Here is a 144,179-nt window from a genome sequence, read left to right as displayed (position 1 = left end):
CATTATGCCTGGAAGAACTAGGAGGATAGGGGCAGGGCAATAACAATAAGCCTTGAGACAAATGGAAGAAGCAGAAAGAGAGAAACTGAAGGGCGTGGAGAGGAAAGCAAATTATTATTATTATTACTACTACTACTCCTCAGTATTTTCCATGCACCAAGATATTTTACATTTATCTCTTGAGAATGTGCTGCTTTCTTTTGAGAGGAGAACATGACAATTTCTAATAGGGATACTCTTAAGGGAAATATGAAAAGTTATCTGAGGATAATTTCCCTGCATCTAGAAGTTATTCAAAGGAGATTTTAGTTGCATCTCAGGGAGAAGAACATAAGGTGAAAGTGCATGTATTTGTGTATATGTGCTTACAGTTTGGATTGTAATATGAAAAAAGAAAACAGAAAGAAAAGCAAGAAGCAAGTCAATAACAAATACCAATACATTTGGATAATATTGTGATGGCTACACTATATTTTCAGAAATGTGATCTCAACTGAACTTCAAAACTGCCTTGTAGGGCTTCCCTGGTGGCGCAGTGGTTGAGAGTCCACCTGCCGATGCAGGGGACACGGGTTCGTGCCCCGGTCCGGGAAGATCCCACATGCCGCCGAGCGGCTGGGCCCGTGAGCCATGGCCGCTAAGCCTGCGCGTCCGGAGCCTGTGCTCCGCAATGGGAGAGGCCATAACAGTGAGAGGCCCGCGTACCACAAAAAAAACCAAAACCAAAAACCAAAACAAAACTGCCTTGTGATGGAAGATGGCACCTTTCCTGATAATGTCAAAATTCATTTCTCAAAACCTGAATAACTGGCAGGAGCACATAAAAGATGAACAAATTCTATTAGAAATGGGAATGCATTTAAAATATAGGACATAACTTTAAAATATTTAAAAATTTTATTGTTGCACAACTAATACTTATTCATTGTAGTAAAAAATTAGAAAATACTGAAAAGAAGAGATTAATCACCTATAAACTCACCATCCATACTATGGGAATTTTCAAAAATATATAAAAGTAGAGAGCGAGTATGATGAATCCCCTGTACCCATCACCCATGTTTAATAATGATCAACACCCTGTCACTCTTGTTATCTATCGCCCCATCCCATCCCAAAGCATACAGTTTGACAAGCGGGGCTGGAATATTTTAAATCAAATTTCACCTATCGTAACACTTCACCAGAAAATACTTCAGTGTGCATCTCTAACAGACAGGCTTTAAAAAATATATAGCTACAATGCCATTATCACGCATAACAAAGTTAATTACTCCTTAATATAATTTCCATGATTTTCTCAAAAATGTATTTTAACAGTTGTCTTTGTGTGTTTGTTTGCAAATGAGGATACAAGAATTTTGTAACAAACCAAATTTTTAAGTCTTTAATTGTTTCTCCTTCCACTTATTTTTATGACATGTATGGTTGAAGAAATTAGGTCCATTGTTTTGAAGAATTTCCCACATTTTGGATTTGGTTGATTGCTTCCTTTGTGTTGGCATTTGACTTACTCTGTTCCTCTTTCCTTAAAATTTTTTTGCAATTTGGTAGTTAGATTTAGACATTGGTGTATAAATTTATTATATACACATTATTTCTATAACAATAAGATGTTCTCACTCTAGTTTTTGTAACTTGCTTTCACACTTCATATATCGTATATATAAAAGAAAGGTAACACTGGTGAGGAAACCATTGATCCTTTTTAACTTTTAAAATTTTGGAGAATAATGAAACAATTTAAAATATGATAAAAGTTTTAAGAGAAAAATTGATCAAAAGATATTAAAATAATAAATTTTCAAAATTACAGAATGCAACTGAATGATCTAAGAAATAGAAAAAAACAAAAGGCAGAGAAAGTAAAAATCAGAATAATGGAGGTTAGGTGGGAAAAGAGGAAATACAAAGAAGAAAAGAAGCACTACAATGAAACTAAAAAATGTTACAGCTGTGAGGGTCCTGAGGTAGGATGTGTCTTTTCTGTCTGCCAAACATATTACTGTAGATTGTTGTTCTAAAGTCTTTTCACAACCATTTCTCACATAAGGAGATTACAACTCCCCAACTGTATAGATTAAGTTAAATTCCTGGTAGAATTACAGAAGGAAGGTACACGCACTCCTACTTCTCAGTTTCTCTGAGGCAATTCTTGTGGTTAGGTATTCCAACTTTTCTTTAGATTCTCAGAGATGCTTGAGTAACTTTTCAAAAAATTCTTTTATTCTCCCTTCAGGGTAAATGAAGTTTTATATACATTGGTGACTGGGCCCTGAAATTTTTCTCCTAAAGATTAATTCCAGTAAAGGGGATAGGGGCAACTCAGATTTATAAATGTGCATTTGGGGGGTGGGGCAAGGTAGTGGGTGTTCTAATGGTTTAGAGAAAGGTTCTTCTGGCCAAAAGAACTCACTATTAAATCTTACTTCATAGTGTCTATCACTTAGCATATCTGATGCCAGTATGTCATTCTGGCTTTTCCCTCAAGGACTGCCCTCATTGCCACTCATTTCCTTGTCATTGGATGTCTTGCCCTGTTTGCCATGTAGACCATTAAGTCACATTATTACATGGACATTTTCCTCATTTATATGTCACCGTTTGGCAGCTGAGGGCTGGAGTGGGTTGACATAGACCCATGGCTGCTAGAAGATTTTACTTAATTTGAGATTACATAGGACTGACTTGGGAAAGAGGTTTGCTGACATCCTTACTGCAAAACAGGAAGCAAAAGGTACACCACTCTATTAATCTCACTCCAACATCCATTGTGTGCAGCCTCACAGGTTGGAGAAAACAGGAGTTAACTGGAAGGCACACTTGGTGACAACGGAGTCACTGGGGAGATCCCCTAAGAATGTGTTCTTATTCTTATTTTTCATACTTATTGGTATATTTTCTTTCTTCTTGTTATCTCCAGTCTTACAGGGGAACTAAAAGATTCTTAACTAAGATAGCATACAAAGAAACACTGGCACTAATCCACGGAAATAGGTGAGAATATTATATATCATCTTAATCACCATCTTCTGTTTATCAGTCTGAGGCTAATTAGAAACTGGCTCTGGTTAAATTAAGTAAATAAACGTATTTAAAAGGAAGATGTTGCATAGCTCACACAGTAGAAGGGAAAACAGGATAACCATGCCTCAGGAAAAAAGTTGAACTATGACAGCTTTCGGCATCTCAGTCAGAAATTCAGAGACAGTTTCTTCTGAGTGCCCACAACTCAACTTTAAGACCACCATGGCATTCTATTCAAGACTCAGATTCCCAGGAGAGACAGAATCTTGGTTTATGTACTACCTGTTAGTTAGGAAGGGGCGGGTCACTGTGGTTTAGTCTAAGAGCACTGTGCCATTAAAAAAGGAGGAGAAAGGGCTACTGGAAAGACAACAACTGATATTCACCCTACCCACGACCACTGGATTTCTACAGAGAGAAATTGAGGAGAATGGGGCAAGGTCATTAGCTATATATACTATATATACTATATGTAGTATATATATATACTATATATATATATACTACATATAGTATATAATATCTATCTTTAGACATAGAGCTTAAATGTGAGAAAAATCAAAAGATGAAAATAAGGGCTTCCCTGGTGGCACAGAGGTTGAGAATCTGCCTGCCAATGCAGGGGACAAGGGTTCGAGCCCTGGTCTGGGAAGATCCCACATGCCACGGAGCAACTGGGCCCGTGAGCCACAACTACTGAGCCTGTGCATCTGGAGCCTGTGCTCCACAAAAAGAGAGGCCGCGACAGTGAGAGGCCCACGCACCGCGATGAAGAGTGGCCCCCACTTGCCACAACTAGAGAAAGCCCTCGCACAGAGACGAAGACCCAACACAGTCATAAATAAATTAATAAATAAATAAATAAATTTATTTAAAAAAAAGATGAAAATAAGAATATGAACGTAAGACCTGAGTCTTGTCGTAACAGGTATAAAGAGATATGATGGTAAACGTACCAGAAGGGGCCAATACTTTAAGGGGATTATGACTTTCAAATAAGAACCCATTAGAGAAGATGCCACCTCAAAGTTCCTTAAAAAATGGATGTAGAGGGCTTCCCTGGTGGCGCAGTGGTTGGGGGTCCGCCTGCCAATGCAGGGGACACGGGTTTGTGCCCCGGTCTGGGAGGATCTCACGTGCCGCGGAGCGGCTGGGCCCGTGAGCCATGGCCGCTAAGCCTGCGCGTCCAGAGCCTGTGCTCCGCAACGGGAGAGGCCGCGTTAGTGAGAGGCCCGCATACAGCAAAAAAAAAAAAAAAAAAAAAAAGGATGTGGAGAAATCTTGTATAACCCTTTGAAAATGGTATGTCAAGAAAGTAACAAATAAAAATAAATGAAGGAAACCAGAAAAAGGAAATATGAGGCGTTAAAATATATCATTAGAAATCAGATCAATAAAACTAGATTAGAAATTTAATGAAGTGGGGGAGAATTCTTGTATCGTTTGTTGCTGAGGGAAGGCAGCCTCATTTGTTTTTTTGGACCTAAATGTCTCTTTCTCCACCCCAGATTTGACATTATTATTCAGTACTGTTCAGATCAATGTAAAGACCTGTGTTAGTCTCAATTGTTCTGTAAAAAATTATCACAAACTTAGTGGCATAAAACACATAAATTTATTATCTCACAGTTATGTAGATCACAAGTCTGACACGGATCTGAGAAAACATCCAGGGGTCGGCAGGGCTGCAGTCCTTTCTGGAGGCTGTGGCGGAGACTTTCCTTGCTTTCAGAAGCCACTCATATTCCCTGGCTCAAAGCAGGCAGTGCCCGGCCCTTCTAATGTCTCATTTCTCTGACCTTCTTCTGTCTTCACATCCTTCTCAGACTGAAGCCGAGAAAGATTCTCTACTTTTAAGGACTCCTGTGATTAGACTGGGGCCATCCAGACAATTTCCCTATTTTAAGGCCCGCTGAATAGCAACCTTAATTCCATTTGAAACCTGAGTTTCCTTTTGCATATTCACAGGTTCCAGAGACTAGGACATGAACATCTTTGAGAGGCCATTATCCTGCCTACCACAACATGGGACAAGAATAGAAGGGAGAACTTTTTTAACAAGCTGGGATATAATTGCTAATATGTTTAGATAATAAGATGATACCATGGCCTATTAGGAGTATGATGGTCTATGTATTTTTTTGCATTTTATAACTTTTCCTGTCATGAGTATTATCTTTATTAAAGAAAAATAATGAGTTAGATAATTTGATTGACATTTTTATCATCTGTGAGGTACCACAGTTAATAGCATGTTAGAGTTCTAAAGGCAGTTTCTGTTAATGAAAAAAATTTTAAAAAGAAAGAAAAACAATAAACCTTGTATTTAAAATAGTAAAACTATTAGGTACACATCTATAAAAGGAACTTTACTGAGAAACAAAATAATATTTGAAAAACACAAGCATGCTAAGTCCTGAGACTATAAATTCAACTGTTTCAGAATTAATTTAGAAGTTTAATGTTATTTTAATAAAGTTACCATGGGGAGCATTTAATATAATTTTCTTTTAGAATTGAACCACATTTTAACAAAATGTATTTGGCAGAATAGACAGTCTAAACAATTTAGACTATTTTGAAAAAAGATGAGGATGGTCGGAAAGGATTTTCCCATCAGATATAAAATGAATTTTGAAGCTGCAATGCATAGAACTGAAGTAGATATGTCAGAAATAGGCCATACGTGTAGTACTCTTCTGAATCAAATACTACTGGTGTATACACAATACAGTACCTGTTTGAAGAGTGAAGGCAAATAAATGTTTGTATTGGGTACTTGCCAAGGAGATTCAAGCTTTGATACAGAAGAGAAACCCCAGAGATCATTCAACTTGTTAAAACTTAAACACTTGATGGAAATTTATTTCTTCTTAGCAAAACTGTCATGTCTTTTAGAAAAGTAATGTCTCTTATCATTGAAAGAATTTTTATTATTGAAAATTTTCAGCTTTAGATGAAGTCAAGAAACCTCACTCAGATACTTATTTCATTATGTCTCAAAGGATTTCGATTTTTTTAAAAGACATTTTTTCTTATAATTTATATATCACCAAAACAACAGCTGGCATTTGGGAAATCTTATTTTAAAACTCCAAATATCCAAGAAAATCATTCAAACTCTCCAACTTCTACTTGACATCTGTTGAGGCTCAACCATCCAGTCTACCACACTCAAACCTGTAGTTTGACAAACTCTTATTTATTGACTTGCAAGCATGGGAGCGCACTGCAGAGGAAACATGAATGGTGCTCTCCAGAGGGGGAAGAGGGCGCCATCTTTGCAAGGTTTGGGTTCCTGCTGAAGGGATTCTGAGGCAGCTCTCAGGGAAGGGAGACCAGTTCTGGGTTGGATGCTGTTTCTGCAGCAGGATTAGGAGAAGCAGGGATAAAATAGGAACTGGGTGCTATCCTGAGGCAGGGATGGTTTAGTAACTGAGTATCTCCAGTAATAGATGGGTGAGGATAGAAAAGCAGGGCTGGAGGCATCATTAGTAACAAAGCAGTGGTCACACAAAGAGGGGGGTTCATGATGGCATTTTATAGCTGCATGACCTTGGAAGAAACAGTGTTTCCTGTTAAGTTTGCAGCTGGTTTTATCTGTGTCTGTCCTCCCAGCATGATTAACGGCAGGACTACTTTTTTCTTTTTCAGTCCAAGCTGATTTTCAGTCCTTCAGTCCCAGACAGATTTTACCTTTCACATCTACAGAACCAACTCTGCTTGAATTTTCCTGTTAATAGCTTCTGAAAATAGCTATATCCATTGATAACCAGCTTTATTTTAACAATTCAAGAGAAAAACAGTGTGAATTTATGTCGTTGTTATTCAAAATTATGCTATGAAGACATGGATTAATGACTAGGAAAAATCAGTTTAAGATTGTTTTAGAGTTTGGTTTTGAATTTCAATATAAAGGAGAGAGAAAATAAACACATTGGAGACAAGTTCTAACAACTGATCAGATATGACCCAGGGTATTCGCGTGAGCCGGAGCTGGGCCACGGGTGGGAGAGGGAGAGGAGGAACCGTCTAAAAGTGTGAAGAAATGAGCACATAACATCTGGTCCTTCTTTGATTACCCTCTTTACATAGTTCTTTGTCAGACTAACACTGATACTGCAGTCACCACTTTCTTGTGCTTCTTCTCATGTCTTTCCTTCCCTTAGTCTTAAGAACCTTTGGAAAGCGGGTCCTTCTAGCAAGGAATAGACTCAGAGGAAGCAATGAACTCCCCAGCTTTGTTCTGCTCTCCTCTTCCACATCCTTCCTTCCCGTCCTCCCCTTCCCAACCCTCCATTCCTCCCTCTTCCTTATTCAAACTACATTCACATTTACTCTCCCCCACCTCCTCCCATGGAAAATAAATACATGCAAAGAGACATCAAGGGTGATTCTTCTATGCAAGAAAGAAATGGTTAGATCTGTAGACAAACATCTTCAAAGGACTGCTGAAATTGGAGCTAGAACAATGCTGAATTGGCACGTGAAAGTGTTTACACAGCTACTAGAAAAAGTCAACATAAAACTCCTAGGGAAGGGAAAAAGCATTTGCCCTAGAGAAGGGTATAGAGAATAAGCAAAACAACCTCTAAATGTACATAAACTAAAATTAAGGGGTAGAAAATTGGGATGGGGAAGAGTGGACTCATTATATTGACAAAGAATCTTATTAAACATAAAGGGAAACAACTACAATTATTCTCTGGGAAATATGGGTTCTCTGGGATATCAGTATTTTGGAAGCATTGCTATGTACAAGGTTTGGTCAACAAATGATCCTAAAATGTGAACTACATGCTAGAAATTAGAATGGAAAAGGCAGTGACAATTTGAGTATGCAGTCTTTATAATGTTTTGCTATTCAATATTTGTGGAGGTTCTGTTGGTGTGGTGGTGGGAAGAAAGTCATGAAAGTTGAATTAAACCAGCGTTGAACGATGTGCAATCACCTTAAGTATGTCTTTGTTAGATATTATTAACGTTTGTGATTTCTAGTAGTAACTTAGAAGGGAAATCCATATTTCTTACTGTGAAATAAAATTTTAAACATTGTTTTTCTATTGGGAGGAAGGGCAAGTGAAGAGTAGGACTGAGTAACTGAAATGGTAAGAAAAAACTTGCCTGAGTATCTGTTGCAGTGGAAATTTAGGGATGTGCCTTTTCAAGTTTGGATAAACACAATTTGAAAACGGTGTTAAAGAAATAAGAATGCTGTTAGCTAACATGTGAATTATGTATAGAGATAACATATTGAGCCCAAGAAAAAATGAAGCTGAAACATTCTGGTTCAACATACCTGTCTACAAGATATCAAGGGAATGTACTTAAAATAAAAAATTAGGGATAAGAACGCTAAGCCTTCCCCCCAATGTTCATTGCAGCACTATTTACAGTAGCCAAGACATGGAAGCAGCCTAAATGCCCATAGAGAGGAATGAATAAAGAAGATGAGGTACATATATACAATGGACTATTACTCAGCTATAAAAAAGAATGAAATAATGCCATTTGCAGCAACATCGATGGACCTAGAGATTATCAGACTAAGTGAAGTAAGTCAGACAAATATCATACGATATCACTTATATGTGAAATCAAAAACAAATGATACCAATGAACTTATTTAGAAAATAGAAACAGACTCACAGACTTCAAAAACAAACTTATGGTTACCAAAGGGGAAAGGTGGCAGGGAGGGATAAGTTAGGAGTTTGGGATTAACATATGCACACTGCTATATAAAAAATAGATAGTCAACAAGGACCTACTGTATAGCACAGGGAACTCTACTCAGTATTCTGTAATAACCTATATGGGAAAAGAATCTGAAAAAGAATGGACATAAGTATATGTATAACTGAATCACTTTGCTATACACCTGAAACTAACACAACATTGTAAATCAACTATACTTTAATATAAAATAAAAATTAAATTAAAAAACTTACTGGGCTCAGGAGCATAGGAAAATTGTAGTAGTTTTCTGTCTGACCTATCTGCATACCATCCCTTCCCTACCAATTTACCATTGCTAGATTATTCTTCCTAAAATATGGTTTTTGTTATATCACTCTTGGGCTCAAAAGTCTTCAGCAGCTGGATATTGTCTCCAAAATGAAACCCCAAAGCCTCCAAAAACAAAAAAAGAATGTTAAGACTTATAAAGAAAAATATTTGGGACTTCCCTGGTGGCACAGTGGTTAAGAATCCACCTGCCAATACAGGGGACACAGGTTTGAGCCCTGGTCCGGGAAGATCTCACATGCCACGAAGCAACTAAGCCTGTGAGCCACAACTACTGAGCCTGCACTCTAGAGCCCGCCAGCCACAACTACTGAGCCTGCGTGCCACAGCTACTGAAGCCCACACACCTACAGCCTGTGTTCCGCAGCAAGAGAAGCCACTGTGATGAGAAGCCCGCGCACCACAATGAAGAGTAGCCCCCGCTCGCCACAACTAGAGAAAACCTGTGCGCAGCAGCAAAGACCCAACGTAGCCAGAAAGAAAGAAAGATATTTTTAGAGACTTGAAACCATCATAGAATGAAGAAATATTATTCAATTGCCGTAAAGTGTAAATATCTACATTAAATAGGAAAAAAAAAACTTATCTAACCTTTTCTGACATGGATGGGAAAATCTTAGATATTTACAAATGAAATACAAACAACCTAATATTTGAAAAAGTGATTGACAAGAGTTAGTCTGTATGAAATCAGGCATATGAGATTGCTGATATAAAATTACATTTGACTCGGGGCTTCCCTGGTGGTGCAGTGGTTGAGAGTTCGCCTGCCGATGCAGGGGACACGGCTTCGTGCCCCGGTCCGGGAAGATCCCACATGCCGCGGAGCGGCTGGGCCCGTGAGCCATGGCCGCTGAGCCTGCGCGTCCGGAGCCTGTGCTCCGCAACGAGAGAGGCCACAACAGTGAGAGGCCCGCGTACCGCAAAAAAAAAAAACAAACAAACAAAATAAATTACACTTGACTCATGAAAATGGTGATATCATGTGATTCAAAGTAGTACATAATTTTAAAGTATTTATCAAGTGTTAACTGCATACTGAATAATGTGCAATTTTGCCTTTGAGGAAAAGTTTTCATGGATTTTTTAATAAACACTCTTCCAAAGGTAATCATAAAAGTAAAATAATATAGCATTGACTAATTTCATAAATGTTAAGGGAAAACAGAATAGAGGAGTAACCATGGGAGGAATTAAATGGAACACAATTCTTCCTGATGGAATACATTTTCTCTTGTGTATTACCATTTTCTTGTTTGTGGCAGAAGCCTTAGGTATTCATAAAACGTTTTACAACCTTCCTGGTTTGTTATGAGGTTAACCTCCTTATTAGTAAGTAATTTCTGATATAGAATTTTAATATTAACAATCTCTTTGGAAAACATGTCTCTGAAAAATTATTTTGGGAATGAAACATTCTGTGTATAAGTATCTGAAATGAGCAGTTCTGGTGGCATCTCGAGGGAAGTGTGAGATCTTTTTCTCTAGAGCAGCCAAACGGCCTTGCAGCAGTGTCCCAGGGGCTGTACTGAGGAGCTGACATTTCCCTGAAGAATGTAATAAGGATAAAGGCTGAATTTTTACTTTGGCTTAGGGAGAAACAAAAGTTCCTTCTGGAGTTTCGAGAAGTCAACTTAAATGAAAAGTCAGCCATTTCTGCCCTAAACAATGCTTGGGTTGCTAAAGGGAGAGCAAGTATGTTTCAGCAGAAGGTATACATTATAAAACAGCAAAATTAAAAAGAGTGAGGAGTTTGGGATTAACATATGCACACTGCTTCCCCTCCTTCCCCTCACATTTTCATTGTCATCACAAATACCCAGGATGTTTTCCTCTTCTTCTCTTTTAAGAATTCTTTAGTTTTCATTGTGTTCATATCATTAAATGTACTGCAGTGAGGCTGTTTTTCCTCTTGTTTGTACTTCTTAAACTTCATTCTATCACAAAAGTTGGCCAGAAGATAGAAGAACATGGACTAAATTCATCATTCATAAATAATCACAGTAATAAAAATCATGTTTTGTTTGAATTGTGCGTTGTACTTTTTCAAGCACTTACAGCTATGATTGTCTCACTTTACAAAACCCTCTGAGGTACGTACGGCACTTGATCTCATACCCTTTCTTTCAAATTTATTTATTTATTTATTTTTGGCAACTTTGGGTCTTGGTTGCTGCACGCGGGCTTTCTCTAGTTGGTTCAAGCGGGGGCTACTCTTCCTTCCGGTGCGCGGGCTTCTCATTGCAGTGGCTTCTCTTTTTGCGGGGCACGGGCTCTAGGCACATGGGCTTCAGTAGTTGTGGTCTGTGGGCTCAGTAGTTGTGGCTCGTGGGCTCTAGAGCACAGGCTCAGTAGTTGTGGCGCACGGGCTTAGTTGCTCTGTGGCATGTGGGATCTTCCCGGACCAGGGCTCGAACCCATGTTCCCTGCAGTGGCAGGCGGATTCTTAACCACTGTGCCACCAGGGAAGTCCCGATCTTATACCCTTTTGACAGTAAGGAAACTGAGGTCCAGATTGCTTACTGATGTGTTCAAAATAAAGAGCAATATTATGATGAGTAAGGCGCCTGGTGCCTAGTCTCAAGTTCAGAACCACAGACTAGCCTACAATGCTCCTTCTGTACCAGGGGTCCCTGTGGCAGGGGTTTAGCTAGACATTCTGGGCCCTTTATTGATAAATCTGTAAAGAATATGTTTATCCTGCAAAATTTAGGGTTCATATGGGTGACAGAGTGAGAAGACAATTAAGGCATGCCTGACTCTGCTCTTCTCCCCATAGCCTTCCATGCAGACCAGAGAAACACAAGTCATTGATTTTCCATCATCTAAAACATTGATTTTGAGCAAGAGGTACTTCCTACAGGCATAGGAGATTTAGCTGAAGCAAGGACTATAAATACAGTACCTAGTAACTGATTCAATATCCTTGGTTGAGTTATGTCTTCCTATTTTGTGACTTCCAAATTTGTCTCTTGGGAGCCCTCCAGTTACTAGGCCTCCAAGCCTTGCTAGGTTTCCTCCCGCTGAACCCATGCACTAGGGTTGTTGTGTTGTTGTGGTCATTTTCAAGGAAAAGAGAAGGGACATCTTCAAAGCAATGCATGACCTAAAGTAGCCATTCTCAATTCTGACATTTAAAAAATGAACTCACGGGCTTCCCTGATGGCGCAGTGGTTGAGAGTCCACCTGCCGATGCAGGGGGCATGGGTTCGTGCCCCGGTCTGGGAGGATCCCACATGCGGTGGAGCGGCTGGGCCCGTGAGCCATGGCTGCTGAGCCTGTGCGTCCAGAGTCTGTGCTCTGCAATGGGAGAGGCCACAACAGTGAGAGGCCCATGTACCGCAAAAACAAAAACAAACAAAAAAAAAACCCCAAAAATGAACTCACACCTTGATACCACCCCAAAGATTCTGACTTAATTGGGCTCAAGCAACAATATTTTTTAAAGCCTTCAAGAGATTCTAATGTGTAAGTGGGGCTTGAGAATCACTGTTTCCAGGAAATCATAACATGTATTTTAGAGAAGTTCCAGAGAAAAGAACAGAGGGCGATGCAATACTATATGCATTTAAAACTTTAAAAGAACATACATACATTAAGAAAATGCACATATTGAGGAAATGCCAGTTTTGAAAAGGGATTCAGAATTGTGATGGGATTATTAATACATACAAGTTTTTAAATGGGTCAACTCAATTCTTCTTTTCAGGGAAGCTAAAACTTTACAAATGGTGCTCTGACAGAAGAGAGATTTAATCCAGTCAAGACAGGTAAGAAGTATTAGAGAACCTTTGAAAAGGCAGAAGTGGGAGAGAAAGATCGATAAGAAAGGATGATGTTCGATTTTTAAAATCTGAGTTGGGCCAAAAATATGAAGTGAGGAGTTAGAGATGTGTGATGAAAATGGGATCTGTGGTGAGAGCCTCGTAGCTCAAGATAAAGATGTTGCTACAATTACTGCACTATATATCTAAATATTTCAGGGTACTGTTCTGGTGAGATGAAATAATGACTTTTACTTCTTTCCTGACTTAGAAAAGGAAGAGCAAAAGTCATTATTAATTTAATTGCTTTTTCCTGGAGAGCTTGCAATGCTTGGCAGCAAGGCAGAGAAGGAATGATATGTGCTTGGGACTTAGACCTGGAATCATACCCCGGCTCAGGCCATTTATTGTAGTGATGAAGGATCGTGCAGTATTGAACTGTGTGCATCTCTTTCTCGTCTGCGCTTCCTGAGGATTCCCTTCATAAACAGAGGCATCTACTTTGCCTTAGAGTTATTAGGTAGAGCAGAGAGGTAAAGAGAAAAAACAGTTAACTTTCAAACGTTTTTTACTTTCAATCTAGACTTTTGAGAGTAAAACAGAAGGCTGTCAGAGGAGCAGAGTACAGATGTCTGCCATAACTACTTATCTCTTCCCTGGGGGATGTTATGTGAAGGTGGCAAGGCTGGAGGAGAAGTGGGGAAGGGAAGGAGTGGAGGTCTCCCTGTGGGAGTTCTGCGGAGAGGAAGACTTCCAGGCAGTGGTGCAGCGGCCATAACAGAGGAGAAGGTTTTGAAGAGCATTTAAAAAGATTTGCTTGGACCGTCCCACAGAGATTCTGGTAAGGTCTGGGAGTGAGACCTGGCTGTGTGCACACATTTGAAAGTCTCCCAGATGGTTCTGACATGCAACCAGTGTAACAGAAAGCACGCTACCTGACTGAGAGTAGGCAATCAATAAACACTGGTCTCTCTTCCACCCTTTTCATTACTTCCACCATTACCCACATGCCCTCATCAAGTCACGTCTATATTACTGCAAAAACATCCACACTTGTTTCCAAAACTTTAATTTTACCAGATGAAATGACTGCTTTTACTTTGTCATCACTGTGACTGGAAGCCACTGATGAGTTTACTCCCACTTTGGAAATCAAGTCCCACATCTCTAGAGTTTACTGGTTCTCACAAACTTACGTCAACATGCCCATGCTGACATAACAAGTCCTCCAAATTCTCTGCCTTAGGTAAATAAAGCTACGTAAAATTAAGCATAATAGACAATGTCTCTTATTTAGTCAACTAACAGGTTTTATCATTTTTGAACTATCTTGTGCCAGTTGCTTGACATACGTAATCTCATCAATCCTCAAAGCCCCCATAGAGAGTAGGATAGTAATGTTATTTTTATCAGTTCACATTTTGTAAGTTTTTAAGAGAAATGACTGTGCCTTGAGCCTTTTGGAGCCTTGTTCTTCAAAGTATGGTCTGGGCCAGCAACATTAGTATCACTCCTAGAACTGCAGAATTTTCAGGCAACACCTACTGGACCACCCTACACCTAAGGGACCTAAAAGTTAGAAAGAGCAGTTTAACATTATGCTCAACTGGTCATTTACACATTACAGTTTAGGAAGTACTGTAAGTGTAAGTACTCAGCTAGTTTAGCAAACATTGCACACCCAGCTGTCTGTTGATTGAAGACAAGTATTTCATAGTCATGCTGCAAGGAAGGGACTAGTGGTTTCACTGTAATGTATAAATGAAAAATATTCATAACGTATATTTACTTTCCTATGAAGAAAAGCCATAGTGTTTTCTGTTTATTGTATCGTCCCATTTAACACCACTACCAAGAACAAAGCCACTAGCTTAATTCACTGACCCATGATCTGTACAAACAATTTAAAGATCCATTAGATGAAGTCTGAGAAATTTCCAGATAAAGGATCATTACACTTGATCGGTTTCACAACTACTGTATTAAGGACAGTCATTGAAAATTAACATTATAACCCTTTAAAGAAAACCCCAGAGGAAAGCTTTTTAGTAACCAAGCCTCATTCTTACTTGGAGACTGTACTGAAAAACGAATTTGATCAGTGAAGTTTGCTCTTTCATTCCCCTCATCAAGCAGTAATATCAATCGCACAACAAAAATGTTTAACAAAGCTTTTACTCTGACCTTGAGAGACATACGTGTTTGATAATAGTAAAGGTTATTTCTGAACTTACAGATGGTCTATAGCGTTAACAAAATATATAATGAAAACCAAAAGCCTTGAGTCTACAAATTAACGACAGGCCATACTACTTTGATATCCTCTTTTGAGATATTCAAAGAATAGATGCTATTTCTGAGTTGAACTACAAATTGATACTCAACCAAATAACACTAAAATAGATGTCTCAGGAGAATTTCCATACACATCACTATCTAATATAATAATAGTAATATGATTAATTAATAATATAATAAAATAAATTATACACAAATAAATGATATGAAAAATAAAGATGATTATTTAGTTTAACCATCTGCTGTGGGCTGAATATTTGTGCCCCCCCATTATACAATAGGATTAGTGTACTTATAAGAGGAGACACCAGAGAGCTTGTTCTTTCTCTGCCATGTGAGGACACAGCTAGAAGGTGGCCATCTGCAAGCCACGAAGAAAGTTCTCACTAGAAATTAACCCTGCTGGAACTGTGAGAAAATAAATTTCTGTTGTTTTAGCCACCCGGTCTATGGTATTTTGTTATGGCAGTCAAAGCGGCCCAGTTACCAATTTTCCCTTCTGCTAACCTCACAAAGAGAATGGAGTTAACAGTTGGTAATATCATTTACGGGGAGCTCTAACTTTTAGCAAATACATGAACCCAAGGTTCTCCTAAAATCACTGAAGAAGTGTCCTAGAGTCCCCTTAAGTGGCCAGGTACTTTACAGGGACATATTTCAGAGTCTCATTTACTGAGCATACAATTTTTGACAAGTCTACTTATCTGGTTTCACCTCTCATCGAAGATTAAAAACTATAAAGATGAAAAATACTAGAAATTTGGTAAATTTGGACACCTTCAGTGCCATAGAGGTTGACAGCCTTCTATTTAAGAAGGAAGAGACACAAAGTCTAAAATACAGTCCTAGTGCTTTATTTCAATCATGGATGTTCATCAAAAGTCATTAAGACTACACGGATGTGCATAGATTACCCTTGGTTTAAAGAGGCAAAAATGAGATGTCTTTAGTAATGATCCTTCTAACACTATAAAAACACCATAAGGGCAGGGACCATGTTCTCTGTTGTATCACAGGGTTAGTCCCATGCCTGGCAAACACATCAGCCTTATACAGAATTTATACTTATAGAAGGAAATAGTGAAATATACTCAGTGATGCACCTTGGAGCTGAAAGCTTTAGTTAGCTGGAAAACTTACTATGTATAAATATGCAAACCTCAGTTACTGACTGTTTAATTTTATTTCTAAAAGGAGAAGTTCATTGTTAGAATGTCAACACTGAAGAATTTTTACATGCTATTATTTCTTTTTTTTTTTTATTGAATGCACATGGTACAAAGGCACACAGTATAAAATTCTAAAATGTTCCTTCCATAAAGTTCTCTAACCATCCAGTGCTTTCCCTAGCGGCAAATATAATTCCTTGCTTCTTTTGCATCCTTTCCTAACTACTATTAAGTGCAAGCAAAATTTAATTTTATTCGTTTCAATATTGTTTAGGGGATGTTGCCCTGAAAAAGCAGGTGTTCTTTTTTATAAGGTAAACTTGTTGTAATTAGAATAATTTGCATCCCACAGATAAAATGCTGTCCAAAATTCAATGATCCAGAAGTGTTCTTTGAACATTAAAGTAAAAATGTGTATTGTTGTTCTTTATTACTCTCTGATGAAACTGGACTTGGCAGGAGCAGAGTCTGGGATAATGCCAAGTTTATTTCCAGAGTTTGCAGTCAGAGAGTAGACTATACTAGAGACCATGGAAGCAGTATTGCAAATGATTATTGGCCCAGCGTTTGGGCATTCACAAAGGACTGGAGAGAAAAAAGGGAACTAATACTTATTAATCAGTAATAACCAATACAATGTGGTAAAAGAATTCTTGGACCCTGGCTCAAAACACCTGAGATAGTTCCCTGATTTTCTTTCCAAAAAGTTGCTTTACCTTGGAAAACTGCCTTAGCTCCTCTGGGAATTGTATCCTTACCTATAAAATAAAATTTCAAAGATTTCTTGCAAAACTTATATTCAGTAATTCTCAAAAGGCTGGTCGTAAGTTATCTTAACCATTACCATATCTCTTCATTGACTATGAAGTGTCATAGAACCTAAAGTATTGTTATTGTGGCTGGACACAGGATCGATGAGGTTTTAAACTGATGTTGAACAGGAGCATACCTGTTAAGTGTAAGATCTCTCGGCACCCCCTGCTTTCCAGTTAATCTGCGAAGAATTTAGGATTTCTCAATTTAGGCTTTTAGGATTCCTGGATCTGGGTTTTCAGCAGAGTAGGCTGTGATGTGTCCATACTACTTTTTTGGCCTTTGAGTGACTCTGAGTGTGGGTCTCTGCATGTGCAGATTTTTTGGCCAACAGCAGTGGAATCTTATGCTCTAATGTTGGGAAGCAATAGATTAAAACAATTAAATCAGACAAACCTAGGATTTGAGCTCTAGCTCTTTCAGTAACATTTTTTGATCTAAATATCAGTTTTCTCCCCTACAAAAAGTATCATAAATAATAGTAACTTCCTAGAGTTGATATAAAGATTAAATGAGAGAATTCATTTAAAATATTTAGCTCCGTACCTGGCATCAAACAAAAATTTAGTACATTCTACTGTGTTTATTGTGATGATGTTCTGATAGATCCGATTATTTTCTTTCTTTTTTCAATGTGCTAGGAAGTTGCCCCATAAAATTGATTTTGGTTTTCAGTTGGGTGAGAATTCAGTTGTTGGAGACATAGAAGCTTTACGGACATTCACATTTCCTTCCCTTAGTTCGTTTTTTAGGTAATAGATTTATTGTGATAACATTCACATACCATATAATTCATCTATTTAAAACATATAATTCAATGATTTTTATTATATTCAGAGTTGTACAAACATCACCACAATCAAGTTTATAAACTTTTAATTACTCCAAAAAGAAACCCCATACCCACTAGCAATTATTCTCATTTAGTTCATTTTGCTTGCAAAAGTGGGGGAAAGGTCGTAAGATTGCTCTTGGAAAAAAATGAGTGTTGAATAAACGATCAGTGGGTAAGGGGAGAGTATATCATGCGAATAAGTTTGAAAACAATATACAAATATTGTAACAGAACAAATGCAATAAAATTCAATGAATTCTGTTTCAACTCTGTGGAGTAACACTCTTTGTGGAAAAAGGAACATAGGATTTCTTTTGACAAATAGTACCCTCATCATATTATCATTCTTTTTGGAAATCGTTACAAAAACATTTATTATTCTTGACTTAATAATGTTCTTCTGGGAATATATCCTTAGGAAATCATTCAAATTAGCAAAAAAATAAATTTTTTTTTTTTTTTTTTGTAAGAGCCCTCCTTATGGTTAGGTTGTAAAAGAACGTGAAAGACCTTCACTCCTACTGACACAAGTTACCCAATAAACTGAAAACTGATGTGTTTGTTGAAAACCACCATTTTGTGAAAATCCTATTTGGTACAAATAAATCTAGAACTAAACTGTCCAGAGAGATAAACTCTTCACAGCTGAACAAGAGACAGAGAACACTTTTACCTGGTGCAGTTGCTGAGGCTGGGGACAAGACAGGTGGAGGAGCAAGCCTCCAGAACAAGGACAATCTTTGCTTTGAGTAAGGGACACCTGCCAAACGTTTTTGGCAGATTTTTTTTTTTTTTTTTTTTTTTTTTTTTTTGCGGTACACGGGCCTCTCACTGTTGTGGCCTCTCCCGCTGCGGAGCACAGGCTCCGGACGCGGACGCGCAGGCCCAGCGGCCATTGGCTCACGGGCCCAGCCGATCCGCGGCATGTGGGATCTTCCCAGACCGGGGCATGAACCCGAGTCTCCTGCATCAGCAGGCGGACTCTCAACCACTGCGCCACCAGGGAAGCCCTGACAAACGTTTTTGAACCTCCGAGCTGATGCGAGGGCTTTGAGTCTGAGGAAGTCTCAGATGCAAAGAAAATGCTCTTTCCAGTTAATTCTCTTACATGAGTATGTTACTGAGTAATCAAATCCAGAAATCGAAAGACATGGCATTACCTTGCAATCTCACAGTTTAAAACTCTCTTATTTTTGTTGTCTTCTGATCTCAGAAATCCTGTGGTCTCCAAGACATAAATTTGTGAGGTCTCACTGTCCTGTAATACTACAAGAAAAAGTGACATGTTGTTAAGAATGTGGAGCAACTGGAAGGTTCATACGTTGCCAGTTGGGATGTAAAATGGTACAATTACTCTGGAAAATGGTTGAGTAATTTGTTATAAAATTAAAGATACCTACGCCCCATAAATTCCAGAATAAGTATTTATCCTGGAGAAATAAAAATCTATGTCCACAAAAGACTTGTACAAGATGTTAATTGCAGTTTTATTCATTATCTCCCCAAATTGGAAACAACCCAAATGTCTTTCAACACATGAATGAATGAACAAATTCACACAACAGAATACTAGCTACCAATAAAGATGAACAAACTACCAAGACAGATGACAACATGGATAAATCTCAAAAATATTATACTGAACCAAAAAAGCCAGACAGGAGAATAACTACTGTATGATTAATTTATACTTCGTTCTACAACAGGCCAAACTAATATACGATGATAGAAAGCTTGTAAGTGGCCTTGGGATGGGAAGTTGGGGGGAGGGTGGGATTGGCTGCAAAGGAGCTCAAAGAAAGTCTCTGAGCTGATGAAAATTTTCTATTACCTGTATTGGTGGTTATATAAAAGTGTACATTTGTCAAAACTCATTGGTCTTTATAATTAAAATGTGCACTTTACTATATATAAATTATATCTCAAAGTTGATTGTTTTAAAAAATATACTTTAAATTCAAATAAATCTTTGAAACAGTTATTTGCAAATCTTGTAAACAATTATTTGCTGGGAATTAATCATTTTAGTGTTTCCAAATACAGAAAAACAAACAAATAAATAAATTGAAGCAAACTATGTAACTAGCAGTTGGGTGATGGCATAGTCAAATTAAGGTAACTCAGTGTGGAATAACATTATTCAGGGCAGTTACATTTCTAATTTTTTTAGAATATTTATTGGATTTTAGTTAGAATATTTAATAATATTTCTAATATTATTATTCAGAATACCATTATTCAGGGCAGTTAAAATTTTAATTATTAAGACTGTGTAGCAGCACAGGATATATAAATAAACATTTAACTAGAAAACTTAGACAAAAAATCTAGAATGTTATGGACTGCTGACATTGAGATTAATGAGACTGATAAATCTAAGATCTACAGTCTTGAAAAAAATCATAGTTAACATTTTTAGCTGATTCTACACTTTACTGATAATGTGCAAACAAAATAACCATAATAATAAGAAATAATACTGCCAGCAAAACTTAGTAGAATAGATCAAGAATGTCTAGTTTCAGGGATTACATTAAGTGATTACATTTGTGAAAACTTATCATCATCCTTTCTCAGTAAGAATTATAAAAGCCTTGGTGGAAGTCTGGCATGCTAAAATTTTTCACTTCTAGCCTTATTATAAATATTATACATATTAATACTTGTTAAATATTTTCCCAGTCCATTATATCTATGTAAAACAAGCAGCATAAAGTATGTATCTCTGTGTATTATTCTTCATAAATATTTTGTTAAAGTTTAGCAAACTCTTCAGATCACGCATTTTATTAACATATCAGTTTATTGTCAAGTTTAGCACCAGCCAATACTTGTGAGGAAATGTCTTAATATATCACTATTCCTCAAGTTCTGTAAATATCTAATGTTATGGTGAAACTCTTGTAAAAATGAACCAGTATCCTACGACAATAACCTGCATTTCAAGCCTACTTGGTAAGGAATAAAACAAAAGAAAGATAGCAGTGATATCTGCATATATTCTAGCATAGAAAAATACTCACAGCAGCAGTTCACCTGTTCAGTGTTCTTAATATCCTCAGAAAAATAACTGATACTGATTTCAGTTGTGTTTGTACCTGTAATCTGTACTTACGAGCAAGCCATGCTGTGCTTGCAAAGCAGCTGTAGGTGAGACAGTTAATATACATGAATTTGATTTACATTTTGGAATTCAAGGGCAAGGATAAAGAATAACTGGGATTTGATCTGTCGAGGAGCATCTCCAGAGTAGTCAGCAATGAAGTAAAGTGAGACTAAGATTGTTCCTTTACACATGGTGAGGAGTGCAGCTGGATCGTGTCACTGCAGCAGCATTTAATTGTAAAAGTAGTCCATTTGGGGAAATGTAAGATGTCAGACTGTGTCTAATATGGCCAGTCCCAGAAAGAAAGAGAGAAAGGTAATATCTCTTCCCACAAACTAGAGCTTTCTTAAATATAAGGTTTTTTCTAAATGTAGCTACTAATGTTTCTAGAATCGTTTACAGTTAAAAAAACAAAAACAAAACAGATGGCAGTCAGTTTTTCAATTTCTTCTAATGTGTTGTCTACAAAACTCAGGCACATTGGAGGTCCACAGACTGTCTCATATAATTAATGTCTTCACAACTGAAGAGTCACTATTGTCTGAATTACTTAAACATCTATCTTTAGTTACAAGTTCCCCAGACACAATCTTCTTTGCTTTGATAAAATAGAGGAGAAAGAAAGTACTAGCCTTGAAGTACTTCATGTGTGGGTAAAGGAGGATAAACTTGACAAAGAAATTGAGTAGTTGCAGGCAGAATATGAGAAGAAGACTGGGAATGAACAGTACTAATGAAGCCAAGGGAAGGAAGATATGGTCAACAAGTACGAAAGTTACAAGGAGATTAAGTACGATGAAGTTGAAAAAAACTGTCAGGTTAATCATTTAATAAGGGAGAGAATGGGAAGTGAGGAGTGAATGGGTGTGAAGGAAACGAAAGTGAATATGGACAACTTATTAGAAGAGTTTGGCTGTGAAAGGGTAGATAGAGAGGGATTTAGGGGCGAGGTTTTCTGTTTTGTTTGTGTTTGTTTTGCCTGGTTTTAAATATGGAAAAGACATGAAGATATTTAAAAGCTGATATGGCTGAGGCAAGAAGGATAGTTGGTAGTGTCAGTTTCCTAAGAAGGCAAAAGACAAGTTGATCCAGAGTGCCAGTGAAAGGACTGGTCTTCAACAGGAAGAGGGTCAGTTCCTTTATTCTACTTTAAAGGAGGAGAAAATGAATGGAGAAGGAGACAACATTGGTGGATTTATTGGGGAGAAACTGAGGTAGGTCCAAGCCAATGGCTTTTGTTTTTTTTTTGAAGATGGGAGACATCGTAATTAGACATCTAGTGTCAGACTTAGTTTCCCACCTTTAAAATGGAATGTTTTGAGGATTAGTTGAAACAATGAATATGAGAGCACTATGAAACTGAAAGCATTGTTTACAGTAATTATTTTCATTATAGATATACCCTTGTACATTTGGATACTATCGTATTCTCTTTAATAATCAGAAAGGTTTTTTTACTGTGTGGCATTGTTTCCAAATCTTGTTTTCAGATAAGTAACAGTATTTATTATCTAGAGATATTGTGAGACTAATTAAATAAATATAAAATATTGTATTTTATTTAAAATCACAAGATAAATTCAATATTTTATTTCACTATACAATATAAGTATAATATTCATTCATACACAGTCTCTTTTGGTAGTTTATTTTTAGGGTGGAAAGTTAATGGTATCATGTAAAATGTCTAAGAGTAACTCCAATACAATAATTACAAAGTCTATCAGATTTATGTGAAAACACCACAAGATGACCAATATCTATATTTTGATGTTCTTCCATTTCAGCTCTTTTTTATCTCCTTAGGACCCATATGCTTATTTATCTTTCTGTTTGCTTCCACTTGGAGAGCAAGTTTGGTCAACTTCAACATGTGAGGTAAAAAAGAACAGAAAAGAAATGGTCTACTGTTTGCCAAATTATTTTTCAAATTGTATTCACACATGTCTGGAAGCATTTTTATAATCATTTTAGATTAAGCCTTCAAATACTGTGCTAATTCCTTTCCCCAAGTATTTTTAAAGGCTACCTGCTTCTGTATAGGTTTAGCAATGCCACTTGCTATCATCTACACCTGTCCATTCCTGTCATGTTCTTTATTGTTATATTTAAAAATGGACCACCAAGAATTTTTAACGCAATTCAGGAATATCATGATTAAAACAAGATTATAGACCCCCTCAGTCTTTGGAATCATCAAAATATAGCATAGTGTACTGAGAAATATTTATGAAGCCTACTGTAAGCAAACTCTGTGCCCTGCCATGTCCCCCAGGTTCTTAGCATTGTAGTACACGCCAGTAGACATCCAAGAAGAGCACATACATTTCTTTGTGGGTTTTCTCTGACAGTTGGAGGCTGCTATGCTGGTGCATGGTAGCTGGCTGGAAGTCCTGGTAAATTTACATCCCTTGGGAACATCTTTCAACCACAACTGATAGGAGATAGTATTTAAATACCCCAGCTCCCTTGCCCCTCAGTTGGGATAATGCTGAGGTGCATGTTCTACAATGGGTCCCAAAGCCCAAAGTAGTAACTTGCTTAATAAGACACACTTGTTACTGTGCTGTTATCACATTTTTATGCTATTAAATTTGTCTCCATTCCGTTTCACTTTCTCACTCTGCTACCAGTGTTTCCTGAGGTCATCTCCTATCTAAACTATTTACACTTGAATTTCTTTTTCAGGGTTTACTTGTCAGGGGAGTAAAACTAAGATACTACCACATATTATATATATTTTCTCGTGTAACTTAAAATTTCTAAATATGGTGGAGAGAAAAGAACACAGAAAGGAAACATGTTGCCACAATTTTCAGAAAAATTAACCTTATGTCCACTGTGAACACTGTAGGACTCTTGAAAATACCTGAATTCACCTATATAAATTACAAAATGATGAAAGTTCTATTTATTTGTGATTGTAATATATTTTCATCAACATATATTTTAAAAGCTACAACTATCATGCCATGTATTCATGCATTCAGTCAGAAATATTTCTTGAGCACCTCCTACTCGATCCAAAGTACAGTGCTAGGTTGTGAGGATAAAATGGTGAATAAAATTGATAAGGTCCTTTTTTTTTTTTTTTTTTTTGCGGTACGCGGGCCTCTCACTGTTGTGGCCTCTCCTGTTGCGAAGCACAGGCTCCGGACGCGCAGGCTCAGGCTGCCATGGCTCACGGGCCTATCCGCTCCACGGCATGTGGGATCTTCCCGGACCGGGGCACGAACCCGTGTCTCCTGCAATGGCAGGTGGACTCTCAACCACTGTGCCACCAGGGAAGCCCGACTATTAATGTTTTGTTAAGAAATTTGGCCTTGGAGGATTTAAGCTGGGAAGTGAAATAACATTTATATCTTTTTATTTTTTCTGTACGCGGGCCTCTCACTGTTGTGGCCTCTCCCGTTGCGGAGCAAGGCTCCGGACGCGCAGGCTCAGCGGCCATGGCTCACGGGCCCAGCCGCTCCGTGGCATGTGGGATCTTCCCGGACCGGGGCACGAACCCGTGTCCCCTGCATCGGCAGGCGGACTCTCAACCACTGCGCCACCAGGGAAGCCCAACATTTATATTTTTAAACAACTGTTGTAGACACTGTATTGGAAGATGAGCATAGATCACTTCAACGTCCAAGTAATTTGTGTTAAAGCCTAAAGTTCAAGTCCAAATCGTTAGAAAGGTCAAACTATTTTAAAATATGCTGCATCAACCTGACTATTTAATAATATGTTGAGATTGCAAAGTGTTTCAAATGCTTACTTGAGAGTAGTTATAAGAGCATAAAATGAGTAGTCTTTCACAATGTCAGGACTATTCTTTGTTTCAAATTCAAAGGCATCTCTTCGTTTGCATTCAAATATGTGTGTGTGTGTGTGTGTGTGTGTGTATGGCACTAGCCAGCAGCTCCTCTATTATCAAAAAATAAAGCAAAGTAAAAGCTCAGTGGCAAAGCCTATTTAGTGCATAATGGCTTCCACATTTGCCACAGTCTCTGTGCTGCCTATTCTTAATGCTGAAAATAATTGGAATAGGCGAAGCATGATGTCTTCCCCTTTACTTATAAATTACAAAGCTCTTTTTGTCAAAGCTATGATTGCATTCATTCGAAGACACAGCCTGAACTGAAAGAAATTCTGTAATAATAATTTAAGGAATTTAAATGGAATCACCAATTACCTTTCTATCTTCCCCTTCTTCTTCCTTCTTTTTGTTCTCCTCCTTTTTATTCATTCTGTAGGCACTTTCCTTGTGTCATTTTACCACTGAGCCAAAAACCATGGATACAGTTAGATTTTCAGAACTGTTCTGTGGAGCTCTGGGCTTAAAGATATGCTCATTTTCTCCCCTTAATCCTTGACCCACTATCTCACTTTGAGTCTTCTTACCCACTGAACAATTATATCCTGTTATGGAGGGAGTTTCATGAGTCATTGCAGTTATAGATGTCAAAAGAAAACCATTTGGAAATTGGGAAATCCACTGAAGAAAATAACACCATGATATTTTCAAGCAATTATAAATACATTGTTATAAAGGAAAATGATTACTTATAAAAACAAGCAATGCAATCAGAAATTTTACTCATCTGGGAGGAAATCCACACTTTTGATGAATCAAAAGTGAAACTGCTTTATTGTATCTTTTCCTTTGAAGCTCTTAAAGCATTCAATACATAGGAAAATAATTTCAATAAACATATTTTAGAATAAAAAAAGTCAGAAACTGTTAAAATTTCAGGATCAAAGAGAGTCAATGATACAACTGGAAGAGACTAATATGTTCTAATATATGACCAAAGTAATTATTTTTATTGTACATTGCAAATAACCATTTTTGCTGAAAATGAAAACTGGGACATAAACTAAAGCTATATTAAATATTTTAAAGATTATAAGAGAACATAATAAATACATGTCTATAAATTTGAAAGCATACATGAAGAAACAATTTTCTCAAGAGAATATATTAAGATAATCAAGCCAATATAAAAAATCAGAAAAACCAATAGACTAATAGCCAGTTCATCAGGTATTTTTAATGGTAATGCCAACTAATAACTTTGTTTTGCTGAAGAAAAGATTAGATAGACTTCAAGGTCAAATGTCAGAAGGGACACATGCTAAAGAAAAGATTTTTCTGATTTATAACCGAAATTATCTAGTAAATTGAACCACAAAACCCCTTTTTAATTTTTAATTAATTAATTATTTAAACATCTTTATTGGAGTATAATTGCTTTACAATGGTGTGTTAGTTTCTGCTTTATAACAAAGTGAATCAGCTATACATATACCTATATTCCCATATAAAACCGCTTTTTAAATATGTGTAAATCTGATTCAAAATACTGTAAAAGCAAGCTATGCTATTATAATAATTCTATAATTAATCTTAAATTATTTCATTTTACCCTTTTAAAAATCGTAACCTCAGTCATATTTGGGATAACAATTCTAATCTTGATGAGAAAATGACTTGTATCTTTTTTTTTATAAATTTATTTTACTTATTTATTTCGTTTTTGGCTGCCTTGGGTCTCCATCGCTGCACACGGGCTTTTTTCTCTAGCTGCGGTGAGTGGGGGCTACTCTTTGTTGCGGTGCACTGGTTTCTCATCGCGGTGGCTTCTCTTGTTATGGAGCACCGGCTCTAGGCGTGCGGGCTTCAGTAGTTGCAACACGGAGCACGTAGGCTCAGTAGTTGTGGCTCACTGGCTTAGTTGCTCCGCAGCATGTGGGACCTTCCCGGACCAGGGCTCGAACCTGTGTCCCCTGCATTGGCAGGTGGATTCTTAACCACTGCGCCACGAGCAAAGTCCCGAATTGTATCTTTTTTATAATTAGCAGTCATTGACAATCAACTATAATTAGCAGTCATTGACAATCAGTCAGCTTTTTTTGGCTTATATGTGAAAGATCTACTTTATCTTTAATTCATATTATATTATGTAAAATGCTGGAAAATGTTATGTAAGAAATTGCAGTTGAACAAAATTTGCTTTCATAGGCTTTGTTCAAGTTGCATGGTCACAATGGTACTGCAAAATGTGCTCTATTTAATTACTTTTCTTTTGTTTTACTTAGTTATCTCAATTTTCTGAGCTACACAGATGTAAGTCTTGGCACTGCACAGCATACAGACATGGGAGTGTTTTATTGCTTTATGAGAAATGCAGTTGGATAGATTCCTAAAATTTTCTAAATGATTCAGGTATGATAGTATAAAGGTAGCTAGATTATGATAACTTTTCTTCTCTTCCTGAAAATGACTATAATATTTAACTGCTGTGCAATGAAACCATAAATTATAATACAGACAGCAAAGAAAGGAAGAAAATCTGTCAAAACACATTCTAAATTGTTAAAGACATAAGTGGATGTGTCTGGCTAAATGAGATTTAGAACTCCTTAAGCCTTTTTTACTTTTAGAAAGGAAAGAGATCTGGAATTTTTAAGTCTGAATAGAATGATAAAAGAAAACAAATAAAGTATTAACCAATCTCTCTATCATTAGTTACTTTGATCATCCATCTATATTCTGTATCCAATCAAATTATATAAAAATTTTAATAGGGAGAAAGAAATTTTACTGAGAGAGGAAAATAAATTTTACTAATTGAGGAAACTAAACCGAAGAGACTTAATAAATAAATGCTTTTTTTGGGATACTGTAATTAGCAATGGTAACAGCAATGCATAAAGCAAATTATGAGAGTAAAGTGATTTTTCTTCCTGCTAGGCTATAAAAGATGCTTTTTTAAAGGGCATATTAGTATAATTCCCTTCTTAATGTAAGCTTGGGCATCAGCCCAGGTACCATTTCTAAAAGCAGTAAGCATTTAACAAGGTGTTTATAGAAATACATCAGCAGTATCACTCAAGGGGAGCTTTGCATTTCTAGTGAAAGGACTAAGTAGTCATTAGCAACTTAACTTATATTGAAATCTTTTGGGCAGCTTTCATAGGAAAGCAATGAGGTATTCACTAAACTGCTCAGGAAAATTAATTCCAAATGAAAGAAATGCATTTGAAGTTCAAGAAGTTGAATGGAAATGCCAATTAATCACATTTTCTATTTAAGAAAAGATTAGATAGACTTCAAGGTCAAGATGGCAGAAGGAACGCACGTTAATACACCAATTCTTGTGTGCATTCTCTCCGTATACATTACACATACATATATGCATCTCTTCCTGCTATGTAACATATATGTGTGTATGTATAAAATGTGTATGTGTGTATATATATATATATATATACACACACAAAACAGAAAAATTAATAGATATGTAGAAAATGGTATAGATATAGAATTTTTAATATCAGAACAAGAAAGTAAAGTGTCTAGATGTCTAGCTGCCAGAAACAGAAAAGAGACATATAGCAATAAGCCATATTTGAAGCCATTAGACCTGTGCAGTGACTGTCACCTAAAAAATCCACAGCGGCTAAGGCGTCAGCACCTGTAGAGAGAGAGAAGCCAAGTCTGCAAGCCCCATGTACAGTGAGGAATCAGAAGTTGGAACCATCTGTGAAGCCAGAAGATGGACTGCATTCAAAGTGACAAAGGGAAATTTCATAATGATAAAATGAAAAATCAACCAAAATATGACAATTGAAACTTGTGTGCACTGAACCAGAACTTGGCAATATATAAAGCAAGACTGATATAATTACAGAGGAAAAATCTCAAATCTACAAGTATGGTAGGATATTTTAAGCAACTAATTAAGACACTGATAGATTAAGCACACAAAAAGCAAGTCTTCAAATATCCAAACTTGGTTAATACTTTTTAGTCCATAGATATTTTAGAGATCTACTCACCCAATAAAGAATGTATATTTTTAAGCACATATTTTCAACCTTTATAAAAATGAATCATTAGTCTGATCAAAAGTTTTAAGAGATTCAAAAGAATAACATCAAACAGTCCATAACTCTCTAGTCAAAATAAATAAAATTAGAAACCAGCAACCAAAGATATCTAATAAAACACAATAATTTTGGAAATGAAATAACATATTGCTAAATAACACACTGCTAAATAAATAACAATGGAGATTTTTAAATATTTAAAATTAATAAACAGAAAAGGCACTTTATGTTTCAACTGGTGGTCCTAAATTAATCTTTGAATAGAAATGTATAATTTTATATTCATAATTAAAAGATAAGACCAACCGAGAATAAATAAACTTAGCAATTGTCTCAAACAGTTAGAAATGTAGTAAACCAAGAAATACCAAAAGTAAAATAGACACTAATAATATAGAAAATGACAAGAGTAACAGAAGCAATAATAACCAAATATCAGAAATGATGATCAACAGAACTAGGAGATAGTTTATTGAAAAACAAATAAACATTCTTACAAGCCTGGTAAATAAAGCTAGAGAACATAATGCATAAATATCAACACATTTGAGGTTGGTTGTTTGGCCTGAGGTGACCCAGCACTGGAGCCTACCCGGGCTCTTTGGTGGGGCTAATGGCGGACTCTGGGAGGGCTCACGCCAAGGAGTACTTCCCAGAACTTCTGCTGCCAGTGTCCTTGTCCCCGTGGTGAGACACTGCCACCCCCGCCCCCTCTGCAGGAGACCCTCCAACACTAGCAGGTGTTTGGGGGACTCGTGTGGATCCTGGTCGCCTCCTCCAATGCTTCTCTACCTCTACTGCATGGATGGGTCATGTTCGTGTCTGTGACGGCTTTCATCTGTTCCCTCCTCTTCCTGGGTGTGTTCCCCTCTGGCGTGGTGACTCAGATTAATGCCAGCTGGAACTTCCTGGGTTTTGCTTACCATTTTACAGTGTTCGTCTTCTACTTTGGAGCCTTTTTGTTGGAAGCACCCGCCACATCACTGCACGATCTACGTCGCAATAGAAGCAAGGCTGTGCAGCCGCTCTTGAACGATAACCAGTATAACATAAATGTGTCAGCCACACTCTAAGGTCACTTTCCATTGTCACAGAAATGATTTGCTACATCCTCAAGTCCTGATAGCTGCACTTTGCTTGGCTGTGAGATCACTGTGCGAATAGACATCTCATCGTGAAGTTTTGAATATGTACCACATTAGGGGTCTCACCACTGCTTAACAAATTTTTGCCTTTGTGACGACAGCTTGTTACAGTTGCAGTTTGGGTCTGGCTTTACAACGATGGCGACCGTAACACCCCTTACAAACTGACTGCTTGTGTGTTCGTTTCATTTGTGTACTTTTTATGTCTGATCAATTTGGATACCATTTTGTCCAGATATAACAACGTCCCCAAAGTAATTTGTTTAGTATATGCAGAGAATCTAAGTATAAGTTTTGGTTCATTTCACAGATGGAATTTTAATTTTAGTATGATGTTAAACAGAGAAATAGCCTTTAGTTTTACATCTGTCTCTTTCTCTTTTTCTTTTCTTATTTTAAAGAAAATATCCCTTTACATCCATAAAATACATAGATATCATTCATGAAAAAAGGGGTATCTCTTGTGTTTAGTTACTGAGTCACCTGAACCTTAATTTTAATAGGTAACTAAAACTCCTGAAGAAAAACACATTTCAAATAAGCTTCCCACTGAACTCTGTGTTTTAGTGTAAAACAGAGATCGACGCTCTTTAAAGGTCCAGATAGTAAATATTTTAGGCTTTGTGGGCCATTCAGTCTCTGTCACAATTACTCACCTCTGCTGTTATTACGTGAAAGCAGCCATAGACAATAAGTAAACAAGTGAGTGTAGCTGTGTTCCAATAAATTTTTATTTACAAAAACCGGCAGCAGGCTGGATTTGGCCTGTGGGCTGCAGGCTATCGTTTGCTGACCTCTGGTGTAAAACTTTGGTTATGGGTTCTGTATTTTATTGAACTGATCCTGAAAGGTATAAAGCAAATTAGACAAGCCACGTAGTATTTAGTCTCATGCAGTAATCACATTGCCTTTGGGTTAATGGTCAAATACTTACCCTTGAGGGGGCTATAGTTTCTCAAGCTAATTCAAGCAGAGTCTTGGGTACAGGAAAAAGTAATTTATGAAGTGAACCCTAGTTGCTTAATCCACCTAAGTGCTTCCTAACAACTAAGCAAACTGCTCATCTGGCATCCTTAAAAGGAGAGCCCCAGAGACCACTAACCACTCCTGGAACTGGTATCTAGCTCCTGATGTCTTACTTTGGGTTTATTTATGCTTCAAATGCAGCTGTTTGCCCTGTGCATGAATATACAAATATTTATGTGTGGATATGTGAGGCTTTACCCAACAGACTTCTCCAAAGGGTGAACTTTTTACTTCTAATTCTTTTACATGACTCTGAGTTAAATTTGAATAGAATATGAAATATAACTTAAAGTTGTAGATCCTCACATGTTTAGAGAACAGTCCTGACATCTATTGAATACGAATAGTACAGAGACGTATTTTAACCCACCTCAGAGACCCTGGCCGTAGCAAGATGCCAAAATGGCTTGAATGGGAGAACAAGATAGAGTTAGGCCCCCAGCTCACACCACCCATCCAAACAAGATACTTATCTCTTGCCTCGAGAGGGTTACCTCTGGGAAAAGAGGGCTTTTGATTATTTTATACTTTCAACCCTTTGCTTTTTGGCTGAATCATCCACTACAAGTGCCAGGTATAAGCTGGGCTGTTAGACTTCATGGAACATAGAACAATACTGAATGAGTAGCATAATCAATGCTCAATGATCAAATACTGTTTATGTGATAATCCCCTGGAAAGAAGAATCTTATTAAGGTTTGGTTTGTGATGTAATTACAGAGATAAAAGGTATATTTACTATGTGGCAAGAGGAAATCAGTCTTGTGACTTTATACTGATGTCATAGCTTTTCTATAATATCCAACTTCCCTGGTTTTTCTAGCTCCATGCTACACTCTTAACCCTGAATTATGAATTGTATATTACAGAGTCATATATGTGCCATAAGGATATATTGTCCATTCCGGCTGGAATTGTTAAAAGTTAGTCTGCTAGATTTAGTCGTGAGCTTATATTTTTGTTTCCAAGGTATAACAGGTCCATGCTTGGTGGCATTAAATTAAATGATTTCATGAAACTGCTTGGTGACACTTTTGTAAATGGATTGCTTCTAGATCATTAAGAACCAAGCCTAAAACTCATCTAACTGTGAATACTTAGCATTGTAAATTAATCACGATCTAGATTTGTGAGCTGACAAAGCACTTGAACAAAAATTATGGCATTTGAGAATTTCTTTATATATCTTAGCTGTAAAAATGAGAAAGTGTTGGTTGGTTTTAAAATCTGGTAACTCCATGATGAAAAGAAATTTATTTTATAAGTGTTATAACTCTAATAAAGTATCCATTTGATAAAAAATAAAATCAACACCTTTGAAAGCATAAATGAAACTGCAATTTTCTCAAAAGATTGAATTATGTAAGTCAAAACAAGGCCAAAAAAAAAAAGATTTAAAAAACCCCAAAATATATAGAAGACCTAAAATTCCTCTCAGAAGCAGATCCCCAAGACAAGCATTTGGGTGCGAGTAATTTATACAGGACTTGACCTCCCAAAGCACTGACTGAGAAGCGGAGAAGCAGTACTGGGAAGAAAGTTTTTGTGTGGGTTACTGCTGAGGGCAACTGGGCTCAATCCCATTGGAGACTCTGGAAGGCTGTGTAGAACACCGCTCAGAATTATCGTGCCTGAGGAGCGAAGAAACTAGGCTATTTATCCACAAACTCTCATTTTTCCTTTGTTGAGGGTTTCTCTTGGGGGTGTTATTTCCCTGGAACTTGTGGCCTGCTCTGCACAGAGCCAAAGAGTCTGCAACCAGAGCATTCCAAGTGCTCCTAGTAAGCAGTAGTTGGCATGCACAGTACAGATGGATTATGGGCAGGGCACCAACAGCCTGTGCTGAAGTATCTAGTCATTGTTTTTTTTTTTTAAATACTTCAGCAGGATGGCTGGAGGAGAACAGTGCTGGGGGTCCCTCACCACCAGGCATCCAACTTGGGAAGTCTCTGCATCCCCAAGGGCCTGAGAGCCCCCTCTCCCATCCAACCTATTAACACTCAAGTCTTTTCATTTGATTAGAGAGTTCAGATGCAAGACAACTCATTTTGGTTTGGGGTAATCAGAACAGACTTTTTGGAGGATGTGAAATACGAGCAGAGCAAGTTTTCAGTGGGTAGTAAGGAATGAAGAGGACACTCCAAGTAGAGAAGACTTGTATACACGAAAGGAGTAAAAAAGAAGAAATGAGAAAACTCAGTTCATGTTTTCACATAAATGAGTGATCTAGGTTGACTGGGGCAGAAAGTTTGATTATGTAAGTGGTTTGTATGACAAATTTCAGTGACAGGTGATTTAGAAAGATCTAGAATATGATTTTAATTAACACTGCTAGCTGTTTTAGGTAAGGAATTGACAAAGAGAATGGTGTTTTAGAAAGTTAAATCTGTCCATAAGGTCAACGATGGGTTTTAGGGCAAAGAGCTGCAGTGATTTTTGAAGTAATGTAAAATCTACAAATAAAGTGATAAGTGCCTATATTTGGACTGGCTACAGTGGGGATAGAGAAAAAAGGACAAATATGACAAGAGGGAGGATCACACAGAATTTTAGAATCTATTTTAGAATACCACCCACTTCCCCACCATTCTGAAGATCAGGTAACTGAAGCAGAGAGGGGAAGTGTCTTATCTGATGTCACAAGGCTAGTTAGTAGCTGAGACAAGTATAGATTTTGATCACTGGACTCTAGGTAAGGGTTATTTTTAAATTCAGAGGCTCCTTCTTCCCATGGTAAGCAAATGATCGAACTCTGCTTGTTGCATTTAGAATTTCCTTTCCCCTTTCTGGTTTGAGGCTTCAGAAGGGAAGTAAGAAATAACCAACGATCTTTTTCCTTATCTCACTAGAAAAATTTTTAGAACTTGCTAACTGGTTAGACATGAGGTTCAAAATCAAAGACTGGAAGACAAGTGTATACTTTGAAGGCTTAATGATTGAGGAAATAAAATGGATTTTAATTGAGAAAGTGAAACTATTTTTGCAGAGATAAAGACATTTCCTCTAGGCTTACTGAGTTTAAGGTGACAACAGGATATACAAATATGTACGGTCAGCATGAAGATGGAGTATATGGTCAGGCGGATATGAGACTCATCTGTATACAGGTGCTGACTTTACTTATATACCCATTGATTTCAGACGTGATTTTTGCAGTTATTTTATTTAGTCAAATTTCTCTTCTTCTCTATCCTGAAAGACCTAGGATTGAATAGGAACTTCTTATTTGTTTAACTTGGTACAGTTTGATTAATCTCTGATGCCCAGTTGCTATATAATAATACCTGCATCACATTTATAAATTTATAGTTATTTTTATATACTTATTTTTTAATTTAACTATAGTTGATTTACAATATTGTGTTAGTTTCAGGTATACAATTTTAGATTATTTTCCATTATAGGTTATTATAAGATATTGAATATAGTTCTCTGTGCTGTACAGTAAATCCTTGTTGTTGATCTATTTTATATATGGTGTGTATCTGTTAATCCCATACTCCTAATTTCTCTCTTCTCCTCCCCTTTCCCCTTTGGTAACCATAATTTTGTTTTCTGTGTCTGTGAGTCTGTTTGTATTTTGTAAATAAGTTGATTTGTACTGTTTTTTTTTTAGATTCCACACGTAAGCGATATTATATAATATTTAGACAAAGTTATTTTAAAAGGAAATATCACAGAGTAAGATTTGACTGTCTGGAAAATACAACATCTAATTCTATAATATTGCCAAACAAATGCACTACAACCTTTTTTTAAAGTCAAGCATAAATTATATTTCTTATTCTTTAGAGAATGTTTAATAAGAATATCTTGAAAAAAATATTTTTTAAGTTTGTCTGAGTCTCTGCTCTATTAAATTGATTATGAAAAGTATTTTTTTCTTTGAATTATTTTCTTTCTTTGGACAATTTTTTTAGAACAGTTTTAGGTTTACAACAAAATTTAGAGGGAGGTACGGAGATTTCCTATATACCCCCTGCCCCTACACATGCATAACCTCTCTCATTGCTAACATCAGTCACCAGAATGGTACTTTTTTTTTTTAAACCAAGGATGAACCTATATTGACACACCATAATCAACCAAAACCTCATAGTTTACCCTTGGGTTCACTCTTGGTATTATACGTTACATGGGTTTGGAAAAATGTATAATGACATATACACTGTACCCATTATTATTATATCAGAGTATTTTTACTGCTCTAAAAATCCCCTTATAATCCTGCTTATTCATCTCTCCTCCCCTTACTCCACCCTTAGCAACCACTGATCTTTTTATTGCCTCCATAGTTTTGCCTTTTCCAGAATATCATATAGTTGGAATCATAGAGTACGTTGCCTTTTCACATTGACTTCTTTCACTTAGTAATATGAATTTAAGGTCTTTCTTTTTTAATACATTTTTTATTTCATTTGCTGCTACAGTCTCTAGGTTATATAATTGTTACCTATTTGTTCCAAGACCCGTTAAATTTTTATTGCTATTAGTGAATATTTATTAGGCAGCTAGTTGAATGGAGAACTAAATACAGTATGTGTTTGGAAAATGTTTGCTTTCTAATACATGTAAGCTTAAGTGATTTAAATTGGGAAACAAACAAAAACCAAAATAAAACTTCTACTATATGCCAGGCACTCTACGAGCATTCCACTTAATCCAGAAAGCAGCTTAAACATTGGTCTTATTATCCCCACTTTAACGATAAAGAAACTAAAATAGAGATTAAGTAACTTGCCAATATTAATATAATTACTAAGAGATAGAGCCTACAAGTGAACCTATCTTCATTCACTTAATCATTCATAACCAGGAGATTGGGAAAAACTGATCCTTCATTTTAGCATGACAACACTTGGCACTCACCAAGATACCCACCACTCTCTGTTGTCTTCTACTGGGCCTACTTTACTCATTGTGTGATTTGCCTAGTTTCTCGGTGAGCCCAGAAATAGCTCAATATCCTTTGGATAATCCTGTTTATTTTGAGAAACTTATTCTGAAAAGTTTCAACATTGATATGAAGTCTCAAAAAGCCAAGAACTATACTGGGGCTCCTTGGAATTCCTGTAGTTGCCCACAGTCATCTAGGAAAGCTCACAAAGCCTCTTTTACCCTAGGAATCTCCTGATGAATAGGTGAGCAGGAAGAGAGTCCAAGCATATCCCCGTTTTTGAGTTACTGACAGCTGCCTAAAATTTCAACAGGAACTTTAGGGAGTAAATCATTTCTCTAAGTGTAAATTGACCTTCAAATTAATGACCCATGGAGAACTGAGGTATTAATTCACTCAGCAGTAAATATTTATTCCACTCCCAAAGTGGGCTTTGCACTGTGTAACATGCTGGAAGGGTCCCTGGAAAACAGGTTGGGCATGGTGTCTACTCTTATGGAGCACAGGTTGTGTGTGTGTGGGGACAATAAACAACTTAGCAAATAAATTAAAAATATATAACTGTAGATTATGAGAAGTGATGAAACAGGGTGCTGTGATAGGAACTGGCATAAAAGGCTTTATTTTAGATTGGGTGGTCATGGAAGGTTTCTCTGAGGATATGACTTTTGGGCTGAGACGTGAGAGATGAGAAGGGTCCAATCACATGAGGGGACAAGGAAGCAGAATTTCAAGCAGAGCTAATTGCAAGAGCAATGTGAGGGGCTGGTTAAAACTGGGCTTGTTCTAAGAACAGACAGAAGGCAAGAATAGCTGGAGCTTCCTGAGGAATGAGGCTAAAAGCAGAAAATGAGGTAATTAATTGTTCTTATTTCATGAATTTAATTAAAATGTTCTGGCATATTTGTAAACCACAAGACCCCTCAGTGGATTCTGAAGGCTTCTCATTGTTTAAAAGTGAATAAGAAGACAAACATCAATAAAAATGAACAGAAGATGAAAAGACACTTTCCAAGAAGATAGGACATGGTAATAAGCACAGGAAAAGATGCTCAGCATCATTGCTCAGCAGAGAAACACAAATTAAAACTACCAGGAGATAACACTCCCCAATAAAATGGCTACAATTATAAAGATTAATAATGTCGAGTGCTGAGAAAGATGCAGGACAACTGGAACTCTTCTTGCACGTTGCTTGTGGGTCGCACTGCTTTAGAAAATAATTAGGTAGTTTCTTCTAAAGTTGAACATACACTTACCCTATGATACAGAAATTCCACTACTAAATTATTTACCCAAAATAAATGAAAATACATATCTACAGAAAAATTTGCACACAGATGCTCATAGCAGCTGGATTGGTAGTAGGCAAAAATTAGAAACTATGAAAAGGTCCATTCACATGTGGTGTATCAATATAATGGCATATTCCCCTGCAACAAAAAGAAACAAACTACCAGTAAACACATCTATATGGATGAACCTCAAAACATTATGCTGAGAGAAAGAACCTAGACATACATATAAACACAAATGTGTGTGTGCTAATTCTATTCATACAAATTCTAGAATGAACAAAATTACTCTATGGTGACAGAAAGTGAAAGCCGATGAGACCAGTGGTTGCCTGGGGCTAAGAGTGGGAAAGTGTTGCTGAAAAAGGTCAGGAGAGAACTATTTGGGGTGATGAAAATATCCTAAACCTTGATTGTGATGATGGTAATACGGGTATAGATATTTGTCAGAACTCATTGAATTGTATAATTTAAATGGGTACATTTTATTGTATATACATTATACCTCAATAAAGTTCATGAGAAAGAAAAAAAAGCTAATTAATTTTTGTTAACGTTCATTGTTATTGTTCATCAGATCTATTTTCCACAGTAAACTAATCATATGTTTCCTGTATTTCTTTAAAACATACTTTTTTATTATTTATTATTTTTTTAGGGTGTTAGAAATATATTTTTAACATCTTTATTGGAGTATAATTGCTTTACAGTGGTGTGTTAGTTTCTGCTTTATAACAAAGTGAATCAGTTATACATATACACATGTCCCCATATCTCTTCCCTCTTGCATCTCCTTCCCTCCCACCCTCCCTATCCCACCCCTCTAGGTGGTCACAGATCACCGAGCTGATCTCCCTGTGCTATGCAGCTGCTTCCCACTAGCTATCTATTTTACGTTTGGTAGTGTATATATGTCCATGCCACTCTCTCACTTTGTCACAGCTTACCCTTCCCCCTCCCCGTATCCTCAAGTCCATTCTCTAGTAGGTCTGTGTCTTTATTCCTGTCTTACCCCTAGGTACTTCATGACCATTTTTTTTTTCTTAGATTCCATATATATGTGTTAGCATACGGTATTTGTTTTTCCCTTTCTGACTTACTGCACTCTGTATGACAGACTCTAGGTCCATCCACCTCACTACAAATAACTCAATTTCATTTCTTTTTATGGCTGAGTAATATTCCTTTGTATATATGTGCTACGTCTTCTTTATCCATTCATCTGTTGATGGACACTTAAGTTGCTTCCATGTCCTGGCTACTGTAAAGAGAGCTGCAATGAACATTGTGGTACATGACTCTTTTTGAATTATAGTTTTCTCAGGGTATATGCACAGTAGTGGGATTGCTCGGTTGTATGGTAGTTCTATTTGTAGTTTTTTAAGGAACCTCCATACTGTTCTCCACAGTGGCTGTATCAATTTACATTCCCACCAACAGTGCAAGAGGGTTCCCTTTTCTCCACACCCTCTCCAGCATTTATTGTTTCTAGATTTTTTGATGATGGCCATTCTGACTGGTGTGAGATGATATCTCATTGTAGTTTTGATTTGCATTTCTCTAATGATTAATGATGTTGAGCATCCTTTCATGTGTTTGCTGGCAATCTGCATATCTTCTTTGGAGAAATGTCTATTTAGGTCTTCTGCCCATTTTTGGATTGGGTTGTTTGTTTTTTCGATATTGAGCTACAATGAGCTGCTTGTAAATTTTGGAGATTAATCCTTTGTCAGTTGCTTCATTTGCAAATATTTTCTCCCATTCTGAGGGTTGCCTTTTCATCTTGTTTATGGTTTCCTTTGCTGTGCAAAAGCTTTTAAGTTTCATTAGGTCTCATTTGTTTATTTTTGTTTTTATTTCTATTTCTGTAGTAGGTGGGTCAAAAAGGATCTTGCTGTGATTTATGTCATAGAGTGTTCTGCCTATGATTTTCCTCTACGAGTTTGGTAATGTCTGGCCTTACATTTAGGTCTTTAATCCATTTTGGGTTTATTTTAGTGTATGGTGTTAGGGAGTGTTCTAATTTCATTCTTTTAAATGTACCTGTCCAGTTTTCCCAGCATCACTTATTGAAGAGCCTGTCTTTTCTCCACTGTATATTCTTGCCTCCTTTATCAAAGATAAGGTGACCATATGTGCGTGGGTTTATCACTGGGTTTTCTATCCTGTTTCATTGATCTATCTTTCTGTTTTTGTGCCAGTACCATACTGTCTTCATTACTGTAGCTTTGTAGTATAGTCTGAAGTCTGGGAGCCTGATTCCTCCAGCTCCGTTTTTCTTTCTCAAGATTGCTTTGCCTATTCGGGGTCTTTTTTTTTTTCTTTGTTTTTTTTTTTTGCTGTACGTGGGCCTCTCACCGTTGTGGCCTCTCCTGTTGCGCAGCACAGGCTCCAGATGCACAGGCTTAGCAGCCATGGTTCACGGGCCTAGCCGCTCTGCGGCATGTGGGATCTTCCTGGACCAGGGCACGAACCCACGTCCCCTGCCTCAGCAGGCAGACTCTCAACCACTGTGCAACCAGGGAAGCCCTATTCGGGGTCTTTTGTGTTTCCATACAAATTGTGAAATTTTTTGTTCTAGTTCTGTGAAAAATGCCAGTGGTAGTTTGACAGGGATTCCATTGAATCTGTAGATTGCTGTGGGTAGTAGAGTCATTTTCACAATGTTGATTCTTCCAATCCAAGAACATGGTATATCTCTCCATCTGTTTGTATCATCTTTAATTTCTTTCATCAGTGTCTTATAATTTTCTGCATACAGGTCTTTTGTCTTCTTAGGTAGGTTTATTCCTAGATATTTTATTCTTTTTGTTGCAATGGTAAATGGGAGTGTTTTCTTAATTTCACTTTCAGATTTTTCATCATTAGTGTATAGGAATGCCAGAGATTTCTGTGCATTAATTTTGGATCCTGCTACTTTACCAAATTCATTGATTAACTCTAGTAGTAAAACATATTTTTAAATTATTTTATTATCCTTTACCAGCCCTGACTGAAGTTTAAAAACTGATTAGTATTTTACATCACATGGTACAGAGCTATAAGAAAAATAGGATCTTTTCCTGACCTAGGTTAATTTCCTGTATTAAGGAGAACTTTGTCTTTTTTTTTTTTTTTTAAACTTGGGGTATTGTTGTTAAAGGGTGAAAACTATGGATATCCAAGTGGAATTTTACAGAAAGATTTTTAATTATTATCATAGTATTTTATATTTCTTACAGATTTAAGAATAGATATGTCCCAAAGTTTGATATCTTAAAGCTCCCTGAAAAATAGAGACTACGTCCTAAGACTTTATGAGGAGGGTCAATGCCCGGGCAACAAGAGTGAGGGAAAAAGAGGTGAGTCACAGAAGGAGGAAAGGTGGTTCACTGTCCAGAAGCCACAGCTTCAGATGGAAGCACAACATATTTCTCATAATCAGTACGGAAGTCTTTGAGGAAGGTTTTATGGAACCCTTGCTACTCAACAGTCTGAAAGAGAAGGAAAGGAGAGGAATTTATCTGCTGGCTCTTTCATTTTCCTGACTCTAATTAGCCTACATTTGTCCATGGGTGTTAAACCCCACACTTCTGAGTTGTGTTATCAGGTGCTGGCGGAGCCTTGTCCCAGGTCCCACTGCACAATACTTTATATGAGTCTGGCCATGATGGGAAGAACCAGAGCTACTGTGAGTCCTATCAAGTTGGGCCTGGGTGCGTGGGCCACTGCACTTCCCCTTGTGGATGGTGTGCGAGGGCTGTGCTGGGCCAGCTGGCAGCTGGGAGGGCGGAAATACTGGCGGTGTGGCAGATGAAGCACTGCTGGTGACAGCGGGGACATTCCAGTGAGCATCCTGTTGAAGCCTAGCAGGCAGATGTGAACGTGGGAACCTGGGTAGGCATGTGAAGTGGGTTCTATACTTGAGGTCAGAAGATTCTAGAAGCCAATTGAGCATTTGTAACTGTAGGATAATTTGTCCTTTAAGTTTGGGGGAAATTTGGTGGTGGTGGTGAGGAAAGAAAGGAAAATTTTCCCTCTTGGACTGCTTTGGCAAGGGAGTTTACTACTTCAAACTAATAACGATATTTGGCAACTAACTGTGCTTTTAACCTAAAAAAATCAATATTTCTTATGAAGGTACAGATTAATGTCTTTTGATGGTATTACTATATTTTATTTCCACCATGAGCCCATCTGCACTACTTTATTAAACTATAGTTATACATTTCAGAATATTCATTCATCTACAAGGTTCTGGTTTGGTCACATCTGCAACTTAACCCTTAATTAAAAATGAAACAAAACAAAATAAAAAGAATCACCATAATATCATCATTTTTATGTAGGCAAGATGTCAATTAATACACATTTTAATTCAAATAAAGCTGAATACCACCTTATGCAATAAATGTTCACCTTAAAATTTGAATTAAGATTTAATTTTTATAAATTAAATATTTTAAATGTTAGGCTAAATCCATTTGAAAGTAAACAAATCCTACTTAATTTATAATCTTTGGCATATAAATTTTTCCATATAGGGTCATAAATATTTTATTTCTTTAAAATACAGTTGTGTTAGAATTGGATAAAGCCAATTTCGTTATACAAGAAAAACTGCATGGCCCTTGCTAAGTAGAAAAGTTCAGGCATTAGTAAATCATCCTATTTCTCCTCATTTTGGGGAAAGTACATCTGCATGTACTTTCTTTGTTTTTTTAGGTTGCAAGTAATCTAAGTTTTCTTTTTTTCCCCCCACCAAGAATGAACTAGAGAAACATCTTTTTTCATTTTTTGTAGTGCTAGGAAATTTTTTTGTATCTCAGGGGGAAATTCTGAGGCACACATAAGTCATGGGTTGCCTAGGGAAAACTAATTCTACTAAATATAACAAATAAATATAATCAGTATGGATTATGTAATTATACATAGAATGCCAGATAATTTATACAAGTGAGAAAAAAATGAAATAGAAAAATAATATCAGAGAAGTTAGGTCACAAAACTGGTCAGTGACCAAAGAAGGTCTAGAATTTTGAGAGCACAGAATCCTAACCACTAGACCACTGGGGATAGAATTTTGAAAATCTACGGCTAACTACGTTTTTGCTTACCTCAAAGCCCATCCTACTGCAAGACAATTTTTGTCTAGATCTGACCTTAAAATTCAATGGAAGGGGAAGAAATAGTCTCCTTAGCCTCATTCAGAGTTATCTCAACAGTGTTTATATCCAATATATAATTTCAATTCTGAGGTTGGCAAAGCAGAGGTTTCTAGGTCAGAGAATCAATCTCTTTGAGTCTCTTTAATCAATATTTTAGTTAGGTTCAGAGAAACTAAATATTCCTGTTTGATTACAGTTTGTGTTCTGTGCCTTGGATCAATTTCCATAATTAAAAATTATACCACAGACACTTTTCTCTGCGTACACATACATGAGCACACATACTTGTGCACACACATGGAGCAGCATACACATTCACATGACATCACAAATCTTGATTATGAAAAATACAGTACATCTTCCTGGGATGAAATGTGGATGATGAAAACAAAGAGAGATTGAATTTGTGTCACCGTTATACTTATTCCAGGTAAGATGACACGGGTCTCTCATTCCTAATTATTAATTCTGATTTTTTGTACATGTATTACTCTGCAAGTTATGATTTGAATGGGGTAGAAGATCCTTAATAACATTAATGACATATTATTAATTAAATATTGAAGAAATTAATTTCCACACATAAAAATAGGAAAGACTAATGAGGATTTTTATGCACAAGATAATACTCTGTTGACTAATGCTTAAATCACAAAAATATTTGTGAAGCTACAAATGTTTAGTTGATGGATTTTAAATTTTTAATTACTAAAATGTACTATGGAATATTTTATACATTCCAAAAGAACAAAATGTTAACAACAATCTATATGCTAATCGCCAACTTAGAAATAAAACATTCCAATATAGTTAAAGCTGATTATGAATCTCTTTTTAATAGCAACACATTTCCTTCAACTTCTGAGGTTACTTCTTTCATGAAATTGCTGTTTATTACCACCATGCATGGCAGATTATATATATATATGTATAATATGTATATATAAAGGGTTTAAAAGTTTTATTTAAAAAGCATCATACTATATATATTTTCTGGCAATTTTTTTCAACATTAAATTTGTAAGGTTCACCCATATGGGTTTGTATAGCTTGGATTTATTTGTCCTCTCTGCTGTGTAATATTTCATTTTATGGGTCTATCACAATTTATCTAGTTTCCAATTAATGGACATTTCAGATTTTTTTCTATTATAAAAGTACTGTAATCAGTTATTTTAATTACTGTCATAGGTGGATGACTGATCCTGTGACTGGAAAATTCAGGTGGCTTGTTGAAAAAAGTTCTACTTGCAGATGTTTTCCCATGATCTGTCATATTTTAAACGTTTCAGTAGATTTCTTTCCTTCCAGTTTTATACATTCAAAATACGATTATTGTGCATAGATATTGCCTTGTATTCAATTTACACAGAGGAAAGAAATGGAATATTTTAAAACCACATTAGAGAACAATTTTCTGGGAGCGGGGGAGAAGGAATTGTTTGGTTGGTTGGTTGGTGCCTAGAAAGTGTTTAATACATTTTGTTGAATAAATGAATAATAAATTTAGAAATATTTTATAGCTTGGGAGTCCAATTTAAAACAGCCTCTGGTTTATTGTTTCCCAATTTCCCATTATAATATGTATAAAGACAAAGACAAAGCCCACATTGCCATCAAACACCTAGGATGGCAGTAACCCTACTGCTAGAATCTGAGAGGAATATTTACTATCCATAGGTTGATACAACCAGTTAGAAAAATGCAATGGACAACTTCCTTGGAAGAGTGCATCTCAGATGGTACAATACTGCCTTCTGAAGGTAGGTTGAGAGCAGTGAGCTGCAGCCAGCTCATAGTGGTTTGAAATAGTCAAGTGCTAAATTATCAGAAATTTTGCAAGCTGGTTGTTACATTGGAGCTTGAAATCAGCCACGGTGCGAATATTTACATCATAGAAATCATCAAAGGCTACAAATCAGCCTTTATCCCCCAAGCTGGTTATGAAACATTTATCAACTCATCACTCCTACTGTACTCCCTTCCCTCTCATTACCCCAATCAGAATTCTAAATGGCTGTTACGCTACTATATAGGTACTGCTTTGAAGGCAGCAGGGATATTTAAACGTGCTTCATTTGTGTGTTTTGTTTTGTTTTTTTATGCAGTTGGACACTGTAAATTTCAGAAAACAAAGTAAGGAGAAGTAGGCAAGGGAATAGAATTTACAGAGGCAACAGGGTGCCAAGGGGATATGGGCATGGTAAAATCCCTACAATGAAAGCACTGCATTGCAGGTCAGACATGGTTTGGGGAGGGGACTGGTGGACAAAGCAGACCCATCCAAAAACTAAGTTTCATTCCCCAATTATGCAGCCACTTATCAGGGAAGTGACGGGATGGATGTTGGACACGAACCACACTGTTTACTTCAGCTTGGCTTAGCCTACTGAAATGGACTCATTCTATCTGGTCAACCTGATTCCTCATGATTTTGTAATATGCACAAAAATTAGGCTATTTTTACTAAATTTTTATCCTTCAAATAGTTTCCCCTAAATGGATCCTCCTTTCCCCCTGTCTGGACTGTCTGATCTCTCCCTCCCATAGACCTTCAGACTCAGGGTCTGTGCATTACTTGCGTCACCTGTCAACACAGCCATGTTTAAACCTCTGTGTGTTTAAGAAAGTTTTTTAGGCTGATATGTATTGTTTTTATACTCCCTTTTCGATTACCTTTCTGTAGCTCAAATTCTTCAGTCTCTCTAACCTTCCTATTGTGTCTGCTCAGTCTCTTTCATGGCAATTTATTTCTGTGATTTCCACATGTGTTGTTAGTTTTTAACTGTCATCTTATTCCAGCGGGGCTTTTGTCCTCCTTTTCTTGTGAGACTATATATGTGGCACAGCTTTAAGGAACAGCTTTGCATTGGCTGTACCAGGTGGCCTAATGGTAATCACTGTCTCAGGAACAATATGATGCAGTAACAATACGTGCTAATTTTCCCTCAAGCCCACCATAGCCATAGGACTAGAATTTCACTTTACTTGGGGAGATATATATATATATATATTTTTTTCTTTTTCTTTTTCCACATAGAGTGGAGGAAGAGACAAGACAAGTTTTCTTATTATCTCCCCGTAACATTGGGCAATTTAAAAAATTAAATCATCCACCAAACTTGTAGACATGTGAGGATCCCAGCTCTGTTCAAATTTCTGAGTTCCAATTCACTGTCCTGTGTAGGCTGGAGAGCACACCCCTTGTTCCCCGTCTCACATGGCATGGACAGCTTGAGTCCCTAAAGTTCTGGGAGAAAAAGCACATCACAGGACAGTCTCAGGTTCCACTCACATGCTTACCATTTGGTTTTCGGTTTCCAGTTTATTTCTGGTATCGACCAATTTGTGTCTTTGTTGAAAACTTAGTTATGCATTTAAAATAAGTTTTGCTATATTTCACCTGCCGTGTCTAGGTATTTACAGTGGTGGTAGGGTTTCTTAGTCAACTTTCCTGCTAGAAATAGGAGTTGCATTTTACAGAATTTTATAGTCAGGAAAAATTCTTTGGAAAGTGAATTTATCCTTCAGTAGGAATAACAATTGCTAGTAAGCACATTTTGGTAGAATTAGATGCTGCTTTCTATACTGCTAAAGTATAATATATATTTTTTAATGGGCACTACATAAAATTTGCCACTACAAATACATGTGGGGGCTTTGAATTGGTAGAATTCTTCCTAAGTTTAATAAATAAATAAAAAGCTCCCTCCAAATGTAAAATATTACTAAGAATATCAAGAAAATAGGGAAAATAAGGCATATCAGAAGAATATAGCTTTGTGGAATATTTGGGGAAGATACAAAACAAATTTTTCTCAACAAATGGGAGTTTATTCATACCGTAACTAAAAACTGAGCTGTAAAGGTAGTCGTATAAATCAGACCGCGACAATGCTGATGTAATAATCCATTTCAATTTATTTCACAAGCATTTGAGATGCACGTAAAACGTGCTGTGCTCAGACCTGGGCAACCCAAACACCGTAATTATTCTCAAGCATCTTACTGCCTACTGTGAGAACGGCAGGTAAAAGAAATTAAAACCCAGAATAATGGTGTGGTACTAACAGCACGTACAAGAAACACAGGGAAGGAAGACTTCACTGAGGAGATAGCACCCTAGCAAGAATTTGAAAGATAAACAGAATTTGACGTGTTAACTAATAAGGGAAGGACATTCCAGGCAGGCACAATGAAGAAAATGCCTCACACGCTGATGTGCAGCTTAATGGAAATGATGCTTAGCTGGGATCATCTATGTTGAACAAGAGTATATTAATACTGATTCACAGAATTGGAGCCAGAGGACCTTGGAATATCTGAGTCCTCCCTTGTGAGTTTGATTCAGTTACTAATCAAGAAGAAACACATTTGAGAACTGATGTGGATTTCCCACACACGAGAAGAACAACCAATTAGAAAATAGAATATAAATCTTAGAATTTGCTAGAGTATCCCGCAGTCACATGAGAAATGTGAGTTAACTTGGATGGGAGCCTGTTTTGTACCAATGCAGGTGCATACTGTGTGTCAATGATGGTTGTATGATCAGCACTCAATCATAGGCCCCCTTTTTCTCTACACGCTTTGTATGTGATGTGGTGGTTTTGAGCAGAAGCAGGAGCCTATGATTAGCTTCAAATCCAAACTCCACAACTTGCAAGTTCCATGACTTTGGAGAAAGTACTTAACCTCTAATTGCCTCAGTTTACTCATTTGCACGATCAGAATAATCTAGTAACTACCTCGGGTCCTTGTAAGGCTTCAGTGTGCTAATGTGCACACAAGTATTTTAAAAAGCGACTGGAATTTAGGAGATATTAGCTATTTCTATTATTGCTATGTAGATCGTCTGCCTTGGTTTTGTCCCTCATTCCTGTTACAAAATATTTGTTCAGAGTTCTCTTGGGGGAAAAAAAATCCCACATATCCACAAATCAATATTATATGTATTATCTATGGGGTTATGTTCAAAGTGACCTTAACCTTATCTACAATATTTAAAAATTTTTATGCAGAGAAAAAATGTATTACTTACATGTGATACAAATTTACAATCATTCCTACTCTCGGCTTGTAATTTTAGTTTAATGCTGACTGAGATACAAGTTTTATCTTACCAAGGATATTTATTTTATCTTTTGAGCTTTTTTCAGATACAAATACAGATATAATCAGTATCTCCCTTCTCCCACCACGGGTGCATTTACCATTCATTCATTCGTCATTCATTCAGTCATTCATTCCTTTAATCTTCAGTTACTGAGTTCTGACTATGTACAGACATTGCTTCTCATTATTTAGATATGAATTATAGTTTGATCTGCACAATTAGCAGATGGGTAAAAGAGAACAAAAATATTGTGTATAAACATTTGAAGCATCTCAGCAGGAAATCAGTATTTTAGGAAAATTTATAAGACTTGTAAGAAACACAGAATAATGATTCTCATATACGCATAAAGAACAGGTAGAATGCTGATGATAGCACCACCTGGGCAATTTTAAATATAGCTTGCAATGGAGGAGGGGATGTTTTTCACATGTTGATATGTGATTTTTTTAAAGGAAAATAAACATAAATACAGCCAATCAACTATGAAGCACACATAGGATATTATGGGAAAAGATTTAAAATGTTTTCTGCAACTTTGTAGGTGGAATAAATGATCCATAGGTGACTAAACTATGCACAAAGAAGTGAGGAAGAAAATAAAATTTATATTAAGGTTTGTTTGTGGTTGCATTATTTATGTTTTCTGCCAATAGGAAACAAAAAAGATGCTCTGAGGCTGAACTACATGTTTTTTTTGCTGATTTTTTTAAATTGAGGCAACATTCGCTGATAACATTATATAAGTTCCATGTGCACAAATTATATGCCAACTTCTGTATACATTACAGCGTGCTCACCAGCAAAAGTTTAATTTCCATCCATCGCCATACAGTTGACCCCCTTTATCCATTTTGCTCTCTCCCCACACCCCTTCCCCTCTAATAACCACTAATCTTGAACTTAATTTTTGTAAGAAAATACTTAACCCGACAAAATGTTCTTTCCTTTCTTCCTTCCTTTCTTTCTTGCTTTCTCTTTTAAAAAGAAATCTAAACATCATACTTTTAGAAAGAATCTCCATTTCTGTACTCTGGTGGAAAATACATAAGGTTTGGCATTTTGACCAGTTTCATTTTGAAGTATCTTGATTTTATTAAAGTCTCATGATATATTTCCATGCCGCTTAAAAAAAGAATTTTCCCCTCCACTAAGTTTGAGAATCTTTATTAATATGCAGGGCCCTTGACACCACACTTCCCAACAGTCAAGTTGTTTCTCACACTCACCCAGCTTGTTTGTCCTTCCCCATTGCCATTTCAGATGTGTTCCCTCCTGCAGGACAGCTCTATATTAAGCTTTATTAAGCACATTCCCTCCTAAACCCACCTGATATCTGTCATGACTACTCTAAGTCACCCCAGTACTTGTACCATCAATTTAGATAAACTGTTAATTTGTACTTACTTGTTCCTCATATGTAGTGTGTTTGGCTAAAACAACAATAGCTAAATTCTTCTTACACCCACCTTATAAACCTTTTTAAAAACTCTTAAAGAGTAGAAACTATGTTATATTTATTTTGTGTTTTCTTTTCCATTCCCTGAATCTTTATGTAAGATAAAGAACAAGTATTTTATTTCTTCTCTAAATTTTAATAGATAAAGTGTCCAAAACCAAATAAAACAGAGAATTGGTCAGTATAAACTCTACCTGTAAAAGCCAGTTTTTCTTTGATTATTACTCTAAGGATGATGACAGAGTCTTTTAAATGACTGGATTTGCTCTGAATCTACAAGAACTACATTTATTTTATTTGCTTAGGGAATTTCTTATCCTAAGAGAAATGTATTTGTGTATCAAACCAGAAACGAAACAGAGGAGGTCAAATGAATTAAATTCAAAGTTTGTTTTCAATATGTACCTTAAAAATAAGTAGAAGTTTAATGATTTATTTTGTTTTCATTTTTAGATTCTCAGAATAGCCTTCTCTCTCAATCCCTTCTAGCTAAGGGCCTATTTTCCAATTTTCTGTGTATCCCGCAAAAGAGAAAAAAAAATCATATTATATATATGAACATTGCCCAAAGGTGTTTGTGAGATATATTTAGCAGTATTATAATGAGGTCATTATCATGAGAACAAGAGAGAACTGAAAAAAGAAGTACTGTCAACATAGTAGAAGTACTTTCAACAATTACCTTTTTTTCAAGTTGTTTGATCTGCTGAGTGTTCCATGAGATGATTTTAAATCTATGAGAAAAACATCTTGTGAGAGTTTTTTCCCCTTAAATGTGGGGGACACCACAAGATAATGTAAGTCAAAAATGACAGTGAACGTTTGGATAGCTTTAAAACTAAGCTAAATTTAAACTTTGAAATAGATAAAATATATCTTTCTAAATTTTTAAAGTGGGGATCTACTTTCTCTTTATCTCTATGTCTTTATTGTATATCTTACTACGTACATTTTCATAGATCACATATATGTGTTTGTCATATTTTCCTTTCAAAATGACTCCACCCATGTCAATTTTCCTTCATTCCTTTATTCTGTGATAACACTTAATGCCTGGATAAGCACAAGGCACTATTGCTGCCTCCTGACTTCCCAGGTGTCACTCTTGATCTCATAAACCAAGATCAAGCCTTCTAAAATACTGTTTTTATAGTAACATCCCTTGCTCAAGAACCATAAATTGTCCTCTACTGCCACTCCAATGGGAAAAAAGCACTGACATAGGAATCAGATGGTAGCTCCAACATCCGTACAATAATAAGCCTTCTCTACTATAAAAATGAATAATGATAATATTTACCTCACAAAGTTGTTAAAAGTGGTTTTGTTTAAAGGACCAAAAACGATAAGTATCTCAAAGCAGTTTTAAAATTGTAAAGCACTATACAGATAGAATAGTGTACTATGTAAGTTTCAAGGTTCCTCATAAATGGACCACCACCTACCTGTCTAACCTTATTTCCCATCACTGATGTATAGGCATAGTCTGCTCTGAGTAAATTAAACTCTCTGTCCTAACATGTCATATCGATCCTATCTTTATTCCTGCTTGTCCATTCTATCTGCTCACTTCTCCCCCTTTAACCCTACCTGACTGCCCAGGAAAACTCTTCATTCTATCCTGACCTCCTGCTACATGTATCTTCATGTCCTACTACATGGATGAGATTTACAGTCTAAAGGCAGTTTGTGAACACACAGTAGGTATGCAGTAAATAGTTGTCAATGGGTTTGGTTTTTGTGTCAACTCTCTCTCCTTCCTCTGAATGCTATGGCATTATTTGTTAGGTTGAGAAAACAAAGGAAACTAATTAAAGTCACTTATGATAGTTAATTTTATGTGGCAATTTGACTGGGCCACGGGTATTTGGTGAGATATTATTTTGAATATTCTTGTGATAGTGTTTGGATGAGATTCATATTTGGATCAGTAGACTGAATAAAGCAGATTGCCCTCCCTAATGTGGACGGGCCTCATCCAATCAGTTGAAAGTCTAAATAGAACAAAAAGGCTGAGTAAGAGGAAACTTCTTCTGCCTGGCTTTGAACTGAGATATCAGTTTTTCCTGTCTTCAAACTCGAACTGAAAGATTAACTCTTCCTGGGTATGAAGCCCACTGGCCTAAGGACTGGAACTAGGCTTTAGCTCTCCTGAGTCTCTAACCTGCTTACTCACCCTGCAGATCTTGCGCCTTTTCAGTCTCCATGACGGCATGAGCAAATTCCTTATAATAATAAATTCATATATATATATATATATATATATATATATATATATATATATATATAGGTCCCTTAGGATGCTTCTTGTCCGTGTCTTTTTCAAATACAAACTACTTACTCTTAAATCTCCATGCAAACAAAACAAGACAAAACAAAACAAAACAAACAACAACAACAAACCAAGACCAAAAAAACAAAAAAGAATGAAAGAAAAATCAAATGGTTAAAAGACCTACAATTAAGCTATACTCTAGGGAGGATACATACAAGAACTTAAAAAAAAAAAAACCCAGAAAATTAGCTATAAGCATGAATAACAGTATTCTATCTAATTTAAATTTGAGAGAAAGAAATACTTTAAGACACTCATTCACAAAGCCCAAGGAATAAACATTTAGTTATGGTGGGCATATTAAGATATGAGTACGTAGTAGCCTACTCTCTCTGAAGATACTTTGGGAGTATGTGCATAATGTATACATTCAACTTGTTTTTAAAAAATGAAATATCACTCACGAGAAATCTTAAAATATGATTTCCATCCCACTAACTTGGACAGTTTAATATACATTCCCATCTTGATCTCAAGTGTTGTCTTTCTAGTGGCATTCTTGTACTTTGATTGTAATAAAATTTGAAGCAGAGGCTTACTTTTTAAAGGGAACAGTAGATTATAGTATCATTATTACTATTTTACTTCTCTCTATTGCACCGAGCCCTTGATTTATATAGCTTCCAATGTGCTTTCCACTGTATTTTGCAGTTTTGCCTTAGGTCATTGGACTGAACACAGGCTCCATAAAGTCAGGGTCCTTTCTGGTTTTGCTTGCCTTATATTTTCAGCGTTTAAAATAGTGCCCGGCCTATTGTAAAACATCAAAAAATTTTACGGGTGAATACATGGCAAAATAGTGTGCCAAAAGAATTCAGCAGAGTCTGTTCAGGCAGATTTCCATTAGAAGATAAGATCTGAGTAAAATCTTAATTTGTAAAATTTTGCTACACTACCTAAACTTTACAGGTAATATTAAGAATAAGATAAAGATAAAGGTTTCTAAATACACCTAAAGCAATACATATATGTATATTTTTAATACATATATATTTATCAGAAGAAAATTAATGGAATCAGTTACCTTAAGTGAAACTTTTTTTTTTTATAATATAGAATCTCATTAAGAACAGAACAACTCCCGTTAACTGTTAAATATAAAACATGTCATATTTAGCACTGATAATTTAAGAGAATTTCCAATAATTCCATTGTCATTTTTAAAAGAGAAGTTATGCCCTTTTGTGGTAAAAACAACAACAACAAAAAGTTTCTGAAACTGTGTGATTCCGGGGCAGAGAGGAAGAAAGCAACACACTTTAGAAGTTCCTCATTGCCTATGTTTGATATAAATTTGCAGGTTTCATAGCAGCATTTCTAACCTGGGTGGAAAATAATGAAGATTTTTCCTACTTCAAACTTATCAAACAAGTAAAATATGTAAAAATGTAAATGACTGCAAAATTCAATTCAAGTGTAGAGAAGAAGTACAGTACTTTAAAAAAATTAAAGTAAAATCTGCATGAGTATGTCTGGTGGTTAGATTTTTAAGGTATGGTATTTCTTAATGGTTGTCTTGCTAAATCTTTTTTAATGTAGCTCCTGAAGAATAATGGAAAAATTCCAATTGTCCACTTCTTACCTATTTACATATTTTAACTTCTTGATTATCCAATTTCTTGGATGTTTCTATCTGCTTTCTTATTTCATAGAGTGAATTTCTCTTGTCTTTGTTGTTTGCTTTTATTCTTTTCTAGACTCCCTCCCTCCCTCCCTTTCATTGTGTCTTGTACAAAAGAAATGTATATAGTTGTAATAGTTATGTTGTGTATTTTGATTTATACATTACCTTCTATCCTCTGGTACATTCATTGACTAAAGCCTTGTATATAGTAAGATCTTAGTGTGGTGCTTTTTTATTCAACTAAAATAAAGATCTCAGTTTCCTCACTTGTAAGGTAAGGTGGAGTGGATCTTTAATCACAGAATACATCTGCCCCATTCTTCCAACGAATCAGCTTTCCATATTTAACAAGCATGGAAGCACCGGTCACTGAACTACCCAGGCCCCAAATGGGAATTTCAACTTTGGTTTCTTCCCTTCTGTTTCCTATACCCTAGAGCCAAGTAATCCCCAATCCCTATATATTCTGTTTCCTAAATAATTCTTGAATAAATCCATTTCCTATCTTGTTTATTCCAATCCATTTTCCAACAAAAAAGCCATGTTAACCATAACTTGAAACTCCTGCATATTTCCCCTTCCTGCGTGATAAGGTATAAGCTCTAACATACCCTAAGAGGACATTTTAGACTCTGGCTCCAGTCTTCCTCCTTCATCTTGGATTTCCCCATCACTCTCTTCCCTGCCCCACAGCTCTACTCTCCAGCTATGTTGAATTTCTTTCAGCTCCTTGAACCTGCTCATTCACTTGTGCTGGCGGATTCTTTTTCTTGCTTCCTGGCATTTGCTCTTCTCTCTGTCTGGAGCACTCTTTTCTCATTTCTTCCTAACTCCTGCTTATCCTTCAGGATTCATCTTAGATGTTATTTCCATGGGCAAATCTTAACTGACTCTCCAAGACAAGTTCCCTGAAGAACTCTATTCTCGACCCCTTCATGGTCCTTACACATTATTTTTAAGTGGGTAGTCCACCATACTGCCATTTTTTAGAAGGAAATTTTTGTTCATTATTTTGTCTCCAATACCTAGCGTAGTACATTACTATGATAAGCACTAATAAAACATGTTTCAATCAGTGAGTTCATATATTTCCCTTCAGTGTTATTATTTTTACTAGATTGGGCACCTGCTTTTTGTGGGTATGGGGCACTTCTTATTTTTTTCTGTTTCTTCCACTTCCTCTGTCAAAGATAAACGAAGCCAGACAGTAAAGTGGTAAGGACAGACTTTAATCAGTAATATACTATTGCACAGTGAAAAGAGTCTGATGTGAACTGAACTCAACTTCGGTTTATATAGAAGTGACTGGTTTTAAAAGGAACGCTTTACACAGAGTTTTAAAAGAAGGAGTGAATAGGGAAGGAAGTGAATGAGGGCTCAGTAGAGTCAAGGAAGTGAAAAATTACAAAAAGCAGGTATAAGGGTTGGTCCATGTGAATGCCATCTGGGTTTGCTAATTGGCGTTTATTACTTACTGAAGATAATTAAGCTCCTATCCTCCATCAATGCTGAGAGACAGGGGCTCCCTCTTCAGGTGTTGGCTGGAATACAGTAAATTTGGGGGGCATCTGTGAGTTTTCTCTGGTCTTGAGCTGTTAGAGAATATGCTACTGTTTAAACCTTTAAAGGCCAAAGTTTAGCTTTAGTAGAGAGGAAGGCTTGGAGGAGCTTGGCTAGAGTTTGGTCAAGGAGACAACCTTTGTCTCTTCTTTCACTAATTTTTAAAATCTCCTCTTTTTAATTTTATTTTGCTTTTGCTAACTCTTCCATCCAATGGAATTAAAATAAATTAAGTGTATTAAATAAATCTTAATATTTAATATAAATTTAACACAGCTATATTAGCTTACACTGATTATGCATGTAGAATTTGGAATTGAGAGAAAGTTGAAAAGAACTGGTACTAAAAATTGATTTCTAATACTGGTGCTGTTGCCCCAAAATAGCGGCTTATGTATCTGGTTTATGTCTATTCCTGAAAAGCCCTTGCTGGCCTTTCCTAAAGTGACTCTCGTATTTCTTTTCTGAAGTGAGTAGTCAGTCTTACCATTTTTTCTGCTCTACGGTAAGGATTATAATCTTACATCTTGCATTTCTGACATCTACATGACTTCGTTATTTCACTAACTCAGAAAGGGCAGGTAATAAAACTTTCTTTATAGTAAGTGTTTTTTCACTCCAAGCTCAAAGAAGGAAGTTTTAGGGAGCTTGAAATAAATGTTATCAGTCAAACCGAACAGACTCGTTAAGCCAGGAAGTTCTTTCCTTCTCTTATATTTATTGTCCTATCCCGATCAAGGACAAAATAATCTATGAATAAATTAAGTAGCTCAAGATTGTTTTTTGAATATTTGATCCACATGCTAAATCGTGTAGTTTATTACTAGTATAGTTCTTCTTCAATTCTCCTTTCTGACTCCATTTTTTGGTTTATAAATAAAAATACAAGGGCTTTCAAATAACTCAATTAATTTCTTATAGTTTAATATAGCCCTCTTTATGATATGTCTATTTGCTAAAGCTGTATGGTCGAAGATGATATTTTTTTTTCTTTCTTTTTTTTTTTTGCAGCCGCTCTGTGGCATGTGGGGTCTTCCCGGACCGGGGCACGAACCCGTGTCCCCTGCATCGGCAGGCGGACTCCCAACCACTGCGTCACCAGGGAAGCCTGATATTTTAAAATTCTATATAAAGAGCTATGTTGTAAAATCACCTAAGATCTGTTCTTAAGAATGCCAGTTAGCGGGGAGGTTATACCTGTGAGGGGCGTATGGGGAATGTCTGTAACTTTCTCTAAATCTTGCTGTGAAACTAAAACCACCTTAAAAAATTGTCTGTAAAAAAGAAAAAAGAAAAGTGCCAGTTAGGTCTTTGCTATTATTTATATTCTGATAGTGCGGAAAGGGAAATAGGAAGGCAACTGGTCAGTTGTTGTTTATACCAATTGACAATAATCTCCTTCACCATAAAACAGTTAAGAATAATCTGTTTTAAAGAGTAGAATAGTGGTTGCCAGGGGCTGGGAAATGGGGGAGATGGGGAGATGTTGATCAAAGGGTAGAAGCTTCCAGTTACAGGATGAGTAAGTTCTAGGCATCTCATGTACAGCATAGTGACTAGAGTCAACAATACTTTATTATATACTTGAAGGTTGCCAAGAGAGTAGATCTTAAACGTTCTCACCACACACACACAAATGGGAATTATGTGATGTGATGGAGATGTTAACTACCTTATTATGGCAATCATTTCTTAATAAATATGTGTATCAAATCGCCACATGTACACTTTAAACTTATATGAAGTTATATCTCAATTATATCTCAATAAAGCTGGAAGAAAGGATGATCTGCTTCATCTCTAAATTCAGAGTGAGTATAAGTAAAGGTTTTAATAAGGAAAGGAAGAGAAGGGAAGGAAGTTGACAGATTTTTTCAAGGCAACTAATAACTTCAAGTAAGTATTTTATCATTATTTGATTAAGCTTCCAATAGCTTGTGGATGCTACCATTTTATCTCTGGGACACTGTTACCTTTGTAGATAAATGCTTATTTTTCAGGAAACAGGGAAATAATACCTTTAATGTAAAAATGCCTTGCTACTCTTACAGGGCTTAAAATGGGGTGAGAGCTTATAGGGGAATGTCAGGTAAAGGACGTTTTGTTTGGCGGCACCATGCGGGCTTGTGGGATCTTAGCTCCTTGACTGGGGATTGAATGCAGGCCCTCACAGGCAGTGAGAATGCAGAGTCTTAACCACTAAACCGCCAGGGAATTCCCAAAGGAAGAGTTCTTGTTTCTAGAGAAAGGTATTACTTTCAGACAAAGCTTTCCTAGAGAAATGAATCCAAAAACCATTGGAAGAGAAAATTTCTTTTGCAATACAATCCCCAAACTATTCCTTACCAAATCCGTAAAAGATGGTTGCAAATTGCATGTAGTCATACATATATAAGATTGCACTTGAACTAATTTGGGTTTAATAAGATCAGGGAAACAAAGTAGGTTTATATTCAAGAAAAAGAATTTCATATAAAATCAAAGAACTCATATTTAAAATTACCACTAGAGGGCAGAAAACAGGGGGAAAAGGATAAATAATTGGGTTTCTACAATCAAAATTTTTAAGCTCCTGGAATCTCTGAAAACAACTGTAATAATAACAACAGTTAACATTTATGAGGTGCCTACCATGTACTAGGTCCAGTTTTAAGATATAAATGTGAAATGTGAATATATATATATATATGAAATTAACCCATTTAATTTCACAACAACCCTATGAGATAGGTATCTGGTAGATGGGGGAAACTGAGGTTAAATTGAGTAGTGCGAGGTCATGTAGTAACTCAAAGGTATCACTGGATTCAAATCCAGTCAGTTTTACTTCCAAGACTGTACACATACTCACTACCTTTCCTCATGGGTGACAATCTCTTTTTGTGTGTGTGTACTTTATTACAGTCATCCTCTGAACCGTGAGAGCAAGTAGTTTTTTTTCTAGCATGACAAGTTTCCTAACTTGCTTCTACTGCGTTATCTGGCAAGCCACGAATTTTGTGGCTGGCCTCAAATATACACCTTAGAAGTCTAAAAATGTGTTTTATTAATGTTGCGAACTGCCAACACTATTAAGTTTTCTGGATAATCTGAACTAATAAGCAGGGCCTGTACTGGTAACATTAACAGTGTCAGGGGGAGGCTGACCCCAGAATGGAAGAGTAGCTGTATTAACTAAACACAGCAGAGTGATACAGGACAGTGCTGGAGCTCTCCTGGTAGACACTGAATGATACCAGGTATAGAAAGACCAGAGACCCCAGCTTGTCCTTAAGACACACTGGTGCTGTGTGGAGAAGGGTGCAGATTAAAATAGAATGGTTGAGCCTTGATTGTTAAACCACAAGCTCTCTGTACTCATCCCATTTCTAAACTCACCAGTCAATTGCAAGTTAGGGTCTAAATTTCAAACCTGCCCTGAGCACATATGACTTGTCAAGGTAGCTGATTCTCCAATACCAATGCCCAGGAAAAATTAGGAAACTGTCATATCGGTGTTATAAAAGAAAGCCAATAAACTAAAACCTAACGTCAGCGGGATTAAGGGACCAGGCAAAATAAGGGTCTAAAATATGCATGGTCAATATTTTCAAGGAGATGCTATCCTATTTTCAATCAAAATTCAATCATGCAGGTTTGGAGGAACTTAGCAATTATATTCAAAAATATACATGGAAGAATAAAGGTCCATGAATAATTTAGTCATTTTTATCTAAAGAAAAGCAAAGAATGGGAACACATCCTGCTAGATACAAGACATAGTACAAAGCCATAATAATGATATGATAATAATAAAACCAGTGCGGAATTCATCACAGATAGAAAGACCACAGAACACAATGGCAAGCTCAGGAATATATATACACACATAAATTACATACATGAATTTTCTATATGATAATGTTGAACTATAAGTGAGTGCAAAAATGATAGATTGTTTGGTAGATGGCATTAGGAAACTGATATAATTCAAGAAAATTAAGTTGGAGCCATACCTTGTACCATAAATAAGCTACCCCAGGTGTGTTTAAACATTATAATGAAAAGTAAAATTTAAAAAGAAAAAATTCAGAAGAATATATATGTTGCCTTGGGGCAGTGGAAAATCATATTAATTAAAACTCTAGGGACTTCCCTGGTGGTCCAGCGGCTTAGGCTCCACGCTCCCAACGCAGGGGGCCTGGGTTCTATCCCTGGTCAGGGAACTAGATCCCACATGCCTCAACTAAGAGTTCGCATGCTGCAATTAAAGTTCCCACATGCTGCAACTAAAAGATCCCTCATGCTGCAACAAAGATCCTGCATGCCACAATGAAGATCCTGTGTGCTGCAACGAAGACCTGGTGAAGCCAAATAAATAAATAAATATTAAAAAAAATAAAAACAACTCAAGGAGGACAAACCACAAAGGAAAGAAAGAGAGTTTGATAGAGAGAGAGAATATGGATTTGATTACATTAAATTAAAGAGCTATTTCAGTGAGGAAAAAACAGAGACAAAGTTAATAAATGGTTAATAAACTAGGAGAAGTGTTGCAATGTATGAAATAATCTAGGGATTGGCATCTAGAATATGCAAGAAATTCTTGAAAATCAACACGAAAAAGACAAGTATTCCAGTTTTTAAAAAATGGGCAAAGGAGAATAATAGACAATTTCCATCCAGAGAAAACTACACAGCTAAGAATTCTGTGGAGAGTTGCTCAACTTTCCCTGTAAACAAAGATGGGTAAAGTAAATCAACAACGAGATATGACTTCACCCATTAGTTTGGCAAAATGCTGAGAGCTGGATATCACCAAGTACTGGTAAAGCAATGGAAAAGGGAGTGTAAACCTGTGTAGCCATTGCAGAGACCAAACAGAGTGGAATTAAAACTGTACAATTTATGCCCTCGTAATCCTACTTCTGGGAGTTTCCTAGAGAACCTTCTACCCAGATCCATAAGGAGACATGTATGAAAACATGTGTTCATTACGACATTGTTTTGAAAGCAAGAAGTATGTTACAACCTTGCTGTTCTTACAGGAGAATAAATTTTAGAAATGATCAAGGCATACTAGGAATAACAGTGTGGCAGAGAGAAGCACTGAGCTAGATGTATTTGAAGAGCATGGATAGATTTTTAAATAATGTTAACAGAAAAAAGTAAAAAACATCCAGAACAGAACTTCCCTGGTGGTCCAGTGGTTGAGAATCTGTCTTGCAATGCAGGGCACGCCAGTTTGATCCCTGATCAGGGAAATAAGATCCCACATGCTGCGAGGCAACTAAGCCTACATGCCATAACTAGAGAGAGGCCCAAGCACCACAACGAAGCGAAGAGCCCACATGCCGCAACGAAAGATTCTGCGTGCCGCAACTAAGACCCAATGCAACCAAAAATAAAATAAATAAATAAATATTAAAAAAAACAACAGCCAGACCACTAGGATACAATCATTTAGTTAACAAATTCAAAACACCTACATTCCCCAAATACAATACAATTTTCAGAGTATAGGGGAGAAAAAACTATTTTCCCTCTACCCATCTTAGGTTCATTGACTGGGCCCTATAAATTAGACTAACAAAATACAGATCAGCGAGAGAAAAGCAGTTTATTAATGTATGCATTGTGCATACATATGGGAGCACCCAGTGATGAGTATCTTGGGAGCAGGTGGTTAGAACTTGGGTTTATACAGCATCTTAACAAAAGAACAATACATTTTTAGAGAAGTGACAAGAAAAAAGCAAAGGACTTTGAGCTTCTAGGGGCACGAATTGTGGGAAGGCAAATATTTTGGGACAAATAATGGTAGATAATGCCTCTTAGGGCAAGGTTTGCTAAGTAGATTCTTCTGGTTCTGTCTTCGGCTGATAAGGGTTTAGAGCTGTCTCCTGTGAGTAACTGCTTTTCTTCCTGGTACAGAGGGAGGGGGAGATGCGTTTATAAGTTTATGTCCCACTTTTAGGCAAATAAAGGGCAAGTAGAGAGCTATTCTTATATTTGCTTCTTCTCAGTTACCTTTAGCTCAAAATAATCCTTATGCAAAGTGGCGCATTTTGGAGTGGCATATTCTGCTGCCCTTCAAGGGTAATTTAAGACCAGATATCCAGCAAAGTGCTTAGGTGGTGAGGTGGGAAAGGTGATAAAGGCAGGACCCAGAGCTAATAGGAAAAAGTGAATACAGACCAAGAGAAGGCCTTTTCTGTGCTGATAATACTTTTCAGAGTAAAATTAACTCAATTTCCTGCAACTGAGTTTTTAAAAAGTAAGAAAAATAGAGCAGTTTGAAAGAGGGATATGGAAATCTCTAGAAAAAGAATTTCATTTTTATATGTAAGTAAATTCACATTGCTATGTTTATAAATTATAGAATATTTCCAATATATTTTGAAACACTGTTACTGTTGAGGAAGTACTTTGAACAGAAAATTTTCTCATGTCTTTTAATAAAAATATTTATATTTGAGGTACTGGGCAGAAGGGGCCTTAGATTATGAGCCAAGAGCAAGATGGTCTGTATGCCTGTGAGAAGCCAGAGAGCACAGAAGACACCGTGGAGATGTTCTTTTCTGTAGTACAATTTCAAGGTCAGTAGATGATATCTGACTTACAAAAATTAATAAGAGGAAATCAAGGGTAGGAAAAAAGGGAAGGAACCAATTCATAAAAAAAAGACAAACATTTCAAATTCCTTGAGTTTTAAGAGAATAAACTGGTATTCTCATTGCATCAATAGTTCACTGTGATACAAACACTGGCATTTTATATATATATATATATATATATATATATATGATACAAACACTGGCATTATACACACACACACACACACACACACACACACACACACACATTTTATATATACATGCAAGGTACCTATATGCAAACCCATAAACATTCCTAAGTGACCACTATTTTGTATTCTCAGTATTTTTATCTGTAAAGTATAATTAGTCACATTCAAATGAATGGTGACTTCTAAGCCACTGAAAGTAAATAAAAAATGAAGTCATGTTTTGGTCTATTATCTCATAGGGAACAAATAGACATTACTACCAGGGAAAATGGAAACCTTTACTTCTCTTCCACCTAGTTTTATAATTCAATAGACAATTTCAAGCTGCCCAAGAAAGTATAAAATATTTTTCATCATTGTACTATTTGATTCTATTAAACTATAATTTCTCTAAGATTTGAGATTTTTATGAATCTTTTATGGAGGCTGCTTATGTTTTTAAAGTTTCCTGTTATCTGATTTTTACAACCTTGTAATAACATAGGCTTATGAAGAGATGGTGTGCTTACTATACTGTGATACAATGGAAGTATGGAATACATTTATAGTCCATTTCACTTTTTTAAATCACTTTACACATGTGTCAATATGTACTGAGCATGGGAACACACACACACGCACATAATATTCCCTGCCTTTGTAGAGCTTGCAGTCCAGATGGGGTTTTGACTTTAAATTGAACCAAAAATCTCAAAAAATCTACCTTCCAGTGACATTTTAACTGCTTAACCTCAGCAGCAAACCAATTAAACTTATTACCTCTTCTACATGAGAGGCTCTTTAAAAATTTCAAGATTCACCAGAACCTTCCTTATACAAGTATTGAGTGCATCCTCAGATCACATTTCATTTCCACCAAGACCCTCTTAAAATGCAATACCCAGAATTGAACGTAGATACTGTCTACCCAAACAGTTAAATTATTAACTATGAGAAAACAGATGGTATGCAGTATTTTAAAGCAGCTGGTATGTCAACAACACGTCATTATTGTTGAGGTTTTGTAATGTGTCAATTTGGCTATGCAGAACTACATTTTCCGTAATTCTCTTTCTTGTGTGCTAGGGTGAACCACAAGGGAGATACCTGGGAGACTGGAGGCGAAAGGGGAAGCAACAGTTCTTTTGTAGCTCACAAATGTTTTTGTTCTGCCGACTCACCTCCTTGAGGTGAAGTAGCAGCTGGGTGGGCCTGCAACTGCTCTAGCTTGCCCTGAATCGGAGGTCAGCTTCATTTACACCTGGGTCAGGTGTGTGTGTTAGCTCTGTGACAAAGGACCCGGGAAATTTGGCAGGACACCCTTGTCACCAAGGTCCCAGGCAACAAAAACTGACGTGACTTTCAGTCTGCCCTCTTGTGGTTCCATTCGTGCTTATGGGCTCCCGCTTTCCCTTGATCTCCTCCACTTTACGTCCATCTTCCCTTCCTGCCTCCCTTCCTAGTGGACTTCATGCTCCAGCATTAGAATCGGGGACAACCACCTAAGACTGCTTAACCAGCTCCCACATTTGCCCAACTCCCTGTAACAAATAGTATATATTTATCTCCTAGTAGTTCTGCTTCTCTAGCTGAACATATACAATTACTAAGTTTCTATTATTTTCTAATTTAATTTTGAAATAATTCACACACACAGATATATCCCATTTATGAAGCAAAACATTACTGATCCATCTGATGCTGGTGCCCTTATGCTTCCATTACTATTATACTTGCATGGCCTCACAGATGCCTCTTCTCTCTTAGTAACCACTGATCTGAATTTTATGCTTACCATTCCTTGCTTTTCTTAAAGTTTTAATGTATATATTATTTAATTTTGAATATTTTTTGAACTTTAAATAAATGGCAAAATTTTAGGCAGCCATATGACAGTGAGGACTTAAAAATTATTTACTTAAATCTGTACATTTTTTGTTAAAAAATATTTTCTGTATAGGTGTCTTCCATCCCATACTATATTTTTCTCTTATTAAATGTGGTAACATTGATTTTGGACCCTAACCTAGACAGTTGACATTAGCTTGGATCTTGGTTCAACTCTCTAGCATATGAGATTTCCCACCTGAAGCTTTGCTTTCCCTCAAGTCTTGCTAAGAATATTTTCTATGTTTTCATTCAAATGATAAAAATATTAAGAGGAGGGCTTCCCTGGTGGTGCAATGGTTGAGAGTCCACCTGCCGATGCAGGGGACACGGGTTCGTGCCCTGGTCCGGGAAGATCCCACATGCCGCGGAGAGGCTGGGCCCGTGAGCCATGGCGGCTGAGCCTGCGCGTCCGGAGCCTGTGCTCCGCAACTGGAGAGGCCACAACAGTGAGAGGCCCGCGTACCGCAAAAAAAAAAAAAAAAATTAAGAGGAGAGGCTGAAGGACATTGTACAGACATGTGCTACTATTAGCTTCACCTTCGTTTGGCCTTCTAATTCAATTTATATGTTGCTTTGCTGCGTTACCAAAGTGTTCTCAGGCATCATCCTTATCACACATTGCTGTAACTGTTTATTTACTTATCACTCTCAACAGCCAGACAGTAATATCCTTGGTGAAGGGACAAAGACTGATTCAATTCATATTTTCTGTGCAATCACAATTCTTGCATTAAAGAGGCATTCAGTAATTATTTACTGAATGTACAAGCTTCATTTAGAAGGATAAATAGGAATTCAAGAGATGAATAAGGTGGGAAAGGGTGTTTTAGGCAGTGGAAGCAATGAATAGGCAGGGCACATTGGGCAAAATTGAGGACAAGCTCAGTACTATTAAATTTCCTTTAAGGAATTAATATTATAGAAACATAGGTAGGCAAATGAACCAACCATCAGATTAGGCGTACAGCTGAAGCATCTCCAGAAATTTCAAAAAATACTACAGGAAAATGATAGTAGGGACCACTGACTTTTGAAAGAAGTGTTCGTATTTTAAAAGGCATAAAATGGGGGCTGTCTTCCTGGTCTTACATCTGTTTTTGAATAGTTTGGTGTGATTTTAAACGGGCTGGATAAGCCATCATATTTTTCACTTAAAAAAGAAACTCAGAGCTAGGATATTTGAATATTTGCTTTTGTTTTCTTAAGCAAGGATTTCTTGATACTGACTTCTTCATTATTTCTTTGTTTCTCTCTTCCATCTTACATCAGTGATTTTTGTCCTTGTAATATGGTTGAAGGGAGAAAGAGGGAGGGGAGGAAGGAGAAAGTTGGAGGGATGAAGGGAGAGAGGCAAGGAGGGTAGGAAAAGGGTTATAAGTTTTTCTTCCTAAAGATTCTAATTCAGTAAATCTGAATTGGGTTGTACTGTGAACCTGTAGTTTTAGACATTTCCAGAATTGATGGTGATGTGCAACTCAGGTTGAGAACCATCATCTAAGGGGTATGACAATGAACTGATAGAAAAGTGAGCACAACCACAAAAAAATCATCTATAATATGAGTCTAGTGTAAGATACTGATCCACCATTAGAATATTAGTGAAGGATCTCTCCAAAGGAAAAAAGATGGCTCAAAATTGGAAGCTCATCTCCATCAAGCTCATTCTCACATCAAGAATTACCTGGAATATTATTCCAAATTATTCCATAACAAAATATGGGAGACAGGAAAAGCCTAAGAAAAACAACTACACAGAATCAGAAGCCATAATAAATTTCAAAGTCAAGCTGTCATGAATATAATATAGAAGTATTAAGGGAGAACATTATCTATTCAGAGTACAGATTTTTAAACCAAATTAACTACAATTGGTTACAATGTTAAAACTGGACTTTGCTGCAGTAGTTATATTTTGAGACACCTTGATTTTTCAGAGGTTTAAAGTTATTTTCTAGTAAAATATCTTTAAAAATCAATCAGTATCAGAGCTTCAGTGATGTGTAGTTTTCAAACTACAGTGCATTTCTGGTTTGTCTTTTTTTTACTACATAGTTTAATTTGAGAAAGATAGGGACTGAAATAAGCTTAGGTTTGATCCTAGACTGAGAAAGTTGCTATTTGACAGGATTATGTTGCTATCTTAATACCACTAATAAGTTCATATACAAAAAAGTTCTGATTAGTTATAAGTTGTATATATAGTTTCATATTTCAAAGGGTAATAAACATTATATTTTACTTTTTCATGGAATATTTGGACTTTAGTCAAATATTCTGACTTTAATCACATATTTTGGGGATATAGATTTATTAAACTGAAATTTCTTTGTTATATATATGAATTTGATATATATGAATATATATATATATATATAAATCTATATAGGGGTGTGTGTGTGTGTGTGTGTGACTTGAACTGAATTTATGTATTTTAAGGCCATCTTGTTTGCTTCCATTCCCTGAGAGCACTACTTTTGTTATTTGAGAGTTTCTGAATATTCTTTTCTGCAGATAAAATAGAATTAAGGAAAAAAATCTAGATAAAATATTTAACAAGTGTTTTAGATGATTAATTATAATAATTCAGGGCAATAAAGGATATTAAACAGATAACTATTCCTAGTCATGCTAAAAGTCTAATGGTATGTCTAATGGTATAAAATTTTTATAATGTATGTATAATGTTGATGAAATTCCTCATTAGATGAGAATACAGAGAAAAATACCATTTTATAGTCCAAGTCCATTTATATGCAATGCAGAATGTAGCAGTAGAGCTATCTGATAAATATATGTAATATTTAACGGTAAATATTATAATTTTCATAAAATATTTTTGCATTTACTCTCCTTGAAATTGGTAGTAGATATATAAGGTACAGATCCTACTGAATAGACAGTAATCAGTACCTCCATATACTACATACACGCATGCACGCGCACACACACACACACACACACACATGCACACACAGAACAATACATCTTTAGGACCAGTCTCTATTTGGAACTTTCGGAAATATAAATTTTAGAGAAAAATTTGGCTATCGCTGTCAAATAAGCAATAACTCCGAATGTAGAGATGTTAACCCAGTCAGGTACTAACTCTTAACGGAAATGTATGTAAAGTTGGTGGAATGGCTGAAGTTGTGGAAGAAAGCAAATTCACCCAAGGAGTTTCTTTAGTAACAGATTGGCAAGAGTCCATCTTCTCTTCTGCCTTTCTCTTGACGTTACTTACTTGTCTCCCCATCTATAAACTTGAGTTGATTAGAGAAGTGAAACTGAAAGACAGATGTCTAGAATTTCAGTTCCTTGAGGAGCAATGATATCTGATCTCACACTACTCCACTTCAAAGATAAATGGCTTTGTTAAAATAGGAAACATAGGTAATATAATGCCACTGATGGGTACGATCAGTTGTTTGAAAATACTCTAGAAATTGCAAAATACTGTAGCTTTTAAGATGAGATAGGAGAAAATTTTAAAAAAAAAGAACTTTGCTATGTATTTATAGTTATTTCTGATAATATTTTAAAGTAAAAATGTTTATTTAACTTTAAATATAAAACACTTTCTTTACGGTTTCTAAAGTTTAATTGTATTATATTGAAATAATCATTTTTATTGAGGTATAGTTGATGTATAACAGACTCATCTATTCAGGAAAATAATTAAATATTGAAATGTAAGGTACATTTATTATTTGTACATTATAATCCTTTAAAGACTAATCTACCAAGTAATCTTCATTAATAAATATGATGTGTGGAAGAATGGGTCACCTTTGAAATCAATACATGTAAATTATGAGTCCTCATCATACACTGAAAATGACATAGAAGGAAACATAGGGCAAACCTTAGTTCCTTCATGTGTCAGTCCTTCCTTACTCATCAGTAAGTTGAAGGAAGAGAGTAGGTATAATGTGCATGTGTCAAAAAGCAAAATAAAAACAGCTGAGTTACTTTTGAGCAGTATTTTCATTCACTTGGTAAGAACCAAATATATACTTATATATAAGCTATGAAATATGAATTGTGTAATTTCAGTGATTCTGCAAATGAGTTAAATGCTCTTATATTTACATCTAATCTGGTATTGCATAATCTAATGACGAACGGTGAAATTCTTTCGAATAATTAAAAACATTTTTTTTTCTTTACTTAGAACACCATTACATAGGAAATAAAAAAGACATAAGTCAAGGGAGAGAACACAGAAGAAAGTTAAAAACTTTATAGTTTAGTATTGGTAATGAAACGTCTTCCTGCTTTTTGAACAAGAGGCCCACATTTGCATTTTGCATTGGGTTCTGCAAATTATGGAGCTATCTCTGCCCAGTTTAATGAGGCCCTGGAGAGGATACCACAGTGGCACAGATGTCAGTGATTCCGTCTCGCAGGTGCTGCAGCAGGTACTTTGACCACCCTTCCTGGCTCCACTATTGTGGCAAATCTCTCCAGATTCTCTTTGAAAGCTTGCTGGGGCCAACTCACTCAGACTCACACCATTGCCCTGGCCTGCCCTGTTAACTTGCTTTGCCAACCATGGGGCCAGCATTTCTAAAATGTTTTTTTCACAGCATTGCCAAGACAATGGAGCTCTTTTCCTTTGCCTAAGGAGCCTGGCTGAGTCACAGATGGAGAATGTAATTCATCCCCTCAAAGTTCTGAAAGACACAAAGAACCTGCAGTACTTGCTCAGCACCTGGCTCCTCCATTGGACCCCGTGATCTGAATGAACCTGCTGGTTACTTTTCCGGCTGTCTCTGTGCCAAAGACTTTTCTGATGGCTCTATCTGTCCTTTTTATTTCTAATCCATGCAGAAGCTCATTATAGAAGCCATGAACTGAGATCTATGGTGTCTGGAGTCTAGAAAAGGAGGCTGAGAAACTGCAGTAGACTCTACTTTCTTACACAGACTTTTAAGACTAAGCCTAATCCATCTATATATTGTCTCAAATGCATCCCATCCCACTTTTTTTCAAGTGGAGGCTTTATCTTTTGTACTGATTTATTAGTATTCTTTTAATAGTAAGGGTATTAATGCTTTGTAGATGATACCCTGTACATATTTTCTCCCAATCTGTATTTCATTTTTCATCATGTAAATGTTTTCTTTTAAATTTTATGTAGTTAAAAATTTGTGACTTATTTTGATCTTATTGAATACTTTGGAATTCCTATAGTATTCTGCTGTTAAATATATATATTTTTGTTGTTGCTAGATACCCATAATTATACAAAGAAAGTTTCCTTCTATTCTTTGCTTACTGAAAGTTTTTGGGTTGTTATTATTTTAATAGAAAAATGGATGTTGACTTCTTATCAAATACCTTTTGAGATGTATAGAGATAACTATATAATTTTCTCCATTAACATAAAATAATAAATTACATGAGTAGTTCCCTAAGGCTGAATTATTCTTTCAAAATATACCCCATTTGACCTTGTGGTGTTATTGCTAAATTGCTATTTTGGTATTATTAGTGGTATTGATAAATATTCAGTGTTTACATTATTAGGTCTATATATTTCACAGCTGATAATTTTAGCGTATTAGGAATATTTTTGTTTTTCCCCCTCCTTTTGTTTTTCTCGTGTGTGTGTGTGTGTGTGTGTGTGTGTGTGTGTGTGTGTGTATCTGTTGCTATTTCCCTCCACCACTTATCAGTAGTAGCCTCTAAATACAATTTCCAACAAGGTCGATCACATAAGGTGAACTTAGACATCTCAATTATTTTCCTGGAAACAACGCTCCTGGAGACCCTCTTTTTCCTGTCTGAGCTGGTTGTACTCTGGGTCTGAAGCACAACGGTCATTCTAGGACTCCCCTTTTCCTTCATACTTTGAATTCTTTGTCTTTTTCTGGCTTGGATCTATTGTTTATGGCCCCCATCTTCCTCTTACTTGATTTGTTGCAGAGGCAGGGGGATGAGAGCCCTCAAAAAGTTACACTACTCTAATCTGAGCTGATGGTGCTCTGTGCCGGTGCTCATTTATCATCCTGGGATCTCCCTTCAATGTCATCCTGATGATTTCTGTTCTTGTATCTCCCCCTTTCATCTGATTTACTCTCTTGATTTTGAGGAGTTCCTTCTTCAGTAGCTTGCTGAGAAAAAGTATGCATGGGAGATAAATTTTTTGGGACAGTTCATACTTTAACATGTGTGTATTTCATTCTCAAATTTAATTGACTTTTCAACAGGGTACAGAATTCTAGGTGGTAAATGTTTTCCTTCAGAATTTTGGAGATATTTCTCTTCTGTTAAGAACATCAAAACTATTCTGTTTTCTGACCAGTTCCATATTCCTTCCCCCTTCTATGGAACCTATAGAATTTTCTCCTTTTCCACAGTGTTTTGAAATTTTACAGTGATGTGCCTTGGTGTGGGTCTATTTTCATTCATTTGACAAGGAATGTGGTGGCTCCCTTCAGCCTGCATTTCCTTCAGTTTTAATTTTTGAATTATTTCATTGTTGATTTCCTCCCTTCTGTTTTCTCTGTCCTATCTTTCTGTTATTTGGATGTTGAGCCTCCTGGACTAATCATTTAATATTATCTTTCTTCTCTTCTTACAGCTATCTTTGTCCTTCTGCTCCACTTGCTGTGGGATTTTTCTTAACTTTATTTTCCAAAACTTCTTTCATTTAGTCTATCATGTTTTAAAATCTGATCACCTTTTTCTTTCTTAAATGTTCATTTACATAATAACTTGCTCTCTTTTTCACAGATGTAAAATTGTCTCTTAATATGAGGGTTTTTATGATAGTTTTCTATTGATATTTTTTCCCTGTGTATATTTTTTACTTATAAATGATGTTTCTTCTGTTTTGGTTTCTTTTTCCATATTAAATCTTTTCCTTGGGTGTTTGGAAATCTTTAGGTGTTTATTTTGTTTAAGATTGTGGGATTAAAATTTTATTTTAATCACTGTGAGTGTATTGGACTTTTTTGACTTTAAACTTCACTTGAAGATTATCTTAAATAATATGTTTTGAGGGATCCTTGGGCTGGTCATATACACTTGAAAATATTCTTTCAATCTCCTCTCTGGAGAGTAAAGGTAATGGCCCATTAGTAAAGCTTCTCAGTGTTCAGCATACACTACGTGTGTGGACACTGACCCTCCTATCTTCAGTAAAGTACTATGTAGCCAATTATATGGGGGCAGAACCAAATTGTACAGTCACATTGAGCCCTGAGAAGAGCCCCACACTTGATTTGTCTATTGTAATTATCTTGAAATTAGTAATTTTTGAATAATGAACCCAGCAAGTTATGTATCCAGTCCTGGGTATCCACACCCTCAGGTCTGCAGATCTAAGGCCAAAAACCGTCAGTTTTATCTTCTCCAGTTCTCTTTAAGGGTGGAAGAAGGGCATTTGCCCAGCAACGTATAATTCAAGTGGGCATCTAGGGATCTAACTGTTTCTAAATTGGACTTCACAGAATTCTCTAGCACTGCCTTTCATCCTCCTTCTCCCTCCCTCAAAAAGTAGCTGTGCCTAAATCTAGCTTTCCATGGGCACCAAGGTCACAGACTGCTAGTAGCTGATTTTTCTCTGCCACTCCTACATGTGGCTAGCTACCCAAATCCAGAATGCCTGTTGATAAGTAATCTTTTATTCCTCCACCAAAAAGGTTGCTCTTTATTAACCGTGGGGTAGGGTCCTTCCTGTGAACGCTAACCCTCCCTCTGTGTCCAGTAGAGCACTCTGGCCCTAGAATACTTCTCTGTGTGATAAAGGGACATATTGGAGGACCTGTGCATTTCTTTCCTGTGATCATGCACTTTATGCTTTGCCAATAAAATTTGTTTCTTAACCCATTAGAGTGACTTGGTAGCGGCTTCAACAAAACACAGCTCCAAACGGATGCATTCGACACTGTGGGGGAGCAAAATTTGCCACCCCAAAATGTGTCTCTTTGGAATAAGGATTAATTTAGGCTGCTTATTTTTAAGAAACAGAGGACTCAGAAGTCTTTCTTTTTACCTCCCCCTTAACTGCAGAATGTATATAAAGGGCCTGTTGAATAGCGCTATCGCTAGAGATATTTGCAAAGAATATGGGCTAGGTGTGGTGGGCAGACTCAGCAAGGCCTGCAGATCAGAGTCCACTCTGTTTCCCATTGTGTCTGTTTGGCTCATAAACCGTTTATTTACCAAACATTTGCTTTTTCATCTCCATGTCAATTGCCTTCCTCCCCTTTGAAGTCCCAAACCAGTACCCCCAACAACCTCTTCTGTCTTTAGCTAAGGATGGTATTAAAGATGAGGGTTTTGGCCATTTTGGCTAAGTTACCTAGTTTTCCTGGGTCTCTCTCACGTATAGATGTTCTTAAAATTTTGTTTGATTTTCTCCTGTTAATCTATCTATCTCATGTCAATTTCATTCTTAGACCAGCCAGAAAAACCCAGAGAGGTAGAGAGAAATGTTTTTTTCCTCCCTGACACTACAAAACTAGAAAAAAATATAACTTTTGTGAAATCTACAATAATAATAGTAACAACAACAAACGTTCACATATTTTGTTTTATCATTTGCAATACTGCCAAAACTGTTTCTTTCACCTTTACGACACTGGCAGATACGTATTATTTTCCTATGTTATGGGAAAAGAAACTGAGGCTTGGAGTGGTTAAGTGATATTCCCAAATTTACAAAACGATTAAGTGGTATTGCTCAGTCTCCAAACTGCTGCCTCCAAATATCTTCTTAATCAGTGTGAACATGCAAGGCTGTCTCATCCACAGGCTGAGTTTTCTCCTTTTTTATATAGCATCTCCATTTTTGCTAATTTTTTCATTGAGGAAAGCTAATCTTCCTGTCTTTCCCTCTTAGTCAAGAGCTCCTTAAATAATACCTAAGTTTATTAACTAAACACTTTCCTTAGCAACCATTAATCTTCCAGAATAACTACAAAGCTGCTTTGTATCAGAACGCAAATCAGGGTTACAAATGATAGATCGATTGATTGATTTCTTATGCCACATCTTCAAAGACATTTATAGAGCACCTAACAGGTTGTAAAAACTAAGAATATGTTTTCTTGGCAACAGTTTAATGAAAAAAAAGAGGACATCATTACAAACGGCCAAATATCTAGTTGTTGAGATCGATCAGTTTTATTTAACTTGTCAATCTTATTTTTAAAAAATTTTAACAAAACAGTTAAAATGTTATGGGAAATAATATATTGGCTCTATTTTGAGATAAAACTCTCTGCATAAAGTCAAACATTTGGATAAAAATTGAGAATTTGAAAGCAGTTATAGTGGAAAATGTCCTTTCTCGCCATCCCCTCTTTTCACCCCTCACTCCTATTGTAAAGGTTGAAATAAAATTTTATGGATCAGGCTTGACATCTTTGATTTTGCTTTCTGTAAACTGCTTTATCTCTAAAATGTGAACATGAACGGGATCTCTTGAGAATCAGTCCAGCTATGAAATCTTCACTTCCATCAGTCTAAATAATCAGATAACTGGGTATAATCAGGTTATTTAATTTTCCTTTCTCATTCATATATTCGGTTAGCCCTCTTCCCCATAGTTTTAATTAGACATTGTCACTTCCTTGAGCTAGCAAGAAGTACGAGAAACAGTTAGGAATATTAAACAAATAATAAATGAATAATTCATTTAAATGAGTGGATTCTTTTATTGGCCCAAACGCAGAAGCAAAATGAAATTCTAAAATAAAAGATGACTGGATATGACAGGAAGATGAGTCATAACTGTTGTTTATAAATGCATCAAAAAAATCAAACATAAAAAGAGAAAGCAAAAAATACTAGAAGAAATCATAGATATTTTTATATTTTTCTTAAAATAATGAAGGCTTTTTCTAGCTATGACAAAAGCAGAAGTCATTTTTCTTTTTTTCTAAAGACTGGTTAATCTGACTGCATGATACATAATTTTTGGTGATAATGCCCAAGACAAAAGGCATACTGGGAAAAGTTACCACCAGAAGTGAAATAGACAGTGACAAGTGACCCAAGGAGGCTTGGTTTCTCCTGAGGCCTCTTACCTTGACCTGTAGATGGCCACCTTCTCTCTGTGTCCTCACATGACCTTTTCTCTGTATGCACATCCTTGGTGTCTCTTCTATAATCTTGGATTATGTCCAAGATTAGTCATATTAGATTCTGAGCCCACCCATATGACCTCATTTAACCTTAATCACCCCTTTAAAGGCCTATCTCCAAGTACACTCACATTCTAGGGTACTGGGGGGTTAGCGCTTCAACATATGAATTTTGGGGGAACACAATTCAGACCATAACACTTTGTGCCAAGTGATCATAGGGTATCAGGCTTTGGTCTTCCACTCTTCATCTTTATGTTGGGACGCCCAGAATCTCCTCAGTCACAATGCTGAGTGAGTCCCACAGCAAAAGGTCTGGATACCTTTAAGTCATTTCTAGACTAGGTGGCTAGCAATAACTTGTCTCTATACCAAAGGGACTGCAAAACACAAAATTATATTAGAATAAATCTCTACCAAGTATATCCTTAACTCAACTTCCTTTTAGCAGGACCCCCAAAACAGTCACAGCATGCCATCTGACATGTGGGAAAGTATGACGCAAGAGACGTTGGAGTAGAAATAAATGGTCATATTGAGTAGTTCCAGTTAAAACAGCTTACTTTAGCAAATTTTACAAAAAATCAGATGGAAAGTGAACATATTACTAGTTCCTGTCCCAGAGCCTTAGAATGCATCTGTACAAGTCATGGATCTGACTTCCCCTTCTAACAAGACTTGCCTATTTCTGGGGTTAGATGTAGTGTCTGCATTTGATATGAGTAGAAGGTATATTTAGTTGAAGGAGTATCTGCTTTTGTTCCAGAGAATAAGTATGAAGAAGGGTTGCCTGTCAACAGTGAATAGGACTGGAGAGAATATTTGACATATTCAGGACTTCTTATATTCTGAAAACGCTTCTGTATTTGGGGAAATTTTCACATTATGAATCCTACCTCCCCCCACTGAGATCAGAACTCAAATACTAGCCTCTCTTGCAGCTAGCACTCAGGCATGTGCCCTAGTCCTTCACACACCCAGGTGAATGAGACCAATTCAGAGATGAGCCTGGCGGCACTCCTGTTTATGCAGGGTAGCTCTCCCATTTGGCTGGTGCAGGTGGCAGCAGGAATTGCAGGAGCAAGTTCCTGACACACAGGCAGCATCAGTGATGGAGGCAGTAGTGGATGTGGGGCGCTGAGTCCCTGGCATTTCATGTTTGATGGAGGAGGCATCAGTGGTATCCATATCAGACCAGTATACTGTATGGTTCTTGGTGTTCCTGGAAGTTTATCCTTGAGTTTGTTTCTTCAACAACCCCAAGTAGGACCTAATAAACTTTAAGAGGTTATTTTTCTGGTTAAACTAGCCAGACTGGATTTTGTTGTTTGCAATGTTTGTACATCACATTTTAACATATAAAAAATACACATCCCGACTTACAACTTCTTATAAAGAAGTACAAATTGTAAATACATGCCATTTTTCAACTGTCAGATTGGCAAAGATCAAGGATTTGATTTCTTGGCATTAATATAGGGAAACAGGCCCTTTCACTGTTGGTGAGAATGTAAACTAATAATTTTGAAGAAAAACAATGGTACAGTATCTATCAAAGTTTAAAACACAAATATCTTTTGATGAGGAAATATTATTTCCATGATTATAGTCTACATGTATACCCTTGTATGAACCACTAAAGAAATGTACAATGATATTAATTTTTAAGCTGCTTGTAAATGGAAGTATTTAAAACAATATAAATGCAGTCAAGTGAGACCTGGTAAATACATAGTTGGACATTCACAGAATGGAATGATATTTAGCTGTTGAAAGGGGAAAGCTCTATACAGAGGAAATAGATATATTGTCAAAGTAGAAAAGTTAGGCACGGAAGGCCGCCATCCATGTGAAAAGGCATAGGCGTACAGAAATGTTTTGCATAGATTTGGAATATCCCTGAAGAAGGCAGCACAGATAACTATCATTTCCGGGGAGGGAGTCTGGGTGAGGGACATGCCAAGAGATGGTTACTTTTCAGAGAGCATCTGTAGATTTTGAGTTTCATTCTTTAATTCATCTCTGTGACAACTGTGTGCTGCTTGCTCTGGCACATGGGACATGAAGGTAAACCAGACACTGTTTCAGCATTTAGGGAGCTAAATGACATAACTACACAGATGATTATAGCATAATGCATTAAGAGCTGGGATAGGTGTGCACACAAGATGCTGTGGAAGCCAGAGAAGAAGCTCTTGAAGTGGCACAAAGAGAACTTTCTGGAAAAAAGGGCACGCAGAAATTGAAGTGAGAATTGGCAGTGGAGCTATAGGCAAAGCTATTCCAAGCATTAAAAAAAGAGAAAAGAAAAGAAAAAGAAAATAATCAGAGGTAAAGTCAGTGAGCACACAAAACAGTCAACTTTGGGGGAATTTAAGTATTTCAGGATGAGTATAGTTTGGGTGGGGGAAGATGTCAAAAGGTAAATTAAAGAATTATTTAAGGTCCTTAGATACTGGATATTATCCTCACAGAAAAGGTGAGTAACTAAAGCTAGGAGGTGGAAGGAGAATCCTGTGTGGAGACAGAATGGGAGTTCCAAGGCGAAGTGCAAGGCTTTTAATTTAAACTAAGGAAGTACTCGAACAGATAGGAATGCATTCAACTGCTATGAACCAAAAAAAGTGCTGTAACCAGTAGTTATTATTTGATACAGGTCTGGAGGGAGGCATCTCAGGGCTGGTACAGTAACTCAGAGATGTACCAAGGACCCAGGTTTCTTTCTTCTTTCTTCTCTGCTATTCTTGGAAAAGTTGCCTGGTCACCACATCATTGCAAAGTTGCCACCGCTGATACTGGTATCATGGTTATATTCAAGGCAGGAAGAAAGAGGCAAAGGGATGGGACAAAAAGCCTTCTCTACTTAAAGCTTTTCTCTCTTTGATGAGGGAAGCCATTCACAGCAGACTTGCTCTTGTATTTCATCAGCTATGCTCCCCTTAGACACACCATTGCTAAGGGGAATGAGATTTTACTCATGGTTTTAGACCAATTATGATTTATCTCCTAGCATGTACTAGAGGACTTCCATCCCTGAGATCAAAGGATCTCCATACATTGCATAAATAATTTAGCAATTATTAAATATATATACATATGTGTATACAGTATATATATATATACATGCATGTCTATACATGTAATACCCATGTATATATACACACATGTATGTGCATATATATATATACACACCTATATATCAATGTATCTATATATTCTTTTTCTTCCTTCCAGAGAAGGAGAGCAAATGACTGTCAGATGGTCATAGGTCCCAATTTAGAAATGGTATAAACTTCTGAGTAGCTCTGGAACTTTTTCATCTAATTCTTAATATCTAGAGACAACTAATGTGGTTTCTTTTTCCTTCCATATCCATTCCTGACCTTGTTCAAGTATAGGATCATTTTTTTACAATGTAACTAGAATCACATCTGATGGGATGCCCTGTATTAGTTTATTACCAACAACTTAGTGATTTAACACAAATTTATGATCTCATAATTTCCATGGGTCAGAAGAGACAGGCACAGTTAATTGCATCCTCTGCTCAGGGTCTCACCAGGCTGCAAAGTGTTGACTGGGGCTGTGATGTCATCTGAGGCTTGGGGCTTCTTCCAAGCTCACTGGTTGTTGGCAGAATTCAGTTCCCTGGGGTTGCAGGACTGCCATGCTCAGCTCCTGGAGGATGCCCCTCTCCATGGGCAGTTAGTTCACCATGTGGCTGTTTGCTTTTTCCACACAAGCATGAGGGTATCTGCCTCACTAGGAATGTCTCCCTCCAGCCTGCTGAAATAGAGTCTTATCAAATGACCCTAATCAAAATAGTGACTACCCCAACATATTCACAAACCTGCCCACATTCCAGGATCACCCCATGTGACCAGGTGTCAAGAATCTTGGAGGGGCCACTGAAGAATTCTGCCTACCATTATCTCATGACTTGGATTTGTATTCTACTAATGGGCAGTAGCAAATTCCCACCTTTATTTTTAGTACTTTACATATTACTGTCTGATATAATGCTTTTTTCTAAAAAAAATTTAAAATTAAATATTATTTTCAGTAGGAACTAACCCATTCCATATTCCCATTCTCATTTTCAGAGTTTCCCAGGATCATGTCATACACTTTTCACTCAACAATAGCTTAAGGAAAAAAAAAAAAGAAAGATTTTATAGCATTATTTTACTATAGAAAAAGGGAAAACAGAGTTTTAGGAAAAACAGAAGAAGAAAAGAGATGGTTTGCCTATACTGAAAAGAGTTGTAATGTAGTCGGAAAAGAAGATATAATCACATAAGTTGAATACCAATAAAATATTTAAATGGGGGTTGAAACCAACCATGAAGGTCAAGTCACAAGGCTGTAAATTGTTAATTGTCAAATTAATCCTAGGGAGATTCAGAGGAGAGTGGTTGGATAATTTATTGTGGTGACACAAGCTACCCTTAACTTTAGTGTCTTAAAACAATAGTGTTCTTACATCTCACAATTGTGTGGGTCAGGAGTACAGGCAGGGCTCAGCTGGACAATTCTTCTGCTTCAAGGAGCATCACATGGCACTCAGCAGGCCTTGTCTGAAGCTCCAAGAAGGGTCCCTCACAAAACTAGAACACCTTACTGCCCCTCAGCCCCTCTTTCTACATGGCACCTCATCCTTCTAGGCCCCCCATGTAGTTTGGGCTTCTCACAGCACGGTGATCTCAAGGTAGTCCTACTTCTTTCCTGGCAGCTGTCTTGTAAGACAAGAAGGAAGGAAATGGACACTCTTGTGGTCTGGATCCGGAAGTAACACAGTGTTACTTCAGCGATATTCAATATGTCAACAGGAGTCACCCAGCTCAAGGGGAGGAAATACAGGACCCTCTTTCTTCTTCAACATACCTCATGATGAGGACAGTGTCAAAGCAGATGTTGCCATATTTAATTCACCATGGAGGGAAAGGTCAATCTGGACCAGAAAGGTCAGAAAAAGCTGTACATGGAAGGTAGTATATAAATTGATTTTAAAGGATACGGATCATTTGAAAAAAATGGACTGGGGATAAGGCTAAAAAATATTAAATATATAAATATAAACCAGTACTAACGGGGAAAACTTTCAAAATGCTTAGCAAAACAAGAATTATATTTCTTCCTCAATTTATTTTGCTCTAACAGCAAAAGAGAAGTGGAAACTTGCCTCAACCTGGCAAGTCACTTTTTTCTGTTCATAAACACGTTGATCTGACTGGGAAGATAATTTTTCCTTAAATGAGGTCAGCTTATTTGAAGAAAGGTGAATTTGAGCTTAAGGATTTTATTGGAGTAATTGGGGAAGGTCAGTCAGAGTCCAGTTTGTTTCGAGAAGTGCTTAACTGTTAAAACTCTCCAAAGACATAGGGAAATGCTTGTAGTTAGTCTTGAGACAGGATGCAGGGCAGGAAGACAGGGGTGTGACTTAGCGACAAGTGATCAGGCAGTTTGGGTTTAGCAAGTCCGCTCCAGGTCTTAAGAGGGTCATGATGTAAAATGTAGTCCTTCAGGGTCTCTCATAAGGCTTTGTTCAGAAAGGTTTAATCATTATAGCCATAATTTTCTGACTGAGACGAGGCTTTCCTTAGATTTGTAGTTCATAGATAAATAGCTCTCTAGGGGTGTGTGTGTGTGTGTGTGTGTGTGTGTGCGCGCGCCCACGCGCACATGCGGGCACTCCTTGCAATCAAGAAATGAACACATTGCCTGGCACTTGGTGGAAATTTAATATTGCTTAACGAACTGTATTATTCATGTTCTCTCGATACAAATTTAAATAATCTACATTTTCCCTCAAAGTTTTGCCTATGTAACATTAAACTGGAAACAGGAATATTTTAAAAATACACACCAATTAAAAATCATTCCTGTATGAGGTGAGCATAGCTCTTGTCTTTACTTCAATTTTCAAAATTCGTATCTAACATTTTCTTTCAATCCTTTTTTTGACACTGATATATTTTGAATTTATGACTATCAAACCTGACATTGCAAAGACAAAGGCAGAGGGAACAAACTCATGAGAAATACTTTTAAAATATATCTTTTAATGTGTTATAACAGCCTGGAGAATTATCACATCTTACTACTCCTTTATGTGGTAATTAGATTCCTCCTACCCTCTCCGATAAAGCAGTAGCTTTTAGCTGTTTTATTTTATTTGGTCGGGAGCACTGAAAAATCCCAAGCTACAGTAAGGGATAACATCTTAAACGGTGTTGGAGTTTGCCAAAGGTCTACAGGCTTGTGCATTTTACACAGTTACCTACTTTCCGTAGTTTTGTTTCTTGAGCTCTAAGTGGCTTCTCGGAAACTGCTAGGTTAAGCAAACAAAAGAAAAAGGAAAACAGACTGCGGGACTCTTGAGACTCTGAAACCGTAATCTAGAGCGAACCGGTTAAGCCTTCAGAGACCGGAGAGGAGGCTGTGTGCGATTGGTAGGCAGAGCAAAGACATTAGTCCAGGATGCCGGGCAGCTGGATAGCGCCTTTCACCAGCGCACACATAAGCCTTCTTAACCCAGAATGGCCGGGGGAGCTGAAACGCGTTCCCACCCTCTGTCCCACTAAAGTAAATAAGTGAACCTTGCTTCAGATGAACTGCAAAGGATAGTCTGCAGATATATCTATAGATATATAAATATTAGGAGTTTCGACCTCTCTCCCAGGAGATGGGCTAGGCGCCACCTGCCAGCGTCTTCACCTATCTCCCTCCCTGACCTGCTGGGGCGGAGAGGCGGCGGCGGAGGATGCGGCGCGGGGGTGGCCACCGCACATCCGGGCGCTCCTGCAGCCGGCCGCTGGCTGCATAATTGATGGAGGGCCGGGCGCAGCTCTGGGTGTGCTGCTGGCGCGGTCAGAGTGTCTCAGGGGAGGAGGGCAGGGCGGCCGGCCCCTCCCACTCCGCCTTTTCTCGAGTGTCCTGCCCCCGGGCCTGGCAGCGGGTGCCGGGCCGCCGGCGAGTGTGCGCTGCGACTCCGGGGACCGACGGCGGTGGGTGCGCGAGGACCGCGGCGGACCTGCTGGCGCCATGCGCTCCCTCCCCAGTCTGCGGGGGCCCCGGGCGCCGCCCCTGCCGCTGCTCCTCCTGTGCCTCCTCGCGCCGGTGCGCCGGAGCTCGGAGGACGGCCGTACCCCAGGTGTGATGGTTTCTGGGCCAACGAGGGGGCGGAGAGCGCGCGGGGATGCTGGCTACCGCGGGTGGGGAACGGCGTCCGCCTCCGCCCGTCTGCCACGCTAGGGTTATCTAAACTAGCCGAGAGGCCGGTGCGGTTCGGGCTCCTCCGCTGGAACGAACAGCGCCCTACGAGACGGGGTCGTGGGTAGTAGGGCAGTGTCTGGGTGTTCCTAGGAAAAGGGCGTGAGGGTACGGGCAGGAACAAGGCAGCGACTTGGCCTCTGCTAAACTGGCAGGATTTCTGAAAGCCACATTTCCCAAGGCCCTTCACTTAAATCGATAGTGAGGCTTAAATATCCCCTCCTCCCTTCCTGGCAGGTGGGTTGGCTTTGATGATGTTTTTTAGAGCTGACCTGAAATAACACAACAACAACAAAACAAAGCCCCACGACTTAAGGATAATAATGTGTGTATCTTCTTTTCTACCTTGGTCTTTGAAAACAAAGACCATGGGTTTTTCTTTGTATTTGTGGTTGTATTATTAAGACACTGAAAGAGGGATTTTGGTGCAAAGCATCAGGGAAACGAACACCAGATTTGCCATTTTAGCTTCACCTGTTTATAATTACTTTTTATGGTGAAAGTATTCTATCTAACGTACTTTCTAATGCAAGTTCCTGTGTTATAAATTTCAAAGTATTAGCGGCTGATTAGGATAACAGACCACCTCCAAGTTTGCAAATATTGCCCATCAGTAACTAAAATCAGGATATTATTCTACACAAGGTTTCAAACCTTTAATAGGAATTCATTTTTTATGAGCTTATAGCATGTAGATTTTTTGTAACATACTTTGAAGATGGAAAGATAATCAAATAATAAGATTACTCATTTTTAAATAAATGTCCTTTAACAGGCCTAGCTGTTAACAACTTGGACAAAACATTTTGGGTTGCCTCAGTTTCTAAATTTCCTCACCCCGCTTTGCAGCCACCTTTCTCTTTTTCATTCACACCACTTATAAGGAATGGTCAAGGATGTTTTCTACACCCTGGGCTATCCCTGATTCACCTATCATTCACCTGAGGGTACTACACTTCTGAGGACCAACGCATTCTAGGTGTGTCCTAGAACTTTGGTTCTCGAGTTGGCTGTATGTTGGAATTACCAGCGAGCATTAAAAATGCTGATAAGTGGATCCTGCCCTCAAAAATTGATTCAGTTGGCCTGGGATTCAGCCTACACGTGAGGAGTTTTAAAAGCTCCCATGTGATTTTAATCATATGAGCCTAAGCAAGTTGAAAACCACTGCTTTGAAATGATATGGCCTAGAGAGTGCACTGTTGGATAGGTATTCCATTGGTATCAGGGAGTCAGGTTTAAATTGACACTTAGAGCAGACTTCCAAAGAGAAAAGTAGGAAACAAATGAAGGTGGGATAAATTAACAAATAAAGTTTTAAATAAACAGAATGATGTATATATGTACGGCCGATGTCTGTGTGTGTACGTAGCACAAGTCCTGTCCTTTAAGCTCCACTTAAGCTAAAATTATGGAAGAATGTGACATATAAAAGGCATGAAGTTACTTAACATTTCATTTCAAGGCAGGATTAAAACTTGTGAGGCAGCCTCATCTCACTTTATAGATACTGTATCGATGTCGGTGAGGTTCAATTTCCTCCTCGCTAAAGACCATTGTGAAGTTTACTATTTTTTACCTAGGTGCTTTTAACTACTTGGAAGTAGGTGTTCTATAAACCTAAGATTTGGGGCCAAATTTTAAAAATAAAAATGTTTATCATTTTTTATCATAAATGTATCATATTTACTATGTAACAACTGTGTGCCAGGCATTGCACCATATAGTTTATAGCTCTATGGGTTAGTTTTTATTATCCCTGACTTTCAGATGAGGAAATTGGAATTTAGAGAGGCTAAATAGTTGCCTAAGTACAAATGATTAAGCAGTAGAGCAGGAAATTTAGCATGTTCAGTCCGATTCCAAATACTGTGTTCTTAAACTCAGTTGTCTCTCTGAGATGAGTGGGTATGTTTATGAAAGTTTGGAATCACTGACAGCAGAGTGTGTGGATACAAATGCTAGATTTGGGTTGCAGGGCTTGCTGACTCAGTTTGAGTCCTGGAATAAAGTTGGCACAAGGACTCACCTTAACTCTTTTAGGCTGTTTTAATTAAATAAGAAATGTAGAATATCTTTATGAAGGAGAAATATTACATAAATGGGAATATTTAAAAATCATTATTATTACTCTTATGGGGGAACAAATTGAAGGAAAGGGTCATGCTTATCTTTTGAAAAATGTTTGCAGGGGAGTCATTTGAAATGATCATTTTTAACTTCTAAAGGATGTTGCTTACATGCTTCCTTGATCAATGCCCCCTTCCTTTCTAGAGACACACAGAGCAACTGCCCGGTAGTAAATATTTGTTGGAACAAATATTCGAGTACCTACATATGCCTTACATTGTTAGTCTATATCTAAGCAGAAAACTTTAGCAGTTTTTACCTGTCATGGCATTTAAACTTTAAAGGAACGGATGGGATATAAGCCTGTCTTTAATAGGGTTATATCTGGGGCATCAAAATTTTGACCCTAAATTACCATCACATTTGAAATTACATTATATACACTTTTGTTAAGAATTAGTTCAACTGGCTCTTCCTCGTCCTGGTCTTTTATCCCCACCTCTCATCCCCATCTCCTTCCCTTCCTTCTGGGAATGAGTCCTGTAGTCATTAGGTGGGGAAATGCGGAAGCGTCTCCCCTGTTGAAGGGACCCAAACTGTTTCAGATCAGAGAATTAGAAGCTGAGCCCAGTCAGGATGGCATCCAGGTAGGAGGGCAGCCCCGTGTAGAGTGTTAGAGCCGAAGCACATGAGGTGGGCGTTCCTACAGAAGGGTGGTCTGGCGAGAGGCCTCAGCGCTGAGCAGTGACAAGGGCTTCTACGCAGCTATGGCATGCAGGTCTGACCCTGATCACAGGATGGAGGTAAAGCATGCAGGAGCAGACAGTGCAGGATGCTGGAGCCTAAGTGGGTGAGGAAGACATCTCTTTGGGGCCAACAGGAGATTAGTTATATATGGGGGGATTGATCAGATAAGTAAAGCTGGTGAGGATAATAGAATCTAGGTTTTTCTCTAGAGAAGAAGGAAATAAACGGGGAAGACTAAAATGAACCTTGTGGTGTTGGACTGCAATTGGCAGCATTAGCGTGAATTCATGACTTTAAATATCTATCTCTATCCATGTCTTATGTCTATATATATCTATATAAATAGATGCATAAATATAAACGTGTATGTGTAAATATATGTATAATGCATATATGTGTCATATATATTGACAGGTGATCCCTGAACACAAAGGTTAATCTATGTATAATTTATAGTCAGCCTTCTGTATCAGTGCATCTAAGGATTGAACCAACCATGGACCATGCAGTAACGTAGTATTTACTCTTGAAAAAAATATGCGTATAAGTGGACCCTTGAAGTTCAAACCCTCATTGTTCAAGGGCCAACTGTATATATGTATGTATATTATACCCATTATATATATGTTGTGTGTGTGTCTATGAATATGTACACATATATTCTTAGGTCTGCCCACTGCGATGGAGCAGTGATGGACATACTTAGCACCCAAATCTTGACTCTAAATACATTTTTTTTTCACTAATAATAACTTGGACTTTTTATAGAAATGGCTGATATCAGGACTGGAGGGGGGAAAGGATAGGATAAGCCTGGAACATCTTATGCCAGAAAGCAGTGAAGTGTTCAAAGAATAATGGGTGATGTCAAAAGGATACAGAAGCCAAAGTGAAGTGGGTACGAATGGACAAATGGAGCGTGAAAGTAAATAATACTACTAATGGACTAGTATCCATATGCACTGAGTAATGTCCATTGAATTATATAAGTATTCATGAGTACATACTGAACTTAATTAATTACATGAGTCAATTGAAAGTTTGATTAGGCACAAAATATTATATAGTTCCAAGTAACTTCCCACAAAATTGGCATTAATGAAAAGGGAGAAAGAATAACTTCTAAGTGGAGAAGCCTGGCAGACACCACTTTAATCAAATGATCAGAGTGTAAATCAGTAAAGAAAGAAATAAAATTGTGTGTCACCTGATAGGATGCAGTGAGAAGAACACAACATCTCCTCTGTGATTTTCCTGCCAAAGATGTCTACTCTGAATGTAATCGTATTACAACTTAACAATCCTGGAACTTTCATAAGCATCAAGGTCATAAAAGTCAGGAGAGACTAAAGCTGTTTAGAGTGAAGAGAATAGAGGGACATGGCTCATGACAGCTCATGTGATCCTGAGCTGAAACCTTTGACTAAAAAAGTACATTATAAAGACTTTTGTTGAAACTTAGATAAGATGTGGGATGAGATGATAGTGCATAAATGCTAATTTCCTGATTTTAACAGCAGTATTGGGGTGAAGTGGACTATGTCCTTTGTAGGAAATAATGTTGTAATGTTTCTGAGGTTGAATGGGTCATCAGGTGACCAACTTGTTCCCCAGTGGTTCAGGGGAAACATTCTTTACTCTGTACGGAAAACTTTTCTGTTAGTTTGAGATTGCTTTAAAAGCAAAAAGAATTTCAACTCTGAGAAAGCTTGAATTAATAGACAAACTACAAGGACAGCTGAGAAATAGTCATCAGTTTATGTAATTAGGTACGATTTTCCAAAGGAGTATTTGCCCTCAAACAGAGACAGATTGTAAGTGTTGAGGCTGTCTGTCCCAGATTGTAATCTTTTCAAGTTACTTATGTATAGCTGGCCTCACATATTTCACAATATTAGGTGAACCTCGGAAATAAACAACTTAGGACACACACATTGACATAGAAGGAAAACAACCTCACAGTGGTTTACTAAAATTAAACTCTCTACTCCTAACAAAACATAGTCACTATTCATGCACAACAAAATATCTCAAATAATATATTGTTAGTATAGAATTAATAGATGTTATATTTAAAAATGGTGTTTCTCTTTTAATTGAAAATAATATTTTTCTGGTATTTTTAATGTTACTGTGGTCATATTATTACTAATGTATCCCTACTCTCAAGATAGAATCTTTTTTACTATTGCCTTATAATTATATAGTTCTGAGATCCTGAAAGAGAATTTAGATGTCTCATCTGATTGATCTTGAAGCCCAGAGTGCTTTTGTGATGTAGCCAAGAGCCTGGAGCTAGCTAACAGCAGTAACTGGTTTCCTAGTTTGCATTTTAAAACGCCATCCAGCACTTGGTGCCTCTTTGGAAAAGGTCCTCAAAATAGGTAGGGCTGCAAATGTTCATGCTTTAAAATATCTGCACCTAAACCATGTAAAACAGGATCTCAGGGCTATAGGGCCACTTGAAGATTTTTAAAAATCATCGCTTTGAGGAATGAGGGTTGAAGATGTACCTGTTTTGAAATCAGGATTTCTCAACTTTGGCATTATTGACATTTTGGGCTGGATAATTCTATGGGGGGCTGTCCTGTAGAATGCTTAGCAGCCTCACTGGCCTCTACCTTTGTAGTGGGTGAGTTGTGTCACCCCCCAAAAGATGTTCAAGTCCTGACCCTTGGTATCTGTGAAAGTGACCTTATTTGAGAGTAGGGTCTTTGCAGATGTAATCAAGGTAAAATGAGGTCATGTTACATGAGGTCATGTTACATTAGGATAGACCCTTAACCCAATGACTGTGTCTTTATGAACGAAGTGAGAGGGAGACTTGGATCTAGAGACACAGACACACAGAGGGAAGATGGATGTGTAAAAATGGAGCCAGGGAATGCCAAGGATTGCTGGCAACCACCAGAAGCTAGGAAGAGGCAGGAACAATTCTTACTTGGCACCTTTAGAGGGAGCAAGGCCCTGCACCTTGATTTCAGGCTTCTAGCCTCTAGAACTCTGAGCGAATAAACTTCTGTTGTTTTAAGTCACCGTATTTGTGGTAATTTGGTATGGCAACACTGCGAAACTAATATAACCTACCAGGTACAAGTAGTAACCTCCAAGTTGTGATAACCTGAGTGTCTCCAGACATTGTTAAATATCCCCTGGGCAGGGTGCAGGGAAGAAGAGAATCACCTCTAGTTTGAGAACCATTAACAAAATCTAAGTCCTATAAGAGAATAACCTAGTGCATGAAACATTAAAAAAACCCACAGTCTCTAGAAAGAGCAGAAATCCTAGTTTTATTTGGCGTAAGTTTCACCGTTAAAATATCTTAATGACCCAGGTGGAGGTAGTTTGAAACATTAGTTTCCACACTGCCCTTCAAAATATATTTTATTGCAAAAATCATATTTTAAAGAAAAGGTCAATTTATTTGCATTTCTGTGTGACCAAGTTTTAAAAATAGTTTTACAAGGCTGTGTAAAAGTACACGTTGCTTTTGTCATTAGGCTTTTTAATTGTTCTTTAATTTTTTTTAAACTAATCTAAAAATGACCTTCTTGTCCAATAGTTCCCATGTATATAAAAAAATATGAGTTCCCTATCTAGACTGTTGCCTGTCCCTGACTTAGAAAGTCTGACTTATAAATGTTCCCATCAGGAATTTATTTTCTTGCCAAAACTTCTTTCCTCTTCTTTTCTTGACAAACTCTCTCTGGGGTATAGTGTCTAGGAATCCAGGTAGCCGTATTCCCCTTCTCTTCTTTTACTACTGCCGCTAGGGACAGGGGATAGGGATCCTATATTCCTAGAGCCCAGCGGTAGAACTCTAAATGTAGTATTGGTAATTAGATATTTTAGTGCTATAGTTCAGCTATATCATGGCTTAAATGGCTTTTACAATTTGGTGTGGGATCTCATGGTTATGTATAATGATAGTGTCGCTTCCACGGGGAAATATATTCTGAGTTTGAAACCTGTGTTTTATAATATATGTTATCCATTCCTAGGTTGTGTTTCTGTCATTGGGTTGCACATTTATATTGCTATTTATCAGAACGCTAAAACTAAGACTTATTAAAATAATTTTAATTATACATGTTGATAGCAATCAATACATTATGTGGATGAGAGAGAGAAAGGCAGGGAATGGTATTTATCCTAATAGCTGTTTCTTATACCTTTCTTTAAATGATGTCCAGACCCTTCCAAGATTTTAAAATATAAGAGATTTGTGGGGGGTATGTTAGAGAAAATGCTTTTTTTTTTTTTTAAATTAATTAATTTATTTACTGATGGCTGTGTTGGGTCTTCATTTCTGTGCGAGGGCTTTCTCTAGTTGTGGCAAGCGGGGGCCACTCTTCATCGTGGTGCGCAGGCCTCTCACTGTCGCAGCCTCTGTTGTTGCGGAGCACAGGCTCCGGACGCGCAGGCTGAGCGGCCATGGCGCACGGGCCCAGTTGCTCCGCGGTATGTGGTATCCTCCCATACCAGGGCTCGAACCCGTGTCCCCTGCATTGGCAGGCAGACTCTGAACCACTGCACCACCAGGGAAGCCCCAAAATGCTTATTCTTAAACAGAGGTATAGTTGAACTGATTTTCTGACTTAAATAAAAGCAAATCTTAAAACCCAATGCAGTTTTTTAGTGTTTATCTTTTTTTTCTTCCCAATTTACTTCAATTTAATAAGGCCCCATTTAAACTAGTGAAAATGTTACCTTAATATTAAATAGAAATTATAGCATGTTTATTTCATTTAAAATGTTAATAGCATAAATTATAAACCCTTCTAGGAATGTCTGTTATAAAATGTAATATGTTAAAGATATCTAAGTGGAGATCATTTTGCAATTTCCCATGAAACAATATAGGTGAAAATTAGAACGTTACACAGTTCTTTGATGCAACACCCTCATGCCCCATCGCCCAAGTAGAAGGAGAAAAATCTTTTAATCTCTGTCACAACTACTAAAAGCTACTCTTTTATGCTGGCATTTTGGCAACTACCTGTAAAAGAATGCTAAGTGGAAAATTTCCAGCAATGATTAATAGAGCAGTGAGTATGATAACTTAAGGAATGAGTGTTATGATCTTGGCACCATCACTCAATATTATCCAGTTTTTCTGATCCTCCCTTCTCCATGAAATGAAACCCCAAGTAACAAGTCATTGGCAGAACTTGGACCAGGATACAAATCCCTGACTCTCCATTCTGTACTTCTTTTTGTGACTCAGCCTAATCCTTTCAGGGAAATATTCAAACCACATCTGCCTGAATCTCCTGCCAATTTCCTTTAGACACTAACATCAGCTGCATCAGCCTCTTGCCAGCTGTCCTCCTACTGAAAGCAATAAGGTTTACATTCTCACTTTTTTGATTAAAAAATATCTTGGCTAAACAATGAACTTCTCACTTTAATATTCTAACACCTTTTGCAGACTGTCCTGCTCTTATACTCAAGACTCTTAGAGGAACTTTTCCCAAGACAAAAATCACAACAGTTATACATGCCCTTTTGCACCTGGGGCTTCTTCAGTGGAGTCTGGAGCCTGATCATGAATGCTTTAAAGGCAATAGGAAGTTAGGATACAGGTGGTGGCTGGATTATAGATGTCTGTTTGTATTTTTAATATATGAGTTGGCAATTGGAAGTGGTCACAACAGTTACTATATTCTGGAACTATCCAAATTTTCCTACTCTTGAAGCTTGGTTTTTCCTTTTCCTCCTATTCCTTCAACTTTCATAAGCTTATATTTTGCCCAAGCCAAGCCTAGACCCCTTTTCTCTCCTTGTTCTAATGTAGGTCCTAGGGGGACCCATCCATCCACATCCCGTTGATGCAAAATGGGAAGATAACCCCAGCCTCAGAGCTCATCTCCTTGGCATTATCTCCAGCTCTATTCTACCTCCAGAGTCCTTCAAAGATGTAAATCACACTTCATACTCTGTAGCTCACATACCAACTTGTATACACCACATAGGCTAGTTACAGTCAATACTATAAATGGGTGCTACTCTGACATTTTAATGACTCTCAATCACAAATTGTGGGCCTAAACCAACATTATTATGATCCATGCAGCCCTGCAGGAACCAAATTTACTCAGCTTCACGTTCCTTACTGGCATCAAGCATGTATGCTGTATGTGTTCACGTATTTAAGTGAAATGAGAATCAGAATGACAGCATTTTTTCAGCTTACGTCATCCTTACTATTGCTGATACTGTGACTAAGAATAATGATAATGATAATAATAATAGTCAGACCATCTCAAAAGGGTTATGAGCTTGTTTCGGGGATAAAAAGTGTGGTGAAGATCTTCATGATGGCATTCTGCTCTGCAATAGGCTAGGCCAAGAAAAAAGGTCTCCCTAGCAAAGGAAGCAAAGATAACAAAGCTTATGTTTGCAAGCTTCACAGAACAGATGATAGAGTGGAACAGTTCTTTCTTTCCCATCTGCTGTTCCCAGATGCTGCTCCCTCCTGGCTTCCTGCAACCTGTAAGTGAGCTATGCCCAATAATAGAAAAAAAGAATTTTCATACTGATAGGTGACTTTTTGGCAATGTGTGTGTGTGCTTGAGAGAGAGTGACAGAGAGAGAGAATAGGAATGAATGAATATTAGGTGTGGGTGGAGGAGAAGTTTTGTATTCCTGGCAGCCTAGTGAGAAACTCAGGGCATATTTTCCTAAATAATCAGTGTCAGAGGGTGGTATGATTTAGGTATGTTATTTGTTAAAGGACTATTTTATGGGAAAGTGCATCCCACCTTCCAAGACTGTATTAGAAGTGATAAAATCTCTGGAATATGGCTAATTGGAGACCTAGGTTCTGCGAGGTAGGTTTTTTTATTAGGCAATATTGAAAAGCTGTGTGTAAGCTGAAGCAACAAAAATGATCACTTGCTTTAGTAACATTTTTCATACATATAAGAAAAGAACTAGAAGTCTAATCTTGCACTAGGAATAACTTTCTGAGCACAGTATTAAAAATGTGGTGTAAAAAAGGCCCAGGTTTAATTTAAAGTGAATGAAGGGTCTTAAGAATGCAGCCAAGTTTACAATAATGAGCCTTTCTCCTCTGACTTGTTTGGTAAAGTTGGGGTAGTTTTCGTGGGAGGTAAGGTCTGTGTCCTCAAGTCAAAAAAACAGTAGCTAGTGTTAAAAAAAAAAAAAAAAAAGAATCTTTGAGGAGAGTGGGACAGGTGGAAATGGAAACCTTGTTTCTTCGATGAATGTTTTTGAAAGAAGACATAAGTGACAGAAAAATGGAAAGTTGGTTTGGTAGAGGACACAGTGGACCGTCACCATAGCTGGAAAACAGAGCAGCACAGACTCTCCCTGTCCATCCATTTATGTTCTCTGTCCTCTAGCGCCCAGTGCACTCTCTCTTATTCCTTTTTTATGCCCTTTATTTTGGTCTCTCTGTCCCTTTTTGTGCTCTCATCTTCTCTCTGCCTTTCTATGTCCTTTTTTTCCCTGGCACTCTTATCTAATTTCTCCATATCTTCATTTATGTTTTATAAAGAAACTATGAATACTTTTAGGATAAGGAGAGGTTTTTTTTTAAAGCCATTTGATGTAATCAATAGGGATTTTTCAGTAAGAAAAGAACATAGAAAAATTGGAAATTTTGTTACATTTAATAGCTCAGTGTGTTTCTGAATGTCTGTGGAGCGTGTAAGACCTAGTGAATCAGAGCTTCCTGAAAACATTATTTTTCATTAATAGTATACAATATACCATTTTAGCTGCTGTGAACTAGCTTTTAGACAGTCACTTAACCTTGATAATAATATGTAATCACATGTTCTTATTCTTACAGCTGCATCTTTCACAAGCCTACCTGTCCGGGAAGAAATGATGGCAAAATACTCTAACCTTTCCTTGGAGAGTCATAACATATCACTGACTGGTAAGTGTATTGTGTTTCAAATAATATAATGCCAGATAATTTTTCATTTTTAATTAAGCTACTTTATGAATTATGAAGTACTAAAGCCTGCCAGACTGGCGGGAGAGACACACCAGTACCTTATACAGTCATAACACGGTGTGATGGGGTCCCGTGCGACCAGGCTGACGTGCCCTGTGTGAGGGAGGAGGCAGCCTTTCCAGGCATGGGGGTTAAATGCTCTCTAGAAGGAGGGCACCTGGGACGAGAGGAGGGCTCATTTTGATGTGCAGATGCTCTTCGGTTTTCATCACACCTTGCTGGTACATCTGTTCAAACCACTGTTCACTGAGAGGAGAATTCATGTATCTGCTGGAAGGCCTTTAGGCAAAAAATTAAAGATGTTATCTATGACTGCTATGGAAAATCAAGCGAAGAATCCTGACATAAAACTCAAGTCTGCTTTCTCTTTTCACAGTTTTGGATTCCAATATTTTAAAAGTAATCTCAGAGTTCTTTAAATGAGCAAGAGTAGTTATCTGTTTTAGCAACAATATCAAAAGTATAATTAGAATTTTAATCCTATTTTTTAAGTCACTAATAAGTTTCATCCAATTATATGTCCAGGCTTTAACTGTCCTCTAGTTTAAGAACGGTTTCTCTATTTCTGTTTAATATGAATTAAAGGTGTGCCCCTCCCCCCAATCTGATACCAGTGGAATATTTGCAGTGAGTTTTCTGGTAGGAGAACATTTTTATGACTTTGTGCAACCACTGTTTGTTCCCAGATGTCCCCATCCTAGTATTTGGAGCTTATTCCTACTTGTAAAAAGTAATTACAACACTCCTGTGTTGCTACTTCTTCTTTTACTTTTTGCGCGTTCTAGTCGTTGGTTTCCTTTGTTAGGATGGAATGTTTCTTTAAGAGAGATTTATGTGAAAACATAAGTTTGCAAATCCTTTGATTGGCCTGGCAGCAGCACACCCCTCACTTATCCTGTGTAGCTGGAGCCTGGGAAAAAAAGGGTCAGGTGCCCAAAGGGAGAGCAAAAATTGGACTTTTTAGTTGATGTCAGGTTGGTTATTTACTTAACCCGTTTGGAGGGTTTCACTCCTAACCACTCTTTTATTCTGGTACCAGTATTCCTACAGTATTCATGAGAGCATGTGTTCACAATTGTCCATCACTCACCTTCAGCTTTGGCCTGATCAAACTTTAGTCAGGCTTTTCTCTTCCTCCCAGACCCCTGAACTTGGCATGCCTCAAGTCTGAGCAAGCAGTAAATGCATGACCACAGCCCAATCGTGCTGTCTGCTTCTAGCCAACAGTTGCCTCATTTCTTCTCAAAAGTTCCTGCTAGCCTGCTTACCCCTCCCTATAAAAGTCTTTTTCTATTTGACAGTGAGATACTTGTAGATCCAAAGCTTGGAGCATTTTTCCCTATTGCAATAGACTTCTGGAATAAAGTCTCTCCTTATTTAAGTCTAGGTTTGTTTTTATTTGACAAAAGAAAAGATTTGACATTAATTTCGAAACACAGGATCTCTGAACTGTGACCCTTGTTGTTCTGTTTGCCTTCCCATCAAGAAGTTTGGTCTTAGGAACTGCCTTTATTGAAATATAGAATTTAAATCTGAAGACATACTTATGCTTATTAGGAACCATAGGCTTTCTTCTTATTGTTACCATCAGGATTTTTAATTTACTTCATAAATAGAATGTTTTCATATTTTGTCATATCATTGTTTATTTGAATTGTGCTTAACATTTCTGTGTTGTTACTTATTTTCTCTTCCCCTCTGGCCATTTTAGAAGTTGATCTCTCTGTTGGGATAAAAATTTTTTTTTACAGAGATGCAAATGTAGTACATTAGTTGCAGATTCTGGACCAGCATGACAACTTTTGGCCCAGTTCACAGCACATTTCCTCAAAGATGCTTGAGACTGGGAAACAGGTCCTGTGCCTTGGAGAGTGAAAAACATGACCTTTGGTTCATGAAAGCCTAATTGTTTACCTGTTTTATGTTTTTAAAATACTGCTAATCATTTACTTAACAGACATATGGTATCGACTATGTACCATGTATGTATTTCTACATATAACTTAGTTTAAACCTCATAAGAACCCTAAGCAATGGGTACTATTACTATTTGCAATTTGCAGGTGCCACGCTATTAACCCTCATACTTTGCAGCCTTTCTTAATGCCCAGTTACTCATTTCTTTCAGCAGTGTTATTAATACAATTATACCTATTTTAAGGAAACTTAGATTTGCTATGAGACTATGGAAAGAAAGAAGTTTCAAAAACAATGAAAACAAAGGTATTTTGATTGCCCTTTGCTAAATAGGTTTGTCTTGGAAATTGCATTTGCTGAGATAATGGATATCTTTGTAAAAGTATAATTGACTTCACTAAGCATGAAGTGTTTTTTTTCCAGTTGTCTGATGTCACTGTGTTTCAAAAATTGTTCTTTTAATAATGGACTATTTTAACATGACTGTGCTAGGTTTCCCAATGTCAATATTCAGAAGTCATTGTATTACAGCAATGAGAGTATTTCTTTATTGTTTTATTTTTTTCTTTCTCTGTGCATATTATAGTGTTTGGTGCCTCCATTAGTGTGTTATAGTTTAACCCACGAGGTTAAAACCAAAGCATCAGCTGGCAGCTTTCTTGACTACCCTGGTAATGTTGGCATAGGCTCTCCCCACGGGCACATTTTATTTATCATTTTGAGGTGTGAGCAGCTGGCCTGGCAAGGACCTCGTGAGACAGGGAGATAGACAAAGCAGGCATTGGAGCTACAGATACATATATCAAGGCATGGAGTAAAATTTGGGAAGATTAGTCAAGGTCAGGAAAGGCAGCCATGTTGCTCAGACCAGCTAGACAAGAAGTTGTATTAGGACCATTCAGATTCCTGGTTCAAGTGCCTGGTCAATCAGATTGAAAAAAGAAAAGAAGCGAGAGTCCCTTACATTTGGCTGCTCAGACACTTTGTTGCAGGGAAGATCCCAGAATGACTCTAATGAGGTGCACATGTTTAGGATGTTTCTCAGAAGCAGACCACCAGTTATCAAATCTTATGTAGACTGTAGATGTACAGAGGAAAAAAAATGTGAATCCTAATATACACAGAGAGTGAAAGAGAAGGTAGAAGAGGGATCGCCCATAGTAACACAATTGGTAGTGGCTGTTAGCAACTTTTGTTTTACACTAGGGTTTCTCATTAGCATAAATAGTGACAGTTTGGGTTGGATAACTTTTTGTTGCTGGAGTTGGGGGGAGCATGTTCAGGGCACTGTAGGTTGTTTAGCAGCATCCTTGGCCTCTACCCACTAGATCTGAGTTTGTTTAAATTTTTTTCTATTGTAAACCATGAGCAGTGAACACTTCTACATATCTCTTTCTGGGCATGGTTGTGTGTGTTCCTCTAGAATAATTGCCACAAGTAGAATTGCTGAGTTAGAAACTATGCACATTTTAATTTTAATACATACTTGCAAACTGCCCTCCGAAGTAGCCTGACAATTTACCCCTTCCCCCATCTGCATATTTGAGTATAATTTTCTCTAGATCCTGACCAACCTTGATAGTATTAAACTCTTTGCTTTTCTGAGTGTGAAAAACTGTTAATAAAACAAATTATTGTTTTAATTTGCATCCTGGAGTTAGGCATACTTATATCTGTGTATGTTTATCTGTTAAATACCCTTTATTCATTTTCCTATTGGGCTTATAAATTCTTCAATGTATGTAAATGAGACAGCTATACATTTTGAGTACTAATCTGTACTTTTTATAAAAGTTGCAAATGTTCTTTCTTGTCTTTAAAATTTTACATGGTGTTTTTTATTGTGTAGAAATTTCATTTACACATTTCTCCTAATATTTTCATAGGAGTTCTTAATAGGAGTTTTTAACCTTCAGTTTTTAAACCATTTAAAATATGGTTTTACGTATTGTGTGCGATAGAGCACTAACTTTATTACTATTTTATATAGATAGCTAATGTCCCAACACCCTTTACTGAACAGTTCTTTTTCCTACTGCTGTGAAATAGCACACTAATCATATTCCAAATTCCCATATGCTATTCTGTCTCTCTACTGTTTCAATGTTTTTCAAACTTTTTATAGTGCTACACAAAGTAAGGAACAACTTACCTTGTAAACTGATGCACTACCATGCATGCACCCACACGTCAAGCAACACCCACACCTAACAGATGTGTTACACTTGATAATTTCTCTTTTCTTACAACCCGTTAAAAAACAAATCTGGTGGTAACTACCAAATTTATTTCCTGATCCACTAATAGTTTCCAACTTGCTTCTGAAAAATTCTGCTTATTTATTCCATTAATTTTCTAGGTGTTTTCTAGCAGCACTAACAAATTAATATTAATTTTTGAAACATTATACTTTTGTTCTTTTTTTTTTGCGGTACGCAGGCCTCTCACTGTTGTGGCCTCTCCCATTGTGGAGCACAGGCGCCGGACACACAGGCCCAGCGGCCATGGCTCACAGGCCCAGCCGCTCCGCGGCATGTGGGATCTTCCCGGACCGGGGCACGAACCCGTGTCCCCTGCATCGGCAGGCAGACTCTCAACCACTGCGCCACCAGGGAAGCCCCTGTTCTTTTTTTAAAAGATAACTTTTCCTATTTCCTGGACTTTTACTCTTTCACGTGGGTTTTTTGTTTCTAATCAAGTTCCATAAAAAATACTTTTTGGATTTTGACTGATTTTTCACTGAATCTATAGATTAATTTGGGGGAGAATTAGTATTTTTATGATACTCTATTATCACCTGTGATGATTTAGATCTCATTTGACTTAGGTTATCTATTATCGTTAAATTTTTCCATATATATATATAATTTTTAATAAAGACTGTATATAATTAAGATGTACAACATGACTATATGGATATATATATTACTACAGTCAAGCAAACTAATTAACATACCATCTCACAGTTATCATTTTTTGTATGTGTAGAATGCACTTGAAATCTACTGTCTTAGCATATTTCCAGTGTTCAGTACAGTATTAACATAACACACAGCAGGTGTTAATCATATTTGTCAAATTGTACATTATATCCCTAGTACTTATTTATCTTGTAACTGGAAGTTTGTACCTTTTGGCCACCATCCAGTTTCCCTTCCCCTCACCCCTGCCTCTGGTAACCACAGATCTGATCTCTTTTTCTATGAGTTTGTTTTTGAAGTATAATTGATTCCACAACACTATGTTAGTTCCTGGAGCACATTTTAGTGATTAGATATTGCTATATATTTCAAAATGATCACCACTATAAGTATAGCTAAGTCTATACCATCTGTCACCAAATATGTTACATTATTATTGGCTATATTCCCAACACTGTACATTTCACATTTGTGACTTATTCATTTTGTAACTAGAAGTTTATACCTCCTAATCTCCCTCACCTATTTCTCTCAACCCTATACCCACCTCCCCTCTGGCAGCCACCTGTTTGTTCTCTGTATCTGTGACTCTGTTTCTGTTTGGTTATGTTTGTTCATTTGTTTTTTAGATTCCACATATAGGTGAAATCATACAGTAATTATCTTTCTCTGTCTGACTTATTTCAGTTTGCATAATACCCTCTAGGTCATTCATGTTGTTGCAAATGGCAAGATTTCATTCTTTTTTTATGGCTGAGTAATATTCCATTGTGTGTGTGTGTGTGTGTGTGTGTGTGTGTGTGTGTACACCACATCTTCTTTATCCATTCATCTATTAATGGGCACTTAGGTTACTTCCATATCTTGGCAATTGTAAATAATGCTGCAGTGGACATAGAGGTACATATATCTTTTTGAATTAGTGTTTTTGTTTCCTTCGGATAGATACCCAGGAGTGGAGTTGCTGGATTGTATGGTAATTCTATATATAATTTTTTGAGAAACTTCCATAGTGTTTTCTGTAAGGGCTGCACCAATTCACATTCCCACCAACAGTGCACAAGGGTTCCCTTTTCTCCACATCCTCACCGGTACTTGCTATTTGTTGTCTTTTTGCCCAATAGCCATTCTGACAGGTGTGAGGTGCTATCTCATTGTGCTTTTGATTTGCATTTCCCTGACGATTAGTGATGTTGAGCATCTTTTCACATGCTTGTTGGCCATCTGTATGTCTCTCTGGAAGAATGTCTGTTCAGGTCCTCTGCCCATTTTTTAATCAGGTTGCTTGTGTTTTTTTAGAAGATGTTGGGGGTAGGAGTTTATTAATTAATTAATTTATTTTTGCTGTGCTGCGTCTTCGTTTCTGTGCGAGGGCTTTCTCTAGTTGTGGCAAGCGGGGGGCCACTCTTCATCACGGTGCGCAGGGCTCTCACTATCGCGGCCTCTCTTGTTGCGGAGCACAGGCTACAGACGCGCAGGCTCAGTACTTGTGGCTCACGGGCCTAGTTGCTCCGCGGCATGTGGGATCCTCCCAGACCAGGGCTCCAACCCGTGTCCCCTGCATTAGCAGGCAGATTCTCAACCACTGCGCCACCAGGGAAGCCCCTGTTTGTGTTTTTGATGTTAAGAAAGGTCCATATACTCTTTTTTTAACATCTTTATTTGAGTATAACTGCTTTACAATTATGTGTTAGTTTCTGCTTTATGACAAAGTGAATCAGTTATACATATACATATATCCCCATATCTCTTCCCTCTTGCATCTCCCTCCCTCCCACCCTCCCTATCCCACCCCTCTAGGTGGTCACAAAGCACCAAGCTGATCTCCCTGTGCTATGCGGCTGCTTCCCACTAGCTATCTATTTTACATTTGGTAGTGCATATATGTCCATGCCACTCTCTTTGTCCCAGCTTACCCTTAAATTTTTAAGAGAGTATTTAGACAGAGGTAAATTACTGTATGATTTAAAGAACATTCTTTTTAAAAGTGTAGTTCAGAAACCGAGCAAATGGGTATGGTCTTGGAAATGTCGATGTCACGGATGTTTTTATAACATTCTAAAACAGCAGAAATGCATTGCAGTTGTGGAGTTTTGGGGAAGTTGAAACATTGTCCATTGAGTTAAATGGACACATTAGTTTTCTGGCTAACCAAAAAATATTTTAGTATTAGGGATAAAACTTTCTACGTATTTTTGATGCTTGTGATTTCCTGACAGGAAGGAAATCAGGCTGCAGAAGCATCAGCAAAGTATAAAAAACAGTGAGATAACAATTAGGGCTTGGAGGATGGCTTGGCAAGAAGAAAGGTTACGTTGCGGTTTTAATAGAAGCACTTAGTTGAAAGTATGAATGTTTAAAATATGTTGATCAAGGAAAAAATATTTTTTCTTTTTCATTTATTTTATATCTCTATGAAGTGATGGATGGTCCGTAAACTTACTGTGGTAATCATTTCATAAGGTATGTAAATCACAACATTATTCTGTACGCCTTAAACTTATATAGTGCTGTATGCCAATTATATCTCAAACTGGAAGAGAAAAATTTTTTTAAATTAAAAAAAGTTGATCACATCATCTATCATCACATTGCTAAATTATAAATTTGTTTCATCTTCTTTTAATGTTTTCTTTCATTTAAAACCTTGGTTCAGTAGTTTGAAAGTGATGAAGAAGTAAATTTCACTGTCATGAGCATTTCATATCTTTGAGAGTTGGTTGTGAGAATCTGGACTCAGTCACACCTAAATTTGAGATTCTCTGCTGTTATTATCTTGATGCATGGTTTTGGGCAAGATAGTCGACCTCTCTTTGCCTCAATTTTCTCATCTATGAAATAGTGATGAGAATAATGGTACTTACCCTGTAGAACTTCTGTGAAGATTAAATGATATAATCAATGTATAACTTTTAGCAACATACATGATAACTTTTGTTATACTACCCAAATGAGATAAATGGTGATAGGGAGGAAGTGTGTAATTATTCAGCAATTACTATATTACTAATACTTTTCTTATGATAGTTCATTTAATCCTTTCTACTATCTTATGAAATATGTATTGTCCCATTTTATAAATGGGGAAACTGAGATGTTCAATAGAAATATACTTTGTTTTGCCCTGTAAGTAACCTCAGGCACAGAGCCCCTGACATTGGGCTGCTCTCTTGTGAAATGGGGTAATAATTCATATTCTAACTTAGGAGGCTCCAGTGAACCACATCACCAAGCAGAGCACAGTGCCCTGGAATCACCTTCTGGAATGTTAATATCTCTATACTGTTTCCTGCTAGGGGTGATAATGCAGCTACATCTCCCTGCCAGTTCTCCCCAGGAAAGTTTGTCATCAGCCTCACGAGGTGCCAAAGAAATAATGCAAGAGTCAAACAGCCTTTTCTGGGTGCTCTGACTGCCGGAACCTCTTACAGCTCCATGCACTGGAGCGAGGCCTGGGCCTCCTCGTTCTGAGCAGGGGAACCCTGCACGAGTTAGACTTGGGTTGAGCAGCATCCAGCAGGAATCAGCGCAGCTCAGACCTAGGGAGGAGACTCACAGACGTCTACAAAGATTTTATTCCTAAAGCAGAGTTTTGCCAGATGTGAAAGAGTCTTTTGTAGAGTTGAGTGATGGTCCACCTACCACATGTCCTAGGCATTTTGACCTCCTGAGGCCTCGTCTTTCTTTATAAGCTAAGCTTTCCTTTCATACACAAAGCAGGAAGATAAACCAAACCAGTTCAGTCTTCAAAGGAGCCATGCAGTACCAAAAAAAGGCTGTAACTACTATGAGCAGAGACTGCAAAAATGCAGACCCCTCCATATGCATGGAATCGTGCAGTGTTCGTCCTTCTCTGGCTGCCTTATTTCATTGGGCCTGGTGTCCTTGGGGTTCATCCATGTTGTGGCATATTGCCAAATGAAGTTCCTCCTTTTTAAAGGATGAGGGATGTTCCATTGTTTGTATATACCACACTGTTTTTGTCCATTCATCCATTGACGTTTGGGTTGTTTCCACATCTTGGCTATTGTGACATGATGTATCTAAAACAGTCAAATTCACAGAAGCAAAGAATAGAGTGGTGGTTGCCAGGGGTTGAGGAGGGGTGGGAAATGGGGAGGTATTAGTCAAATGTCTAAGTTTCAGTTAAGCAAGGTGAATAAGTTCTAGAGATCTACTGTACAACATCGTGCCTACAGATAAGAGGGTAGGTCTCGCGTTAGTACCACTAATTAAAAACCCAAAAAAAGTATACTTTTTTTGGCAAATGAAAGGTACCTAATCAGAGTAGAATAATAATCTGAGTTTTACTTTAGAAGGACAACTTTGGTGTTGTTAAAAAAAACATGTAGAGGAGGAGAAACTGTAGCCAAGAGAAGTTAGGAAGTCATTTTTCTCATCCTGGTGAAAGGTAATGAAGGTGTAGGGGAGGAAAAAGTTTTCCTTGACCCTCTTAGGGTCCCTAACTGGGTCTGAAAATTAAACTGACAAACATAGTTTAACAGGATTAAAGCATACAAATTAAGTTAAGTTTTATGTGACACAGCATCCTTCATAAGGAGAGGAGGACCCAAAGAAACAGTTAAATCTGAGTATTTTTATGCTAGGCTTGATGAAGAGTGGAGAGTCGTGGGAGAATATGATAGATCAGAGAGTATGAGATAAGTGTAATAAACTGGGGGAAATTTAGCAAATCCTATTTGTTATAATTCTTCTATGTGTCCCTTTGTCTGTGGAGATAAGGATGCTCCTTTCCCCCAGCTATAGAGAAGGCACCTCTCCCATGAAGGTTTTATGACCTGATTCAAGGGAGAAGCACAGGGGGAATGTCAGAGTGACCTTTCTGCTTCTGCTATTTTCACAAACTCCTTCAGCTTAAGACATTTAGTATACCAAGGTGCCATATTTTAGGGATAGCATGTTCTCAACCCCATCAAAGCCCTACAGTAAGAAGAGTTAGAGACAACTGAGCAAATCTGATTGACATTTCAGAGGTAAGAATCGACTGAATTCTACTGGATGTGATTTAATCTTAGGGGTCAGGGGAAGAGAAGGCTAATGCATCTCCCTCGGATATTTTGAGTTTGAAGAACCTTTGGGATATCTAGGTTTAGATGCTCAGTAGGCAACTGGAGCTGTGGGCCTGGGGATCAAGAAGGAAGTCTTGAATGGAGCCAAGAGTATTACAAGTAAAGGATATTAGAAATAATAGTTGAATCCAACATGGGAGTGTCAAACAGAAAAGTAAAGAGACCAGAGAGCAAAGTCCCAAGGGAGACCAACATTTAGGGGTAGTTGGAAGAATTGGTGTGGCTAGCAGAATGTTAGGATCATGAAATGGGAGTGAAGTAAAGGGAATTTCTAGGAGTCGGTAGTCTCTGGCAACATCTGATATTTCAGAGACATCAAACAAAACATGAGCTCTGAAAAGAGGTCATCAGGTTAAATAGGCCATTTTTAACCCAAGAGAAAGCACTTTCTGTAATGTGGTAAGATACTAGAATATGCCATATTGAAATGAGAACATGGGTGAGGACAGAGACTGTGTGTAGAAAACTCTTAAGAAATTGGCTAACGAAGTAAATTTCTTTGACAGACAGGACTAAGTTTTAAGGCTGTCATAGAGCTAAAGATGAAGTGAGGAAAATTTATAGAAAACAGAAGCTCAGAACCAAATACAGCAGATCTTGAAACATTTTCTCCTATTACTAGTACCTCGTATAATTTCTGCATGTACATATGCTGAAATGTATAAATCCCTTCAGTTTTACTGACTCAATTTTTTTTCCCTGTATAATTGAATTTTGTTAAGGTCTTCCCATAGCTAGGGTTTTTGTTTTGTTTTGTTTTACTTTTTGGGCATAAAATTAAATTCAGCAATTTTAGAATTACACGAGCGGTTATTTCAAGCATGTGCTCGCAAAGCACTTCACACTAGTTGTACTTCACTGTTGGCAAAACTTTGCACGTAGTCATTGCTTAAGGAAGCACTTTTGTGAAGTTTTAAATGTAATTAAAAGGGATGTTATGCTATTTTAAGTTCTATTTTTTTTCTTGCTACATTTTGGCTCTGCATTCTACTTTTAATGATACTATGCTATTGAGCGTGAGATGGAGACATGTTTATATAATGCAGTGCCCTCTCCCAAACACAGCCCTTTCCTTCCCATTAAAAGTAACCATCACTGTTCTGATTTTTGTATAGTCACTTCCTTGCTTTTTAAAATTGTTTTATTACATAGGGGTACATTCCTGGGGCGCAGTGGTTAAGAATCTGCCTGCCAATGCAGGGGACACAGGTTCGAGCCCTGGTCTGGGAAGATCCCACATGCCACGGAGCAACTAAGCCCGTGTGCCACAACTACTGAGCCTGTGCTCTAGAGCCTGCAAGCCACAACTACTGAGCCCACGTGCCACAACTACTGCCTGAGTGCCTAGAGCCCATGCTCTGCCCCCTTCCACTTTACTTTTTGTTTTTTTTTTTGGACAAGATTACTTCTTAGGTAGTGGGGTGTTCCTCCTCAGGAGACACACAATTCTGTTTTTGAGATGATTGCAGTAGTTGATGCAAAATGACTGGATTCATGATTCACCAGGGTTTCCTGCATCATTGTACTGTATTTCTATGATTTCTTCATTTATTTGCTGGAATTCTATAAACAGAAAGTTATCTTCCTTTATTATTTGGTTACCAGTGGTACATTTAGTATAGGAAGAGCAGTGTGCTTACTTGATATTTTTTTCTTTATTTACCACTGTTCAAAATTTTAAAAAGCTGGCTCTAAGTTGGATATATATATCAATATCTATATCTACATATTTATATATAGATATATCACCTAATGGCTTTGTACTGATATTTCAAATGCAGTGAAAATTCAGAACTGCAAGATGTTTATTTAAATTCTTCTGTCTCACGACTGTATCTTTATCCCATCCCTACAAATTCTTAAGGAGTAAGAAGACTGGGAACGATAGAATTAGTATATCACACAAACCCACATTATATACAAAACTTCCTTGTAGTAACTACCAATAACATGATTACTGAAAGGAGCTGAAACAGTCACTCCTTTCTCTCCTTACTAGTTTGTTTGTTTCTACGGTTGTACTGTTTCTACACTGTCAGAGCACATGGCACTTCTTTCAACAGTACTCTTCCCCCTGTATCCTTGTCAGCTAGTGAGTTTAAGCAGATTAAGATCACAGCGTTAGGCTTTTGTGATTCCATTTTTGTTGTAACAAAACTTTTCTTCATCTGTGCCTATGAAAGAAAATAATAAAGGGAACTAAATATATGTTACAGAGGAATAATTCTTCAAAGGAATGTTACATTAGGAAACTGTTGATGTAGCACTGTTGTTACATTAGGAAACTGCTGATATAGCCCTATTGTTGATTATTTAAACTTTTTTATATCTTGGATTTCCCCTAAATGTAACTTTTACAACATCTTTTTGTTTGTTTTCTTTTGTGGTAAACAGAACATTCCAATATGCCAGTCGAAAAAAATATCACTTTAGAAAGGCCTTCTAATATAGAACTCACATGCCAATTCATGACATCTGGAGATCTGAATTCAGTAAATGTGACTTGGAAAAAAGGTGATGAACTACTTGAGAATAACTATCTCATCAATGCAACAGGAAGCATCCTGTATACCCAATACATGTGAGTAAACAAAATTTTAACCTGTATGGCTAGATGAAATTAAATTCTAAATATTTTCCTGAATGAGCATCCTTTCCTTTGCTGTCACTTGAATGTTATGCTAATATTCTAATTTGCACATTTACAAATTTTTTTCATCTTTAAATTTTGATTAATGGCTGAGTCTTTCATTTTCATTAAGGAGAGTTTTTTGAGAACTAAGCCTGTATTAATAACTTAAATTATCTTTAGGTTCACCATCGTTAATAGCGAACAAATGGGAAGTTATTCTTGTTTCTTTGAGGAGAAAAAGGAACAAAGGGGCACATTTAATTTCAAAGGTCAGTACTAATAATTTGTAGAGTAATAACTTTAGCATTATATTCTTAGAATTCTAAATCCTCAAATTTGTTGGGAAGAAAATATCTAGTTTTTGTGCTGAAATAAATCTTTACCATTATGTAAAGGTCTTGGATCTTATGCCATCATCTAAAATCCTGTTGTGTTCACAAAATAATTGTTGTAGAAAATAAACAAATAAATCCTCAATTTTTAAAATTATTATTACAATACTAAAAATACAGCTGAAAAAAAGGCATCATGTGCTTTCTATTGAATCATAAGTGGTGACCTTGAAAATGGAGCTTCACAGTGTCTTCCCCAGTGCTCCCTCCCCCAGTTTAAAACACAGGTTTTAGTTTGAAAGATCAGGCTGCCAGGTTATTTGTACCTCTTTTGTAGCAGTCTCTTGAATTTATTTATTTATTTAGCCCTCCCAACTCAGACCTTTTATAATACTCCTCTAGGTGTCTGAGTTATTGCATTCCTAGACTCTGAGAATATGCTTTGGTGTTCTGTATCAGTGGCTCCAGGACTTGGGATTTTAGGAACCCATAAAATTTAAAAATAATTTGGAGACGCACAAAGGTTGCCTGCTTTTGATTTCATCAAGTAAGGACAAACCCCAGAATGTAATCCACAGTTCTCCCCCATAGGAAAAAATAAACTCAAAGTATTTTACTCTTACCATCATTAAACCAAAACTTTAAAGGTCTCAATCTCATAATAGAGACTAGTTGTTCAAGTTGGGTAATTATCTTCATGAAAAACCCATATTCTCTGATAGATAAGTGAATGTCACTGTCCCTGATGGTATTTGGGAAATGCAGTCTGTTGCCATATTAACTATCTTGGGCTTTGCTTCACAATAATTTACCAGCACACATGAGAAATTGTTTACTTTTTCCTAAAAATTGTGAAATCCAGCTAGCTGCTATGACAAAATACGAATTCTATCCCCAAAGTCCCATCAGTAGCAGAATGGGCTGACTCATCACTGCCATGATTTCAGATGGTCCCCTCCTTCATCCCTCCCTATAGTCCCTCTGCACTCAGACTCATTTCCTTCCTGTGGTTTTATAAATATTCCTACTGGGTAAATATAATAAATCCTTGTATTTATGCACTTTGGTCTCTGCAAAGGCAGAAACTATTATCATCTTTTGATTATTTTGATCATGTACATTCTCTTTTAACCTTCTTTCCTCCATTTGCCAAATTTAACCTAGTGAAGGATAGATATATCATATACATTTCCTTCCCTTATTCCTTTTCTTAACTTCCCTTTTCTTTTTCTTTCCTCAGTCTTTTTCTCTTGCCCCCGCCTTGCCATCCTAATGAACTAACAGATACTAAACACATGGACACACATACACACACACAAACACACAATCCTAGTACACATTTTATGTGTCTCTTTTAAATGTGTAAAGAAGGCCTACAGGTCTTGAGGAAATACTCATCAAATCTTGAGGCTCAAAGTGCCTCCAGGAGATTCAACTTTAAAAATTGCTTTGGGCTTCCCTGGTAGTGCAGTGGTTGGGAGTCTGCCTGCCGATGCGAGGGACACGGGTTCGTGCCCCGGTCCGGGAGGATCCCGCGTGCCGCGGAGCGTCTGGGCCCGTGAGCCATGGCCGCTGAGCCTGCTCGTTCGGAGTCTGTGCTCCGCGATGGGAGAGGCCACGGCGGTGATAGGCCCGCGTACAGCAAAAAAAAGAAAAAAAAAAAAAATTGCTTTTTCCCCTCTTCTAAATAGCACTGTTTTCTAGAAATATGTACTAGTCATGCCTGTTCAAAGTTTAAATATCGAATATATTACATTTTTTCTTATTAGCACTGTTACGATAAATTACTTAAATTATTACTTGTAAGTGATCATTCTAGTCTCTAATGTGAAGATTAACAGAAGCATTTTAGTTTTCAGTGTACTAATAAATTTAATGCCAAGTAGTCTTAAAGAAGGCCTCTTGATCTGTATCCATTTTGAGTAACTAGGTTGATGCTGGCTGGTGTCAGAAGCACCTACACAAGGTCTAGGTTTGAAATCAAGTGCTTGAGGAATGCAAAGAGCCACTGAATATTTACTTTTTTTCTTTTTATAGTTTTCTTAAAGCAGTTTAGTTCAGTTTATTTGTTTTAAATGCCCACTTAACAATGTAACTTTTAAGTATGTACTATATCTTAAAGATTTTTATACAGTTAGTAAGTTGGGCCCTTCCAGATTTTCTTTGGTAAAATAATAATTCTCTTTAATTTATCTAAGTTGAATATTGCTTGGAGGAATCATTTCATTTGAGTACAATTTAAAGGCATCTGCAGAACAATTCATATTATAGTTATTATTTAATTAGATCTTGTAAGGCTTCTAGAATGGTGTATGTTTTTATTTTTACAAATATCCTATTTTACTCTTTCTCCACATGGATTGCTTATGGCTTTTCCTAAGAAGAGGATTATCTGTTCAATTGAGTGTGGATGAAAAGGCTGTTTTATCCTCCCTTTAAAATTGAGCCAAAAAAAAAAAATTCTGCTATCGATCACATGAGTCAACTAAAGTGCATGAGCCTGAGTCCTCAGAACAATTTATCAGCAAAGTCCCTCCTTCTGCCTTTATGGGAACTGGTTGATTTATTACTACAAGATTATAAAAGGGCCTCAACATCACTGATTAGTACAGTGTGGAAAAACCTGCTGACTTTGTGTGTTTGGCTGTTGATGACAGTACAGGGAGAAAGCCAAAGTCACACTGGAAGCTTGCAACTGCTAATGTCACTGACTGCCTTTCACCAAGAAAGATGGGTGGTGGTCTGCAACGTTTTTTAGTAGTAGGTCAAATATTCTGAGGTAGATGCTGAAAATTTCTATAATAACCATCAATGTTAAAATCTCTTAGTAAAAAGATGCAGAAACTTAGTTGGTAAAGCATAAGTAATAGGACATAGAACTTCTTGGAAGACATGGTGAGATTCTGATAGTACCAAGTGCTATGAAACCTGCCTTGGCCCAGCCATCTGGCCTCACTGGGAAGCATCCAAGGAGTCAAATGGAAGAGCACAGTAATAGAATCAGTTTGAACTTAAGCTTCAAACCCCAGTGCTAAAACCTAGTTCGCTGTCTTTGACTATATGGAAGAATCTTTTTCCCAATTTGATAACACCTAAACATCCTTGAGCCAAAAATGACACAGGCTAATGTTTTCTAGTCCATAAATATGCAAATATAAATCTCTAAGATTTACAACTCCATAGGGTTTTCACTTTCACTGAGTAGTTCCTAGACCTCATCTTCCTAGACACTAGTTTGAATCAGCAATTTCACCATCTTTAAACTTGAATTCTTTCAACCCCAAGATTTTGTGTGTCCTACTTTATCCAGAGTTCCCGCAGCAGTGAATTCCACCATTCTGTCTTCCAGGTCACTTATCTGTTCTTCTGCCTCAGTTATTCTGCTATTGATTCCTTCTAGTGTAGTTTTCATTTCAGTTATTGTATTGTTCATCTCTGTTTGTTTGTTCTTTAATTCTTCTAGGTCTTTGTTAACCATTTCTTGCATCTTCTCGATCTTTGCTTCCATTCTTTTTCCAAGGTTCTGGATCATCTTCACTATCATTATTCTGAATTCTTTTTCTGAAAGGTTGCCCATCTCCACTTCATTTAGTTGTTTATCTGGGGTTTTATCTTGTTCCTTCATCTGGTACATAGCTCTCTGCCTTTTCATCTTGTCTTTCTGTGAATGTGGTTTTTGTTCCACAGGCTGCACGATTGTAGTTCTTCTTGTTTCTGCTGTCTGCCCTCTGGTGGATGAGCCTACCTAAGTGGCTTGATGGGAGGGACTGGTGGTGGGTAGAGCTGACTGTTGCTCTGGTGGGCAGAGCTCAGTAAAACTTTAATCCACTTGACTGTTGATAGGTGGGGGCTGGGTTCCCTCCCTGTTGGTTGTTTGGCCTGAGGCAACCGAACACTGGAGCCTACCTGGGCTCTATGGTGGGGCTAATGATAGACTCTGGGAGGGCTCACGCTGCCAGTGTCCTTGTCCCCACGGTGAGCCACAGCCCCCACCCCCCACCCCCACCTCTGCAGTAGATCCTCCAACACTAGCAGGTAGGTCTGGTTCAGTCTCTCCTGGGGTCACTGCTCCTTCCCCTGGGTCCCATGCGCACACTATTTTGTGTGTGCCCTCCAAGAGTGGAGTCTCTGTTTCCCACACTCCTGTCGAAGTCCTGTAATCAATTCCCACTAGGCTGCAAAGTCTGATTCTTTAGGAATTCCTCCTCCCATTGCCAGAGCCCCAGGTTGGGAAGCCTGATGTGGGGCTCAGAACCTTCACTCCAGTGGGTGGACTTCTGTGGTATAAGTGTTCGCCACTCTGTGAGTCACCCACCCGACAGTTATGGGATTTGATTTTACTGTGATTTTTATTTTTTAATTTTTCTTTTTACATCTTTATTGGAGTATAATTGCTTTACAATGGTCTGTTAGTTTCCGCTTTACAACAAAGTGAATCCGTTATACATATACGTATGTTCCCATATCTCTTCCCTCTTGCGTCTCCCTCCCTCCCACCCTCCCTATCCCACCCCTCCAGGCGGTCACAAAGCATCTAGCTGATCTTCTTGTGCTATGCGGCTGCTTCCCACTAGCTATCTACCTTACGTTTGGTAGTGTATATATGTCCATGCCTCTCTCTCGCTTTGTCACAGCTTACCCTTCCCCCTCCCCATATCCTCAAGTCCATTCTCTAGTAGGTCTGTGTCTTTATTCCTGTCTTACCCCTAGGTTCTTCATGACATTTTTTTCCCTTAAATTCCATATATATGTGTTAGCATACGGTATTTGTCTTTCTCTTTCTGACTTACTTCACTCTGTATGACAGACTCTAGGTCTATCCACATCATTACAAATAGCTCAATTTCGTTTCTTTTTATGGCTGAGTAATATTCCATTGTATATATGTGCCACATCTTCTTTATCCATTCATCCGATGATGGACACTTTGGTTGTTTCCATCTCCGGGCTATTGTAAATAGAGCTGCAATGAACATTTTGGTACATGACTCTTTTTGAATTATGGTTTTCTCAGGGTATATGCCCAATAGTGGGATTGCTGGGTCATAAGGTAGTTCTATTTGTAGTTTTTTAAGGAACCTCCATACTGTTCTCCACAGTGGCTGTATCAATTTACATTCCCACCAACAGTGCAAGAGTGTTCCCTTTTCTCCACACCCTCTCCAGCATTTATTGTTTGTAGATTTTTTGATGATGGCCATTCTGACTGGTGTGAGATGATATCTCATTGTAGTTTTGATTTGCATTTCTTTAATGATTAATGATGTTGAGCATTCTTTCATGTGTTTGTTGGCAGTCTGTATATCTTCTTTGGAGAAATGTCTATTTAGGTCTTCTGTCCATTTTTGGATTGGGTTGTTTGTTTTTTTGCTATTGAGCTGCATGAACTGCTTGTAAATTTTGGAGATTAATCCTTTGTCAGTTGCTTCATTTGCAAATATTTTCTCCCATTCTGAGGGTTGTCTTTTGGTCTTGTTTATGGTTTCCTTTGCTGTGCAAAAGCTTTGAAGTTTCATTAGGTCCCATTTGTTTATTTTTGATTTATTTCCATTTCTGTAGGAGGTGGGTCCAAAAGGATCTTGCTGTGATTTATGTCCTAGAGTGTTCTGCCTATGTTTTCCTCTAAGACTTTGATAGTTTCTGGCCTTACATTTAGGTCTTTACTCCATTTTGAGCTTATTTTTTGTGTATGGTGTTAGGGACTGTTCTAATCTCATACTTTTACATGTACCTGTCCAGTTTTCCCAGCACCACTTATTGAAGAGGCTGCCCTTTTTCCACTGTACATTCCTGCCTCCTTTATCAAAGATAAGGTCACCATATGTGCATGGGTTTATCTCTGGGCTTTCTATCCTGTTCCATTGATCTATTATTTCTGTTTTTGTGCCAGTACCATACTGTCTTGATTCCTGTAGCTTTGTAGTATAGTCTGAAGTCAGGGAGCCTGATTCCTCCAGCTCTGTTTTTCGTTCTCAAGATTGCTTTGGCTATTCGGGGTCTTTTGTGTTTCCATACAAATTGTGAAATTTTTTGTTCTAGTTCTGTGAAAAATGCCAGTGGTAGTTTGATAGGGATTGCATTGAATCTGTAGATTGCTGTGGGTAGTAGAGTCATTTTCACAATGTTGATTCTTCCAATCCAAGAACATGGTATATCTCCCCATCTATTTGTATCATCTTTAATTTCTTTCATCAGTGTCTTATAATTTTCTGCATACAGGTCTTTTGTCTCCTTAGGTAGGTTTATTCCTAGATACTTTATTCTTTTTGTTGCAATTGTAAATGGGAGTGTTTTCTTAATTTCACTTTCAGATTTTTCATCATTAGTGTATAGGAATGCCAGAGATTTCTGTGCATTAATTTTGTATCCTGCTACTTTACCAAATTCATTGATTAGCTCTAGTAGTTTTCTGGTAGCATCTTTAGGATTCTCTATGTATAGTATCATGTCATCTGCAAACAGTGACAGCTTTACTTCTTCTTTTCTGATTTGGATTCATTTTATTTCCTTTTCTTCTCTGATGGCTGTGGCTAAAACTTCCAAAACTATGTTGAATAAGAGTGGTGAGAGTGGGCAACCTTGCGTCCCTCCTACTGTCTCATTGTGGCTTCTCCTTTGTCTTTGGGGTATCTTTCTTGAGTTCCAGTGTCTTCCAGTCGATGATTGTCCAGCAGCTAGTTGTGATTCTGGTGTTCTCGCAAGAGGGAGTGAGAGCACGTCCTTCTACTCTGCCATCTTGGTTTCTCTCCACAAACTCTTATTCATCTGCTTTAGCCAAGGACTTGCATAAGTGTTTCAAGCAGCAGAATTTGTTTTACAGCTTCACTGAAAAGTTTTTTAATATATGTTATTAAAGGATGGATTGGTGCCACCTCCAGCATCTCAAAGCTACTGTTTCTTCATTCTTCTGGGCCTTGTCTCCTGTGAATTCATCTTTTATTTTTCATCATTTTAATCTCTTTTAATCGCCTTTCTCAGATTGTCTGGGTGTTCTGTAAATGGCTCAGTTTGGACCCTTTTCCACATTTGGGGGTGTCTTTATACATTCCTATGGTTCTGAGATGAATTCAGGTGAATTTCCAGTTCTCCTTTTATTCTGTGTCTTATTTCTTCTCTGTTCCACATGGCCAACTGGCCTAAAAATCATTCTTGCACATGACAATAATCCATGCCATTAAGCTGGCTAATGTAGGAAGGCTGTGGGCATTACAAATTGTACGAAAACTCAATTAAGAAAAGCAATACCAGTACATGATGACAACAAAAGTTCTAATTTTGTGGTGTTTGCTCTACACCAAGCCCTTTATATATTGTGTTCCTGTACTTAATTCTTTACAGTAACATTGTAGAAGGGTATGACCAACCTATGTCCTCAACACTAGTAACACTGAAGCTATAATTCTAATATTTCCTGGACCCAAATCTTACATGTTTGTCACATCATTGTCTCATTGTGCTGACTACTTCAAACGCTCATTGAGCTTTGAAATGGACACATATTAACCACATTTCCCTTAGTGTCCCTCAGCCTAATGGTAACCAATAAGGAGTGTGGGACACTAGTAGCCATTCGAAAGGAGTGTTCAGAATATCCTCTGGCAAGGTCAACTCACCAATTTCTTCTGGCTGGGATGACTTCAGTCATGCCAATCACATGTGTTCACTTCTCTCCTACCTCAGGAGTACCCTAGTGGTACCTTACTAGGTGCTCATAAACTATTAGTGGGGTGATTATAAATTCTGATTGGCAGTTCACATCTTTGGGTAATGTAAAATTCATTCAGTTTTATCAAAACGTATTTCCTTGGTTATGAAAAGTATGAGAACCATTGACTTATAGCTTGCTCTGTCATCTTATGATTTACACTTTCAGTGGTGATATACCTTCCTTATTTGCATCTCTTTATTATTAGCAGTGCCTCATTCAACACTCTGCTGGTCAGCACTGCTGATGAAGGAGGGGGTGATATGTGCAATTGTATTTAGGCCCACGTTGAACCATAAGGAAAACTGAAGACTTCTGACACTCATCACTGTAACATTAATCACCTAAAGACAGAACCTGTGAAGAAATCCAACCCTATGTTTACCCCTATACAAGTGGTTATAGAAGTCAGAATTTCTTTTCCACTTATTACCAGTTATTTCCCCCTTCCTCATCTTTACAGTTCATACATCCAGCAAATGCCCAATATTCTTCTGGTAGTAGAAAGCCAAGAGCGTTTAGAAAATGTATTTAATCTGTAAACCTAATTTTAGCAATTAAAATTGATCTTTCCATTTTCCACCCTGACCCTCCCCAAAATAAAATCTAAAAATAGGATAACAAGTGAATAGCAAACAGTATCTATAAAATTTGTCAACACAGTATTAAAAATTTAGACATTGTCTCTCTGCTGGTAAACCAAAAAAACAAAAAGGAAAAGCAAAACACAAAACCTGCTAAACTTAGTAAAAGAAAAAAAAATCAACAAAAGTCATCTTTGTTGATAAGTCTGTCTCTCATAAAAGTGTACATTTTATAATACATCTTTTGAGGTCAATCAGAAGGAACTGATTTCACCATGGAAGCTGCTAGTTGGCTTTTTATTGCTTTGCTTATGTTCTTATGCTTTAATTTTCTTTACCAAGTTATCCATAGCCTTAAAACTTAATTTTTCTAAATTCAGTGCTCATTTTTATTGTTACTAATGGCATCTGCTTCAAACTTTAAGAAATTTATCACAATGAATATTAGTTTTTGTTTTTTTCCTACAAAACCACATGGAAGTGGGTTTTTTTTTTTTTGGTATGCGGGCCTGCCTCTCACTGTTGTGGCCTCTCCCGTTGCGGAGCACAGGCTCTGGACACGCAGGCTCAGCGGCCATGGCTCACGGGCCCAGCCGCTCCACGGCATGTAGGATCTTCCCGGACTGGGGCACGAACCCATGTTCCCTGCATCGGCAGGCGGACTCTCAACCACTGCACCACCAGGGAAGCCCAAAAGTGTTTTTTATCTCATTTTCTTTCCTATTCTTTTCTCTTTCTCTAAAATTTCCTTTGCTCCTTTCTCATCTTCCCATCTTCTCCAACTCTTTTCATAAATCTGTGTCAAATAAAAATTTTAAATCCTGAAAATTTTGTCTCCTCACTAGAGTGCCATTTAAGGGTAAACTTTGAAAAAATATTTGCTCTAACGTAACTTAGTAGGTGGGAAGAAAGAACAGTCTTGAAAACATGAAGTTTCTTTCTTATCCAAAGCATGTAACAAACAGTCTATTACAATACTTGTAATTGTTATTGGCTCAATAATAGAAGACCTTCCTTCTGTTTCTATATTACTGACAATTATATTGCACCACCTACCTACTACAACTATACATCTATTCAACTTGAATACATTCCCCCTATTCAAACTCTTTCAGTAACATATGTTTCTCTCCATTTTTCTTAGTCCCTGAACTTCATGAAAAAAAGAAACCGTTGATCACTTATGTAGGGGATTCAGTTGTCTTGATGTGTAAATGTCAAGACTGTTTTCCTTTAAATTGGACCTGGTACCGTAGTAATGGGAGTGTACAGGTAAGATCATATTTCTTTGACTTGAAGAAAACAAAATAAAAACTTTTATTTGATAAATAATAAGATTATAATACACTCACAGTTCTTAGGACTATTTATACTTCTGTTATCTTGTTCCTTAATATGTGTTCATGAAGAAAGAACAGTGATGAATGGAGCTGTCATTTGGTGTTTTTAGCATATTACATTATACATCTGAAGATACTCTTAATGTTTCATTAAGTGGTACTTTGTTTTTTAGATTTAGCCATTTAATAAAATTCTATGAAAGGAAGTTACAGTTCATTTTTAGTTGACAAGTTTAGATATAACCCCAACAAAAAAGATTCTTTTTTTCCTTATCATTTCATGAGAGTAACTAGAAAAAAAGAAAGGGAGTTTTCTTTTCCTGCTTCTGTCTCTGGAAACATTTGTGATAGAATGCAATACACTGGTAGCATCTGAGAAAAGAATGAAAATTTGGTAACTTAAACTCAGGTTTTAGGTTCTTTTAGTGTCACTGACCTCTTTTGGACTTCCAGAGACCTAAGGGAAGCCAAATACTTTAAATTCCTATTAAAGAATTAATGGCTTTTCAAAGAGCTGATATTAAGAAAAACATGAGTACTTAAGAAATCATTTCTGGTTTTCTTCCTCCCAGATAGCCTCTAATAGCAGGGAAATTTAGGACATTGTCCTTTAGGGGACACCCTTTTATTGCCCTGGTGCTAATGAGCATTGAAATTGAAGTCTTGTAAAGGCAATTCTAGAAGGAACGGTATGAGACAGGGTAGATCTTAGTGAAATATTAAATTCCTTCTTAGACAATATTGATGCTATTGTAGACTGTTGACGACAGAGGGTATGACTTAAAAGGGTGAGTTACTGATTCTGTGATTGGTTTGAGTTTTCAAAGAGATAGCTCCAAATCACTTAGGAGTAGATTTAAACTATTAATATTTGTACTTATCTTGTTATTGATGATTAGGAAAGGCAATCATTTTGTGTATGGAAATAGTTTTAAAGAGCATGTAAATTTGTAAAAACAAGTAACAGACATAGTTTCTGAATTACATAGCCTAATTTATTTACGCATATGTGATACTAGACAAAAAAAGCTTGTCTAATTATATTAAACTTTTAGAATGTAGTCTGTACTTCTCTCCATTTGCTATACTAAGTTTCTCTCAATTTGGCCCTAAGCATGGGTTATGTTAGGATATGAGAAAAGTGCAGGGAAGAGGGTGCAAGTCAAAACTTTAGGTCAAGTGTTTTTTCAAAAAGTAGGCGAACCATCATCTTCATCAGGCTTACCTGGGGCACCTATTAAACATGCAGTACTTTATCAGCTCTGAGTTAGAGTACATTTGTAACAAGCATCATAGGCAATGCTGTGCACAGTGAGCCAGGTTGCTATAATTTTTTTGGCAAATAATAAACTCACAGTTCTTCATCAGATAACCTCCAAGAATATTTGTATGCAAATTAGCATTTACTGAGCAGTGCAGTTGAGTGATAGAGCAATGAAGGCATCAAATGGCCTGAGAATAAAATTTAATTTAAATGGATTAAATAAATTAGCCACCAAATAGCTTAGTATGGATCTTAAAAGGCTGAGGAAAACCCAGTGAATCTCAGAAGCCAACATGTCAGAAAGAGAGAGAAATTCAGCTATGAGAGAAGACAGAAGGTGCGCAGACCACCATGTATACCAGGCTTAGAGGGATTTCTACCATTTCTTCTACATCAGCTTCAAAGGCCTGAAGATTTCGTCTTCAGTTCCAGTTTGAGGAACTCCCAATGCCATGAGCCAGTGAACTTCCTTTACAGGAATGATCAGATATAATAGCTTCATTAATTTAACAGTTGATTTAATGAATGTATGCCTGCAATTGTGAAGGAGGAAGTATTCTGAACTAGTAAGGGATTGTAACATGAAACCCGGATGGCTGGAAAATTTCTGTATTTCTAATTCGCATAGAATATTTACCCACGATGACTTGCACACTGTAGTTTCAAACATTCAGTGCTAAGTAGTTAAAGCAAAGTGTACTTTTCCTTTGTTTGCTACCTTTAAAAGATCAAACTATGGTAAGACTTGAGCTCTGTATGTATAACTTCTCACATACTTTAATGTGCTCCCTTCTTTAATAAATTTATTTATTTTTGGCTGCGTTGGATCTTCGTTGCTGCGCTCGTGGTTTCTCTAGTTGCGGCAAGCGGGGTCTACTCTTTGTTGCGGTGCGCGGGCTTCTCATTGTGGTGGCTTCTGTTGTTGTGGAGCACGGGCTCTAGGTGCGTGGGCTTCAGTAGTCGTGGCTCGCGGGCTCAGCAGGTGTGGCTAGCGGGCTCTAGAGCACAGGCTCAGTAACTGTGGCATACAGGCTTAGTTGCCCTGGCCCAGGCTCGAACCCCTGTCCCCTGCATTGGCAGGCGGATTCTTAACCACCACGCCACCAGGGAAGTCCCTAATATGCCCTTTTTCTGGTAAGCAGTTTTCTTGGTACTATCTTGTAGCTTTCACTCAAAACTAGATCATTCAGGACATGTATCTTTTATGCAATATGATAGGAATGGATTTTAATGTCTCCTTCTATTAGGTTCCTGTTGGTGTTCCAATGAACAATAAGTATGTGATCAATGGAAAAAATGCTAATGAAACAAGGCTCAAGATAATGCAACTTTCAGAGGAAGATCAGGGATCTTACTGGTGCCATGCAATATTCCAATTAGGCGAGAGTGAAGAACACGTTGAACTTGTCGTGCTGAGTTATTGGGTGCCTCTCAAAGCATTTCTTGGAATAGCTGTTGAGGTGGTTCTTTTAGTGGCTATTATTCTGCTTTTTGAAATGTACACCCAAAAGAAAAAGAAGCACTCAGGTAGGATTTCTTTTTTTTAGATAATTCTCATGTTATGACTTAATCCATTATGGTGGCTTTAGAAAAAAAATCTAACTTTTGTTTTTTGTAGTGGTATTTATGTTAATAACAATGGTGACAGTGAGCTATGAGCTTATATTGATGGTCTTCCTGTATCAACTTCCTAAAAAAATTTAATGTTAAAATATACCTTTTTTCCCTTTTCTTTGGTGTTACTGGGACCAGCACACCAATTAAGTGATATGTGCACTGGTACTGGAATATTAGAAAATTCTGCATTAGCTTAATATAAAAGATCTCAAAGACAAACAATTATTCTTTCATTTAGATAACTCATTTTTAAAAACGTTTTATCAAACATTCTGAAATTCTCATAAAAGACATTGCCTGCCAGCTTTCTGTTTTCATAGCCTGTGCCTGATGGATAACAGACTGAGAAACCAATGGTCCCCTAAGAAAATTTATTTTATATTCTGTATTTTTTCCTGATTTTGTACTAAATTTTTCATAACTTAAATAATTACAAATCAGTCAGTTCTGTTTTTGATGATCCCAGGCACCAGACTATGCTTGATCAAAACTGCAGGCAATTTTGCAAGTCGGGAGAGCAGGGAAGGAGTGGACATGATGGAGGGGCAGCTGTCTGATGGGGCCCACTCTCTCATTCCAGAGCGGGAAAACAGCACAGGCAGTCAGGGGATGTTGAATTCAGGGGAAAGTAGAATTGAGCATATATGCTTTGTAAGAATAATAAACCAATCTTAAGAGTTAAATTCTTCTTTTGTTACACAGATGATGGGAAGGAATTTGAACAAATTGAACAGCTGTAAGTATTATTTTTTATAGGTTAATTTTCACATGCATAAAATACAGATAAATATGAAATTAAATAAAATGTTTGCAGTTAGAGGAAAAAAGTACAAGAGTATATAACGTGTGTTATTTTCTGTAGATGTCCATGTTGTGGTGAAGAATGGCATTTGGCATTTACCTGCATGCAACAGAATCCCCCTCCACCACTTACTTTCACCTCTCTGTGCTTCAGTTTTCTCTTCAACAAAATGGGTTTAATGATATTACTTACCACATAAGGTTTCTGGATTAAATGACTTTCTATGTGTAAAAATTCTTAGCATAGGCTTTGATGCACAGGAGGCACTCAAGAACCATGAGGAAGTATTATTTGTGTAAAGCAGTGATTCTCAACCCTGGCTATATTTTTGATCACTTAGGATGCTCCTTAAAATTACAGTTACTCAGACCTAACTGGATATCTTAGATCAGAACCTCTGGGATGGGTGCCTGGGCATCTGTATTTCTTTAAAGTGCCTATCACTGATTCTGATTCTCAGAATTCAGTGTTAAAAATCACTGGGCTAGAATTGTGTCATTATTTTTGAAGGAACACAAATTGTGGCATATTTCTGTTACAGTCTCCTTTGTTTAGAGTTGAGCGGAGCATGAGGAGAACTAGGAAGAAAATTACCAGGGATATCATTTGGTTTGGTGAACGTGGGAGTTACTGGGCCCACCAAGCCAGAGAACTGACAGTGGAGCCTAGTGAGAGAGGTGCTTAAAGTCCAAGTAACACTGCCAAGGGCTGGGGACCAAGAAAATGAGACCAGATTAAAGGAGCCGAAAGAAACCTAGGAAATGGGAGGGCTGAGCAACTATTACCAACCCAAAATGACACCTGAAGTTTTATCTTTTTCAGTCAACAGGGGCTCTGAGGTGTGAGTGCTATAGCCACAGTTAAAGAGCAGGAGTGGGGCGGACAGCTGTCATGCAGATATTTGTAGACATTATTGAAATAGCTATTTTTTACTCAGTTCACACATGGCAGGTAACTTAAATCAACAGGATATGAACTTCTAAATTAAGAGCATAAAATAATAATTAAGGGCATAAAATAATTATTTTATGGGTCAGGAGTTCCATAACCCCAGATAGGAAAAAAGTGTTGTCTTAGAATCAGAGACTCTCATGGTTGGAAGGAATTTGAATCTCTTTCAGGAGAACTTGGACATCTTGTTTGTATTGATTTGAACATTTTATCTTTCTGGTTCCCATGTACTGATTACCTTTCTTATACTCAGAGTCATATAAAAAACATGACCGTCATTCAGGTATTTGAAACAACTACTCCCTTGCCTGGATTCTTTTGTTCAGCCTCCCCAGTGTTTCTATCCAGTCCCTTGCAGTCACATTTCTCATCTTTAGGTTATTTCAGTATCTTTAGATTTAAATCAAGTATCAAGGGCACTTGTACTCATTTAGAGCAACTTTCACCAATGCTGTTTTTAGAATTTTTAGTTTAGGAGATAAATTTTTCTTTACAGAGAATATTGTTTATCAATACATTTTATATTTGATGCTTATATATGTGTTTAGATACCAGTGATTCATAGAATTTCTTGGTGAAAATGACTTTTAAAAATAGTACACTACTAAATAAGCATATAACATCAAAACAAGCTAGTCATTTCAAACAGCATTTATCTGATCCACCCAGATATTTAACCCACACAATTTCACACAATATTTAACCTACCTGCCCCATCCCCCAAATTTTTAGACAGCCGATTAGGTTGTTGAATTTATTATCTGGTGGTACTAGTTTAATGAGCTCAAGCCTGCCAATAACATCTAGAAGGGTATTTATTATATACCCTTGTAACCTAGTTTAGTTTTCCTTAAGAATCTGGAGCCCACATTGTGGTCTTACTCTGATGCACATTGGGTAGATAAAGAACCATGTTTAACCTCTAATTCAATGTAATAAACATGTTGAATTACAGCACCTGTATTGCACATACTGGCTGAGCTCCTGATTGGCTATTATCTTGCATGTGGCAAAGCAACATATAAGTTAGGCTGTATACCCAAGCCTCCACTCATGCTTGGGGAGAAGCAATTCTCCCTCTGCATAAAAGAAACAGGCCTTTGTCACTGTCATCTGTGGCAACAGTTCCTCTCCAAGGAATGGCATACAAATAAAATCAACACTATGAGTAAAACATTTTTAGGAAGAATAAATTCTGTCTGTATTGACCTTTTAAATTTTAACCTGATGGCCATGATATAGGTGGTGTACTGACCTTAGTTTTATGCAATGTAAACATCTAGTAATTTTCTTTCTTGTTTTCTCTACAGGAAATCAGATGATAGCAATGGTATAGAAAATAATGCCCCCAGGCACAGAAAAAATGTAAGTTGCTTCAAAATGGTATTCCAAATAAAATTCAATATGCATAGGCCATTAATCCATCTACATTTTTTAGTTTTAAAAAGACCTAGTCATTCACTATGTGCTTGGATATGCTTTTTTAAACAATATTGTAGGAGAATATATATAGTTACACAAAAATAAGCATCTTTTTTCCACCAGAGAACATGTAACAACCAATCTAAAAGTGAATCTATTACACTGCAGATATATATTGTTTCTTCTGTCACCACAGGCTAGTTTCTTTTACAATTTTTTATGTAGTCTTATTTTTTTTCTCTCTCAGTTTTTCTGGATTCTCCTATTTTATTGTCACATATTCCCATATACTTGGTGCTATGAATGAATCAATATTAGCTTATTTTCTTCACTGATTAGAATAAAAATTTTCATAGTTCATAAACATTTTTTTCCTTGAGTATTTAGAATAGGAACTGTTGGTTTTGGCAGTAGTTTGGATCACCTCTTCCAGACATTTTTTGCTTTGCTAAAGTGATAATAAGTTATTATAGAATAACCAGGTTATGCTAATTATGTTTCATTATGCTTTATGTAACTCAGGAATCTGTGGGCCAGTGAATGAGAAACATCATGTCAAGAGTCACAGGAAGATGTCAAAGAGTTTGGATTTCAGCTTTGTTTCTGCTTCCTGTTAAGAACACGTGAATTTTTATTTTTAAAAGGATGAAAAGTTTTTGCAAGATGCTCAGCAGTAGCTTTGTAAATAATATATGCTATTTCGGATCTAAAGATATATTTTCATTCTATTATTATTTTACATTAAAGAAAGGTAAATTGTATTAAGTATGTTCTATGAGCTGTAATCCAGGACAATTAATTTCATTCTAGTCCTCAAGTGACACACAGAACAGACACCAGCAAAACCAAATAGTACACAGAGCGAATGTCACTCAAGACCTGTTTATAACCAAAGAATTCATTAAAGACAAACCCTTTGCCATTTGTCTTAAAAAGCTTTTTTCCCCAATCATGTTTACTAGATGTAGAAGTATTTGTAATAATTTTCATGTAAAGTTCATCCTTCAGTCATATCGAAAAAAAGTGTCCTCAAGGGGAAATTAGCACTTTCTACCTTTGTTAATGATGGTTACTGTACAATGTCCATAAGAAAAACATACTTTTCTTACAAAAATATTGGTTTAAGGCAAGGAAATAAAACCATACACTTGCCCCAAATCTCCATCACCACGAAAGCAGATTTCCTAATCTCATTCCACTCATCGCCACTGTTTTCCCACACCAGGCTAAAGTGATATTTAGTCTTTATGGAGAACGTTTTTTTATTTTTTTTCTTTGTGGTACGTGGGCCTCTCACCGCTGTGGCCTCTCCCGTTGCGGAGCACAGGCTCCGGACGCACAGGCTCAGCGGCCGTGGCTCACGGGCCCAGCCGCTCCGCGGCATGTGGGATCCTCCTGGACCGGGGCACGAACCCGCGTCCCCTGCATCGGCAGGCGGACCCTCAACCACTGCGCCACCAGGGAAGCCCCCTGGAGAACATTTTTTTAAAGCTATGGGTTTTGGATTTCTTAAGTGACAGCTGGTGTTGATGTTGTAGGGTACAGGTTCACACAGACGGGATGTAGCACTGCTACTGACATGCTTCCGTGCTTCATGATTTCCCGGTATCCATGGCTGGCTAAATATCTAAAAATGAATTATTACTGGTTTATAATACTAATCCTTTGTCTGAAATCAAGAAGTACTAAAGCAGTTCTATGTTGCTGCCAGTAACTTAGACTTTTCTTTAAAATAGAATGCTTTGTTTCTATTGCATATATAACTGAACTATTTTATAAAAATCACTATAAGTCCAATGAAATCTGAATAGACATGAAAAGTTGTTAATGGTTTTGAATGTAACATTAACATCATATGGCAGGATACTAGGTTAGGTTGAAGACAGTGATGTGAAACCTGCTGGGGGGCCCTTGGTTCTGATGTCCCCCTGCTCACAGTGCAGCAGGGTTCCGAACAATCACAGGCAAAGAGGGAAGGATTTGGGATGGGGGCAAAGAACCCATGATCTTGGTGACTAGGGGATTAAAGCTTGAAAAAGAGGTGTTCAATTATTTGAAAAAAATACTTTTTAGACATTTATATGATGTTCTGGCTGAGAAAATTATAATAAAATTCAGGTAGTGAAAAATTATACTTTATATGGCATCTTAACTAATGATGAAAATATTACTAGTATAAATAATACACATAAAGTGTCACTTGGAAGCTACTCATTTTGTTGCAGCAGTGTTTTGTGTAAAGATGTTAACTGTTGACACAAGTTTTGTTGAATAGACTACATCATTTAATTAATGGCAAGTTTCATCTTATTCTTGTTTTAGAGCAATAAGCCAGGCATTTGTTTTGGTTTAATTAATTATTAATTTGATAAAATGATCTTGGGTGGTATCTATATGATGGCAGACAACCAAGCAGTTCACTTATTAATCTAAACAATTTGAATTCAGTGAAAAATTATTCAGACCTGCTATTTGACTAAGTCCAATTCAAAACAATGTATTTGTGACTGGACATATACAAATCCCCAGTTTGTAGCTCATATGCAGTACGCATTCTTCTCTTGTGCCACCACAAAATGGTTCTCAAGCAAGAAAAATTGCTACCCCAATGTAAAATAATCTGAAATATTTATGTAGTAAATTGAATTTTTAAGTGTTAATGCTTGCTATTTTTCCTAGCAAAGACAATTCACTTCAGTAACTTTAAGCAGAAAAGGTACTCAGAAAATTAAAGTTGAATTTTGGCTTTTCAGAGTCTCTCTGGAGAACTTCCAGAAAATTATTCCACCACTGTTAGGTTAAAAATGGAATGCTTCCATTAACTAACCTCACGGAGATGAATGGATTAACTAAAAATGACCAATTGTAAATTGAAATGACCAACTGAAAATACTAAGCAAGCAGAAAAGCTGAAGTAGGAAAACTACTCCACGTTTATATATTAGACACCTTGGGAAATTCTATCAGTCTTTCTAGCCAACAGAGTTTTGCAGCATAATAAGTAGATTTAATGATGTCTTAAAATTCCCAGATTTTTCATATTCAGTTTATGCTCTAATGTAAATCTTCTCTTTGCAGTCTTTCCCTTTTTTCTCAGCATCTAGTTACCCAGGCCAAAACCTAGAGCTCACTGTGCTATTTTCTTCTCTATTAACTAATGTTTATTAGTCATGAGTCTCTATTCCTTTGGCCTTTTTAATAGCTCATTAATCCACCCACTGCTTCCCCTACCCCATGCTCGCCAGCTGCAACAGCTAAGGTCTTGATTTTCCTACCTCAGTCTCATCTTCGGTTAATCATTTTTTGCATTGCTGCTGGGCCATATTTCTGAAACACAAATCTCACTATGTAGCTTAATGTGGCAGCTTCCATGACAAAGCTCTACAGGCTCACCTTTGCCATATCTTAGTATTGCAGTTTTCCAAATTGTGAATCCTTTCCCACTGTCTTGATTTAGCCTTGACATAGAGAGTCTGTCCAGAATGCTGCCCCCTGTGCTCCTCCCTTTTGATGAACTCAAGTTCAGCTTTCAAGACTTTAATCTGATGTTACTTCCTGGCAGATCCCTCATACCCAGCTGAGTATGTGCCATCTTATGGGCTCAAATAACTCCATGTTTCTTTGTGCTTATTACCCTGTATTATAAATATGCACTTATATGTCTCCTTCCTGGATTCTGCTTTTATTTCTGTATCCCATACCTACCACAGAGAGGGTACATTGGAGATGCCATGAAGTGTGTGGTGCATGGATAAATGTACAGGTAAACATCAAATTTCATAAAGTTATACTTATTTTTAGAAGAAAAATCTAAATTATGACTTCAGAATTGAAACAAAATAACAGAAATAAACAAGCCTTTAAAACTTCATTGTTTGCTTCTACTTCTTTGAAAAACAGTAATAATAGAATAAAAAGTCCTGTCAGATTTTAATAACGTGTAATAATCAAATGAGCAAAGGGAGTTCTGATTCCTAAACTATTATACAGGGTATGTTGCTTTCAACTTATCTAAATTCCTATTGGGACTTCCCTGGCAGTCCAGAGGTTAAGACTTCGCCTTCCAATGGAGGGGGTGTGGGTTTGATCCCTGGTCAGGAAGCTAAGATCCGTATGCCTCCCGGCCAAAAAACCAAAACATAAAACAGAAGCAATATTGTAACAAATTCAATAAAGACTTAAAAAAATGGTCCACATCAAAAAAACTTAAAAAAAAACGTTCCTATTGTCCTTTATTTTTCATAGGCAGTGCAAATGTTAACCTTATTTTTATCCTTTATTTTATTTTTATTTATTTATTATTATTATTATTTTTTTTGCGGTACACGGGCCTCTCACTGCTGTGGCCTCCCCCGCCGCGGAGCACAGGCTCCGGACACGCAGGCCCAGCGGCCATGGCTCATGGGCCCAGCCGCTCCACGTCATGTAGGATCCTCCCGGACCGGGGCACAAACCTGTGTCCCCTGTATCGGCAGATGGACTCCCAACCACTGCGCCACCAGGGAAGCCCAATCCTTTATTTTAATAATACAGTGTATTGACTTTATATACATAAAGAATTTTAGTAATTGTAGTTCTTTGCATGGTACTGTAGATATTAGTGTCCACTCCACTAATTTTCTCTTTCCTCCTCCCTGCCAATACCTCAAGAATATCTCAGAGTACCTCAAAAGTACCTCAGAATATCTCAGAATCCAATTCAAAATTTGTATTAAATATATTTTTTAGAAAGCTTTCGTTGGTTAGTTTTGGTCACTGAAAGTTTGTCGTTAATTAAATTCATCAAAAGAAAAAGAATGTCAGTTCTGCTCACTTATTCCCTGGGTTTTCATCTTTGAGGCATTTAAATAGATTTATGCAAATTATTTACTGAATATCTACTTCTTTATAGAAAATGAATCTTCTCTAACTGAACAAGTTATGCAATGAATTAGGGACTTGCTTCCCGTTAGCATGTTTAGGTGGCAGCAAGTTCAAGTGTGTGTTCCAGTATTAATTAAAAGGCACACTGACCTATTATAGCTTTCTCTGAATTTATATTTATTGAATGACTGAAAAATAGATGAATGACTCAATTATTTTGGAATCTTAAATTATACATATTTATGTACTATCTACTTTGATTTTGATTAATTGCGAATTTATCTTCTCTAGCATAGATAAAAAGAAAACTGGAACTATCTATGTGCATTTCTTTCACGTGATATTTAGGAATGTATTTGCAGTATACCTGAAAGGTCAGTTACATGCTCAGTTTATCAGCTGAGTTCTTTATTGAGGGTATATCATATTATTAAATAGTAATAAACACATTTGTTGAGTGCTTAGCATGTGACAGGTACTGTGCTAAATACTTTGAAATGTGTTATCTCATTTAATTTCCACATCATCTTATGCTACAGAAACTATTAACTACTTTTTTATAGATGAGGAAACTGAAGCTTGAGAGATTAGGTATTTGGATCTGGGATTGAAATCCAAGGAGTCCTCCTCAAGAGTCTAGGTTTAACTACGTTGAACAGCTTTGGCCTGCTACTTAGGTGCTTCTTAGAAAAATGAGGCTATTATCTGTTAACTGTCTTTCTTTAAAAAAAATTTCACTCCTTTCGATGGTGAGTTAAATAATAAGTTCCATAATTTTATTCTTAAGGCTTATAGAACCTATTCTGTGGCATACTTGTGTTCCTGCAGTGGTGCTGGGGAATCAATATACTTCTGTTTGAGAGTCTTCATTGTTTTCTCAATAACTAGTGTGACCATAAAATTTATCATCCAAACACTGAGAATGAAATAAAGTGCTATTTGTAATTTTACCAGGACAAACAGAAAACAGACTAAGTCACATTTTTAGCCTGTAGGTAGGAGCTAAGTACTTTATGGATGGTCTAGCCTAGACACAGCAGTAATATCTGCAATTTTGAGTAATAAACACTTTGAAATTTACCTCCAAGGAATGACCTATCTTTAGCAAATGCCAGGTGAGTTTCACTATAGAGATGTGCCTATAATGAGACAATTTAGTAAGCTTAAAGATATATTACTTTTCAAAAGTAGTATGATTAAACTGTATCAGCATTTGAAAATGTGATTCACAAGTTGTAAGAGAAGCTGGGAAAGAAAGTCCTGTTTTTGATGGCCTGTGAAAGAACTAGACAATTCTTTGGACTTGCTTACCTTCATGATTAATGTGTCATAATGATAATATCTATATAATTCTCAATAAATCAGGAATGCCTGATTATGCCCTTATAATAAAATTTACTTATGAAATCAGTGAACATCACTCATGACTAACATTGTCAAAATTACTTTTAATCACATGATTAACCTGTAACATTTATATTTCATTATTTCTCATGTCCCAAATGGGAGAATGCTGGTGAAACTTGTTTAGGATATTGGTTAAAGTCTATATATTATTTTGGTGTGTTATCTATTAAGAACTTTTGCTTATAAAAATTGATTTTGCTACTTAATTTGTAATTTACCTCAGAAAATAATTAGCACAAATTCTTATTTTTCTAAAGTTTATTTGATAAACAAATGAAAATATTAGACTTATTACATATATAATTAACTATAATGCTATGTAATGGTTTAAAAATACCATAAAATATGATGACATGAACTGTTTTTGTGTCTCTTAAGATAGAAATTTGACCATAAACTTTACTTTTTTTTTTTTTTAAATCAAGGACCATGGGTTTATTATGACATGTTTCCTAGTAGTTGTAATGTTTTTTTAGCATGTGTGTCTAAATTCTCATTAATGTCTTTCTGTATTTATGTAAACAGCACAGAAAATGTTTGTATTAGAATGTTTAAAAATGTTTTTGTTGCATTAACTCAAAGGATATGCCTAATATGTATTTAAATTCAATAAAATGTACTCTGAATTAAAAATTTAAGTATTATAAAACGTATTTTAAATTTTTAATAATCACTGAAATGTGAATTTAAAGGCACTAGATAATAGAAAACACTGACTTTTTGATTTTTGATTATACACCCAGGAAATTCAAGTTTTGTAAAACAATTTGTGCTTCTCAAGTCCAACAAAAAAAACTGCCTACAGCTGGGATTCTGTATTTTGACACATCAAATAGAAAGTTAGAAAGGAATTTTCAAAACATATCAAGATATGTTTAGAAAATTTAAGACAACTGTGGCCGTGACAAAAATGGACATTTAAAATGAAATTAATGTATAGAACATATTTGCTTGTTGTCCTGGGTGATTTTTTTTCCCAACATTGCAATGTCATTTTCAATTAGTTTAGCAAAAACAGTTACAAAATATTTCAAAATCTGTATTCTATGAAAATGTCTACTGCTACAAAAGAGAATCAATATTCCAAACAGAGCATTTTAATGGTCCTGCCAGTCAGTCAAGGTAAAAAGAAAAACACATTAGGGAGAATAATAGCGTATTTCACTATGTATTACACTTGACTCTTACTTTAATTGAAATAATTAAATATATATATTAAAATGATGAACGGCTAATAAAGAAGTGTTTGTGTTGTAAAGCATATGAGGCCAATTTAAAAGGAGTGAGTAATTGTATTTGGGCAGTGACTAGATTAAAAAAAAGAAGAAATGATTGGGGAGATCCATGTCTGGAAAGACGTAGTTGACATATTTTCCTCTGTTCCTCCATCCAAGTATAGCTAACAATCTGTGCCTTATTAAATAAGTAAATATTTAATATTTACAGTAAAATATTCTGAAAAGTGAGGACAAGAATGCAGATCAACTAGGAACTTTGGGAAACAAGTTATGACACACCAATGAGATTCCTGATTCTAGGTGCTAGAGAAGCCAACAGCCTGGAAAAACCAATGGGTTCAGGTACAGAAAGCTCTCCTCTCTTTAGCCAAAGAACCAGGAAAGGAAAAATCTAGTGAGGCAGAAAGACATTTAGATAATAACTATTCTTCTCCAGCCAAACACCACCACTGCGGCTCCCCCATGCACAACCAGCAGCAAAAGTTGAGTGGGGAGCTGAGACTTTTAACCCACCTGGTGGTAATAAGGCACCTCTCCCACTCCTAGTGGAAGGCTGAATTCCCACTTCCATCCTAGAGGGACAAGGTACCCCTCCCTCCCTGGATGTCAATGGAGGCAAAAGAACTTGGATTTCCAACTCTACCTGACAGTAACCAGGTGAAGTACCCCTTTTCCCACCGAAGTGTCTCACAATACCTAAAGTATCCAGGTTTCAATAAAAACCTCACTCGTTTTACCATAAATCATGAAAATGTCTCGCTGAATAAGAAAAAACAATCAACAGATGCCAATACCATGATGAAAAGAGAATTATCTGATGATGATTTTAAAATAGCCATCATCAAAATGCTTCAGTGAGCATTTATGAACAAATAAAAAAAAAAGCAAATAAATAAAAAGTATCAGAAAATAAATAGAAGGTATAAGGAAGACCCAAATAGAAATTTTAGAACTGAAAAATACAATAACTGATTTTTTTTTTAAAACTCAGTAGATAAGCTCAACAGCAGGATGGAGATGATAGAAGAATAAATCAGTCATACTTAAGACAACAATAGAAATTGCCCAATCTACAACATAGGTCATCTAGACTAAAAAATATGACAGAGCCTTAGGGACCTGTAGGATAACAACAAAAGATAAACATTTGTGTTACTGGAGTCCCAGAAGGAGAAGGGAAATGGCAGCACTGAAGATGTACTCCGAGAAATAAATAATGGCTGAAACTTTCCCCAAATTTGGCAAGTGACATAAACCTACAGATTCAAGAAGCTGTGCAAATAACACACCATAAACCCAAAGAAATCTATGCCAAGACACACTGTAATCCATGTTGTGAAAACTAAAAATAAATAATCTTGAAAGCAGCGATACAGAAACACCTTATCTGCTGGGACAAAAACAAACTGAATGACAGTGGGTTTCTTATCAAAAACCATGAAGGACAGAAAGAAGAGTCACAGCATTTTTCAAATGCTCAAAGTACTGTAAATCCAAAGTTCTATATCTGGTGAAATGATCCTTCAATAATGAAGTAGAAATCAAGACATTCTCAATGAGGGACAGCTAAAAAACTTTGTCACCATCAGACCTACCCTAAAAGAATGGCTAAAGAAAGTTCTCTGCAGGGGGTGAGCAGGTGGGGCTCACACCTATGTGGCCGGGTGGGGAGCCCGGGGGATGGGGGAATGAGGAGGCGGGGCAGGTCTTGAAACGCCGTGCTTCGGCTCACATGGGCATTGGGTGCACGGTTGCAGCTGCCTGGTGGCGGGCGAAGTGGCGCTCGAGCCAAGGGACGTGCAACTGCCCTCGCGTGGTCATGGAGGCGCTGCAGCGGCTACCGGCAACCACTTCGGCCCCTGGCTGGAGCCGAAAGCTACTGCTGCTGCTGCTGCTGCTGTTCCTGCTGCCGGCCAAAGCTCTGTGGGTCTTGGAGGTGGAGGAGAGGCCCCCAACCCATGAAGAGGAGTGCCACTTCTATGCGTGTAGACAAGTGTACCTGGTGGGTACACACTCCCTGCACCTCAGCAAAGCCAAGATTTCCAAGCCAGCACCTTATTAGGAAGGAACAGCTGTGATAAATGGAGAATTTAAGCAGCTGGAAGTTAACTGACTATTGTGGGAAATACCTGTTTTTTTTCTTCTACCCACTTGATTTCACTTTGTGTGTCCAACTGAAATCAGTTATTCTTTGGTAATAGAACTGAGGAATTCAGATCCATAAACACTGAAGTGGTAGCATGCTCTTTCGATTCACAGTTTACCCATTTGGCCTGGATTAATACCCCTCGAAGACAAGGAGGACTTGGGCCAATAAGGATTCCACTTCTTTCAGATTTGAACCATCAGATCTCAAAGGACTAGAGCGTATATCTGGAAGACTCGGGCCACACTCTTAGAGGTCTCTTCATTACTGATGACAAAGGAATCCTAAAACAGATTACTCTGAATGACCTTCCTGGGAGTAGATTTGTGGATGAGACACTGCGTTTGGTTCAAGCATTCCTGTACACTGATAAACATGGAGAAGTCTGCCCTGGTGGTTGGAAACCTGGTGGTGAAACAGTAATCCCAGATCCAGCTGGAAAACTGAAGTATTTTGATAAACTGAACTAAAAAATACTTCCTCAGTTCTTGATGCTTGAAACTTCTCAATAAAGTTCAGTATTTTATTACCAAAAAAAAAAAAAGTTATCTGAAGAGAAAGCAATTATAAAAGAAGAAATTTTGGAACATCATGAAGAGAGAAATAACAATGGAAAAGAATAAAAATATCAGTGAATACAATAGACTTTCTTCTCTTGATTTTCTCTATTATTTTTTACTGTTAGAGCAAAAATCACAACATTGATCTGGTTGTCAGTATAATGTAAATGTAAAGGAAATATTTAATATGTGTACATAATAAATGGGAGTGTAAAGGGACATAAAAGAAGATAAAGTTTCTACACTCAAACTGGTAAAATGTCTACATCAGTAAATTGTAATAAGTTATGCATTATGATACCTAGAGAAACCACTAACAAAGATATACAAAGCTATTACAGATAAATCAAAATGGAATGTAAAAAAATGTTCTAGTAACCCACAGGAATGCAAGAAAAAGAAAACAATGATAAAACAGTAAAGTAAAAGGATGGAAATATATGCCATGTAAACTTTAATCAAAAGGAAATAGGAGTGGAGACTATTACTATACAATGAAGTGGTTGTCAGAGCAAAGATAATTACCATTAACAGAAAAGGACAATTCATAATGGTAAAAGAATCAACCCACCAAGCAAATGTAGACCAAACAGCAGAGTTGCAAAATATGTGAAGCAAAACTAATAGAACTGAAAGAAGAAATAGACAAACCCACAATTACAGTTGGAGACTGCAAATCCTTCTCTCAACTGATAGAACAACTAGACAGAAAAAATGGCAAGCATGTAAAATAACAACACTGTTACCAAATACAAGTTCTTGTGCCCCACACAGTGAGGACAAACTGAAACATGAAACGTCAGAGTTTGGAGCAGAGAAATGTTTATTACAGTGCCATACAAGGAGACAGGTGGCTTGTGTCCAAAAAGCCCTGAACTCCTTGAATGGCTGCAGCAAAGCACTTTTAAAGGCAAGGTGGGGGGAGGGGGGGAGAGTGGTTAGTTGCTACAAACTTCTTGGTGTTGAAACCCTCTGTTCTTGCAGCTGTCCACGAAGGTCAGGTCAAGATGTTCCTGTAAAGCTCCAACACATGCTATACTCTGTTTTGCAACTTTTTATCTCTATATGAATGGACTCTTACAGGTCAGAGCCCTGAGAATAGGGCTCCTATATATTTCAGGCTATAGGCAACATTCTTTTTTTTTTTTTTAGGCAACGTTCTTTTACAAAAGCTGCAGAGCCAGCATGACTAACCACAGGCAACAAAGCACAAGGTTAAAGTAAAAGGAACAGATCCAATATGGAGTCGGATTTGTTCTTCCCTATTACAACACCATCAACAAATAGTATCTAATTTACATATATGGAACACTAACACAAAACAGCAGAACATGTGCCCATGGAACACATACCAAGATAGATCATATCTTGGATCATAACCCAAACATCAACAAATTAAAAAAAAAAACAAAAACTAATGTCAGAGTATTTTTTCATCCAAATGGAATCAAAGTAGAAATCAGTAACAGAAAGCAAAACAGGAAATCTCTAAACTTGCAAGTTAAACAATACACTTGTAAATAACCTATGAGTCAAAGAGGAAATCTCAAGGGAAATTTTAAAAATACATTGAACAGAAAGAAAATGAAAATACAACATCAAATTTATGGGATACAGCTATTGCAATGCTGACAGGGACATTCATAACATTAAATTCTTACATTAGAAAAGAGGAAAAGTCTCAAATCAATCTAAGCTCTCACCCCAAGAAACTAGAAAAAGAAAAAATAAATCCAAAGCAAGCAGAAGGAAAAGAATAATATATATAAGAACATAAATCAATGAAATTGAAAGTACAAATAATAGACAAAATCAATGAAACAAAAATCTGGTCCTTTGAAAAGGTCAATAAAATTGACAACCTCCAGCAAGACTGACAAAGCAAAAAGAAGACAGAAATTACCAATATCAGGAAGGAAACAAGGCAATATCATTAGAGAACCTGCAGACATTAAAAAGATAATAAAGATATAGCATGAACAACTCTGCCCACATAAATTTTGACAATTTAGATGGAACAAACTACACAATTACCGTACAAACAAATCACACAATGTACAAAAGTTAATAGAATTGCTCAACAATTATTAGGGAAATTAAATTGATAATTTAAAACATATCAAAAAGGAAATCTCCAGGCCCAAATGATTTCACTGGTGAATACTACCAAACATTTAAAGAGAAAATAACACCAATTCTTCATAATTTGTTTCAGAAAATAAAAGAGGAACAAACATTTCCCAATAATTTTTATGAAATCAGTGTTACCCTTACACTAAAACCAAAGATAGTACAAAATACCCCTTGTGAATATAGAGCAAAAATCCTTAAAAATATATTACCAAATGGAACTTAGCAATATATAAAAAGAGTTATATACCATGACCAAGTGGAATTTATTCCAGGGATGTAAACTGGCTCAATATTTTAAAATCAATCCTTATAATCGACCATATTATCAGTGTAAAGGAGATAAATCACAATTATCAACAATTGGTGCAAAATAAGCCTTTGACAAAATGCAACACCCAATCATGATAAAAACTCAGAAAATGAGGAACAGAGGGGAACATCCTCAACTTGATGAAGAATATCTACACAATCCAATAACTAACATCATACTTAATGGTGAAAGTGGAAAGCTTTCTTTTTAAGTTTGGGAACAATGCAGTGGTGTCTCCTATCCCCACTGCTAGTCTACATATTACAGGAAGTTCCAGGAAGCTCAATAAGGTAAGAAAAAGAAATAAAAGACACACAGATTGGAAAGGAAGATATAAATCTGTACATATTTGCAGATGACATGATGGTCTACATAAAAAATCCTAAGAAATATACCAAAAACTTCTAGAACTGATATTTAACAGTTTACAGTTCAGTAATGTCTTAAGATCCAAGTAAAACATACAAAGATTAATTGTATTTCTATATAAAAGCAATGACCACTCAAACTGAAGTTAAGAATATGATACTGGGGCTTCCCTGGTGGCGCAGTGGTTGAGAGTCCGCCTGCCAATGCAGGGGACACGGGTTCGTGCCCCAGTCTGAGAAGATCCCACATGCCGCGGAGCGGCTGGTCCCATGAGCCATGGCCGCTGGGCCTGCGCGTCCGAAGCCTGTGCTCCGCAACGGGAGAGGCGACAACAGTGAGAAGCCCGCGTACCAAAAAAAAAAAAGAATATGATACCGTGTATAATCTCTAGAAATCAAAAAGATTAAAGACATGTATAAATCTAACAAGACATGCACAGGACTCCTATGCTGAAATCCACAAAACAGAAAGAAACCAAAGGAGATCTAAATGAATAGACATTTGGTGTTTGTAAATTGGAAGACTCAACAAAGTAGAGATGTCAGTTTTCCTCAGAGTGATATACAGATTTAATTATCATAATCCAGTAAGGTTTTTTCCTGAAGATAATTATTAAATAATAAATAAATAAAGCAAAATTATTCTAAAATTTATTTGGAAAGGAAAAAAGAAATAGAATAGCTGAAACAATTTTGAAAAATCAGAATAAAGGAGGAATCGCTTCATTCAATTTCAAGATTATACAACTGTTACACAAGACTGTGTGGTACTGACAGAAGGATAGACATACAGAACAATGGAATAGAATAAAGAATTCAGAAATAATCCCACACAAGTACTGCCAAAGAGTCTTTTCAACAAATGGTGCTGGAGGAATTGGTTATCCAAAAAGATGACCCTCATCTTAAACCTCACATGTTATGCAAAAAATATCTCAAAATGGATCACAAATTTCATTACAAGGCTTAAAGCTAAATCTTCCACATCCATGTTCATACAGCACTATTCACAATAGCCAAGAGGTGGAAGCAAAGCAAACATCTGTTAAGAGATGAATGGATAAACAAAATGCAGTAGAGTCATACAATGGAATTTATTCAGCTTTAAAAGAGAAGGAAATCCTGTTACCTGCTACAACATAGATGAACCTTGAGGAATTATGCTAAGTGAAATAAACCAATCACAAAAAAGACAAACACTGTATGATTTCACTTCTGTGAGGTATCTAAAGTTGTCAAATCCACAGAAACAAAGGAGAATGGTGGTTACCAGGAGCTGGGGAGGAGGGGAAAAAAGGAGTTATTTAGAGGGTATAGAGTTTTAGTCCTGCAAGATGAAAAAGTTCAGAAGATCTGTTTAACAACAATGTGAATATATCTAATACTACTAAGCTGTACACTTAAAAATGGTTAAGGTGGTGAATTTACATACTTTTTTTAAACCACAAGAAAAAAAGAATGACAGGGTAAAAAAATAACCTATATATCCTTTGGGAGAAAAATAGGAGAAAATCTTCAGAAACTAGGGCTTGGTAAAGAGCACATAGGAATGACATCAAAAGAACAATCCATAAAAGAAAAAACTCGTAAATTATAAACCATCAAAATTATAAACCTTTACTCTGCAAAAGACATTCTTAAAAGGATATAAAGACAAACTACCCACTGGGTGAAAATATTTGCAAGTCACATATCTGACAAAGGACTCATATTTAGAATATATAAAGAATTCTCAAAACTCCACACTAAAAACAAAACAATCGAACTAGAAAATGAGCAAAAGGCATTAAGAAACATTTCACCGAAGAGGATATATAGATGGCAAATAAGTACATACAAAGGTGTTCAACATCACTAGTTATTATGGAAATACAAATTAAGATCACAATGAGCTATCACTACATACACATGAGAACAGCTAAAATAAAGAATATCAAAAACACCAAATGCTGACAAGGATGCACAGAATGAAATCTCTCATATATTGTTTGTGGAAATGTATAGACACTCTGAAAGATGGTGTAAGAGTTTCTTAAAAATAATAAATATGACCCAGCAATCACATTCCTAGGAATTTATCTCAGAGAAATTAAAACTTAGGTTCACACAAAAAACCTGTACATGATTGTACACAGCAGCTTTAATTATAGTATTAGTTTTTGCTATGACCATAAAGAGGTAGCACTGGATATGACTATAAAGAGACAGCATTAAGAAGATCTTTGCAATGAGGTGTTAGTTTTGTATCTTAGTGGTTACATGAACCTACATATGTGATAAAAAACAATTAAATATTATACCAATGTCAATTTCCTGCTCTTGATATTGTACTATAATTATTTAATTTGTAACCATTGGGAGAAATGGGATTAGGATAAATGGAACCTCTCTGTACTATCTTTGCAATTTCCTATGAATCTATAATTTTTTCAAAATAAAATGTTTAAAAAATGTTTGAATCAACTTAGTCTAAGCATTAAGTGATTAGAATTAGAAAAGAATATGGTAGAGACTTTTTCCTTTTTTATTTTAAATTCACTTAAAAAATCAACCTAAAAAGTCAGCTAAAATCACTGACAAAAAAGCAAAGTATAGGATTAGTTACAAGCCCCTAGGCTCACATTATAATACCTTATCATTTAGTACTTGCCAAAAAGAAGAGAAAATCTATTTTTATTCTTATTTAAATGACAATAAATGTTTATAAGTTCCTCCCCATCACTGAATTGACAATATTTATGTACAAACTTGAGAAAGATCTGAGCATAAGAATCTTTATTCTGTGCTATTGTAGTGCAGATAAAAAAATGCTGCCTGCCATTCTAGTAGACAACGAATGTTGCTGTCCATCAAGCTATCAAGCCATCAAGTCATCAGCCACTGTGGCTGCCCCCAAGGGTGCTCCCTGAGGGGAATACAGGATGGAGGAAAACAGGATATTGGACCTAGATAGTTAAGATGCATATCTAAGGAATAATTTCAACAGCCCAGACTCTTACATCATATAGGAAAGCACTAAAATCATTAACTTGAGAGGTCTGTATTTTTTGTGATTAGCAGTAATCTTTTGATGTTTGACTACATGTTTTTGTTTTTTTCAGAAAAGACTCCTATATATCCTGGCTCCTCCCTTACTTCTTCGGAATAGTTCCTCACAGCTACCGGAGAGGCTGTCTCCCAGCCTTTAATTCTCCTAAGGTCCTCGAATAAATGTAACTCACAACTTTTAGGTTGTGCGTTTTTCTTCAGTTGACAGTAGTTATAAAAGGGATGGAAATTATTTATATTAAATCTTTCATCTTTCCTAACCATAGCTACAAGAGCCACATTAGCTTTCTACTGACTAAAAAAAAAAATTGTTTTATTTTGGAAATAAATCCATAATCAAGGTTGAATCAAAACCTTGCCCATTTATAAAAATATATCGGTATACACAAAATACCAGAGTATATATATATATATATATATATATCCCCATTCATATCACCTCCCTATCCTAACTATACTCATATATTTGTTTATTTGAATAGGGGTTCTGGAGCCATTATAGTTGTTACCGTTTGGAACAGGAGATAAGAGTGATCAATCAGTGTCAGTGTTCACAGTGATTGCAGTGGCAGGAGACAATACAAGTTCACAAGTGAGAGAGACAACTGTTGATGACACTCTTCTAGGTCAGTTAGCTCAGAAAGCATTAACATTCTGTGTTACAAAATATTCTATGTTTTAAAAACTTCTCCTGAAATTCTGAAAACAATGATCAAATTATAGTCTAATTTTGCTTTCAGTGATGCCCTGAAGGTTCCTTAGTTGGTGCAAACAAAAATCTTTAGTTAAATAATAAAAAAAAAAAGTTAGTTTAAAGCACTATAAAAAATAAGTATATTTTACCTAAAGAGAAATCAAAGCTTTGCATTTTTTAAATGTTATAAAAGTATACGAAGAAATGACAGAAACAATACAAATTTATATGGGGAAAACCACAATTAAGAAAATTAATCCTCAGTCATGGATATTAGATTTCTGTTTTCACACCTATTAAGTGGTACCTTGCTATTTTCAATGGTATTGTTTGAGCTTAACAATTCATGGTGAAATTACAGTTTGAGTTCATGATGCAAAAATGTGTCCATTAAAGTCAGTTGTAGAAAGAAATGATGACATTCCCTTTTGAAATGGCAGTAAACATCATATCATTTTAGGCTCGTAATCTGGCTTTAAACCATGTGAAATTTATCTGTCATTCTTACTTTTCTGTTTTAATCATAGAAGTTTGCCAAAGTGCTAATTCTATTGTATCTGTGTCCCTACCATTGTGCACACAGACTAAATGGGCCCCAGTTACTGTAATAATATGTTTCAGAAAAGCAATCAGTATCCATAGGATTAAGCTTAGGCTGGAAACTTCTCAGCCCAAATGAGAGTTTGGGCTGAGAAGAGAATGAGCCCAAAAGACAGGAGCTGAAAGCCCTTGCACTGGGCTGACTTGAGAAAGAACGTTGCCAAATGAGTGGACTATGACACAGTTGAATTTTGCAAAATCCTGGGAGCTGTGGCAAATGAGTTTTGAACCACTGAGATCATAAATAAAAACATGCTCATTTTTTATCAATTTTCCTTTTACACCACACATAATAGAATGTGGTAGAGTTATATTTAAGTTATACCTGGCAAAATTGTTGCTAATCAGTATCTAGTGAGGGAGAAAGCCAGGCATCAGCCAGCACTTTGCTTTAGCCTTAGAAACCCCAAGAACTTACCTTTGGGGAAGGAAGTTAAGGTATTTAAGAGAGATCATAATTTGAAGCTAGCTTGTTTTCTTGGAATTAGGTCACAGTTGGGCTGACAGGAAAGCATCTGTTTACTCACATGTTTCTTCCCAGGCTCTTTCCCACCCCAAATCCTAGTTTTGGGTGTCTTGAAAGACAGAATAGGAATTGCAAGAATGTGGGAATTAAATTCTTGAATTTAAATTGTACAGAGCATTCTTTTCACTTCATTTCATATCCTCTTCTGTGACAATACCAAGAGCATTTTTGCAATAAGTGTTATTGAAATTTTCCTTGCTCATTTTTTTAGTGTGTGTTTGTAAAAAGCCCTTAGCACCACTTAAGATTCAATTAACATTGTTATGACAAAAGATTCAATTAACATTGTTATGACAAATATTTTATATACGTTATTGCATTCAAATCATGGGAATGACTGTAAATGCTCTTAGAAAGGCTGGTTTATGCCTTTCACAAGCAACTGTTGAGGATTTACTTTGCTCAGCAGTGTGCTGGCCACTGGGAATACACGGATGAAAGAAGCAGGTCCTAAAGAATTTACAGGCTAGTGCTGGGGAAAAAAATAAACAGCAATTTTCAGTACAATGTGAAAAATGCTTTCTTCTTTGCAGAATACTTTCTGGACTAGAAACAGAAAATACAGAAGAGATCTTCGTTAAAATGGAATGACCTTCCCACAGGCTTTAGTGCAGAAAAGAACACCTTCTCAAAAATTCTCAATTTTAACAATTCCTGACAGTTTTCCAGAGTCTGGGCTCTTAAATGTCAGGTCCCTCTAGTTTGTCCCTACAACTTCCTTCTTAGGCTATGATGCTGCTGCCTCAGCTATACTGCCTGGGTTAATTGCCACTATTTTGGACACAGCCCCAGTGCCCTGAATTTTGGAAGAGGCCTCTGCTTTCTTTCTGCTTCATTCTTAGATGTGGAATAGTTCCTTTCTCTTTATTCATCATGACATAGAGAATATTTATCCAGATGTTACTGAAGGCTTGACCATACTGGATGAGAAGTACAGCATAGAAAATAATTTATAATTACTCCAAGGTTGCAGCCCTATACTACAGAGTTCTTACCCAGCTTCATTCCTGTTTGAATCCAGCCTGCCTCCACCAATAGGAGAACTACCAGTGTCTCTCTCTCAGAGACCAGGCCACATGTCCAAAATACTCAGAAAAGATGAAAGCTTTTCAAACTTCTCTGCCTGTGGTGCACCACTGGAGGCTCACTTTCTTCCCCAAAATTGACGTCTTTCCAGTGTGACTGACTGTAGGATAATTCATTGAGGGAAAATTCCACTCTTCATAGAACAATCACAGCCAAACAATCCTACAGTCATGTGAGATCAGTATATTTCCTGAATTCTGAATTGTATAATGTGGAATTATACCTTGGCCAAAACAGTCAAGTTCAGGATGGGATACACAGAATTCACTGCATTTCCATTTTGGTCTCTTCCCATCAAATTAAAAAGAAGACTAAATTTATGGTCTAATCTCGCTAAGATTCTTCCTGTTTCCTGAGTGTAAAAATGAAACCAACAACACAATAATTCACCAGACAGCACTTTGAAGGCTCTAAGAGAACTTTAACAAACTCACCATCAAAAAAATGACCAGTGTTGACTTCCCTGGTGGCGCAGTGGTTAAGAATCCGCCTGCCAATGCAGGGGACACAGATTCGAGCCCTGGTCTGGGAAGATCCCACATGCTGTGGCGCAACTAAGTCTGTGCGCCACAACTACTGTGCCTGCGCTCTAGAGCCCGTGAGCCACAACTACTGAGCCCACATGCCACAACTACTGAAACCTGCATGCCTAGAGCCTGTGCTCCGCAGCAAGAGAAGCCACGACAATGAGAAGCCCGTGCACAACGAACAGTAACCCCTGCTCGCCGCAACTAGAGAAAGCCTGCACGCAGCAACGAAGACCCAACGCAGCCAAAAATAAATAAATTTACTTAAAAAAAAAAAAGACCAGTGTCATATCAGTTTACCAGCCTAACTATCCTGGGTGTAACAGATAGGATGATAATATGAGTAAACGGGTATGTACATGTATAATCAATTATTCATATGTTCATACATTCAAGGAATACATACTGTGCAGTAGTGCCTGGAATGGTTCTTGGTCTGGGAGACAGAGTAGCAAACAAAATGAAGTGCCTACCTCATGGAACTTAGCTTTTAGTGGGGAGGATAAACTAAAAGGCAAATAAAAAAATATATTAACTGGGATTAATAAATGCTATACAGAAAATAATAAAGCCGATGAAGGAAGACTAACTTGTGCTTTTATTTAAGATATACTGGAGGAAGTGCAAGCAGAGACCAGACGCTCATAGGACTCTTATGCTCCGGGAGAGCATGACAGACTCAGGGACAGAAAGCACATAGACCCTAAGGTAATAATGTGCTTGATGTGTCCAACGAGTAGCAAGCAGTTCAGTACAGCTGGAATAGACTGAATGTAGATGAAGTGTAGGAAATAAGGGATAAAATTAGCCAAGGAGCATGCAGGCCATGGAGAGGATTTTAATTTTATTCTCAACCACGTGAAAAGTTAGAATTAGGTACAGCTGCAAATGATGAAAAATTTATATTTAGACTAGCTTAAGAAAGACAGAAGATTACTTCTCTTTCATATAAAAACATCAAGATATAGGCATCAAAAATTTCAAAAAATTGGCAGGGACATAGCTCCTTCTATCTTGCTCTTCAGTCATTCTCAGAATGTGGTTTTTAGCCTCAGGAACTGAGATAGCTGAAGGAGCTCCAGCTATCAACTCTGTATTTCAATCATCAGAAAGCACAGGGAGCACCCTTGTATAAATGCTTCTATTTATAAAGTTATATCCCCAAAAGTGTTCCAGACATTTTTAAAAATTGAAATAGAGTTGATTTACAATGTTGTTTTAGTTTCTGGTGTACAGCAAAGTGATTAAGTTATACATATATATACATATTCTTTTCCATGATGGTTTATTACAGGTTATTCAATATAGTTCCCTGGGCTATACAATAAGTCCTGTGGTTTATCTATTTTATATATAATAGTTTGTATCTGCTAATTCCAAATTCCTAATTTATCCCTTCCCCACCTGCTTTCCCCTTTGGTAACCATAAGTTTGTGTTCTATGTCTGTGAGTCTGTTTCTATTTCACAAATATGTTCATTTGTGTCATATTTTAGATTCCACATATAAATGATATCCTATGGTATTTGTCTTTCTCTTTCTGACTTACTTCACTTAGTATGCTAATCTCTAGGTCCATCCATGTTGCTGCAAATGGCATTATTTCATTCTTTTTTAAGGCCAAGTAGTATTCATTGTATATATGTACCACATCTTCTTTATCCATTCATCTGTAGATGGACATTTTAGGTTGCTTCCATGTCTTGGCTATTGTAAATAGTACTGCTGTGAACACTGGGGTTCATGTATCTTTTTGTCTAGATATATGCCCAGGAGTGGGATTGCTGGATCATATGGCAACACTATTTTTATTTTTTTAAGGAACTTCCATACTGCTTTCCACAGTGGCTGCACCAATTTACATTCCCACCAACAGTGTAGGAGGGTGCTTTCTCCACAACCTCTCCAGCATTTATTATTTGTAGAATTTTTAATGAAGGCCGTTCTGACCAGTGTGAGGTGGTACCTCACTGCAGCTTTGATCTGCATTTCTCTAATAATTAACGATGGCCATCTGTATGTCTTCTTTAGAGAAATGTCTAGTTAGGTCTTCTGCCCATTTTTTGATTGGGTTGTTTGTGTTTTTTCTGTTGTTGAGTTGTATGAGTTGTTTGTATATTTTGGAAATTAAGCCTTTGTTGGTTGCATGGTTTGCAAATATTTTCTCCCAGTGTGTAGGCTGTCTTGTTTTGTTAATGGTTTCCTTTGCTGTGCAAAAGCTTGTAAGTTTGATTAGGTCCCATTTGTTTACTTTCACTTTTATTTCTATTGCCTTGGGAGACTGACTTAAGAAAACACTGGTATGATTTATATCAGAGAATGTTTTGCCTATGTTCTCTTCTAGAAGTGTTATGGTGTCAAGACATGATTACACTCCATTGAATAGAACTCTGTCTTATGGTCACACCTAGCTCTGAGAGAAAGCAGAAAATGTAGTGTCCATTCTATACATCTGTGAATATATTGAGGGTTAAACTCTCAAAGAAGAATGGTAAATAGGTATTGGTGGAAATAAGCAGGCTCTGACGTAAGAGCCATTGGATGGTGTTCAGCAGAAGCATGACATGATCTGATTTACATTATTAAAGGACTGCTTTGACTGGTGTATGGAGAATGGAGGATGCAAGAGTTGAAGCAGGGAGACCAGCTGAAAGTGTACAGTAGTTACCTAAATTCTTTAAGGCCACCTTAGTTATGATTTAATAGATACGTAGTTGTAGGGTTTACCCAGAACAAGCCAAATACTAGTTGTTGGTGTTACTTCCCCAACTTTACCTTTTCTTAATTATTCACTTAATATTTGCTTCAAAAAAACAAACTCGGGCTTCCCTGGTGGCACAGTGGTTGAGAGTCTGCCTGCCGATGCAGGGGACATGGGTTCGTGCCCCGGTCCGGGAAGATCCCACATGCCGTGGAGCAGCTGGGCCCGTGAGCCATGGCCGCTGAGCCTGCACGTCTGGAGCCTGTGCTCCACAACGGAAGAGGCCACAACAGTGAGAGGCCCACATATCGCAAAAAAAACCAAAAAAACCAAAGTCAATTGACAATACAGAAGTCTTTCTGAATCCCTATTCCAATGAGGTGCACATCAAATCTCACTAACTATAAAATCTATCTATATTAAATATATAAATTACTGTAAAAATTATGATAAAACAAATTAATATATGTTTGGTGATACTGGCAATCTTTAGAGAAATCACTGAAATCAATGTTAATCACTGCAGAGCATAATCTCAGTAGAAAACATTTTGCCATCATTCTCCTTCCAGTCTACATGGATTAGAATTTGAAATATTATTTCTACTTAGTACAAATCTCTTTCCAGTGAGAATACAGACAATAGTTGAAAGAGAGATAGAAAGAGAGAGAGAAGGAAGGAAGGGAGGGATGGAAGGAGGGAGGGAGGGGGAGAGAAAAAGAAAGAAAAGGTAACAGTCATCCATGGCTGAAAGGCAGCAAAGAAGATAATCTGGTAAGGTTACTTACAGTTTTGAGTGTTTTCCTGTTATTTTTCATATTAACCATCCCTACCAAATGTTTTAATAATGTATGAATTTTTTTTTCACTCAGGAAAGAAAAAATTATGCTCTGTTTCTGAGCAGACACGTCTTCCAACTTGGCTAGGGAAATGCAGTTCGTGTTGTGCATGCTTGAGGGCAAGGTAGAAGGAGAGAAAAATAGAAAGTAAGAAAAGAAGCCAGGAAACTAGTCATTATTTTCTCATCAGCTAAAGAGCATTAAACTTGATTTTCAAATACTTGATGTGTTTGGTATCTTGATATCAAGGCCAGCTGTCTGTGCAGTGGTCTAATTTGAGGAGTATTAGGAAAGTTCCACCAACTATAAATATTTCCTCCACTCCTTCAGTGAAATCATTGATTTGTCAAAGCACCACTTAGAAAGTCAGGGACATATAAAGAGGACACCAAAAATCAATTTTCTAAGGGGCAGTATGATGGATGGTGCAGTGCCTGTCTATATATAGGCTAGGAAGAATAATGTTTCAATATTTTTATACTTCATTTTAGTATACATTGGAGTTTAACAGAATTATTTCAAGAAGCTCTTCAATAAACAAAATGTAAAAAATCAGAATCAAATTTACACTGTCAGGTTGGAACTATAAGGACCATGTAAATTTAGTTTAACTAGACTAGAACAATCTCCACAGTCTAAGAATGGTTAGGAAGTGAAATGCAGTAGCTGCTTTAGAAATTCTTGATGAGTTGTAATGGACTGTCAGTGAATTAGATTTCCCCCAAATTTTATTTCCTTCTTATTCTGCTGTAAATGTTTGTATATAACCCAAAGAATATCCAAGTTCATGAATCCAGAAATGGTGGAGGTCAATCACCCCACAGTTATAAACTGGACAATATCAAAGTGTCTTCTTTTTACAAAAGCATGGATGGCTTCCTAAAAAAATTTGAAATGGGCAGCCAAGCTCCTCATTATGCTTCATATAGTAGTCAGTTAAGGACAGAAAATATTCATGCTGTGAAGAAAAATTCAGGCATTTAATAATTTAAAATTTTCTGTACCTTTAAAATGTCTCTTTGGAAGAAAATGAAATATTGCAGGAACTGAAACTTGATAATCGTAATGTTTATCAAGGAAAAGCTCACCATATGTTATCAAAATGCTAAGTGGGAGTTCAACTTTAATGAATCATAGATGATTGATCTAGCTGAATTTATTCCTTTAAGAGAGAAAAATATTCCCTTACTTGTATGTTCCT

The 144,179-nt window shown here is 37.0% G+C and overlaps 1 protein-coding gene and 1 pseudogene across 2 annotated transcripts; both read left to right on the top strand.

The window, feature by feature from the left end:
• Positions 1-80,110: 80,110 nt before the first annotated feature.
• Positions 80,111-127,242, top strand: EMB (embigin). The gene is made up of 9 exons (XM_079916601.1): positions 80,111-80,430; positions 91,186-91,275; positions 103,679-103,865; positions 104,097-104,185; positions 113,682-113,809; positions 116,389-116,668; positions 117,461-117,494; positions 119,822-119,876; positions 120,456-127,242. Exons 1-9 carry the CDS (start codon positions 80,322-80,324, stop codon positions 120,471-120,473), a joined length of 990 nt encoding a protein of 329 aa, XP_079772727.1. The 5' UTR covers positions 80,111-80,321; the 3' UTR covers positions 120,474-127,242.
• Positions 127,243-129,254: 2,012 nt separating this feature from the next.
• Positions 129,255-130,339, top strand: LOC307184443 (peroxiredoxin-4-like; annotated as a pseudogene). The gene has a single exon. The product of its transcript is annotated as a peroxiredoxin-4-like (transcript).
• The last annotated feature ends 13,840 nt before the right edge of the window (positions 130,340-144,179 follow it).

Source organism: Stenella coeruleoalba, assembly GCF_951394435.1.
Source record: "Stenella coeruleoalba genome assembly, chromosome: 3".
Taxonomy (NCBI): domain Eukaryota; kingdom Metazoa; phylum Chordata; class Mammalia; order Artiodactyla; family Delphinidae; genus Stenella; species Stenella coeruleoalba.
This window is presented reverse-complemented; position numbering and strand designations above follow the sequence as displayed.

Coding starts and splice junctions, on each gene's coding strand:
- EMB (XM_079916601.1), top strand. CDS start 80,322: ATGCGCTCCCTCCCCAGTCTGCGGGGGCCCCGGGCGCCGCCCCTGCCG. Junction 104,186..113,681: donor GGGCACATTTAATTTCAAAG/GTCAGTACTAAT, acceptor CATTTTTCTTAG/TCCCTGAACTTCATGAAAAA. Junction 116,669..117,460: donor AAAGAAAAAGAAGCACTCAG/GTAGGATTTCTT, acceptor TTTGTTACACAG/ATGATGGGAAGGAATTTGAA.